This window comes from Dendropsophus ebraccatus, chromosome 1 (genome assembly GCF_027789765.1).
Source record: "Dendropsophus ebraccatus isolate aDenEbr1 chromosome 1, aDenEbr1.pat, whole genome shotgun sequence".
Lineage (NCBI taxonomy): Eukaryota > Metazoa > Chordata > Amphibia > Anura > Hylidae > Dendropsophus > Dendropsophus ebraccatus.
The window spans coordinates 191,530,327-191,674,505 of record NC_091454.1 but is presented as its reverse complement, the minus strand read 5'-3'; the positions used below and the strand labels follow the sequence as shown (position 1 = coordinate 191,674,505).

The 144,179-nt window shown below is 43.7% G+C and overlaps 1 protein-coding gene across 1 annotated transcript; it reads right to left on the bottom strand.

Annotated features, from left to right (window-relative positions):
* Positions 1 to 56,064: 56,064 nt before the first annotated feature.
* LOC138782936 (pyroglutamylated RF-amide peptide receptor-like) lies at positions 56,065 to 141,533 on the bottom strand. Its single transcript, XM_069956987.1, has 6 exons — positions 141,191 to 141,533; positions 69,991 to 70,149; positions 68,735 to 68,796; positions 67,969 to 68,204; positions 58,563 to 58,660; positions 56,065 to 56,450 (listed from the first exon to the last, which is right to left on the bottom strand). Exons 1-6 carry the CDS (start codon positions 141,531 to 141,533, stop codon positions 56,065 to 56,067), a joined length of 1,284 nt encoding a protein of 427 aa, XP_069813088.1.
* Between the last annotated feature and the right edge of the window lie 2,646 nt (positions 141,534 to 144,179).

The following is a 144,179-nucleotide window of genomic DNA, read 5'->3' as shown; positions in this document are numbered from 1 at the left end:
TTTCCCTTTACATCCTATTTCATCAGTACGTATTAAATGTGAACACACCCTGCCAGTCTGGCTGATAACATCGTATGGAGCAGTTTTTAATCTAAACTAAGCCGTGATATGGGTTGTAAGAACCTAAATCTAAAGGATCTTTATCATTTATGAGAATTAATATAAATGCCACAGGCATATACGTTTTCAAAGCGCTTTGCTCAGCAGAGTAGGAAAAAACTTTCAAGAGGACTTGTAAAAGTTGTACCATATTTAAAGGGAAACTATCAACAGGTTAGACAAATCTAACCTGCTGATATGTCCCAATAGTGCCTGGAGTGCTGAGGATGAAGGTAATTTTTTTACCTTTATCTGTGGCGTCAATTCCATGATATGAGGAGTTTAATTCCTGTCTAGCCGCCTACTAGAATAAGACACTGAGAATGGATCCTTATTGGCTCAGCTCCTCACAGTGAGGCAGGTAGCCACGGTAGCCCAAAGTAGTAAGCATATTACATAATGTTACTTTAAAGCGATGTTCCCACCCAGTATTTTTGCTCAGTATTTTGCAACCAAAACCAGGAGTGGATTGGAAACACAGAAAGGCTATGTTGAAATTAAGAGTAGATGGCCACCATTTAACCCCTTAAGGACAGAGCAATTTCGATTTTTTGTTCGATTTTGTTTTTGTTTTTTCCTCCTTGTGCATCAAAGGCCATAGCAGTTGCATTTTTCCACCTAGAAACCCACATGAGCCCTTATTTTTTGCGTCACTAATTGTACTTTGCAATGACAGGCTGAATTTTTGCATAAAGTACACTGCAAAACCAGAAAAAAATTCCAAGTGTGGTGAAATTGAAAAAAAACAAACGCATTTTGTTTATTTGGGGGAAATGTGTTTTTACGCCATTCGCCCTGGGGTAAAATTGACTTGTTATGCACGTTCCTCAAGTCGTTACGATTAAAACGATATGTAACATGTATAACTTATATTGTATCGGATGGCCTGTAAAAAATTCAAACCATTGTCAACAAATATACGTCACTTAAAACCGCTCCTTTCCCAGGCTTATAGCGCTTTTATCCTTTGGTCTATGGGGCTGTGTCAGGTGTCATTCTTTGCGCCATGATGTGTTCTTTCTATCGGTACCTTGATTGTGCATATACGACTTTTTGATAGCTTTTTATTACAATTTTTCTGGATTTGATGCAACCAAAAATGCGCAATTTTGCACTTTGGGATTTTTTTGCGCTTACGCCGTTCACCGTACGAGATCAGGAATGTGATTAATTAATAGTTCGGGTGATTACGCACGCGGCGAAACCAAACATGTTTGTTTATTTATTTATTTGTTTACTTTTATTTATAACCTGGGAAAAGGGGGGTGATTCAGACTTTTATTAGGGGAGGGGGCTTTTTATTGACAACAACACTATATATTTTTTTTTTACACATATACTAGAAGCCCCCCTAGGGGACTTCTAGTATATACACTTTGATCTCTCATTGAGATCTCTGCAGCATAGATATGCTGCAGAGATCCATGAGATAGGCACTCGTTTGCTTTCGGCTGCTGCAGCCGGAAACAAACGAGTGCCGAGCCGGGGACGGCGCCATCTTGGAACGGTCCCCGGCCGGCTTCAGAAACGGAGATCGCTTCTCCGGGATAACATCCCGGAGGAGCGATCTCCGCCACTAGACACCAGGGAGACGCTAGAGCTGGTAATCGGATGCAGCTGTCATGTTTGACAGCTGCATCTGATTACTGTATTAGCGGGCACGGTGATCGGACCGTGCCCGCTAATACCTACGCTCCCGGGCTACAAGCGGCACCCGGGACCGCCGCGGTTCAGAGCGGGGTCGCCGTGCGGCCCTGCTCTGAACGCCCTTACCGGCAATAGGGCGTACCTATACGCCCTTTGTCGTTAAGGGGTTAATGGCAAACAACGGCCGTTATTTGACATTAAATGGCTGCCATTCACTAAATTTGAACAGTGTGTGAACATAGCTTTTCTGTGTTTCCAATCCACTCCTGGTTTTGATTGCAAAATACTAAGAAAAAATACTGTGTGGGAATGTAGCCTCAAACATTATGAAAATACGGCTGTGTATTTAATGTCTATTGAAGTCAATGGGAAATTGGATGGCAATGAAGACATCAGATAGAAGAAAAGCCATCAAGTTAATGAACATGCTCATCATTTACCACCTGCTTTTGCAAAAAACAGTCTGTTTTTTTCCCCACCTTTCACCAGTATTTATTATTCAATCAAAATTACGACAGTATTTTGGTATTATTTTACCATGTATGAACACAGTGTAGAATCACCGGGTGAAATTTATCAAGCGCTTTGCACCTATTTTTAGGTGAATAATTGGATTTTTCACCCACATGGTCTAAGTCATATGAACCAGTATTTGACGGGTGAATATTTTTTTGATGCAACTTTTTTTCATCTGCAGGCCTACAAACTGGTGCAGGTCTACATCTGGCCAGTACCAGGTGAATATGCTTGAGCAATTTTTGCAACTTTTTACTTAGATACATTCACTACAACGCTACATTTTAATAAATCAGTCACAAGATATTGGAACAAAATATCCACCAATCCTCATTAGAAGAGTCACACACATTAGACTCCATAGTAAATGTCCCCCACTGTTTTGTTACAATTAGGCCATGTTCACAAATGGTAAAATAAAAAAATATGACAGTAAAATAGTTCTTAAATGCAGACGTATTGTTATGTAATAATGTGATACATTAAAGTCTATGGAAAAACATAAGTCTGTGCACACATTGTAAAAAAATATATTTACTTACTATGGCTATGCTCACACAACGTTTTTCCCTCTCCGTTTAAAATGATGTCGGTCATTTTGAGTTTAAAATTACGCCTGTCATTTAGGTGTTGGGCAGCCCGTCATTGTTCATTGTTCGTCAAAGTTCATTGAATTTAATAGTAAAAACGTTGTAAGGACGGTGATAAAAGAAAAAAATGTGTGTGAACAACTAAAAATAACGGTCGCTGTTTGCAAAAGACGTCTAAAAATAATTGTCATGATCATTATTTTGCCGTACTTGCAGACAACGTTCCTTATTTTACACACTGTCTGCATTGGATGTCCGTTATTCCATTAACTTTAATGCATTGGATTGAAGTCAATTACATTGCGGCAATAACGGACACCTTTTTTTTGTTGTTGTTCAAATTTTTTTATTTTTTTTTATCAAGAATAACGGACGCCTTTTTAACCCCTAGATGACCTAGGACGTACTGGTACGTCCTGGAAGTCTGTGCCCAGACGACCCTGGACGTACCGGTACGTCCTGAGCTATGAAGCTTTATAGCAGGTGGGGGCCGGCTGCTCATTGCACCTCACCGTTAATGTTGCACTGCAGCGTGACATTAACTCCCTAAATGCCGCGATCGCAGCACGGCCACAGCGTTTAAGTGTAAGTGACAGGGGGAGTCCCCTGTTACTTACCAATTGGGACCCCCGCAGTGTGACTGCGGGGGTCCCGATCGTTAAAACGGACCACCGGAGGTCTCTCACCTGCCTCCGCGCGGTCTGATTTGTGATCTGTTCACTGAGCATGCACATGCAGGCTCAATCAGCAGAGCGCCGATAACACTGATCAATGCTATGCCTATGGCATAACAATGATCAGTGTAAAAAAGGAAAGTAATGAATGTACAAGTCCCCCTTGGGACTTTAAGGGACTTAAAATGTATATAAAAAAAGTTAAAATCACTAACACACTACCCCAAATCCCCTCCCCCAATAAAAGTTTAAATCACCCCTCTTTCCCATTATATAAATAAAACATATAAAAATAAATAAACATATAATATACCGTAGCGTGCGTAATTGTCCGATCTATTAAAATATAACAAGCGTCATTGCAAACGGTGAACGGCATAGACATAAGGAGGGAAAAAATGCGCGGGTTACCGATTTTGTTACATTATATATAAAAAAAAATTATCAAAAGTGATCAATACGTCCGATCTTCACAAATATGGTATTAATAAAAACTAGAGATCATGGTGGAAAAAATGACACCCCATACAGCCCCGTAGGTGAAAAACTAAAACCGTTATAAGCGTCACAATAGGCCCATTTTATTAATAATTAATTGCCAAAAAAAAAGGATTTCATTAAAAAAATATTAGAGAATCTGTGTAACCTGCATATGGTTGTGTTCGGGCTGACCTATAGAATAATAGTGTCATGTCGCTGTTACCATATAGTGTATTACGTAGACACAAGAACCCCCCCAAACGTTACCATATTGCATTCTTTTTTACGATTTCACCTATTTATATCTCCATAAATAATATATTTGGAATTCCATCATACATGTTATGGTAAAATGAAAGGCGTCATTACACAGTACAACTATTCCTGTAAAAAACAAGCACTTACATGGCTTGTAGATAGAAAACTGAGAGTGCTAGAGCTCTTAGAAGGGGAGGAGGGAAAAACGAAAGCGCAAAGATCAAAATTTGCGCGGTCCACTGGGTCATTTTGGGCCTGGTCCTCAAAGGGTTAAACAGAAAAAGTGGACACCTTTTCTCTTTTTTTCATGTTGTGTGAACATAGCCGTATGGAGTATATGATTAGATTCAAAAAACAGCTGCATGTTATGTCTATTTTACAGTGGTATTTTGCTGTTATTTTCTCGTGTGTGAACATTCTCTCAATCCACAGTATTTGTATTTCCAGCTCCCAAGATTCATTTGCTTGGTTACAAACCTTTTGGCCGTATAATAACACAGAGAGGTTCTGTACAGAATTTACCATTCTGCTTTTCCTTCTTATTTATGGTGGCAAAATCCATACAAATAGTATATTAGTACTTTTATGTAATTGGATTTTTCTTATTACAGGATGTATTTTATGTTTTGGGGCTTTATATAATTGTACTGGCCCACTGGGGGGACGTTCACAACATATGGTCTTGGTTCTATTTCTTGGGGTTTAAAATCAATAGTTTTTTAACATAGGAGACATTGTCTCATTAATGTTGTAAAGGGGTTTCCAGAGCAATGGGTCCAGTCTTATACCTGAGATGAATAGGAATTTGGTAGAGGTTAAAAGCTCCTTCACAACTAAAATTGTAGCTTCGCGAACTAAAAGGGAAAAAAAAATTTTCAAATAAATTGGTGACTGATATTTATACAGATCTGTAAATTACTTCTATTAGAAAATCTCCAGACGTATCTTACTGACTACGCACGGCTCTTCTGGGAAACCTCAGGAAGTCTGCTATGTCCAGTAGTAAAGGCCTAGGGCTGGTACTACCCAACCTAACACTCGCAGAACTGTTGGGCAGAAGGCAGTCAGATAGAAACGTGAGTACGAATATTCTTCACACTCTTCTTCTTCACTACAAACATCCTGATACTTGGACAAGGCCCTCAAGATGATCCCTATGCCTACTCTAAGGCTAAGTTCACACTATGTATATTTTCAATTAATCATGGCCGTTGTTGCAAATTGCAACACCGTCCGTGATAAATTAAACCTATACATTGCGCTTAAGCCTATGGAGTCCCAGCTGGAGTGTATACACTCTGTATAAACTCCGGCTGGGATTCCTTGCGGCCGCACGAAAAACTGACATTTCAGTTTTGTGCGGCCCCTATTCATTGAATAGCGGCTGCACAAAACTGACTGTGCAGACAATGTAAAGTGCGGCTCCGGCTTTGTCTGCTATGGGTAATTGGAATGCAGTACTGGCCTGGATGAACTGCATTGACACCGGCGATTCTTTGACACGGCCGTGTCACAGAACAACCGGTGTCTAACGTTGAGTGAACCCGGCCATAAAGGAAAGAATGAGATTTCTCCTGTTCTCAAATCCACAATCTGGATTTGGCTTAAAAAATCTGTCAGATAAATCTCTCTGTGTAAACACACCATGAGCTACCTCTACTACTTCTCCTCCTATTTTCCACCTCTGTCACCTGCACCCACTCGTGTAGTTGTTTTTGTCTGGTATTGCACTGAAGTCTTCTCAAGTAAAGAGGTCACCTTGTTCAGATGCTGGACCTATTTTTATGTCACCGCACCTGCACCCACACTGCACCTACTGTACACCTTACACTTGGGCTATCCCCTTTTCAAGCACAGTGCCTGTGTGTCCGGGGAGGGTTCCTACACCACTCCTGCCACCGTGACAAGTGCCCAAGTGTACCCAAGCCCACCTTGCTGTACCACCACCTCACAGCACCCCGGTGCATGGCACTTAACCACTGAGGACAATCACTAATCATCCTCTCCACTCCTGTAAATGCGGCTAATTGCGGCGTCTAATGATTTGTAGATCACATCCGCCCTTCTCTTTGTTATAATTACTTTTGCATCTAGCAAGAAACTTTCTAATGAGAAATGAAATTGAAACCCAGAAAAAAAAAACACATTACAGGAAAAGTTATAAATATATTCATTTCATTCCACAATTTAAAATTACCTTTAACTGTGAGATTTGTCTTCCATCAGATTTGGAAAAGATGAGCGGAAAGTTCAATTGCCATTCTCTCCATACTTTTGTGTTGGATCATCAAATGGATTATTAAATCTTTTTCTTTCAAATCATCTGGCTTCAGAAAGTTATATAGATTTGTAATTTACTTCTATTTAAAAAAAAAAAAAACTCAAGTCTTCCCATACTTATCAGCTGCTGTATGTCCTGCAGGAAGCGGTGTATTCTTACCAGTCTGACACAGTGCTCTCTGCTGCCATCTCTTTGCATGTCAGGAACTGTCCAGAGCAGCAGCAAATCCTCTCCTGCTCTGGACAGTTCCTGTCATGGACAGAGATGGCAGCAGAGAGCACTGTGTCTGACTGGAGAGAATACATCACTTCCTGCAAGACATACAGAAGCTGATAAGTACTGGAAAAATTTAGATTTTTGAATAGAATTAAATTACAAATCTATACCACTTTCTGAAACCAGTTCATGTGAAAGAAAAACATTTTCACTGGAGTACCCCTTTAAACGTTCCCCTCTGTTATACTCTGGGATCACACAGAGAATTAGTAGGATGATTCCTGCTCACCAGGACTTGCATCTGTAATACCGACACAAAACACCAGTCTGTGGGAAGCCTAACTTGATTACATTGTTTCATTGCAGATTTCAGAATAATTTTCTTGGCTGGCTAAATAGCATAGCATCCCCCTTGTATCCCATGATGCTCAGTGAACATTTTTGGGTGCAAGTAGAAATACATAGCATTATTGCTTACTTTTTTGTGCCCAAGAAAAGTGAGCAGCAATGTATAGACCATAGTTACTTATGGAGATGAACAAAGAAATTCTGGCAAATCAAGATTCGCTGTGAATCGCGCTGTCAGTTCACTTCATTCAGTTCGATTTGTTCCAAATTCGCTAAACATGGCTGCCGCACATGTTAGCTTACAGTACAGTCACTGGGCGGGAGCAAGGCATTATCCATAATTCCTTGTGCCCATCCAATCAGCTGCAAACCCCTCTGTGATGTCAGCCCATCCCCCTATATAAGGTGATTGGCTTTCTGTAGGCGGCCAGTCGGCTGTGTATAGTAGAGAACAGGTTGCAGCAGGGAGAGAAATACAGAGAGATAGAGACAGAGAGGAGAGGAGGGGGGATTGTGGGTGTTTTTTGTGGGAGCAGTGAAGCCATTGTCCAGTATATTAAGTAACTGGGTGACCGTAGTTCATTATACCAAGTCACTGGGTGCTGGGTGTGCATTATAGGAAGTCACTGGGTGCTGGGTGTGCATTATACCAAGTCACTGGGTGCTGGGTGTGCATTATACCAAGTCACTGGGTGCTGGGTGTGCATTATAGGAAGTCACTGGGTGCTGGGTGTGCATTATACCAAGTCACTGGGTGCTGGGTGTGCATTATACCAAGTCACTGGGTGCTGGGTGTGCATTATACCAAGTCACTGGGTGCTGGGTGTGCATTTTACCAAATCACTGGGTGCTGGGTGTGCATTATAGGAAGTCACTGGGTGCTGGGTGTGCAATATACCAAGTCACTGGGTGCTGGGTGTGCATTATAGGAAGTCACTGGGTGCTGGGTGTGCATTATACCAAGTCACTGGGTGCTGGGTGTGCATTATACCAAGTCACTGGGTGCTGGGTGTGCATTATACCAAGTCACTGGGTGCTGGGTGTGCATTATAGGAAGTCACTGGGTGCTGGGTGTGCATTTTACCAAATCACTGGGTGCTGGGTGTGCATTATACCAAGTCACTGGGTGCTGGGTGTTCATTATACCAAGTTACTGGGTGCTGGGTGTGCATTATACCAAGTCACTGGGTGCTGGGTGTGCATTATAGGAAGTCACTGGGTGCTGGGTGTGCATTATACCAAGTCACTGGGTGCTGGGTGTGCATTATACCAAGTCACTGGGTGCTGGGTGTGCATTATAGGAAGTCACTGGGTGCTGGGTGTGCATTATAGGAAGTGACTGGGTGCTGGGTGTGTATTTTAGGAAGTCACTGGGTGCTGGGTTTTCATTATACCAAGTCACTGTGTGCTGGGTGTGCATTATACCAAGTCACTGGGTGCTGGGTGTGCATTATAGGAAGTCACTGGGTGCTGGATGTGCATTATAGGAAGTCACTGGGTGCTGGGTGTTCATTATACCAAGTCACTGGGTGCTGGGTGCTCATTATACCAAGTCACTGGGTGCTGGGTGTGCATTACACCAAGTAACTGGGGGCTGGGTGTGTATTAGACCGAGTCACTGGGGGCTGGGTGTGTATTAGACCGAGTCACCGGGAGCAGTGAAGAGAGTGTCCATCTTAATAGCTCTCTGGGTGCTGTAAAGAGATACCGCTAAATCACCAACGTCCATTGCTGTCCTAGGATAAAACTTGATTTGATGCCGCTGGTCCACCAATGTCCATTGGTGTTCATGGCGGATATTGAATGAATGACATTTTTTTTTTTTCATTTTCCAATTTTTGACACTGTACAACATCTGTTGAACTGGCTACCTGTAATAGTCCCAGTATTGTAGCTACTACAGTTCGCCTGTTTTAATGAGATTCGTTTATATACGATTGGCAAATTTTTATGAATCCGACCCAAAGTTTGCGAACCTCAGGAAACGAATTTTCAGCTGCTTCGCTCATCTCTAGTTGCTTACAATAGTAGTGACTCCTGTGTTTGTTTGGCACTCCATTGCCATGGTCACTAAGTACTGAGCGCTCATGACCAGAAGTTATAGGAACAGGGACTTTGACAGGCGTCCCTGCTCCTGTGTTTATTTGCTCAAAGTGAATTATGAAAAATTATAAGTAGTTTTTCTGAACAAATTTAGATTTTTTCCAATGCAGTTCCCTCATCTCTATTAAACACTGTTTTAAGCCTTTAGGTTACAAACCCACTTGGCGGGTCTGCAGCGAGTCTCCATGCTGCGTTTTTGCAGCGAGACTCGCTGCAGATCCCGGCCCTATGCTTTTAATGGCAGACAAACACGCAGCAGGGATGTACATCCCTGCTGCGAGTTTGTCTGCAGCCCACCCCATTAACCCCCCGGCCGCCGGAGCTGATACTTCACCTGATCCCGGCTCCGGCGGTTCCCGATGTCTTCAGCAAGCCGGAGCGGGGACCAGGTGAAGTATATGCTCCAGCCAGCCGTCCGCAGCCCCGGCCGCCCGATCGCCCCCCCGCAGCCCCGGCCGCCCCCCCCGCAGCCCCGGCCGCCCGATCGCCCCCCCGCAGCCCCGGCCGCCCCCCCGCAGCCCCGGCCGCCTGATCGCCCCCTCCGCAGCCCCGGCCGCCCCCCCCCCCCGCAGCACCGATCGCACGCCCCCCCCGCAGCACCGATCGCGTGTAAGCGATCGGTGCTGCGGGGGGGCGTGCGATCGGTGCTGCGGGGGGGGGGGGGGACGATCGGGCGGCCGGGGCTGCGGGGGGGGCGATCGGGCGGCCGGGGCTGCGGGCGGCTGGCTGGAGCATATACCTCACCTGGTCCCTGCTCCGGCTTGCTGAAGACATCGGGAACCGCCGGAGCCGGGATCAGGTGAAGTATCAGCTCCGGCAGCCGGGGGGTTAATGGGGTGGGCTGCAGACAAACTCGCAGCAGGGATGTACATCCCTGCTGCGTGTTTGTCTGCCATTAAAAGCATAGGGCCGGGATCTGCAGTGAGTCTCGCTGCAAAAACGCAGCATGGAGACTTGCTGCAGACCCGCCAAGTGGGTTTGTAACCTTAAAAGACTTTAAACTGGATTTACACACCATGTTACAGGTTTTGAACACCTTTACATGATTTTTGTTTTTATTACTTTGTTTCCTGTATGCAAAATTAGGTAAATGTCTAAATAATCTTCACAGTGATCTCTGCTGCCACTTCTGCCCATAACAAGAACTGTGAAGAAAAGTAGCACCTCTCCATAGAAAACCTCTCCTACTCTGAACAGTTCCTGTCACAGACAGAGGTGGCAGCAGAGAGCACTGTGTCAGACTGGAAGGAATACACCACTTCTTAAAGTGCATACAGCAGCTGATAAGTATTGGAAGATATATTAAATAAAAATAATTTACAAATCTGTATAACTTTCTGGTATCAATTGATCTGAAAACATTTTTTTCATGCCATTTCTAGCTGTGTTTTGTTTGGGGCAATTTTTTGTTGTTCAATCTTTGTTGATAGCCAGTAGGAGGATATGAAGTACTGTACAGCCCACTAACATGTTCATTGCCAGCTATTCTCTGGGCTACTTGTCTCATTTTATGTAAGAACAATAACCTTTGGTTACAGTATGGAGGTGACCTTATAAACAAAGTAATCTCAGTCATACAGGACCCCAGCTGCCCTTCAACAAAGGCAGTGCTATTGTTATAGCTGTCACTGCTATACCACAGTATAGCGACTCAATAATACATCTCAATCTTTGTGTCTTTTCTTTGGAGACAATGTTCTTCTCTTCTCTTTTCATCTGTCCTCACAAAGACCTTATTAGCTTCTTTAAAGAGACTCTGTCAGTAGGTTTATGGTATGCTATCTCAGGGTAGCATAAAATAGTCACAGAGAAGCTGAACAGAAAGATGTATTACTTACACTGTTCTGTGTAGCTGATCTGGAGATATTCTCCTGAATAACATGGACAATAAGTAGCCCTCTCTACTATGTGCATGAGCCCAGTAGTCCTGGATATTTATGAGAAGCAGAAAACTCCGCCCACCAGCTGCTGATTGGCAGTTATCTATCCATGCTGTGTGTAGTCAGCAACTGTCACTAAGCAGCTGGAGGGCGGGGGGAGGGGTGTGAAAAGAATCCTTTTTTCCCACATATTAAGAGAACGACCGAACAAAATGATGTAAGTAATACACCGATGTGTTTAACATTTGTGTCACTAGTTTATGCTGCCCTCATTTTTTTTTAAACATCTTTTTTTATTGACAAATGTCAAAAGAGATGCAAAACCATGTTACACCAATTTAGAAGGATAGCAGGGATGACAACATAATGTCTATAGAAAGTGCAAAAGCGGTCAGGTACATCCTATCAGGTACATCCATATCACTCAGCAAAACAACCAATTTCCATAAGCATAGATCAAGAAACTTACCCTTCCTCCCTTCTTTACTACCTCACTGGTGAAACCCACTGTTACCACCAACCCCAAACATTCCCGTGTCCCCTGTTTCTATCCTGGATCCGTAAGGCTTGAAGAGAGAAAAGGTGCCCACAATTTTCCCACAATAACATACCCCGCCGAATCCCCCCAACACCTCCCCCCCCCCTTCACCTTATGGAGCTCTCCTATCTGGGAGTTTTAGTTACCCAAGATTGTCCCTTAAAGCCTCCTTCTTATACCATTCAGTGCACCGAAATATTTTCATTAGCTCCTCTATTTCTGATGGGTTAAAATGATATTTAATAAACACTCTCCATTTGTTGCAAAAATTCTTTGCCTCTCATTCTTTATGTCTCTCGATTTCAATACGTTTTAAGTGGAGCATGTGGCTCATTGTATCTTTGATTTCTGACAATGAAGGAACTTGTTGCTTGTAACCAGGGCCGGCTCCAGGGTTTGTGGGCGACAGAGCATCAGCGGGCCCCTTTGTGGAGCAAATCACGTGGCAACAGCAAAAGAGTAGGTCTCCCTCTGTGTAGCCCATCTTAGGCATTTCAGCACCTTCCTCTATACAAGCTACCAACAGTAACGGGGTCCTCTTTGTCCCTCTAAAATGATGTCTTTTCTTTATGCCTTATTCTGTAGTTGGGATCCCATCTGTAGTTGTGCCCCCTCTTATTCTTATTCAATCTGTAGTAAGGCCTCTCTTTGTGCAAAAAGAACTTTGCACCTATAAACTGCGCCACTGCTCCCCCCTCCCCATAAACACTACCACTGCCCCCCATAAACAGTGCCACTGCCCCCCCCCATAAACAGTGCCACTGCCCCCCTAGATAATTCGTGCCATTGTCCTCATAAATCAGTGTTTCTCAACCAGTGGCCTGACAGCTGTTGCCAAACTACAACTCTCATCATGTCCTGCCAGCAGTGTATGATGGAAGTTGTAGTTTTGCAGCAATTGGAGAGTCACATGTTGGAGAACACTGCGCTAAATAAACCAGGGATAGGGAACCTTGGGCCCTCCAGCTGATGCAAAACTACAATTCCCATTGTGTCCTGCCAGCAATGCATGGTGGGAGTTGTATTTTTTCAGCAAGTGTAGAGTTACATGTTAGAGAACACTGCACTAATAAACTGTCCCCCAAATCAGTGTTTCCTAACAAGTAACCCTTCAGTTGTTATCAAACTATAACTCCTATTATGTCGTGCTAGCAGTGCATGATTGGAGTTGGAGTCTTGTAGCAATTGGAGAGTCACATGGTCTCTCAACTCTCCACAAACCACTGCCCCCCTACTCCTTAATACACTCACCAGTCTCCTGGCCTGGAGCTGCTCTGCTGCTCTGGTCTCCTCTAATCAGGTCTGGGCCAGAGCAGAAAGGTGAAGGAAGTACAGATCAGGCTGATCTACAGCACAGAGGAGATGCTGGCTGCCGGGCAGGGAGGTGAATGTTCCCTACCTACCTGCCAGTCTCAGTGAAGAAAGAAAACAGCCCTGGCAGGAATGGGCCCTAGGGATGCTGTGGGCCCAGGCACTTGCCCGGGTAAGCTGAGTGCTGACGCCGGCCCTGCTTGTAACCAGTGTCTAAGGGTGCTGAGGTAAGCTAAGACAGGCCACTCTGAAGCTGCATCATGGAAGACCAGGGAGGAAGCAGAGCGCAGGAGAACACCAGGAACGTGGACAGGTAATGTTAACTGTTTGTTGAATCATCAGCTTCCAGCCACGCATCGCTATTATAAACTGCGATGCACGGTCAGCACCCAAGATTTTTTTTTGAACTGGGCCTAAAGAAACAATCAACTGGTGATCGTTTCATTGGCTGATTGGTGTCTCTATTACACGGATCGATAATTGTTCGAATTGGACCGAATCATCAGTTTCTAGGAACGTGGGGAAGCCCCACATGATATGCGACCCTATAAAGCTAATGTACCATCAGGTACATTCGCTTTAAGTGTTGAACATGAATATAACAGCGCCATCGTGGGGAAGCCGGTGCCCCAGTCCTTTTTTTTTTAACCATGGCCCGTTTCCTGCGTAAAGGTGCTGGTCTTTTACCGAGCACCAGCCCGGGCTGAAACACTGGAGGCGGGCCGGTTTGCCCCCAGTGGGAGGAAACCCCCGCCCCTCTATGATGCGGCTCCATTGATTCTAATGGAGCCGCGTCACAGAGGGGTGAGGGTTTTATTTCCACTGGGGGCGGGCTGGCGCTTCCAATGGCGCCATGCGTGGGAATCGGGCAGCAGTTTAAAAAAAGGACAGCGGCATCAGCTTCCCCACGATGGCGCCGTTATATACATGTGCAACACCTAAAGCGTATGTACCTGATGCTACATTCACCTTAACGTAAGTATCCACCAGGGACAATATTAAAGGTGCATGGTCGGAGAGCACCATGTACGAAATATGTACCTCAAGGATTTCCTGTTAGAGGCATGACGATGCGAAGAATAGACTATTCTGGACCACATGTTATGTACTGGTGAATAGAAGGCATATTCTCTTTCATGCCTCCCTCATTTAAGGCGGCATAAACCTAGTGACAGATTCCCTTTAATAATATAATCCCAGGAGCTCTATGGGTATACAGTATATAAAGATCTATTGGTTTATTATTTGCTTTGGTTTAGTTTGTTTCCACATAACAGCGATGAATGAATCATCAGCAATCGGCGTCATTTTGTGATGATCTTAGCACCTAATGGGGCTTTTATTCCTCCGCATGTGATCGAAAGAAAAGACCTTTAAAGTGATACCATGCTTGGTCCCATTGCTTCAAGCACAGAAGATACTTTCAGCTTCAGAGTGTATTGTACACTAAATTGGGCTGGAATTCTAGTATTAATAGTAACATGGTCTCCAAACAATGATCTCTTTGGTAACTTAACATAATAATCTTTGAATTCTCTACAAACCAGAACCTGACATAGAATAGAAGGGACCTTGAGAGGAGACATGTGGATGTAAAGCTTTATTGCTCTATCTGTGTTATCCTGGAATCCTGCTGTTCAGTTGATGAAGATTAACATTTCAGACTTGGTTGTAAAACGTACAGTGGATGCGATCTCAAGGAGAGAAGAACAAGGCCGGGATGGCGTCTCCTAATGAGCCTTTTTTGTATTGTAAGATCCAGAGAAGAATTCCAATAAAAAGGACAACCTCAAAAGAATATTTTACTTCTGCGTAACGTAAAGTCAAATAATTATAGTCTATTTTTGTCATTGCTTAGCGGTTTTCATAAAGTGTAAATTTGAAGCATATCTGTACTTTCAAAAGATTTGTAAAACCCTGATTTGCTTACATTAATTCTTCCAAGTAGTGATAAGGTAATTTTAGTGCTCTCATGGCTGTTATTGAGCTCCTCTCATCCTCTACTGTTTGCCAGTAGTACCAAAACAGGGACTTCCTTCTTCTTATTAGTCTGGCCAATCACCCTCCTGTGCTTGGATCAAGTCTTTTGTCTTCAGCATCAGATTGTCACTTAACCCTTTACTTGCTGGGACGGGCGCAGCACGCTCAGCACAACTGATAGAGCACATTCTGGTCTCCAGGGTGTTAAGTGTTGATGCTATGCATCTCAACTTAACTCGTTGGGTGCCAGACTGGCAGAGCAGACATTGCAGGAGCTGATGCTGAACACAGAAGACATGAGCCGAGCCTAGGAGGGTAAAGTAAAATCCCTTACCCCAAACAGAGCACAGTCTGGACCCCCAGGGGGTTAGGTGGGGATGCTAAGCATCCCCACTTAACCCCCTAGGGGTCAAGCTGTACTTAATTTTGTAGGTTTGCTGCAACAAACCGGTAAATGTTTTGGGTTAATTACAATGCCCGCAGCCTTAAAGCTTGTTGATGATGATGAGCAATTGACTCTTGTCGGCTGGAGAAGCTGGATGCAGTCCTAGGGCTGCCTATGGCTGTATCCATGTTTTCCCTGACTCCCTAGGGCTGCATGCAACTTCTCCAGCCACCAGGTCAAATGCCAAACGTACAGGTTCAGCCGAGCATTCAGGTTCAGGTTTAGCCAAACGCTCGTTACTACTTGTTAATTGTCTGTTCAGCAGCATTTCAGCAAGCTTTATTTAGTAGCCAAAGGCCAAATCTGAACAAAGACATTTGCAATGAAGTCTGTGTTTGGGTCTGGGTACCCGAACACACAGATTTGGGCACGGACCAGGACTTTGCAGTGCAGGCTCACTCATCACTAGTCTTTACTCAGACCTGGACCAATTAAAACTTTTGACATGTCTCTGTTTCATGTCAAAAGTTTCATTATGGGAAGTTTAAGTTTATTTATGAAAAATGCACATATGCTGCTATTTCCCTAAATTTAGTAGATCAGGGAGGCTTTAGATTCAGTATACCAAACCGTGATGTCACAAATCAGGTGTAATTCCTATGGAGTGTCCAGCAGGGGGCGCACTATATATAGAAGTCTATGGCACTATATTGTGGGTATAGAAGTGAATGTAAAGTATTTAATGTATGTACACTGTGCTTTATTGATTGAATACATTCATGAAATACTTTGGGGAGCAAGTGTCCTTGCTCCACAAAGTATTCCATGAATGTATTTAATCAATACATTTGGAGGGCACCGAGCAGGGAGGGAGAGAGGTGCCTGTGCATCTAACTACCTCCCCCTTCCCTCCCTCTTCTCTGCTGTGGGACACATATACACTGTACTACTACTCCCATCATCTGCTCATAGTATGAGCAGATGATGGGGATGATGGGGCTGGGAGATGGCTCTGCTACTACTACCCCATCATCTGCTCATATCTCTGATCACCTCTCTCCCTCCCTGCTCGGTTCCCTCCAAATGTATTGATTAAATTCATTTATGGAATACTTTGGTGAGCAAGGACACTTGCTCCTCAAAGTATTCCATAAATGTATTTAATCAATAAAGATAGTGTATATACATTACATACTTTACATTCAATTTTATATGCACAACAAAGTACTATAGCCTTCTACATATACTGCGCCCCCTGCTGGACACTCCTTTGGAATTACAACTGATTTGTGATGTTACGTTTTTTTACAGAATCTGAAGCCTCCCTGATCTACTAAATTAAGGGAAATAACAGTATATGTGCATTTTCCATAATAAATGTACATTAGGAATTTGTCTAACTTTCCATAAGTAATAACATATTAAAAAAATACTTTTGGCCGAACTTCTCCTTTAAGCTGCCATGTCACCTGTAACCTGGAATTACTATGAAGTTCACATTTATATCCATATGCAAAACATATAACCATATATGCAAGGGTCCATATAACCCTATAACATTAACATTCTATTATTGTCATACAATGAACAACCACTAGGGGTAAGAATCAGAAGGAGGACAGAATCTTCCTTCTATCATGTGTAATGTCTTGCCTGAAGTAAAATGTCCATGCTGAGGATATCACTGTATCTCTGTCTGGATGTATTCTGCTTCATTGCAAAGATTGGTAGATTTGTATCCTTTGTTCTCAGTGCGGAGTATTCACATGAACCCGTGCACGTATCTCCGCTCCATTATCTCTATTGCGTCTCGTTCCATGGATTTAGCAGATGACCCTATTTCCGTCTTTAAAGTTACAGATAGAGATTTCCTTCTCACCACAGAAATTATCACCACAGGCATTAAAAAGCAGTGCAATTCTATGCAGATGGCACTCGGAGTATATAATAATAATCTAAAATATGTGATGACTAATCTTACTGGGTTCTCGAAGGAATATGAACAATACAGATTTCTGTGAATTTCTGCCAGATGTTGTTTAGACTGCTCAGATCTGACGCAATATTGGTTATTAATTCACAGAAATTATATACTAAATGTATTTTATTCTATAAGAAAACCCCTACTGTGTCTTCCAACCTGTTAGAGCTTCGCTCATGTTTGCTTTGGTATAACAATAGGGGGTCTGGGTATTACATCTAGAATACAGAAAGTTTAATGTGGGTACATTATGCCATAATGAATGAGTTCTAAGTTGTCATGCACTTTGCAAAACTGCATGTCTAAAACCTTATCATGGCACGTCCCAACGTTTCTGTACTAAGGATCCATGGGCACACCATATGCCACCCCATGGTGCCATCATAAAACACCATTCAATGTTGCATGTTCCATCAAATATTATAATATCCCCATGCACCATATGGTGTCTTATGAAGTGCATATGGGTCTCTGATACCATGTGCATAAGATCTGAGGATTTCATGAATATAGGGCACCCATACCTTTCTAAATGCCCATATTATACCTCTGCCAGGCTCTATGTGGTGGCAACTGCATGTGAGCTGTATTTTACAGATATCATATCCTTGAAGATTTGCTACTAGGTAAGAAGGCCTGTCACTCTTGATGGTAACATTGGGACCAACAAGCCACTCTTCCTTGACCAGTAAAGTAAAGAGGTACTTCAACCTATAACAGTTATTCATAGGAGGGAGGATGGTTCTGACTGCTGGGACCCAGGTTTCCCATCAGAATGGAGTGATGGGTTGTGCACGCACATAGTCACTCCATACTTTATCTATTTACAGTACACATGTAGTTTCCCAGTACAGCTGTGCCACTAAGTCCTGCATTCCACCTGTCAAAAGGTATCTCTGTCGGGTGTCACACTCTGGAATGATGGGTGTTGTTTGTACCATCACCACTTGGTGTCTCCCTATCCCCTGTCCTTATGCACAGCTGAAGGGTAAAGGGTTAACTTGGTGTGTTTCACTGTTGACATGTTGACCAATCATTAGCTTGGGTGCCTCTTCACCCATCACACGCTTACACCTCACTCTGTCTAGCTCTTTACCCACCAATAGGAGGTTAGTCCCAGTCACCCCTATTTAGTGGATAGGGGAAGGAGGGAGACAGACTAAAACAACTGTTCCTGCAGAAGTTTATGTCCCGGCCTGGCCTGAGGGCCAGAGCCTTAGACAGGAGCCCGAGACTTATGATTGTATGAGAGACTTTCAGTAACTCTCTATGCAGTGCTAAACCTAAAGGTGGGGTAATTGTCACCTAGCATCAACCTTGCCTATGCCTGGGATAGTCTATATTGTCAGGACAATATAGGGGCAGGCGCAGTGTGCTCACATCAGCAGATGTAGAACATTCTGGTCCCCAGGGTGCTATGCATCTCCACTTAACCCCCTAGGGGCCAGACTGCTTTCTATTGGGAGGAGAAGGGTTTATACTTTTTCCTTCTGAGCTCGGCTCCTGCCATCTGTCTTCAGTGTCTACTCCTGCAGTGTTTGCTCAGACAATCAGCAGCTGTGGTGAGGCACTGCTGCAGCCACTGATTGGCTCAGCGAACACTGCTGGAGCCGATGCTCAACACAGAAGACATAAGCCAGGCCTAAGAGGGTAAAGTAAAATCCCCTCCCCCCAACAGAGCACAGTCTGGACCCCAGGGGGTTAAGTGGGGATGCTAAGCATCCCCAGTTAACCCCCTAGGGGCCAGGCTGTACTTCATTTTGTCACAGAAGACATAAGCAGAGCCCAGGAGGGTAAAGTATTATCCATACCTCTAGGCTTTACTTCATTTTATCAGTTAGACGTGACGACCAGGCCAGGTCCGTTTTAATACAGTGGTGGGCCCGGTGCCTAGCCCTTAAGAGTGGGCCCCTTCCCTATTTGGCAACTAGCCCTTAAGAGTGGGCCCCTTCCCTATTTGGCAACCCCCCCTAACCCAGCGTTATCAGAATCAGTGCTGCACACACAGTATAATGCCCTGAAAGTGCCCCCACACTGTATAAAGAGCCCCAATACATACGGTAGTTACCTTATAATCCCCAAGTAATCCCCAATGATGCCATTACATAATACTGCCACACCATGACCACTATCACTACAGACCCTATAACAGAGTGCAGTTACATCCATTTACTCAGGGGGTGTCTTCTCTGATTAGAGTCTTTTACCTTTTCTTTCACTCCATCCAGCGTGGGCCACCTTGAAGTCTCCCCCGGCTGTGAATCCTCTCTCCAGAATCTGTCAGAGAAACATTTAAGGCTCCAACACATACAGTAATTACCCCCCTCTGTGCCCCTATATAGTAGTTACACCCCTCTGTGCTCCCACTTAATAATAAGGTATGCTTTGTGCGCCCCCTCCCCGTAGTATATAGACCCCTGTGTTCTGCCCCTCAGTAGTATAGACCACTAGGTGCTGCCCCCAGTAGTATATAGACCCCATTGTGCTGCCCCCAGTAGTTTATAGACCCTATTGTGCTGCCCCAGTAGTATATACCCCTTGTGTGCTGCCCCCAGTACTATAGACCACTATGTGCTGCCCCCAGTGGTATATAAACCCCTTGTGCGATGCCCCCAGTAGTATATAGACCCCATTGTGCTGCACCCAGTAGTGTATAGCCCCCTCTGTGCTCCCCCAGTTATATATACTCTGTGCACCCCCAGTAGTATATAGCCCCGTGAGCTCCCCCAGTTATATATACCCCCCTGTGCACTCTCCCCAGTTATATATACCCCCTTGTGCATCCCCCCAGTAGTATATAGGCCCCCTTGTGGCACCCTCAGTAGTATATAGACCCCCGCTGTGTGCTGCCTCCGGTTATACAGCCCCCCTCTGTGCTCCCCCTCCCATATAGCATATAACAAACAAAAAAACACTTATACTGACCTGGGTCCGCGCGTCTCCTTTTTTCTTCCCTTCACTTCACCCTTGTCGCCGCAGGCAGTGCTTTGCCTGCGGTCACAAGAGGCCGCTCTCCCCCCTTGTGGTGCCGGCGCTCAGTGACGTCACTTGAGCGTCAACACCACAACGGGAGAGCGGCCTCTTGTGACAAGAGTGACAAGAGTGGCTGACAGGGAGGGAGCCAATGGCTTTCGCCCTGTCAGTGCTGCTGCTGCCTGTAACTATGAGCGCTTGTTACGAGCGCTCATAGCTACAGTGCAGTGCGCAGCAGCAGGAGGGGGGGGCCTGCAGGGGGTACCATGGATGGGTAAGTAGATCGCACAGAGCAAAGGCCGCCCCTGCTCAGGTTGGGCCCTTTTTACCAGTGGGCCCAGTGCACGTGCACCATTTGCCCTTTGGTTAAAGCGGCCCTGGAACCGGCAAAAGTTTTTGTTCGATCCTGCAGCCTTAAAGCTTGTTGATAGTCATGAGCAATGGAATCTCGGTGGTTGGAGAAGTTGTATGCAGCCTATGGCTGTATCTTTTTTTTTATCCACGACTCAGTTGTGCTGCATCCAACTTCTCCAGCCACTGGGAGTCAAATTCCGAGTATTCAGTTTGAGGTAATAGATGAATATAGATTTACCATCCAGATGTGTACAACACTGATTCCCAGGCTGTAAGCAATAATGTTGGTTTCCAGCCGTTTAATCCTTTTGATTTTGTTCAATAGCAACCACATCATGTAAAGTTTTTAAAAATGGCAGAGGGCTTTCTTTGCCACACCATTGGCGGCCCATGACCTGATCGCTAGACAATTGTGAAGCTAGACGATGCTTCACTATAGTAAGCTGAGGAATACTAATTATGTCTAACACTGACAGGCGGTAATGCTTTGAAATACTATGTATTGTATATATTGATAAGAATTATAGAAGCAATCAAATAATCACTGCTTCAAGTTCAACAGCCAAACAATTTTTTTTTTTAATTTAAAGTGTCACTGTCATTCTAACTTTAAAAATCTAAATCAACAGCAGATGTGAAATAAAGCAAGTTTGCAATATACATTCATTATTTTTGTTGCTGTTATCATGCTGTAAAACAAAGCTGAACTTACCAGAAATCCAGGTCCAGTCTCCTGAAGGCAGATTTTTTGACTTGTGCTGGTTGAAAAAAAACGGACTAAACACAGGAATTCCGGCCAGTACAGAGAGTCACGGCTCAATGTGTAAATCAGTCACATGACTGCCTTCTCTCTGTGAGCGCTCAGATGGCCTGGGATACACAGAACTTCTTGTTTTGTGACTGCTTCCTGTTTTTTTTTTTTAGAAAAAAAAAACAGTCAGAAAACAGGAAGTGCCGTGTTTGCCATAACTAAAAAAATAAATAAATAATGAATGTATATTGCAAACTTGCCTTAAATCACATCTACTGTTGATTTAGATTTTAAAAGTTAGAACGACAGTGACACTTTAATTAAAGTTAAATAAAGTTTAATAAAGTTTAATAAATGCTTTCCCACCCCCCCCCAAAAAAAAATTATTATATTTATTTTTTATGTTTTTGTAAATAGTTCCTGATAAAATAAGATGCAATTTTATACAAACACTGAATATATTTACCATCTTATGTAAACTTAAAAAATAATAATAAAAAAAAGATTAAAAATAAATGGCATTCCTCTTCCCCGCAATAGTACAAAACAATCAATAGTTAAAAAAAAAAAAAAAAAAAAAAAAAAAAGGTGAAACTCAATAAATTATATGTACTCCAAAATGATGCCACAAATCCTCTCTGAAAAAAAAAAAAAAAGCTGTGATAGAGCTACATTGATGGAAACATAAAGTCATGTCTCTTAAAATTTTTAAAAGTGAAAGAGATTACTTGGTCATTAATATTCTTTGTGGGATAACGCTCCCCTTAGAGAGCAATTCTAGTGGCACTTAAGATTGATATCAATGATATCATAATTATTTCTAAGTTGCATGGTGGGAAAAAAAGAATAAAAGTCTTGCTAAGAACCATTTTTTTTAATGTCGTATGATGAAGCAGACATATGTTTTTTTTGGTCCTGGGGGGTGCACTTCATTGTCACCTCCTGCTGAGTAAAGCACTTTACATGATCTGCCAAGAAGCGTAGGAGACAAAGTGACAACCAGTCGGAGAAGGTTTCTGGCTCGGTAAAGTGATTGTCATTTTTTGAGTTCATTTAACCGTTGACTTGACAATCTAAGTACAGTATTTTTGCGAGGCTTTGTCTTACTTCACATTAGACAATAGTCAGGATTAAAGCCATCTAACATTTAAGCCACAGCCACTAAAGATATATAGATGGGCCGACACCCCATCAGCACCTTTAAAACTCCTTAAGAAAGACCCCCGGGTCTACAGTCTATGGTCAGTCAGATTTATTTGTCCCATCTAAGTTACATGGTCAAAAATCTAAATAAAAGTGAACCCTTTAAAAATATTTAAAAAGAAACAAAAACACAAAAAAAGTATTTCCCATTAAATTGGTTTATTATGTAAAAATTAAAAAAGATTAAAAAGTATACATAATTATTATCATTGCATTGGAAGTAACCCACACATTACATCAAAGTCAATATATTCCACATGGTGGATGGCTCAAAAAAAAATACATAAAATACAGATCATTGCTTTTTTAGGGCTCGTTCACGCTGAGCAAAAGCAGCTGAATTTCTGCGCTGAAGCAGCGCTGAAATTTCAGCCGTTAAAATAGGTGGAGAGCTAATTTCCGTTGTGTTGAATGGAAATTCTACTCTGCAGTTCATACGGTGGAATTTCCGCACTGAACGTTCCGCGGCTAATCCGCTGTCCACCAGAAGAATGAACATGTTCATTCTTCCGCTAGCGGAAGCCTATACCAGTGATTTTCAACCTTTTTTTCGCCGCGGCACGCTTTTTATACTTAGAAAATCCCGGGGCACACCACCAACCAAAATGGCACAAAATGACACTAAAACAGTACATATTATACATTTATACTCTTATATATTATATATTATAGTATTTATACTCAGTGTAAAACCTGGGCTTGTTTTCTTCTCCCCCCTGTGCTTCTCTCCTGTGCTTCTCTCCACCATACTTCTCCCCCCTGCTTCTCTCCTGTGCTTCTCTCCACCATACTTCTCCCCCCTGCTTCTCTCCTGTGCTTCTCTCCACCATACTTCTCCCCCCTGCTTCTCTCCTGTGCTTCTCTCCACCATACTTCTCTCCCCCATCCCCATGTTTCTCTCCGCTGTTTCTCTCCCCCATCCCCATGTTTCTCTCCCCCCGCTTCTCTCCGCTGTTTCTCTCCCCCATCCCCATGTTTCTCTCCCCCCTGCTTCTCTCCCCTGTTTCTCCCCCATCCCCAGGTTTCTCTCCCCATTGTTTTCTCCTGTTTCACAGGGGCACCATAGTTTGGGGAACTTTCCCCGCGGCACACCCGACCATGTGTCGCGGCACACTGGTTGAAAATCACTGGCCTATACAAACCAATGGGGCTCTGATTTTCTGTTTCAGTGCGGAATACAAGCGTAATACAAGCGGAAATTACGTGCTGAATCAGCGCGGAAATGGGGAAAAAAGGGGGGGAAGAGGATTCTAGTATATGTTCTGGTATAGTCTAGTTTACTCGCCAAATACTCGCTGAATTTCAGCGCTGAATGCATGCGGATTCAGCGCGGATTCCTCGAGTATTCCGCACTGACTTTGTCAAGAGCTGATTACAAGCTGAACACTTTCCTAGCGGAATACGCAGGGATTCTGCTTACATTCTGCTCATATTCTGCTCAGAATTCAGCGTCAGTTGATTTCAGGCGGAAATATTTCCTCGCGTAATCCTCGCGTAATCCTCGCCCCTTTTGCTCTGTGTGAACGTAGCCTTAACCCCTTAAGGACAGAGCCAATTTTGATTTTTGCGGTTTGTTTTTTCCTCCTTGTGCTTAAAAGGCTATAGCACTTGCATTTTTCCACTTAGAAACCCACATGAGCCCTTATTTTTTGCGTCACTAATTGTACTTTGCAATGATAGGCTGAATTTTTGCATAAAGTACACTGCGAATCCAGAAAAAAAATAAATGTGTGGTGAAATTGAAAAAAAACAAACGCATTATGTTTATTTGGGGAAATGTGTTTTTACGCCATTCGCCATTTACGCCATGACTTGTTATGCATGTTCCTCAAGTCGTTACGATTAAAACGATATATAACATGTATAACGTATATTGTATCTGATGGCCTGTAAAAAATTCAAACCATTGTCAACAAATATAAGTCACTTAAAACCGCTCCGTTCCCAGGCTTATAGCACTTTTATCCTTTGGTCTATGGGGCTGTGTGAGGTGTCATTTTTTGCGCCATGATGCGTTCTTTCTATCGTTACCTTGATTGCGCATATACGAATTTTTGATTGCTTTTTATTACAATTTTTCTGGATTTGATGCGACCAAAAATGCGCAATTTTGCACTTTGGGATTTTTTTGCGCTGACGCCGTTTACCCTGCGAGATCATGAATGTGATTAATTTATAGTTCGGGCGATTACGCACGTGGCGATAGCAAAAATGTTTATTTATTTATTTACTTTTATTTATAACCTGGGAAAAGGGGGGTGATTCAGACTTTTATTAGGGGAGGGGGATTTTTACTAATAACAATCCTTTTTTTTTTACTTTTACACTTATACTAGAAGCCCCCCTGGGGGACTTCTAGTATAAGTGCTTTGATCTCTCATTGAGATCTCTGCAGCATAGATATGCTGCAGAGATCCATGAGATAGGCACTCGTTTACTTCCGGCTGCTGCAGCCGGAAGTAAACGAGTGCCAAGCCGGGGACGGCGCCATCTTGGAGCGGTCCCCGGTTGGCTTCAGTTACGGAGATCGCTCCACTAGACACCAGGGATGACGCTGCGTCTGGTAATCGGATGCAGCTGTCATGTTTGACAGCTGCATCTGATTACTGTATTAGCGGGCACGGCGATCGGACCGTGCCTGCTAATACCTGCGGTCTCGGGCTACAAGTGGCACCCGGGCCGCGGCGGTTCAGAGCGGGGTCGCCGCGCGGCCCCGCTCTGAACATCCTTACCGACCGCAGGGCGTAAATATACGCCCGCGGTCGTTAAGGGGTTAAACAAGTAGAAGCAAAGTAGAAAAAAAAGAAAACAGACCTGGTATTATAGTCACCATGGAAATTATTTCCCCCCCATATACAGATGTCTGGGGGGGGGGGGGTGTTGGGCGAAGGGGCCAACAAGTTATGTTATGTTTTGTTTTTGAGTATTTGTTTTTGTTGCTAACATGGGGCCTTAATGTTAGTTACATGTAAAAACATTTTTTTTTTTTTTTTTTTTACAAGTAATAAAAAAAAATGTAATCATAAAAAAGGAAATTTTTTAAAGGTAAGTTTCAATGTGACAAAAAAGTGAGACATTAAAAAAACATATAAATATAGTATAGTATAATCTAAATATAGCATAGTATAATATAAATAATTCTTATATAAGTATTGACTAGGGATGAGCGAATTTATAGAAAATAACTAAGCAAATTGCTTCGTTATCTCTGCAATCTGCTCATGAGACTGACTGCTGCTCCGTGCCACTCCTCTCCGGGTGCTGGGAAATCCACTTTTTTATTGACTTCCATTATAAAAAAACTAATCAAAACTAATGTGTTTTTTTAATGGACACAAAAGTAGTGTTAACTACGTTTTTCTGTCAGTTAAATGTAACCAATTAAAAACGTATACGTTGAACGGATTTCAAAAACACAGTGTGAACCCAGCCTAATGTATTAAATATTGAATATTAAACTGCTGTTTAGGCTGGGTTCACGCTGCGTTTTTGCTGTCCGTATAAATGATCTGTTTATTGAAAAAAAAATGATGAAAAAACGGTTTTAGCATACACAAAAACTTGGTTGACTACATTTTTGTGTATGTTAAAAAATAGATGCATTTTAATCATAATTTATATATATATATATATATTAGAAGTCAATAGAGAAATGGATACGTATGTTAAGCGGATAGCAGAAATCAACCCAGCTTTACCTGACTTGTCATATCCCAGGGATGGTTTGTGAGGCCTTGACAGGTTCACTTTAAGACCTGGTTTACACAACGTAAGACACCGGCTGTTCTGTGACTTGGCCGTGTCACAAAATGGCTGGTGTCAGTGAAATTCATCCTTGCTGGTACTGCAGCAATTCCACATAGTTGGTGGAGATCTAAATACTGTTCTTAATACAACTGAAGATAGAAAAAGAACTAAGACCCCTACTGTATATACTTCTTCAGATAATATTTTAATAATAACTTCCTTAATTCTACCTCCCTATCTGATTCTTGGCGTCATCTACACCAAGATGGTAGACAATACTCTTTTTACTCTCACTCCCAAACGGCCTGGTCAAGAATAGACTACTGTTTAGTGTCACCGGACTCTCTTGGCAGAGTAGAAGACTCTGAAATTCATGATATAGTAATTTCGGATCACTCCCCTGTTAGTTTACAATTAAGAGATATTTTTCAGAAGGGATCCGATATTATAAGAGAGAGACTCTGTCATTAATAAATTTAAGGAAACTGATTGGTATTGCATGGCCGCCCAAAAGGGAACTCTGGGAGCACTCCAAATATCTTAAAGGACAAGTGCCATGAAAAACTTTTTCCCAGTAATTGAAGCACATTACAAAGTTATATAACTCTGTAATATGCTTCAATCACCCATCTGCCTCCCTTCCCTGTCTTTTCCCCCTCCACCCCCCACCAGGAAGTGTCCTGACTCACACAGACCTGATTACTGTCACCGTCACCAAGCTCTCCTCTCAGCTCCTTCTCCTGTTACACCAGCCTCCCCCTCCCCCGCCTTGTCAGGTGACTCTGCTTGCTCAGCTTATCTTCTCTAGTGACATGACTCCTTCACTGAGTCCACGGCAGCAGGAGAGAGGGGAGGGGGGAGGGGGGAGCTGCCTATGTGCCGGAGTCAGTCTGAGGGAAGATAAGCAAGTGAGATGTGACAAGTGATGGCTTGCAGTTGTTCAGCCAATCGGAGGTGAGCAAGCTGAGTCACCTGACAAGGCAGGGGAGGGGGAGGCTGGTGTAACAGGAGAAGGAGCTGAGAGAAGAGCTTGGTGACGGTGACGACAGTAATCAGGTCTGTGTGAGTCAGGACACTTCCTGGTGGGGGGTGGAGGGGGGAAAAGACAGGGAAGGGAGGCAGATAGGTGATTGAAGCATATTACAGAGTTATATAACTTTGTAATGTGCTTCAATTACTGGGAAAAAGTTTTTCATGGCACTTGTCCTTTAAGCTTTTCCCTTTCTCTGTTAAAGACAATTCTCTCCATTCTATTGATAGCATATTTGAATATCTGACATCTATACCATGTTTTAAGGTGATATTATAGGTTACAGTTTTTCTACCTATGTTTTTGGTAAGACTACATTGTATTGTATATGATAATATGTCTTTTAAGGTTAATACAAAGGCTCATTGTATCTGTATGATATTGTAAACATACAATCCTTTGTTGCCTGCGAGCGACTTTCTTTTTAAACATGTAATGAATTTTCAATATGTATGTTCAAATATTACATAAGCCACTAATAAAATATAGTAAGATGACAATGGCTGAATTAGAAGGGGATTTCCATCCTTTTAATAAGTGATGACACATGACATTAGGATCAGCAGGGGTCGGACCTCTGGGATACTGACCAATCTTGACACTAAAAAGGCTGCGGCAGGTTTTAGCACCGTGCTCCTTCTTAGTTCACCCTGCACAGCATGGGCCGCCTTCACTTCAAGGGGGCTGGGTTGCAGTTCCATGCACAGCGGGTAGCTGGGGCATGTACGGTACATGTTAAAACAGTGAAGAGGACACAGCATTGAACCAAAGCCATAGATCCTTCATTCTCAGGTTCAGTGGGGGTGCCAAAGCTCAGGTGCCCACTGCTCATATAGTGTTGATATGTCCTAGCAATCTGATATCATATTGTATGACAGCAATGGCAGCTTTAGAGGGTCATGAAGACACAAGAATTATGTTTCTAGCATTACACTATACAGTGGTGCCTTGGATTATGAGAATAATTCATTCCGGGACCGTGCTTGTAATCCCAATCCACTCTTAAACCAAAGCAAATTTTCCCATAAGAAATCACTGAAATGCAGACAATTGGTTCCACACTCCATATATAATGATTTTTTTTTTTATTCTGAATAACATGTAAAACAAATGAAACAAAGATTTAGAAACAGCAGAATATGTGATATTATAGGTTACTGTACAGTATAGCAATCAGCATGTGGTGTATAATGTATAGTAAGTGCATAAACCTGATAACACAGCAGCAGTTTGTAGATTCAGGATGGAGCTGCAGATCCCCATAATGGCGAGGATGGGAAACACAAGGGATGACAGAGACTGCAGGGAGCATGAAGTAATGAGCAGGGCAGATGTGGGCACATACATGCAGCACTCTCTGTCATGAGAGAGAGGGGTTACAGCTATGGAGAGATTACCTCCACAGTCCTGTCCCCTGATGTGAGCCCCAGCCTGAAGTGGATCTGCTATGATTTGGAAGGTAAGGGAGACTTCCTAGGTCAGAGTACAGAGCTGTAGACCCCGCTATGCAGGACATGCCCCTCCTCCACTCCCCCTCCCACCCAGTACAGGGAACTCTTAAACCAAAACAATGATTTTAAACAAAGTTATAATTTTAAAAAACTGTGAGCTCTTAAACCAAAACGCTCTTAATCCAAGTTACTCTTAAACCAAGGTACCACTGTATAATAATTACATGTCATGAATAAATAATAATATATATATTTTTTTAATATACTGTATAGTGCCAACAGATTTTGCATCTTATTATCAGGTAAGGCTGGGTTCCCACTGCGTTTTTGCAATCCGTTTTTTCAATTCATTTTATGCAAAAAAAAAAATTGAAATAGGGAAAATTTGTGTTCATCTGTTTTGATCCATTTTTCCATTGACGTTCATGTTAAAAGAAAGTATAAAAAAACTGAAGAAAATGCAGCAGGTTTTTTTGTAGCTGAATGCTAATGCATCCGAATGCATCATTTTTTTTAAAATCCTTTTTCTGCATAAAAGAAATAAAAATAACGGATTGCAAAAACGCAGTGTGAACCCAGCTTTAGTATGACAAATACTTTCCTTTTAGCTGCTGTTAACCTCTCACTGACCACCGATTCACCTTTTTTTATAGCGATCGAGGGGTTTTATCCTGGAGCACCTCTAGAATAACAGCCGGACAGACAGACAGATCTCCACAAACAGGCAAAAACAGTATATTACCATTCTGTCTTTTAGATCTTTATGTACAAAGCGTTCATATGAGTGGGGTTCATGCGATGGAAGGGGAAGCCATCACTGCATAAAGCTCCAGGCACTGTACATGAAAGGTCTGTCTCCTGGGGACTTAATATCATGGTGCACAATGTATATACCAGTCACGCAGGTGCATGGCTGAACCTTAGAAATGTTTTGAATCTTCTTCCATCCTCTGTATAAAACTGTCAAGAGCTTTGAGTATTGAAAACTGCTGACAGATTTCCTTTCAACAAAAAATATTAATTGTAAGGCAACAGTGTAGTATGATAGAGTATGCATAAAGACAAGGGTATAGTATAGTACTATAGGCAGCAAGATAACGATATATTATAGTAGTGTTGACAGGAAGACTAGCCCTTAGGGGACACAGCGATTTTTCATTTTTGTTTTTCCTATTCTAAAATTCACAACGCCTTCATTTTTCCATATATTTCACCATACAATGCATAATGAAATGGAAAAAATTCTGTGTGACATAAAAATTAAAAATCTATTTTAATCCGTTATCTGGAAAGTTTTTCACAGGACAAAACTAAAATCTGATCCTCCTGCCACTCTAGAAGTGGCTGGTTTATAAAATAAAAAAAAAACATTAAAAAAATGACGGTTTGCTTAATAAATCTGTCGGTTGTGGCAGGTTTTAAAGGATACACCCATGACACACCCACGACACGCCCATTTAGCAGGTTTTTGGACAAAAATTTGTATGACAAGTTGTATGCCACACACTTAATAAATGTGTCAGAACACTAAATCAACAAGAAAAATAGGTGAAAACCTGACAATTTTCTGCCAGGAAAACGGGGAAACTTTCCATTATAGGCCTTCCGCATTGGTAAGGTCTGCAAAGTTTACAGACATGTGAATGTGGCCTTAAAGTCCCCTATTTAGACCCTTTTCCCACTTTTTTTTTTCACCTATGGAGCTGTATGAGGGCAATTTTTTTGTGCCATGGACTATTGGGGCCAGGTCAGGGGTCTAACTGCTGGACCACCCAAGAACATTCACAGGGTTATCCCCAAGACCCTCCTGCATTGTCTTGGTTGTGTAGTTTTAGAGTCATTGTCATGTTGGAAGCTGAAGACTTAGCCCAATTGGAGGTCCAAAACACTCAAGCTATCGTGTCTTTTATTGAGGAGAGGCTCTCTAGTACATAGAGACAACTGTGTTTTTGGATACTTTCCATGCAGCAGAAAGTTTTTGTACCCTTTTCTAGATCAACTATGGCTTTTTTTTTTTTTTTGCTCTGATCTGCATTGTCAGCCAGGTGACTCCAATCAAGATGGAGAAATATCTTAAAGATGATGAAGAAGAATGGTTGGTCCCAGAGTTGAATTTCAAGTGTCATAGCAATGGGTGCACAATGTTAGGCTGCATTCACACGTCCGTAATTTTGCAGACCATATGAATGGTGAAGGCTTCTTATGGATGGAGCCGTGCGGCTCTGTCAGTACAGTGCCACAGACATTTAAACAGTCTCCCTGCATGATGTTGATACATCATGCCGGGCGACAAATCTCTCCATTACAGGCCTTCACAGTCCATAAGGTCTGCAAAATTACGGACGTGTGAATGTGGCCTTAGTCATTTTTTTTTTTTTTATAATTTTTTTAAATTCTTAACATTCTTATTATAAGGTACAGAGTGCAGAATGATGGGCAAGACCATGATTTATTTTGATTGCAGAAATCAATAGTACAAGCAATTTTAAGAAACTCTGTAATAATTTATTTTTATTTTTTTTCAAAAAAGGCTCAAAAAACTAAAAAAAAGCTGTTTTCCTACCTCCCCCCTCACTTTATCTGCTCATTTTCAGGCCAAGCCGTTACAGAGGAGCAAAGTGAGGATGGATTTGCTGAGTCCTCTATAACCTATGGGGGGGGGGGGGGGGTCGAGGGCGATGAGTGAGCAGGAAGAGAACAGAGCCAGCTCCTTCAGATTGCAGACTGTCTGGGCACATAAAGCGCTGGATTCAGAGGTCAGAAAGGTCAGTGCTGGGTTTTCTTGGTGAGAGAAGACTGCAGGATGATGTTTGTACAGGCCTGCTTTTCTCCTCTCCCTGCTTACTCACCCCCTCACCCCCTCCCCTCTCCATAGAGCATAATGTACCCGAGCAGTTGCTTGACACTTATTTATAAATCAGTTTTTTCTCCATCTCAGACCTGTCATGTCATGTGCACTTCAGATCATTTGCTCCAGTGCACTTTTGTAGGTCTATGTGCAAATGGAGTGAATTTAAAGAGTGATGTGAAGGGTCTGCTCTTTGCATAGAGCACATAAAATAAATGCTCCAGTGGTCCTAGCCATTGAACCACTATGTGGGTGTCTGTAATAGGGGAAGGAGCTCCAGGGTAAAGTTACAGTGACAGCAACATAAACGTCCCTTAACTCGTCCCACCATGACTTATCCTCTTTTCACCTCTTTAATATTTCAGACTGGTTTAGCACAAGAACGAGTAACAACAAGAGGAGCAACAGAATTGTCTCGACTGTGTACAGATAAGCTTATTGCCTTTCATGTAAATGTCATATTCAATGGCCTGAAGATTACACCTGCTGACAATTCTGGCCTAGTCATCTGGAAATGTCATACAAGGGAAGAAATGTTCACTTACATCAATTAAGCAAAAAAAAAAAAAGTTATAAATTGAGTTTATGTTCACATTGTACTGATTCCACCCCTGAAACCAAAATAATACCCTCCTGATGTACTGTACCCCTCATATAACTTTACTCTCTTACATACATTAGACATTTGCTCTGTATTTGTTGCTGACGGCCATGCATAAAGAAAGGCTCTGTATATAGGAATATGATTAAAGGGAATCTATCAGCAGATTAAAAGGATCTAACATGCTGAAATTTCCCCATAGTGGTTTTTTAACATTATCCTGTGTCCCGTGTTCATGATATTACTTTACCTCCTGTGTTATTGAGGTGACTACTGCCCCCCCAGTGTACCTATCCGCCCCAGCCTGTCAGACCCTCCTAATAAATATCAGCAGAGGGGGGGGAGACCAGGACTGATCGGTGCATTGGGGGTGGTAGTCACTTCATTAACATAGGAAATAAAATAGAAACTTCCGTCCTCCACACCCCGTGTGCTGCTTACCAGGCTTACCAGAAGTTTTTATCTTGAACATATTTTTTTAAGAATTCTTTTTGTTTTTAATTTTCCATTTTACTATCGACAGACATCAGGGGTGCCAACACACACAGTGGGCTAAATAAAAAATTGTTGACAAAGGTCTCAGGCAAACCTTAAAGATTTATTGAAGCATTAGCTCCAAGAGTGGTGTGTGTCTCCAGACGTTTTGCATTATAATAAATGAGGTCATAAATTGCTATAGCATGACAAGTATAGGATAGGAGGGTAGAGGCCCCACCCATGTCTGCAATTAAATATGTTATCTGGCACCTAAAAACTATTGTGCTGCAGTTATAAGGTAAATAATAGAGCCCTCTTCTTACCCTGGTGTCCTTCTGAGGCATCTCCAAGTCTCAGCTGGGGACCCAAAGATGGTGCAGGAGGACACTGGGGGAGCGTAGAGTGGTAAGTATGGCTTCTTTATTATTTTCCTAATAATTGCAGAACTATATCAAATGTTTTTAAGTGTGGGATAGCCTTTAACTCCCGCCCCCCAATGTCTACTATTACCCCCCTACATCTGCCATTAATCTCTTCGTGTCCCCATCAGCCATTAACCAGCTCTACTCTTCCATCTCTGCTATTAGCCTCCATGGCCCCCCGGACATCTGCTATTAATTGCCTCCTCCTGATATCTCATATTAATCCACTGTCTCCCCCTTCTATTAACCCTCTCTGCCTCCCATTTCTGATTTTAACTCCCTTCACTGCTTTACATTTTTTATTAGCCCACTCTGCCCCCATACCTTCTATGCACCCCTCTGCCCCTTCCACTTCTGCTATTTACCACTTCCTCTGTGACATCTCACCAAGTGCAGTCTGTTGGTGCTGCTGCAGGCTCTTCTGCATGTAACAGCTGTCCCGTGGGTACATACGGCAGTGATGTGGATGCTTCCCACCCTAAAAGGACCCATGGGAAAAGCTGGGATGCATCGCCAGGCCAGCTGTAGGAAATAACTTAAAAATAAATAATTTAATCCTGAAATCTTGCAGTTTTCTTTCTCACCACTGGGGCTAAAACTAAGCTGAGACTTCCAGGTCTGTGTGTAGGGATAAGAGGAGGCTGCGGTAAAGTGATCTGCAAAGCATTGCAGCGACATGTGACACCAGCAGATAAAGGAGACAAAAGCAGCTCCTTGTGGAATGACCTCTTCAAAGGTCACAGAGTACGCTCAGTAATGTTTTTACATTGACCTCAAGGGGGCAGAGTCTGTCTATTATCATCTATGTCAATGAGGCTTGCCATAATGCATGTCACTAAATGCTTCTACAAAATAGTTCAGGCAAGATGGCAGCCCCTGTAACAGTGTACAAAAATGAAATTGAAAAAATTGCATTGCTGAAGTAGAAACAGATTAGGAAAAAGAACATGATTCCCTTCAAGGCCACTTTCACATACAGAGCAGAGCCATGGTCAGGCCTGGACTTAAAGGGGTTTTCCTATTAAAATGTATCCCCTTTTCAAAGGATAGGGAACAAGTAAGAGATCCTTGTGGGTCCGACCTCCATGCCGCCTGGCGATCTCCAGATCAGCCCCCGATTTTTTTGTTTTGAATGGGGACGCGGATTGGTGCTTGACCCACAGCTCCATTAATTCTCTATAGAGCTGCCGAAGAGAGCCGAGTACAGCACTAGGCTCTTACCAGCGGCTCTATAAAGAATGAATGGAGCTGGGTCACGTGGGTCACGTGCCGACCTGCAGCTCTCTTTAAAATGAAGTAGTCGAGGGCCGACCAGGAGATTGTCTGGGGGCACCTCTTCCTTGCCCCCTATCCTGTGTGTAGGGAACAAGTAGGTTTGTATATGGGACCTTTCATGATAGAACAACCTTTGCTTTGCACATGGTTAAATCTTCAAATAAATGTCTTCAAAGTGCATTGGATTCTTAAAAAGAAAACTATTCTATTTCCTTATCAGTTCTGAAGAAGTTGGCTGAAGTGTAAGCGTCTTTTTTCAGAACCTTCACAATTTATAAGACTAGGTCATTGTCGCCTGCAGTAAGTTTATTCTGGAAAGTAAAATATTCTTCTGTTCAATGTTCTTTCCGACATCAAAAGCAATTATACAATCGCCTAGAACACAAAAAAAAGACATGATATTCTTTGTACTGGTGACAGCTCATTTATCAGATGAAGATGGCTTCCTTAAGTTTAGGATCATACATCAGAATGATTTTCTCCTTGGAAAAGTAGTATAATCAGGTGAGAGACAGATCCTACAGTTTCCATCAATGTGACATTAAAGGTAATGTGCTGTAGGGGATAACAGGTGTATATACAGCTGTGGTGCTGCTTTACTGCTGTCTGCATCATATATCAGCTACTCCTATAGAGGTAATTTTAGACTCTTATTAATATATATAAATATATATATATATATATATATATATATATTTATATATATATTTATTTTTTGATTTTTTTTTTTTGTGCTTCAGGCTTAGACATATCTATATTGCTAATTTGTAACAGATGATGACTTTGCCGCTAAAAGTGAGTATAAGGGAGCAGATCCTGACTCATGAAGGAATTATCAGCTTGGGATGAACTTTGTTCCTTCTGTAAATGCTGTAATAATGTAATATTCTTTGCAGAATGAATCACCGAGAAAGACATTTTTCATATTCTGTGTCCCTGCTTAGTTTGTGACGTGCTGTAACAGTGAATTTGCACTATGTTCCCACATCATTTTTACTTCTTCACAGTTTATCTGTTGGTAGAGATGAGTGAACATGGCAAAGTTTGGTTCGGCAGGTTTGCCGAACTTTGACGTAAAGATCGGGTTCATCCGAACCTGAAATGAACCATACTAAAATAGCGAAACTATTGCAGGCGTTTAGCTGTTTTAGTGTGGTTCAAAAAGTCTGCTCATCAATACTTACCTGTCTGTGTTCCTCCTGTGTACTCCTTCTCCGATGTTCTGTGTCGCTTAAATCCCACTCAGCCAATCACTGAGACGAGAGAGTGCTGCGGGCAGTGATTGGCTGAGTGGGTTGTCCCTCTAGCGACGAGTGACAGCCCGCTCAGTCAATCACTAGCTGCAAGACTGTCCAGTCTCAGTCAGTGATTGGATGAACAGGCTGAAGGAGGGCACCAGGGGAGCGTGGACAGGTGAGCATACCTTTTTTTAAATTAAATTAATTTGTGCGGCTGCCATCTTTACAAACTAGTTCTAAATTTTTAAAAAATGCCACTTTCTCCTCTGAATCTCGGTTTAGAAGATCAGAACTTTTGGTTTTGTGTTACCTGTTTTTAAATTATAATCCTATTTCCCATTCCCCCCAAAAAATGATAAATGAATAAATCATAACTTTTATATAAACTAAGCATATTGTTAAAAACCCTGTTCCGTACTTTCCTTCAGGAAGAAAATACAATGTACTTTCTTGATGAATTGGCTATGTATGTCTGCTGCACACACTAGTGATCTAGAATCAATAATAAATTATAATAATAATAATGATAATAATAATAATACTGCCTACTAGACTTTAGCACTATATTTCAAAACATAAGAGCAGGCCCCTCCAACATGTTTCAGTGCATCAAAGTTTTGTCATCAGGGGTTGATGGGGCAAAGTGAAGGCAGGTGCTAGGAATGAGATTATATACCTTTGCTAATGATGTAACACAAACAAAATAGGGACACAGGACCAATCATGAGGAGAATAACAGGCTGAATGATATAGGTTAGCCAATAAATAATTACTGCCACACATTTGTATATTAAGAATCCTTTAGGCAGGGACTAATAGGTTAAGAGGTCCATGCGGGTGCCCAAATGGTCCTAAAAATAGCACATATATTGGCTCATAAAACAAGCAATACCACTCAATAAATTTAACTTTTTCATTCTATTTGATGCTGTCGGACCTCTTCTTACATTAAATACGGGCAGACTACCCCATTCCTGCCCCCACTGTGGCTTGGTAGCAGGACATGGATGAGCACCCCCCCACTGTGATCCCTTTCACCATCACTTTATGAGATGGAAATGGGCCTTTAAGCAAAAAACTAAACTAGTAATATATAGCCTGTCATTGTACATGACATATCCCATACATCAGAGCTTACCCATGGGGTACTGGCATCCCTGTGTGTAAACTGATGCATATATGTGGTTATAAACAAACTCCCCTGTGAGCTCCCCTGGTGTAATACCGCAGTCATTAATGCAACAAAACGGTGACCATACTGTACATGCCCATAGATTGGATTTTCAGCAACTTTATACAATAGTAAGAAACTTTGTTATGTGTCAGATCAGCAAATAATGCTTCTTTCTCCTCTGCAAGAAGTAAGCTGGAGGAGCAGACAATGGACTCTGAACCTCTAAGACAGAAACTTTGGGCTTTATAGGATTGGAGAGGAGGGGTGGGGTATGGACATTACCTGTGAATTAACTAGGGCACCTTGTCACATTGCATTCTGCCCGCAATAGCCGCAGTTTACATTGTGTGGCACAGCACAATCCTTTCCATTTATAAATATACAGTATAACTCCTTGATCTGCACCTCCATCTACCCGGCACCTTCCCTGCCCTAAATGAAAAGCATCTCATTGGTTTAAAGTGTTTCAAAAAAACTTTCGCCATATCATAGATATCATTTGATTGGTCCACATCTGAGTGCTTAAACCTGTACCAATCGTGAGAAGTCTACATTCATCATGGTCGTCTCCCGGCTCATGAGTCGGTGTTGGAAAAATACTTTAAAAAATATATCATAAAGTGTTAAATTGATCTCCTATAATATGGGTTATTAATATAATCATTAAAATGTACTGTTTAAAATAAGTAATGTGCCAGGGAGGCTGAGAAAGGAGGGGTTTGTAAAATGTTAAGGACTTATTGTACTTTTATTCCCAACGTCTCTCCAGATGGAAGCATCACAAGAGCATTAGAGGGTCTCACCGCCATCTCTGAGGAACCAGCTGAAAATTGGGGAATTAATGATCCTTTCACATCATGGACTGAAGGATGGTTTGGTGGATGGTCTGAAGTGAGGAAATCCATCCTAATCTCCATTGCAATTATTACCAGCATATTGACTGTGTGTGGATGTTGTTGCATTTTGTGTATCCAGAGACTCAATAACCAAAACCCTGTATCAACAAGGGATTACAACTGAAGAACCTCATGATGATGAAGAGATGACCACTCTATGATAGAACTTGCGAAAGTCTTAACAAGCAAGATACCTGAATAATTGTGCACTCTGTAACGCCCGGAGTAGTGGATCCACTGGACCGACACCAGCGATGGCACAAACCTCACCAGGGAGCGGAGTCTAAGGGGCCGCTGGTTTTCACCAGAGCCCGCCGCAAGGCGGGATGGACTTGCTGCGGCAGGCGACCCCCAGGTCGCTACCCCTGGCTTGGTTGCTGGTGTCGGCAGGCGAGGCGTGGCAGGAGATGGCACAGGCAATAGTCTGCAGATGAGAGAGCACGTGACAGGCTGGACACGGGAACAGGTGGCGTGACAGGGAAACAGGAACCAGGAACGGGGACTTGGGACCAGGTAACGGACAGGACTCAGGAACAGGGACTAGGGACCAGGTAACGGACAGGACACAGGAACAACAGGGAGCTGGGCCAAACGCTATGGGAAGCATGTAGAGGCTCCAACCCAGGGGACAGGGCATGCTGGGATTTATAGGGGAGTGATTAGGTGCAACTACCAATTAGGAGCGCACTGCCCCTTTAAATCTGAGACAGCCGGCGCGCGCGCGCCCGAGGGGGCGGGGACGCGCGCGCCGGCCGGCACAGCGGGAGACAGGAGCGTGGAGAGGTGAGGCGCCCCCCGGGGCCGAGGTGATAGCAGCGCCGGGTCCCCGACTATGGACACCGGCTGCTGCATGGGGCAGGAAGCGGTCGCGGCGGCGGCCCGGAACGCGGGACGCCGCCGCGGCCGTGACAGTACCCCCCCCCTTTGGCCTCCCCCTCTTTCTTGCCTGCAGATGGCACAGGAAGCCACAAAGTCTTTGACATCTTGAAACAGACTAGGCCACCAGTAGTGGCGAGAGATCCGTTGGCCGGTCTTACGGACTCCAGGGTGCCCGGCCTCCAACGAGGAATGACCCCACTTCAAAATACCTCTTCGAAGCGCAGGGTGAACATGAGTCTTTCCGGGGGGTACTCTCTGAGGCGAGGAGGTGACGACTGGTGCTAGGCGATCAGGCGGTAAAACATGGCAAGGGACTGTGGGTCTGTGGACGAGGACCTTCTGTAAGTTCTCCCGGTGGTGAGAGGACACGACCTTAGTCTTGGGTACGGAGAGAGGGTACACCTCGGCAGAGAAGGCATCCGCCGAGTCTTGGTCTTCTGCCGGTAGGTCGGGTAGAGGCTTGGCTGGGACAGGAAACGACATAGTACACTTGGTCTGAGGTGACCTGAGACACTGGTTGGAACAGTCCTGACCCCAACTGAGAATCTCCCCGGTTCTCCAGTCCAGTTGAGGGGCATGTTCTTGCAGCCACGGGAGTCCCAGGAGGACCGCGGGGGAAGAATGGGGCAGGACGTAGAAGGATATCTCTTCTTGATGTAAAGGACCCACCTGGAGGACTAAAGGTGCGGTCTGGTAGTACACACGGTCGGTAAGAATTTCGCCTGTGACCGAGGAGATAGACAGAGGCCTGGCTAGTCGGGTCACGGGTAGCCGCCATCTTTGGACCAATGTTGCCGCAATAAAACTGCCTGCTGACCCAGAATCGAGGAAGGCAGTAGTCTGATGATTTCGTCCTGAGAGAGTCCGGATGGAAACTGGCATAGACAGACTTGGAATGGTGGCATTCACACCTAGGGACACCTGTCCCACCGGACCTAGGTGCGAGCATTTTCCGGATGTTTGGGGACGTAGGGGACATCCCAGCCGGAAGTGATCGGAACCACCGCAATAGAGACAGAGATTCTGCTCCAGGCGCCGGATTCTTTCATCAGGCGTCAGGTGAGCCCGTTCCACCTGCATAGGAATCTCAGGAGAGGGTTGGGACATCGAAAGGTCAGGGTTCTGGAAAACCGGCGCCAGCTGGGGATGGCGACGGGAACGGGTTAGTAAATGTTCATGCCGAACCTCCTCCTCCCTCTCCGAAAAACGAGTATCAACTCGGGTGGCCAGTAGAATGAGTTCGTTCAGGGAGGTAGGCAGGTCTCGGGCAGCGAGCACGTCTCTCACACGACTAGACAGGCCCTTCTTGAAGGTGGCCAATAGGGCGGCCTCGTTCCAGTCCAATTCGGCTGCCAGGGTGCGGAACTGGATGGCGTAGTCACCAACAGAGGAGCTGCCTTGAGCGAGGTTGAGGAGAGCAGTCTCGGCTGAAGAAGCACGGGCAGGTTCCTCAAAGACGGAGCGAAACTCGAATAGGAAGGCCCGGAGATTGGCAGCAACTGGATCATCACGGTCCCACAGTGGCGTGGCCCAGGCCAGGGCTCTACCTTCTAATAGGCTGATGATGAAAGCCACTTTAGAGCGCTCGGTGGAAAACTGACTACTCAAAAGTTCAATGTGCATGGTGCACTGAGTCAAGAATCCTCTGCACAACTTAGAGTCCCCAGAGTACTTGCTTGGGAGGGCCAGTCGGAGTGAAGAAGAAGCGTCAGGAGGTGGTGTGCGCTGGGCAGTAGTCTGCTGCTGTAAGGCGGCAGTGAGTTGCTGGATCTGCTGTGACTGCTTCTGGATTTGTTGCGCCTGCTGAGTGACCACTCTGGCGACATCACGGAGATCAGGCACCTCGCCGGGATCCATGGTTGGAGCCTACTGTAACGCCCGGAGTAGTGGATCCACTGGACCGACACCAGCGATGGCACAAACCTCACCAGGGAGCGGAGTCTAAGGGGCCGCTGGTTTTCACCAGAGCCCGCCGCAAGGCGGGATGGACTTGCTGCGGCAGGCGACCCCCAGGTCGCTACCCCTGGCTTGGTTGCTGGTGTCGGCAGGCGAGGCGTGGCAGGAGATGGCACAGGCAATAGTCTGCAGATGAGAGAGCACGTGACAGGCTGGACACGGGAACAGGTGGCGTGACAGGGAAACAGGAACCAGGAACGGGGACTTGGGACCAGGTAACGGACAGGACTCAGGAACAGGGACTAGGGACCAGGTAACGGACAGGACACAGGAACAACAGGGAGCTGGGCCAAACGCTATGGGAAGCATGTAGAGGCTCCAACCCAGGGGACAGGGCATGCTGGGATTTATAGGGGAGTGATTAGGTGCAACTACCAATTAGGAGCGCACTGCCCCTTTAAATCTGAGACAGCCGGCGCGCGCGCGCCCTAGGAGGCGGGGACGCGCGCGCCGGCCGGCACAGCGGGAGACAGGAGCGTGGAGAGGTGAGGCGCCCCCCGGGGCCGAGGTGATAGCAGCGCCGGGTCCCCGACTATGGACACCGGCTGCTGCATGGGGCAGGAAGCGGCCGCGGCGGCGTCCCGCGTTCCGGGCCGCCGCCGCGGCCGTGACACACTCTAATATTATGATAAAAATTTTAAACAGGGGGGATATGTTGGAAAAATGCTTTAAAAAGTATATCATAAAGGGTTAAATGGATTTCCTACAATATGGGTTATTAATATAATCATTGATATGTACTGTTTAAAATAGGTAAAGTGCCAGGGAGGAAGTCTTTTCCTAAAGGGAACCTGTCATCCCCCGTGCCGGGGTGAAGGCCGCCCGACCCCCCGCTAGAGCCCCGGATACTTACCCCATCTCGCCAAGTCCCGCTCCTGGAGCCGGTCCCAGGACGGATATATCCCTGTCGGAAACCTGACGTGCGCAATCCAGAGATGAGTCCGATCCACATAGAGAATGAATGGAGCCGTCGGACACCTCTCTGCAGCACGCGCGCTGGGCTTCCGACAAAGATATCTCTGTCCTGGGTATCGGCTCCAGATGCGGGACTTGGCGAGATGGGGTAAGTATCCGGGGCTCTAGCAGGGGGTCGGGTGCCCTTCACCCCGGCACGGGGGGGTGACAGGTTCCCTTTAAGGAATGTGTTAAAGAGGATGTACCACCGGGTACATCCTCTTTAAGCTGAACCCACGGATTGAACGGCGCGTGCCGCGGTCCGTTTTTTGGACCGCGGCCCGGTTTCCGTGCACGGCGCCGTTCTATGCACCGGAACCAGCCGGTGCTCAAGCACTGGAGGTAGGCCGGCCTGCCGCCAGTGGGAGGGAATTCCCTCCCCTGTATGACGTGGCTCCCTTAGAATGAATGGAGCCGCGTCATACAGGGGAGGGAAGAGGTCATGAGGGAAGAGGTCATGAGTTCAGGAAAGTGTCATGGAGCGGGTTATGAGTAGGTAATCATGTTCGAAAATGATTGTTATAACCATTCCGATCATCGAACAAATTGTTTGTACCAGCGAACACAAACAATTAGCGGCATGTTCTTACGCGCATACGAACATTTACGAACATGTTCGCTCGCCACTGTTTTTAATGAAATTCGTTTGCTTACAATTTGCGAATATTCACAAATTTGTGCGAATGTTTGCGAACTCTGCGAAACGATTTCCGAGTGATACGCTCATCTCTAGTTGTAAATATTAGCCTTGACTGTAAGAGCCCAATTCCACGGGTCGATTATCGTTCAGATTATCGTTAAATCGTTAGGATCTAAGCGATAAGCGTTCGGTTGAATAGCAATGAAGGAATAAGCCGCGAACGAGAAATCGTTGATCGTTTGAAGAGACCTGGACCTATTTTTATTGTTGCTCGTTCGTCCATCTTACTCAGATCGTTCTGTTGAATAAAAAATCGTTCAGTCGTTACTTGGTCGTTAGTGGGTTCGTTCAACAGCTTATAGTGCAAATCCTATTGGCTAAATACATTGATTGACAGGGACCATACTTTAATTTCACTTTGTTCTATTCATTACTTAATAGCTCAAATAGCTTAATGGACATTACTTAATAGCTCAAAAATACAAATTGTCTTGCAAACACCCTGTGCATCCGATGTGGTCGAATAGGGCTTTAAAAAAAATTTGCCAAACACCTCATATATTGAGCCTACATTCGGGGTAGCCCCCCCCCCCAATAACCTCGTATGCGGCGGCCTCCACTTCCTGTAAGTGATCACGCGGTCCAAAAGGCCCTGTCCTCCGTACGAAAGACTCTTTGTTGTCTTAACTCATATAAGGCCTAACTAAGCTTTTTTTGCTCAAACACAACTTGAGCCCTCTGTGTGCGTCTCCTTGCCTGCAAGTAAAACAAATCTTAACTCCGGTGTTTGTGGTCCTGATTGGTAACAAAGAATTTTCCTTACAGTCGGGCTCATAATGTAAGTCTATGGAGCTCTCTCAGTGACACAGACCAGGGAGCAGACCGCGCTGCAGAAACTTGAAATTAATTCCATATCATAAAGTTTTCTTATGATACTGATACTGTTGTATTTTTTGAAGGGTTCAAGCCATCGTATCACAGTTTGACTGTAACCGCTGTGGTTTTGTGCCTCATTTGAGCACGGTAACCACCAAGATTGTTGTATCATTGTATTTGAAGACTTGTTAAAGGTGTTTTACTAAATATATTTTGTCTGGCCTATTAAAAAAGTAAGTAAACGCCAGCCAACTGAGCAAAATTGTACCCTATGTACTGTAATGTGTTGTGGAAGATATTGGAGCTATATGCATGACATTAAATATTCTTTTCATTATTTTAAACAATTTGAAATGAATATACTATTACAAAGGAAATCCGGTACAAGAGCAAATAGCTAGAAATCCCTGTAACCGGAATAGGGCCTGTCTCACTGGGAGCTGTAATCCATTCTGCTTGCCTCAGGCACATCCTATATGTACACGTACGGGCACCGGCGTCAGCTTCTTAGGGGATTAATTAACCTGCCAGCATCTGAAGAAATGGTTATCCAATGCCATTCAATTTAAGCAGATGCCCTATGTGTCAGCTTAGAAGGAAGTATTTGAGTCAGATAGAAAGAGCTCAATTGCTATATTTTTGATGATTCAGTGACTTGGAAATGCAATATAATAACTTTTGAGATACCAAGCTGAAATTTTAGGTGTAAAGACTCTATTATATACATAGATCAGCCATAACACTAAAAGAGTGCTCTGAGAACAGGTCTTTTACACGGGGCGATTATCGGTCAAATAAACGTTCATTCGCAATGATTGATTCACTTATGGCCCTATAACACAAAGCGATTATCGGGCGTATACGGCCGATGCTGACTGTTATGGCCGAAAATCGCTTTGTGTAATAGAAGACAACGATCAGCTGACATGCATGATGTCTTTCAACAGACTGAAACGGCAACGATCAGCCTAACGATCTGCTGCCATCACTTTGTGTAATAGGAGCGGCAAGAGCACACCGCTACTGTCTCCTATGGGCTGCCCGGGTGATCAGACAACTACCCGGGCAGCCCACCCGCGGCCCGCCCCCCAGCTCTCATCTGCTCCTCCTCGCTCGCTGTCGGCAGTGTAATAGCGCTGGCAGCAGGCTGGGGAATGAGGAGCAAGAGAGCTCTTGCTCTCTACATCGCCCAATGTAATAGGGGATTTAGAGGGGGCATTATCCAGCTGAAGGAGTCCACTGATATTAGGGAATAAGACTGCCATGAAGCAGCATTATTATTGTTTTTAGTAGATGGTACATTTCAGTAAGGGCTAGAAGCCAAGATTGGCCATTTTGGCCAGGCTGTCACTTCACAGCTTTATATGAAGCAACTTTTTCCTAATTTTGTTGTGCATGTAACATAGTAATTCTCTACTAGTATTATTGATGTCTTGTGATCTAAGGGGAAAACACAACTGTAAGCAGATCTAAGGGCTCTTCACCTCTAGGAAGTGAATTTTGCTCAAGCTCAATGCATATTTAAGTAAGGGGAAAATGTGCAGGATCAGGATATATTGCTTTAAGTTGCAGCTATGAAGGGTGAGACGCCTCTAGGCATCTTTTCAAAGTCACGTCCACATTCTTGAAGGTTAAGTCACTCATTGGTTCCATGTGCAATTTTTTGTAATGGAAGTAAATTGCTGTAGGTTCCAAATTGATGACTATGACTTTGCCCCTATTAGGAATAGTGCTATGGTGCCCAAAGGGCTAAATGAATATCTTAGGAAAAGTAATGTAAAATTAAAAGGAAGGGATTGAGTCAGTCGTAAGTCAGACACAAGGACAATATCAGTCTTGTCTCTGTTGTTTTGGCTATAAGGGATAAAAGTTCTTGCTTTGTGGAAAAAAAAATTGTCACTGTATCTTCATTCTATTGGTGGTTCCTTGTCGTAATTCAGCTCTACACTATGACCTGTCCTTTTTTTTTTTTTTTTTTTGCGGCATAGATCGTGGCACGGATGGTATCAGTAGACTTATAGGATTTAATGTCCCCTTAAATTCTCCATGGTCGCGAATCTGCAAACACAGACAATTTCACGGGAATGTGAATAAGGCCTTTCTTCATATGCAAATGAGGCGCACATGCCTAGGGGGGCTTTTTCCTGGCCCCAGAAGCCCATCTTAGCACTGCCCCTCTGCTTTCCAAAAGTGTCTCCTCTGTATTTTATCCTCCCCTTTCTGTACCTACTCCACCTACAAGTCTAATTCTAGCACTACTGACCTGTGATGTGGTGCATGCAATGCTAGGCCATGTTCACACAACGTGAAACACTGGCCGTTCTATGCCCCGGCCGGGTCACAGAACGGCTGGTGTTAGTGAAAATGATCCCGGCTGGTACTGAAGTACCGTTCGGAAGATCTTCATTCAGGTTTTTCTTTTTTTTCTTTTGTGATAATTGCAGGGTGTTCTATCTTGTTCACTGTTTGAAGAGCTGCCCAAAGGCCCAGTCCCCAGTTCTGTGCTCTTCTCTCCTGAATGATCTCATTTATGACCAGATCATGGTTGACCTTTGAACTTTAATATGGAGTTATTGAAGGAAATAAATTCACATGTAGTGTTCTAGCCTTAGCAGAGGCAGAAAAAAATATTGTTGTCAATATCAAAATGGTGGGGTGCCAAAACCTGTTACCCTGCTGGTCAGCTGTTGCATTTTTCCTGAGTTCGGTCTCTTTTTTTCCACCAGTACAAGACTGAAAATCTTCCTTTAGAAGACTGGACCTGGATACAAATAAGTATAGCTTTGTTTTACACCATTATAACTGAAAAATAATAATGGATATAAATTGCAAACTTGCTTTATATCACGTATCAAATATAGATTTTGAAAATTATGATGACTGGTACACTCTAACTTTAAATTTATAAAGGGGATGGATATTATCAGGTAATGGGTGTGATTATAGTCACAGGGTGTGAATAATTTACATTGAGGGGTGTATATACCTAATACATACCCACTGACTGTATAATTACACTCATCACCTGATAGTCACCCCTACTATTAAAATTAAAGTGATATTGTGGCTGTGTGCAGTTGTCAGCACCATATAAAAGTTCACATGCTGCACAGTTCAAATTCACCTGAAAAAAAAACATGTCTTTGTTGTCTTTCTAGCCAGAAATGCTTCTTATCATTGGTGGACAGTGTCATCTGGGTGGGACTTCATTGCTGTTGTGGCCCCCATCTTCCTGTCTGTGTTGGCACCGTAGTCCCCTGTGATGTCACTGCTGCAGTAGGAGCAGCCCATTCCAATGATGTCACAGAGAGGGCTGGGACTACGACACCTACATAGGCACCTACTGCATCAAGGCTTTACTTCCTGGATAACATAGTGATGTCACTTCCTGGATAACATGGTGATGTCACTTCCTGGATAACATGGTGATGTCACTTCCTAGATAACATGGTGATGTCACAAGCCGACTACCAGAGCTGTGCGGGCTGTGGCTGCTGGAGAGGATGATGGCCGAGGGACACTGAGGGACACAGAGAACTGGAGGGACACTGAGCATCCCTCTGCCATCATCCTCTCCAGCAGCCACAGTCTGCACAGCTCTGGGTGTCGGGGCGTGACATCACCATGTTATCCAGGAAGTGACATCACCATGTTATCCAGGTAGTGACATCACCATGTTATGCAGGATGTGAAGCCTTGATGCAGTAGTAAGTTCAGGGAAAAAAACACTTTATGTGCATTTCCCGTAATAAGTGTATATTGGGGATTTGTATAACTTTTGGGAGGCAATACAATACTTTAGTAAACAAAGCAGCCTTGCTTTCCTTCGGTCTTTATCTATTTTAGATAACGTTTTTTATTTCAAGGGATAGAAATGTTTTGGGCAGCTGTAGAGTAAAACCTTTCAGGTTTAGTAATGACTTCATTATTATTCTGCTAATTCAAAGGCACAAGAAGAGCTGATAGACCGTGTTCTAATTCCCTTTGATTGAACCAGGATGGCTAGAAGATGGTCATTACCAGGAAAATTCTTATTAGTTTTCAGTCTGGGACTAACCGCCTCCGGTAGAAGGTTGTGAAATGTTTAACATCAAACAGGAGCAAATATAAAGTTTATTATATCAAAGTTGTATTTTACATTCACAGAAGATTTACAATAATGAAATCTCTTTTACTTAACCTTTTTAGCTTAGAGGGTTTCGAAGTCAAAATCAACTTGTTTATGACTCAACGTTTTCCAGTAGAAAAGTCTATGGTCAAACATTTCTTGACCAGAGATGTGCCAAGCTGTCATGCCCAAAGAAAAACTTCACCTTCCGAAATGCTGCATTCTATGGTGTTTTTTTGCATGCAGTGTATATTAGTTTCTTTTTGAAGAAAAAAAAGTTGTGACCAGAGATGTTAGCTGTAAGTTAATAGGGACATCAAACACAAATCCTCTGATGCTTTGCTCATCTAGGATGCATTCTTTTGGCATCAGTGACAGCTTGTGGTGTTTTTCTCCCAGATTTTTTTTCCCTGCATGTGTAAATGTTGATTTTTTTGTGGCACTTTTCCTTTGGTTGTCAAAGTTGCAGCAATATTTTTACCTTTTTCATTAGGCTAGGTTCACACTGCGTTGTTTCTGTCCGTTTTTTTAACCATGTTTTCTGTATGTTAAAAATAAACATTTAAAAACGGATCCGTTAAATGAACAGCAAAAACAGTGTGAACCTAGCCTAAGAAATCCCTGAATTACATAAAGAATCACGTCTGTAAAATAAAAAAACAGTAAAAACACAGTACAAAGAAATGCATGTACTAAAAACATTGAGAGTAATAAATAAAAACTGTCAAAGGGTATGTTTACATGGGTTATGTAATGCGCTTGTGCATAGCTCTCAGTGAGTTATGGTAGTGCGCTCATGGGTGGGTTGTTATGGGCCTGAAGCTTCCATTCAAAGTTTTGGCCACCTTAAGGGTTTACATTTACATGGTTATAAAAGTCATGTGTGACTGAAAGAGTGACCTTCAAAGCGGCTTGCAAAGTTTTTATATGTGCTTTTGAACTTTTCCCCCCTTTTTTTACCTAGGCATTCAGAAAGAAAGAAAGAAAGAAAGAAAGAAGAAAGGCAGCGGCACTCACCCTTTGGAGAATAAACCAATACTTTATTTCAGGGTATAGCACACAAACATGCAAGTGCACTTGTCTTCCTGCTTCTTCTGGATGTGTGAGCCAGAAGAAGCGTGCGAGCGCAAAATGGTTGTTGCTTTATCAGGGGAACACACTTGCTTATTTGTAGAGATGAGCGGACCGTCGGACTTTTGGTCCGATGGCATTGGCGCTCTCTCATCATGCCTTTGATCTCGGCCACATACTTTCGCTCCTGCGAATATGCGGCCGGGATATTCCAGGGAATTCAACAGGGATTTCCTGGTATATCCTGGCCGCATATTCCCGTGACCACAAGTATGCGGCCAGGATCAAAGGCATAATGGGAGAGCGAACTGCTTTCGGACCAAAAGTCAGAGCAGTTTGCTCATCTTTACTTGTTTTCCGCTTAACCCCAAAATAAAGCATTGTTTTATCATGTGAAGAGTGAGTGACGCTGTTTTTCTTTCTTTTCTTCTTTATGTTTGAAGCTATAATTTGTGGCAAAGAAGCATCCCCTGGATGTATGACTTCCCTCTCCTGTGGGCAACCTACGCGCAACTATTCAAGGTGCAGTAGTGTCTGCTTTTCTCTGTTTGTCTGATGCATTTTCAAGGTGGTGTTTGACATGATTCTGCACCCAAATTAACACCTAAAACAGGCCCATTTAAAAAATCTCAAATCTCAAATAAGTCCCCCCTGTCGTCTTTACATGAATGATTATCATCAAGTGCAAAAAAATTTCACCAAGGCAAATAGGTCTGGGATAGAACAGAATAAACTGGTGGCCGTGGGTAGTTATTTTAGGTTTCGGGTAAGTACATTCTATCTATCAGGAAGGTGTTAGTGCCGGAGTTCCTGCACATGTAAAAAGCCCACCCCCTTTTCCCAGCCATATTTAATAAGAGGTGTACACCTCATAGTAAAGCCGTCCAGCCCTGCGCTAGAAAGCAACAATCTGCGCCTTCTCTGTGCTATACGCCCTGGTCGCATTCTTAATAAATCCCCCACCCCTAAGTCTCTAAATAAGGTGTATATAAGTTTGCAGACGAGTACAATTTCTATGGGTAGGCGCTATCTTTATGTCGACACAAGTTTTTTTTCCCCTTTTTTTTCTTTTTTTCTTTTTTCTTTAATTTTTACATTTTACTGTGTTCATTTATTCATAAATTAATAGTTAAATGGTTGTTTTAGGCAAAAATGATGGATGTCCTATACCCACGCACTGTCGCCGATCAGCTATTCATCAATGTCTCCATGTTCAGATCTATATATGTCACGGCCGCGGCGGCGTCCTGTGCTCCGGGCCGCCGCCGCGACCTCCCTCCATCTCATGCAGCTGCCGGGGTCCCTGTGCAGGGACCCGGCGCTGCTACACGTTCGGCCCCGGGGGGCGCCTCACCTCTCCACGCTCCTGTCTCTCGCTGTGCCGGCCGGCGCGCGCGTCCCCGCCTCCTAGGGCGCGCGCGCGCCGGCTGTCTCAGATTTAAAGGGGCAGTGCGCTCCTAATTGGTAGTTGCACCCAATCACTCCCCTATAAATCCCAGCATGCCCTGTCCCCTGTGTTGGAGCCTCTACATGCTTCCCATAGCGTTTGGCCCAGCTCCCTGTTGTTCCTGTGTCCTGTCCGTTACCTGGTCCCAAGTCCCTGTTCCTGAGTCCTGTCCGTTACCTGGTCCCAAGTCCCCGTTCCTGGTTCCTGTTCCCCTGTCACTCCACCTGTTCCCGTGTCCAGCCTGTCACGTGCTCTCTCATCTGCAGACTATTGCCTGTGCCATCTCCTGCCACGCCTCGCCTGCCGACACCAGCGACCAAGCCAGGGGTAGCGACCTGGGGGTCGCCTGCCGCAGCAAGTCCATCCCGCCTTGCGGCGGGCTCTGGTGAAAACCAGCGGCCCCTTAGACTCCGCTCCCTGGTGAGGTTTGTGCCATCGCTGGTGCCGGTCCAGTGGATCCACTACTCCGGGCGTTACAGTAGGCTCCAACCATGGATCCCGGCGAGGTGCCTGATATCCGTGAGGTAGCCCGAGTGGTCGCCCTACAGGCTCAACAGATCCAGCAACAGTCACAGCTGATCCAACAACTGACTGCAGCCGTACAGCAGCATACCACAGCTCAGCAGTCATCACCCCCGGCAACCTCTTCAAAACTACGACTGGCTCTCCCAAGTAAATATGGAGGTGACCCCAAGTTGTGCAGAGGATTCCTGACCCAGTGCACTATGTATATCGAACTTTTAAGCAGTCAGTTTGCCACCGAGCGCTCTAAAGTGGCTTTCATTATCAGCCTATTGGAAGGTCGAGCTCTGGCCTGGGCCACACCACTATGGGACCGTAATGATCCGGTTGCTGCCAATTTCCGAATCTTCTTGGACGAGTTCCGCTCTGTCTTTGAGGAACCTGCCCGTGCGTCTTCAGCTGAGACTGCTCTTCTCAATCTATCCCAAGGTACTTCCTCCGTTGGTGACTACGCCATCCAGTTCCGCACCCTGGCTGCGGAGCTAGACTGGAATGAGGCCGCTCTGATTGCCACCTTTAAAAAGGGCCTGTCCAGTCAAGTGAAGGATGTGCTCGCTGCCCGGGACCTGCCTACCTCCCTGAACGAACTTATCCTACTGGCTACCAGAGTCTACACCAGGTTCGCCGAGAGAGAGGAGGAGGTCCGGCAAGGACGGCGTCTGAGTCTGCCCCGTCGCCATCCCCGGCTGGCACCGGTGTTCCAGAATCCCGTGGCTCCCATGTCCCAGTCGCCTCCAGAGGTTCCTATGCAGGTGGAACGTGCTCGCCTGACGACTGATGAGAGGAACCGTCGACTGGCCCAAAATCTCTGCCTCTATTGCGGTGGTGCGGATCACTATCGGCAGAGATGTCCCCAACGCCCTCAGCGTCCGGGAAACGCTCGCACCTAGGTCCGGTGGGAGAGGCCTCCCTAGGTGTGAATGCCACCTCTCCAAGGTTGACTATGCCCGTCTCCATCCAGACACCCTCAGGGCAAGTTTTTCAGTCTACTGCCCTCATCGACTCTGGCTCTGCTGGCAGTTTCATCTCTGCTTCGTTGGTCCAAAGATGGCGGCTACCCGTTATCCAGCTTGCCCAACCCCGGTCTATCTCTTCGGTTACGGGGGAGATTCTTTCCGAAGCTGTGTACAGCCAGACGGCACCCCTAGTCCTCCAGGTGGGCGCCTTACATCAGGAGAAGATCTCCTTCTATGTCTTGCGCCATTCCTCTTCCAACCTCCTGCTGGGTCTTCCTTGGCTGCAATTCCATACCCCTAAGCTGGACTGGAGAACTGGGGAGGTTCTCAGCTGGGGTCAGGACTGTCATAACCGGTGTCTGAGATCTCCTCAACCCAAGTGCTCTACAAGGTCACCTGCTTATGCCAAGCCTCTATCCGGGCTACCGGAGGACTACCAAGACTTTGTCGATGTTTTCTCGGCCAAGGAGGCGGACTCACTACCACCCCATCGGGCCTATGATTGCCCTATAGACCTCCTTCCAGGGGCTTCTCCTCCACGTGGTCGAGTATACCCTCTCTCTGTGCCCGAGACTGAAGCCATGTCCTCCTACATCCAGGAGAACTTACAAAAGGGCTTCATCCGTAAATCCACGTCTCCAGCTGGTGCCGGATTTTTCTTTGTTCAGAAGAAGGACGGTTCCCTCCGCCCATGCATAGACTATCGGGGCTTAAATAAGGTGACTGTTAAGAACCGCTATCCCCTTCCGCTTATTCCGGAACTATTCGACCGTCTTCGTGGAGCTAAGATCTTCTCCAAGCTGGATCTCAGGGGAGCGTATAACTTGGTCCGAATTCGTAAAGGAGACGAATGGAAGACCGCTTTCAACACCAGGGATGGGCACTACGAATATCTGGTCATGCCATTCGGCCTATGCAATGCCCCAGCGGTCTTCCAGGAATTCGTGAACGATATCTTCCGAGACCTCCTCTATGTCTGCGTCATTGTCTATTTGGATGACATTTTGGTCTTCTCCCCGGACCAGCAGACTCATGTGGCACAAGTGCGTCAGGTTCTACGAAGACTACGGGCCAATCATCTATACGCCAAGCTTGAGAAGTGTGTTTTCCATCAGCGCAGTCTTCCATTTCTTGGCTATATCGTCTCCGATCAGGGCCTACAAATGGATCCAGCCAAGCTCGCAGCTGTCCTTCAATGGCCACGCCCTGTGGGACTTAGAGCTATCCAACGTTTCCTGGGCTTCGCCAACTATTACCGGCAATTCATCCCTCACTTCTCTACCCTGGTCGCACCCATTGTGGCTCTCACTAAAAAGAAGGCGGACCCCAGACGTTGGCCTCCAGAGGCCGAACAAGCCTTCAATAGCCTCAAGTCTGCCTTTGCCTCTGCTCCTGCTCTAGTCCGCCCGGATGTCTCCAGGCCGTTTTCTCTCGAGGTCGATGCTTCTTCTGTGGGCGCAGGAGCCATTCTCTCGCAAAGGGACACATCAGGCAAGACCAGAACCTGCGGGTTCTTTTCCAAGACTTTCTCCCCTGCCGAGAGGAACTATACCATTGGGGACCGCGAACTCCTGGCCATTAAGTTGGCACTGGAGGAGTGGCGTCATCTACTAGAGGGGGCTAAACACCCGGTTAACATTTACACGGACCACAAGAACCTCCTCTACCTCCAATCGGCTCAACGCCTCAATCCCAGACAGGCTCGGTGGTCCCTCTTCTTTTCTCGGTTCAACTATACCATCCACTTCCGTCCAGCCGAGAAGAACCTAAACGCCGATGCATTATCCCGAGCATCCGATGTCATGGGGCAAGAGGAATCTCCTCGTCACATAATACCTCCCGACCGCCTAGTACCAGTTGCCACTTCTGCTCTGCAGAGACTGCCTCCCGGGAAGACTTATGTGCGCCCCGCACTCCGTAAACGCATCTTGAGGTGGGGGCATTCCTCCTTGGTAGCCGGGCATCCAGGAACCCTAAAGACCGGGCAATTGATCTCCCGTCACTACTGGTGGCCCAATCTCCTTCAGGATGTCAAGGATTTTGTGGCTTCCTGTGCAGTTTGTGCCAGGAATAAGTCTCCCCGTCAAAGACCTGCCGGCCTACTTTTGCCCTTGCCAGTCCCGGACCATCCCTGGCACCACATTGGGATGGATTTTATCACAGACCTACCTCCATCTGCGGGCAATACAGTCATTTGGGTGGTGACGGACCGCTTCTCCAAAATGGCTCACTTCGTGACCCTTCCTGGTCTGCCCTCTGCTCCTCGTCTGGCTCAGTTGTTCTTCCGACACATCTTCCGCCTGCATGGACTTCCTCTTCACATTGTGTCCGACCGAGGCTCTCAATTTGTCTCTAAGTTTTGGCGTGCCCTCTGCTCGCAACTCCAAGTGAAGCTGGACTTCTCTTCGGCCTATCATCCTCAGACTAACGGGCAAGTGGAGAGAGTCAATCAGATTCTGGGTAACTACCTACGCCATTTTGTTTCCAGCCGCCAAGACAACTGGGCCGATCTACTCCCATGGGCAGAATTCTCATATAACCATCTGGACTCGACTTCCACAGGCAAGTCTCCTTTCTATGTGGTCTACGGGCATCATCCTCGTCCTCCTCTGCCTCTCTCTCCATCCTCCGAGGTCCCAGCCGTGGAGGAGTTGTTATCTGACCTGCAATCGATCTGGGAACAAACTCGACAGTCATTACTCAAAGCCTCTAAACGCATGAAGGATCAGGCTGATAAGAGGAGGAGACCTGCCACAAATTTTCTCCCAGGTGACAAAGTCTGGCTCTCGGCCAAATATGTCCGACTCAAGATTCCCAGCTACAAGTTGGGTCCTCGATTCCTCGGTCCTTTCTCGGTGCTAAGACGCATCAACCCTGTCACCTACAAGCTCCGCCTACCCCCCACTATGCGGATTCCGAACTCCTACCATGTTTCCCTCTTAAAACCAGTGGTTCTGAACCGGTTCTCAGATAAGTCTTCGTTCTCTGCTCCTCAAGCCGTCTCTGACGACGTCTACGCTGTTAAAGACATTCTGGCCATGAAGACTGTCAGAGGGAGAAGGTTCTTCCTGGTGGATTGGAAAGGATTTGGTCCTGAGGAGAGGTCCTGGGAACCCGAGGCTAACATCCTGGACCAAGATCTCATCAAGAGGTTCCTGCAGGTTAGAAAGAGGGGGAGGCCAAAGGGGGGGGGTACTGTCACGGCCGCGGCGGCGTCCCGTGCTCCGGGCCGCCGCCGCGACCTCCCTCCATCTCATGCAGCTGCCGGGGTCCCTGTGCAGGGACCCGGCGCTGCTACACGTTCGGCCCCGGGGGGCGCCTCACCTCTCCACGCTCCTGTCTCTCGCTGTGCCGGCCGGCGCGCGCGTCCCCGCCTCCTAGGGTGCGCGCGCGCCGGCTGTCTCAGATTTAAAGGGGCAGTGCGCTCCTAATTGGTAGTTGCACCCAATCACTCCCCTATAAATCCCAGCATGCCCTGTCCCCTGTGTTGGAGCCTCTACATGCTTCCCATAGCGTTTGGCCCAGCTCCCTGTTGTTCCTGTGTCCTGTCCGTTACCTGGTCCCAAGTCCCTGTTCCTGAGTCCTGTCCGTTACCTGGTCCCAAGTCCCCGTTCCTGGTTCCTGTTCCCCTGTCACTCCACCTGTTCCCGTGTCCAGCCTGTCACGTGCTCTCTCATCTGCAGACTATTGCCTGTGCCATCTCCTGCCACGCCTCGCCTGCCGACACCAGCAACCAAGCCAGGGGTAGCGACCTGGGGGTCGCCTGCCGCAGCAAGTCCATCCCGCCTTGCGGCGGGCTCTGGTGAAAACCAGCGGCCCCTTAGACTCCGCTCCCTGGTGAGGTTTGTGCCATCGCTGGTGCCGGTCCAGTGGATCCACTACTCCGGGCGTTACAATATACTGAAGAGATCAGGAAGAGTCGGTTAAATTCATCGCATAGTGGCAGTGTCTGGCTAATGAAGTGGCAGCCCCAGTGAACAGTTGTTTGGCGGGAGTACCAGGTGTCGACACCCAATCGATAAGTGATTGATCACTATCTTTAGGATAGGCCATGAATAGAGATGAGCGAACCTTGAGCATGCTCAAGTCGATCCGAACCCGATCGTTCGGCATTTGATTAGCGGTGGCTGCTGAACTTGGATAAAGCCCTAAGGCTATGTGGAAAATATGGATATAGTCATTGGCTGTATCCATGTTTTCCAGACAATCTTAGAGCTTTATCCAAGTTCAGCAGCCCCAGCTAATCAAATACCAAAAGTTCCGGTTCGGATCGACTCGAACCCAAACCCGGTTCGCTTATCTCTAGCCATGAATCATTTTTGCCCAAAAAGTCCCTTTAACTATTTCCTGTATTTCTTGCCATCCCTATGTACAGGTCACTGATAACAGTAATCCAATGGTAATAGGCACAAGCTAATAGATCATTAACTTTCTCAAAAACTTGTTGAGATCAACTTCACCAGCCTAATGTTGACCACCAAACACAGCGCACACTATCAGATTGGGCTCTCTAGGACCCAACAGTAAAACTGAGATCCACCCAGAAGTGGATCTACTGAGATCCACCCTGCAGAGACATGTTAGGGACCCACCTGTTCCTGGTGGGCCAATCCAAGCCTGAGAGCAAAAGAAAATCCAACATTTTCAGTTTTTTTTAATCAGATGAGAAAAATAAATAAATAAATAAGGGCTGGAAATGGAATAAGCTTTTTTTATGATTTGTTATATATTATTAGTTATTGATATAATTACACTAAACCACTGGAGAAATCAAGATCCAGGTTTAATTCTCTATGTAGTGTAAAATGAAGAATGCCATTAGAAATAGGCATGCACTCATGTGATCACATAAATAATTTACAGATGTTGTTCTTCACAGTCTTCATCCATTAAAAAAAAAAAAAAAATCCCTGCTGATTCCATAGCCATTAAGCAGACTGTCCATTTGGAAGGCGGTCCTTGTGAGAACTCACCAAAGGGTAAGTGACAGATTCTAGTTTTGCTGCTGGGAACTGTTCACATAGCCGGAGCTCTAGGTTCTCTGCACTCAAGTGGCTGTGGGCACTGCGTCCATCCCGCCGATGGGGGAAAGCCGAGGTTCCAACTTTGGGTTTCTCAAGTTGACTATCCCTCTTCTCAGTTGGCTCTTGTGCTCGGAAGTGACAGAAAAGTACGGCCACTAAACTCTTCTTGAAGTTTTCATTCATGAATGTATAAACTACGGGGTTATTGAAGGAGTTAAAAAATCCCACAGCTTGGACAATGGCCACTATCATTTTCACTGTGACATCATCGTACTCTTCTTCCAGGTCATCTGTGGACAGTAAAAGATTAGTTTAGGCTTACAACCAATATTCTAGTTGACTAGTGATTACAATGGTACAGCCTACTACCAAATCACTGTGCATGTCCGCGCTCAACACATAGTAAGATCATCTGGAACGTTTGCTTTATACTTGTTGGACCTGTCCATTGAAAAAAACATCACAAAGGTGGAAATTTATCAAAGGGTGTAAATATAGACTGGTGAAAACTGCCCCAGCAACCAATCACAGCTCAGGTTTCAGCTCTGGGAGAAAGAAACTGTCTTTGTAGTTAGGATCTACTCTGGCCAAGAAAAGGAATCCAGTATGGAGGATCAACTAAGAGGTTATATAGTACTGCATCTTCTAAACTGTAGAACAGAAGGCAATCTGTCAGCCCTATATCATGTTCATAACTGCATACGAGGACAGATGAAATAAAATATGAGATGCTTGGCTCAAATGTCACTGAAGCTGTGCTGAGCTGCAGCATGCACATCTCCTGCCTCCTCTACTCCCCCTTGCCTGCATGATTGATGTACAAGGCTCAGTGCTGGAAGCCAAGCCTTGTACATGAACCATGCAGGGTAGAGACTTGTGGAGCAGGGACAAAGTGTGCATGCTGCAGCTCAACAAAGCCTCTATGAAACTTTGAAGGAAAGAAACAAGTTGGACTTGTTGAAAGCAATACGTGGAGATGTCAAAAAATAAAAAGTTACTGCTATTTATAAACTTTAATCTTGACAGATTCTACCTATACACAGTAAAGAATACTGAAAAGTGTACAATAGAGTAATATTTAGTTGAAGGGTTTCCAATAAAAAGTCTAGAGGGAGGGGAAGTCGTATATAAGCTAGAAATGTCTCATTCTTTTAGTTTCAGCTCAAGAAAAGTTATGTACAAAAGCTAATAATACAAATGCAAAATCTGAACGCAAACTTTTAGCTTTTGCCTTCAGTAACAGAACAGCAATGAAACAGATGCCCCTTCTGTACTGTGTAGAGTTTGGCAGCCGAGGATGACTGGACCTGGCACATCCTCCAGAGTTTGAGGGAAAGTTGGCTATGCATAGGATGGTGATCAGAATGTGCAGTTGCTGTGGACATAGAAGAACTCGCATTGACCTCTGCTGAACCTGCTACGATATACAGCAGTTTTGGAACACTATCATCAAGTCATCACATGAATACTTCTAGAGCTGAAAAACTAGGGGTGTAGTTGTACTTACACCTTGGTGTCACCACCAGATAAACCGGGCAGATATCAGGCTTACTGGGCATGAAAGGCTTTGGCGAACTGGGTAATCCTACTCTACACATGTAGGAGGTCCACATATAAATTAAAGTGTACCTGCTGTTTTGAAATTTTTTAAAAAAACTTTTGTTTTGATTAGATTAACCCTTTAGAAAGGTGACAAGGCAATTGTTCTAAAAGTCCTTTCAATGGTGCACTACTATTTCTCATTCACTATATTTTAGGGGGTTGGGCCAGAGTTGGGCTGTTTTCCAGTAGTGCACACAGTTGTTCCCTCCTTTAGTTCCTGTCCAATAATGGCACAGCACAGTACCTACTTTGCACTACTATGCCAATGACATAGTGCTGGTGAAAGTGCACTGAACAGACTGGCATTGTGTTGGAGGTTAATTTACACAATATACTACTATAGATGGGAAGGAGAAAGGGTTACTGATGCACTGGGTTTGCAAGGTGTTGTGTGGGCAGAGAAAAATAACACAGTAGCAGCACTGCAAGGAAAGGGTTACACTAAGCAATGATGATAATAATAATGAGGAAGGCCTCAGCTTGTATGCACACAGCTTGCACAGAAGGCAGAGACCTTGTGGGAAAAACTCTAGGATAGGGTAAAGAGTCATTTTTGGTATATTAAATTATATACAACTATATTAGGAATTGTATTGACGATCAAATAGAGAAAAAATACCCCTACACTAAGCTTAGAAGCTAGGGTCCCATTTTTGGTACATCATTATACATTGACCTGAAGGATACAAAATACATTTGAATTACTTGGTAAAAACCAGCATGCTACAGAGCCAAGGTAGATGTGAGACTTGGATTTTAGCTTTATCTAGGCTTCTGACTGTTGGAAGGAAAGGACTTACTGTATTCAAAAAGGATGTGGACCACATGGAATGGCGCCCAGCAGGCAGTGAAGAAAAGAACCACGATGACCATCATCATTACAGCTCGCTTCTTCTTCCTTGGAGACAACCAAAAAACTTTTCAGTACAACAACCCTTTGTGACATAAAACCGACACCAGTGCTGAAGAATAGTTCACCGTGATATAGTGTAAAAATAAAGATCTGAAGAAAGACTTATCTTTTTGTACTACTGGAAATGAAATGATTCTGCTGGTATCACCCGTGGAAGACGCTGACTCAGCAGCAAGTCCCTATGTCAATGTTTATCTAAGCTGCTAAAATGACTTCTGTACATTGCAAGATGTAGAAAATAAATGTTTTGAGGTTGTATTCACACAGAGAAGCTTTAGGTTTTGAAGATTTTTTTTTCTTTTTTTGTAGGGATAGGTCTGATGCTATTTCTTTTGCGGACTGCAGCTATGTTTTTCTAAACCTGCAAAATCCTTTACTGTTTGCTCTATTGTCTCCACTAGCCCATTTCCTGTCTAGTGTACATACTGTAGCAGACTTCCTGTTCCTGCTGTACTATCTAGCTGGAATTTCAGCCATATTTATCTCTCACCTACTATGGGGTGAGACTCCTGTGGGTTTTGTGGACAAGAATAACGAAGTAGAGGAAACAGATTATCACTCCAGATGGGATCCACCTGTGCTGTGATGGGATCCGCTCATGTGGTGAGAGTGGCCAGAAGTAAGAATAAAAAAGGTGTTCTCCAATCCAAATGTCTTTATTGCGTAAAACACAATCCATATTAAACAACCATCTAGCAGGTACTGGGAGGGAGATAGCATTAGCTGTATTCCTGGCTGGAGTGTACAGCAGAAACAGGAAGCCAGTTAGAGAACATACACTAGACACAGAGTGGAGCAATGGAAACAACAGAGCAGGCATTTTATATTAGTAGAAGGTAGTATAGTAGTATTAACCAACATATGTTCATTTATGATTAGGCTGTTTAAATAGGTTTTTATCATAAAAAAAAAATCATTTAAACATTTATTTTAAATTTTTAGCTAAAAAACATCAAACCGGCTGTCGCAAAAATAAAAATCAGTTGTTGTGACAGAAAATGTGAGGGATCATCCTAACAGGCATGATGGGAGTTGGAGTTTACAGATAGAGAACTGCATGCTGGGAAACATTGGTATAATCTGTGATCAGATTGCTGATCACAAATTATAAATAACTGCAAGAGGATGCAGCCCTAGGGCTGCCTGAAAAACATGGATACAGCCTTAGGGCATAGACTATATCCATGTATCCAGGCACCTCTAGTAAAGCATCCATCTCCTTCAGCGTCCTGGAGTCAAATGAGAAACGTTTGGTGCCTCCCGAACTCAAACTTACTGTAGATTCGCTCAACTCTCATAAAGAATAACATGGATTTAGTTTGCTATAAATAATCACAAGCTTTACTTATGTATATACTTTGAGGTACAGTCTATGGCAGCCTTATCTGCCATATCGGTAATAGGCACTTGTGCATGAAGGCTATGGAGGCCAAAAGTAACCTATTCCGGCTGCCTACGCTGAAGACAGTGGATAATGGAAAACCTGTGACCTTAAAACACAAATTTATGAGACTATAAAATAAAGAGAATTACCCTGCTTTGTCTTCCCTTTCCTATACTTCCAGCTCAGTGTAACACTGCCAGGATGTACAATAACTGAAGGATATAGAGTCGTAAAATACAGATGACTAAAACACTGTATATGGCAATTTGTAAATATGATGCGTCACGAGAAAGGGATAACATCATTTCATGACTCTTGAATAAGGTCCTTTTCCGTTTTTGTCACTTTTAATGCCATTTTAAAGGCAAAATTAGCTCTTGCATTCACCCATCCGGATCCTTCCAGGATCTATATTAGCTATAACATGACTTTCATTGCTCAGTATGTGTCATGTCTGGTATTTCATTACAGCCTTTCCAGCCATAAAAATATCAGCATGTCAAGTGTGTACAGCCAGACACTAGGCTTATAGGATTAATCACATTACATTAATTTACCATAATAACTACTCATCCCTGACTCTGATGTCTGATCCATGTGGGTCTGACCACTGTGACCCTAAATAGTCACAAGAATGGAGGTCCTGAGGGATGGGGTTTCAAGTGCCAGTCAACATGTGTATTGACCACGGATGAGAGAATTTACAGTATGGGTCTCAAACTCAATTTACCCGGGGGCCGCTGGAGGTAGAGTCTGGGTGAGGCTGGGCCGCATCAGGTTTTCCACAAGAAGGGGACTGGGGGGAGGAGAGGGTGACACAGGGGACTGGGGGGGAGCAGGGGGGTGACACAGGGGGCTGGGGGGAGCAGGGGGGTGACACAGGGGACTGGGGGTGACAGAGAGGACTGGGGGTGACAGAGAGGGGACTGAGGGTCTCTGAGAGGGGACTGGGGGTGACACAGGGGACTGGGGGAGCAGGGGGGTGACACAGGGGGCTGGGGGGAGCAGGGGAGTGACACAGGGGACTGGGGGTGACAGAGAGGACTGGGGGTGACAGAGAGGGGACTGAGGGTCTCTGAGAGGGGAGCTGGGGGTGACACAGGTGACTGGGGGGAACCGTGGGGTGACACAGGGGACTGGGGGAGCAGGGGGGTGACACAGGGGACTGGGGGGAGCAGGGGGGTGACACAGGGGACTGGGGGGAGCAGGGGGTGACAGAGGGGAGCTGGGGGGTGACACAGGGGACTGGGGGGAGCAGGGGGTTACAGAGGGAAGCTGGGGGTGACACAGGGGACTGGGGGGAGCAGGGGGGTGACACGGGACTGGGGGTTACAAAGGGGCTTGGGGGTCTCTGAGAGGGGACTGGGGGTGACAAAGGGGACTGGGGGTCTCGGAGAGGGGACTGGGGGATCAGGGGGTGACACAGGGGACTGGGGGAGCAGGGGGTGACACAGGGGACTGGGGGTCTCTGAGAGGGGACTGGGGTGACACAGGGGACTGGGAGTCTCTGAGAGGGGACTGGGGGGTGACACAGGGGACTGGGGGGAGCTGGGGGTCACTGAGAGGGGACTGGGGGGAGCTGGGCACACACCCCTCCTTCTCCTCTCACCCCCGGCACCCTCCTCTCAGCCGTACATGCAGCTCCCCCGTCTCTGGAGGAGGAGGCCGCGGGGACTGCAGAGTGAGGTGATCGCATTGCTGCAAGTCCTGGGGCTGTAAAGCAGGATCGGGGGTCTGCACTTGCAGCAATGTGATCACCTTGCAGTCCCCGCGGCCTCCTCCTCCAGAGACCGGGGAGCTGCATGTGCGGCAGGGACGCTAGGGGGCGGCGGGTCTGCTAGGTGGCTGTAGGCCCCTGCATCGCCGCTGCACACCTCCCCTCCCACCACCACCACCGCCGCCGCCCACCTCTCCGTCGTCTTCGGGAGGCCGGCCGAACAGCTGCAGCCGTCCCTGATGCCGGCCCCCCTCTGCCGCGTCATCAGCTGCTCAGCCGCGATTGGCTGAGCATAAAGTTAAGCTCAGCCAATCGCGGCTGAGCAGCAGATGAGGGCCACACTTACAGGAAAGCTACCATTGAGGTGGGGGCCGCAAACTAGTGTCCCGAGGGCCGCAGTTGGCCCGCGGGCCGCGAGTTTGAGACCCCTGATTTACAGTAATAGCGAAGCTATTAGCAGCCAGGCCCTCACCGTTAATGGCGGGCAGCCGCGATTACGCCGCCTTTACCCCTTAAACTCTGCGATCGTATTGCAGCGTTTAATGGAGTTATCCAGCGCTACAAAAACATGGCCACTATGCTATGGCATAGCAGTGATCAGTGTATTAAATCTAATGTATTAATGGAAAAGGCCCCTAAGGGGACTTAAAAAGTGTAAAAAAAAAAATCTATAGTTTTAAAAAATGTCCCAAAGCCCCTCCCCTCTTATACATAAAACACATAACAATAATAATGTTAATTAACTCATAATATACCGTAGCGTGCGTAATTGTCCGATCTATTAAAATAAAACAATATTGTAAATGGTGTGAACAAGAAGCGGTAAAAAACCCCCGCAGGAATTGCTTTTTTTTTATAACATTTTACGTATAAAAACATTAATAAAAAGAGATCAATATGCCTGATCTAGAAAAAATTTTTTATTATAAAAACTAGAGATCATGGCGCAAAAAAGGATGCCCCATACAACCCCATAGGTGAAAAAATAAAAGCGCTCTAGGAGTCACAATACGGCCATTTTAAATACACCTATTTGCAAAAAAATTTAATTACGTAAACATGGGACCCCCCCTAATATTTGCAAAAACACAGGTTGCAATGTTTTCACAACCATCCAGAAAAGGAGCAGAGACAAGATATTGTTATCAGTGTCTATTCGGTACAATCGTCCCTGCAGTCACCTACAGGTAATAATTAATAATAATAATAATAATAATAATAAGAATAATTTTATTTGTATAGCGCCAACAGATTCCGCAGCGCTTTTTTTTTCTATGCATACAGGACAGAGGTACATAGCCCTACTGTACTGTCCACCAAACCTTGCAAAGCCTTTTTTAATGCCTACACAGTAAATGCATGTTCTCAGTATCAGATTCATTGTCAGTAATGTAATATGAGGGGACAGTGAGGGTTCAGTGGTAACTAACCATTAATCATCCAAAAGATCAATACAGTATAGACTGATACTGTAAACCTGTTATGACTGTGATGGTATTTATAGAATGCATGGCACCGGAGTAGGCTGATATTGAGGAACAAGGACAAACATGTGCCGCAAGACTTCAACTTCCTAACCTGAACCATATGTAAATAAATGATATATAAACTATATATATATATATATATATATATATATATATACAGTGGTGCCTTGGATTACGTGCATAATTCGTTCCGGGACCGCGCTTGTAATCCAGATCACTCTTAAACCAAAGCAAATTTTCCCATAAGAAATCACTGATATGCAGACAATTGGTTCCACATCCCAAAAATTATGATTTTATATTCTGAATAACATGTAGAAAACATAAAAACAAACAATGAGAAACAGCTGAATATGTGATATTATAAGTTACTGTACAGTATAACAATCAGCATGTGGAGTATAATGTATAGTAACTGCATAAACCTGAAAAACAGCAGCAGTTTGTAGATACAGGATGGAACTGCAGATCCCCATAATGTAGTAGCGTAGTACAACAGGATAGAATAGAGAAGCAGGGCTGCTGTCAGAGGTCTGTGTGGTCACATGACTGCAATGGGAAAGGGGTGTGTGTGTTCAGCATGGACCAATCAGGAAGTGAGAATCACAGAGCTGTGCAGGAGGACAAAAAACTTTTCTATACAGCAGTGTGAATAGCTGAATGTAAGTGCAGGCACATTATAGCAGCAGCGTGCATAGCTAAGTGTGAGTGCAGGCTCATTATAGCAGCAGTGTGTATAGCTGAGTGTAAGTGCAGGCACATTATAGCAGCAGCGTGCATAGCTAAGTGTGAGTGCAGACACATTATAGCAGGAATGGAGAGGATGGGAAACACAGGGTTGACAGGGAAGGGTTGACAGATACTGCAGGGAGCATGAAGGAATGAGCAGGACATATGTGGGCACAGTATAGAAGCACTCTCTGTCCAGGGAGAGAGGTTACAGATTACCCCCACAGTCTGCTCCCCTGATGCAAGCCCCAGTCTGCAGTTGATTTGCTATGATTTGGAAGGTGAGGGAGACTTCCTGGGTCAGAGTACAGTGCTGTAGACCCCGCTGTGCAGACCATGCCCCTCCCCCACTCCCCCTCCCACCCTGTACAGGGAGCTCTGAAACCAAAGCAATGCTCTTAAACCAAGTTACAATTTTAAGAAACAGTGAGCTCTTCTTGCAAAACGCTCTTAATCCAAGTTACTCTTAAACCGAGGTACCAGCTGCCAATCCATTGCTCTACCTTACCACTACTTCCTTGCTTCCGTGACTCATTGCCCCTGCAAGAAGGTGGGACACCTCTATGTTCGGTGAATGGCTGAGCAGGAACAAGCAAGAAGCGGTGATGGGTGGGAGGGGCAAGGGGAAGGTCAGTTTTGTTTTGTTTTTTTACCGTGCCCAGCCATATGTACTTTAATTTAGAATCGCCTCAAGGTCAATTACGAAAACAGAATTCTAAACCAGACCTACTGTACATAAGCTATATAACAGATATGTATATGCATAACCTATAGAAGAAGTTAGACTTTACATACAAAAGAATTGATTTGTGAGTAGCAAAAAGCTAGCATGTAAATTAGGACAGTACCCTCCTACCCTGCAACACATGTACCTAGCATTAAGTACCCAACGGTAATGAATAGTGTCACCATTGTGCTGTTGGCGCTAGTTTGGATAATATGAGATGGCTTTCTTCTTTCAGTACTAATAACCTTGAGTTCAGGAATACATATCTAATCACGTCTTGGCTCAAAGAGCATTATCATCTTAATTCTTCTGATTCCCATGGAATTTGAAAATGTGCATACTTGAGTTTCTTAACGTAATAATATAGCTTAGAGAGACACATTAGACACTATATTACATAGCTATAATCATGTGCAGGCATGTCTTCATGAAATCAAGTGAAAGCCTAGAATCTGTTTAAGATTGTGTTCTAATACAATGTGTAGTAATAATAATACCATATACTACTGATACAGACACAAAGATGGAAATACTGTCCCCTGGGAGGCAAAAAAGCAGCAAACAGCAAGTAATACATCTATATGATAATCAGCAATTTGCTGTGGGATTTGTGATTTCTGATGTAGGTAAAATAGATCTAGAATCACAAATCCCTGGATGCCTGCCATGATATATATATATATATATATATATATATATATATATATATATATATATACACACACACACACACATACACTCAACATGTTCTAGCTAACAGGAAGCAGTGATCATCAGGGACCTGGTCCCATTGGAATGGCAGCAGCGGGGATCAAAGAGAGTTAAAAAAAAAAAAAGAAAAAAATAATATTCTGACTGCCTGTAGCCTTACAGTGACTCTGTATCCACAATCTGTCCCCCCCAAACCCCTTGTACCTTCAGATAGCTGCTTTTAATTCAAGATCTGTCCTGGGGTCCGTTTGGCAGGTGATACAGTTATTGTTTTAAAAAAGACTTTTAATCCTGCAGTGCTGTGTCTAACGGCCGGGGCTTACATTTGTATATGCATTAGGCTGGCACCACCTCTCTTTCCTTCCTCCCCACCCTCCTCATTATTAGGAATGCTCCAGGCAGATTGCCTTCTATTCCCCACCTGTGTGCATAATGAACATGGGCTGGATCGTTAAGACACCTGTGCAAAGCTCAAACAGCAGTAAATGTTCCTGGATCATTCCTAATGATGAGGAGGGTGGGGAGGAAGGACAGAGAGGTGTTGCAAGCCTAATGCATATACAAATGTAAGCCCCGGCCGTTAGACACAGCGCTGTAGGATTAAAAGTTGTTTTTAAGACAATAACTGCATCACCTGCCGAACGGACCCCAGGACAGATCTTGGATTAAAAGCAGCTATCTGAAGGTACAAGGGGTTTGGGGGGGTCAGATTGTGGGTACAGAGTCGCTTTAAAGTCATCCAGGTCATCCAGGATTAGAAAAACATGGCTGCTTCCAGAAACAGCGTGACTCTTGTCTCCAGGTTGTGCGTAGTAAAATAATTTTGAATGTCTATAAACCCTGGACTATATTACAACTGGGTTTTTATAATATGCCATATTATTGGATGTCTTGAGCCAGGATGGGCAAAGCTAATTTCTGGGATATGTAAGCCACCTGGGACAATAGTATGCTGATGGATACAAACACTGTTCCTTTCTGGATTATTTAATTGTGCCGAATGTAGTGTACTGCAAGTCAACCACACTTTTTTAGTCCTAGAATCACTACTAGGCTGCATTCACACATCCCGTGAAATTGTCCATGGTCGCAGATCTAATCAAACCAATTCATTCACACAATGCGTTCCACGACCCCCACCGTGATCAACACCGCGAAAAAATAGGACATGTCCTAGTGCGGAGGAAGAGTGTGGCATGGATCTCCCAATAGAAGTTCACCCCCCGCTTCCCATCGCACGGCAGCAGAGATAACAGGAGCACATAATCTGACAAGTACTCACCTACTCCCCCTGTACCGACTGGCTCACATGTTCACCAGGAGTGGCGTGGTCCCTCAATGCCTTCTTCTCCCAGCGCCAGCACAAACCAACATAGTCCACGCCAATTCTGGTGAACATGTGAAAGCTGGAATAGGCGAGTAGTTGTCAGATTATGTGCTCCTGTCATCTCTGCTGCCAGGTGAAGAGTTGGCGGTTGGACTTCTATTGGGGGATCTGTGCCGCGATCCTCCTTAGAGTATGACTATGTTTGGCCCACTGTAATAAATAGGGCATGCTGTGGTGTGGTGTGTGGTAGGGGTGTGCTGGGGTGTATGTTGGCATCCCGTTTTTCTGGACATGCTGACAGACATCACAAAATTTGCCTTATTTTAAGTCTGAACATGTCCTAATACTTCAACTTTATTCACATTATGAGTTACTATTTGACAAGTTCACCTTTATTGGCGTGAAGATGTCCCTGAAGGTGGCCATACAGGTGGACAGTTACTTCTCTGGATTTCCATATACACATAAGCGTTCGTGTGTACCCTATGGAGAAGGGATGGGTAAACTACAGCCAGACAGCTATGCCAAAACAATAGGGTATTGAAAATCCATCATGATACTAAAGTCGGGGGAGGGGGCACCATGACCCTCAGAAATTTGTCTGGCAGTGGTTAGTTTGGCTGACTTTAGTGTAAGGTTTATGGGCACCTTATTTCTCTTTCCTGCAATCTTAACACTTAGGACATCTTCAGAGTTAGCTCCGGCAGAGATGGCAGGGTTTTCCGATTCAAGTCAGGGTTACTCTACAATTTACTGTTACAGAGACCAGGCTGGATTGATTGCTGCAAAGAGATTAGGTGGCACTTTTCCTCTTCTAGTAATCAGACATTACAGTCAATGACACATATGCCAGAATAGTAGAATACCAATAAGACCAATAAGTTATATATGACCATAGTTCTTGTAGCCTCTTATGAAGCCATCTACCTATTACCAGCCATTAAATAAAACCACTTGTGTCCTGATATTATGCAGATACAACAAAGAAGAAGTAGAAGGGAAAACTCTCAAGGGTAAGATGGTGCAACAAAAGTCATTAAATATTAATCATTTCAATGATAAAAATATGCTTTAATCTTAAAGACTTTCTCAAGATCTTATAAGCACTGAAATAGTTCAAATACAATTGCAAGAGTCTCCTATTGTAGGAATAATCAAGCTTCTCTCTAGCAATCAAGCTCCATTATAACAGGACTGCGGCACAATTATACCTGGTGATTTTTGCCATCTCATTACGGCTCAAAGTATTCAGCACAGAACAGTCTCCAATGCGCTTCTTAATCCATAACACATACCCGATACGGGTATAGAGAAGAAGCATTGCTGCGAGCGGTACTAAGAACAGGGCCACCAGGATGAATATGGCGTAAGCTCTGCGGAGGGTGGCATCGCTCCACGACTCAAGGCAACATACATGGTACAAGTTGTAGAGCAAGTCGTATTTCACCTGCAAAGTGAAAATTTTAAAAGTCAGTAACAAAAAGGATGTGAAGCACGATAGCATCAACATATACTGAGCTACCCTACCAGTTAAATCTAATAAAGATGAGCGCAATTTGAGCATGTTTGAGTCTGATCGTTTGGTATTTGAATACTGGTGGCTGAAGAATTTGGATGCAGCCCTTGAGAGTCCTAGAAAGCATGGATACACCCATATGCTGAGTTTACAAAAGTGCTCCAGCCGCACTTTACATTGTCTGCTAAGGGTAATTGGACCGCGGGAACGCCTGAATGCGACCATTTTCCAATTAAAAAGAAATTAAGTTCCGGCAGTGTCACAGAAAGTCCGCTGTCATACAGTGAACCGAGCCATAGACTGTTGGCATGTTTTCTTGGACTCTCTAGGGTGACATCTAACTTCTTCAGCCACTGGTTATCAAATGCTGAACGACCGGACTCGCACATGCTCCAGTTGCGCTCATCTACACATCACCAAATTATTTATGATCAAAGTGTATCAATCAGTTAGCTGCTTACCTCTAATGTCTGTACATGTAACATTGGAGAACCTACAACAATAGCGATAGTCCATACGAACCCTAAATGAGAAATAAAAATGGGCTATAGAAGATAGAAGCCAAAAGTTTATCCAGTATCAAAAGAAAAGAGTTTTTGTGGGTGGAGGGCTAAAGGGTCAGGTAATCTTCCTGATACTGAAAGAAGGATTGCTGATAAACTGAGGGAGTCTCTCCGATTTTACTTTATCTACAGAAAAAAAAATTGATAAATCACAAGGCAGCAAGTTAACTCAGTTTCCTAAAAGGATTACCCAGAATAAATAAAAACATAGCTACTTTCCTTCAAAAAGAGCACCACCTCTGTTCTCAGGTTGTGTGTGGTATTACAGTTCAGCTCTATTCACGTCAATGGAACTGAGCTGCCATACCCACACCCAAACTGAGGATAAGAGTGTTGATTTTTCTGGAAAAAAGCAGCCATGTTTTTGCAAGCCTAGATAACCCCTTTAAAGAGCAGGTGATCAGAACAAGTGGAACACCCTTAAAAAAGAGTATGTTTTAAGGACCACTGTCTTTCCTCTTGCTTAGTCTTTTCACAAATTTTAGTAGTCACTGTCCTGTAAAACGTATTTTCCACACGGATATGAAATTTCACACCAAATGGTTCCTAGTAGATTCTACTGTGACTTGTGGTTCTTCTGGTGCTCTATGCCCAAGCTGCTGGGTGAAAACCACTCTAATGTAGTCCTCCCAGCTGCCTCAATGACTAGGACTAGTCTGAAGCCCAACAGGTCCTAGAATACATAAAGGCATGTGATCTCTTTGTTGGCTTGTAGGCAGTGTGGTTCTCTTAACCACTGGCTGTGGTCCCATGTGACCCAGGTTCTCTCTCTCTTTCTATTAGTACACTACCACTACTTTCTGATCTAGTTCACACTGAGAAAGCTTCTTCCAGCATATTTGACAGGTCTGCTACATCGTTCTGTATAATACTACAAAGAATATGTACGGCCACGTATATGTGGATATGTACGTAGCTTCCCACCACTATGTCAGCTGACTACCACCCTCTCTATAGGGAGGGGTTGTCCAGATGATTTGAGATATTAAGGGTTAAGTTACTGTCAGCACTGACTAGAAATGCACCAAGTAGGACACCTATATGTCGATCAAACCCTGCCCAGTGTCATATGACCAAAATGCCTAGAAATAAAAGAACATTAAACCAATGCAATAAAGGTAATAGAAAATAGAAGAAGACAGGCTTACTCTTACCAAGCATCTTGTAGGCCCTTCGGTTGGTGTACTGCCTCTTCATTTTCAGTGGATGGACAATGCCCTGGTACCTCTCTACGGCAATGCACGTCATGGTCAGCGTACTGGCCACCACCGCTGTGGTTTGAATAAATGGAACCATCTTACAGACAAATGGTCCTGTGAAAGAAAAGGTTATATATTTGGTTATATTATTCATATCATTGTAGACCTCACTGTAACCTTACAACTAGAGATGAGTGTACCTCAATCACAATTGGATGCGTCCCTATATATAATGTAATTTTACAGGTAATAAAGCCCCTATTTCTTGGATAGGTCCATTGGGTCTCTTTGTTCTTCTAGTATGCACTACATTTCACTACAAGAGACAGAACTGTAATAAAGTAAGATGGATAGCTTATCAGGATGTGATAAATTTAGATCATACATTTCTGGCAGTCCTGATAGCAGAAGCTCTAAATGCCTGGTGTCTGCAATATCAATACAATTCAATGATATGCATCACATAATGCCCAGAAAGGTCTCTTCCATTTACTCCTATAAATTGGAAGATTGAATTGAGATAGGAGTCTAAAGATCCCATTTATTTCAATCCGTTAATGGAATGGAGAGGGTTCATCATTCCGTCTTCTCGTTGCATATATGCAAATATTTATTTACCAAAAATGACTTGACCCCCGCAAAAGGGGAAACCGTCTCCCCTTAACGGGCACCCATCACCAAGAAAATGCTACCTCGGCTATTGGCATCATGTTATAAAGCGTAAGGAGCTGATCGGATTGATGATATATCATTATAGGAAAAGATTCAGTTTAGCTTGTAATTTATTGATTGATATCTTTGATATTGCTACGGTGAAACATGTACCTCCTTGTGGGGGTTAAAGGTGATTTCTTCAACACTGTAAACTAGCCTAATAAATGACTTCTTAGCGAATCCACATCTCTGGTATGCAAATAACACTGTAGGCGGAATTGCTGTTCGTAAGTGCCAGAAAGGATTGGGTTACAAGAGGGAGGGGCTTCTTATGTCTCAAGACAGGACCACAGTGGGAGCACCGCACTGTAAGTAGATCAATTACTATTATATTACACCTATGACTTTTGTTAAAAAATGGCCAATATCGCCGTTTCAGTGATGAGTTCTCCCCAGATCTTTGTGTCTTAATAAAAGGGTTGTTCACTTAAGACAATCTCTATTAACAAACCAACTATAATCTACTAGTACACTAATAGTAAGTGTTCAACTATTTTACCTGACTAATTATATGTAACCAGACCACTGCTTTTAGAGGAGAGTAGTGGTTTGTAACTAAAAAAAAAGCTATTAACAATGGGAGGGAAAGAGCTGGGAAAAATCTTTAACTTAAGGCCCTATTCCACGGAACGATTATCGTCCGTATTCGGCCAATATCGGCCACTACGGACGATAATCGTCCCGTGGAATAGAGTGCAACGATCAGCCGACATTGTTCATGTCGGCTGATCGTTGCAGTCGCTTGTTTTTCAACATGTTGAAAAACAAGCGACTGATATAGCAGCGATCTGCTGCCGTCGCTCCGTTGAATAGGAGCATCGGCAGCAGACGCTGCTATATCCTATGGGCTGCCCGGACGATCAGCGATCACCCGGACAGCCCCCCCCCGGAGCTCCCCGCTGCCCCTTCCGCACTCACCCGCTTGCTGCTGCTGCGTTGAATAGCGGCTGCAGCGAGCGGGAAACGAGGAGCAAACGAGCGCTGAGAGCGCTCGTTTGCTCCTCTAAACGACCCGTGTAATAGGCCCTTTAATCAATCCTAAATTTTTGACCATATTAGTAGAGATGGGAATACCACTTTAAGGGCTATCTTTAGGGTAAAGAAGAACAAGTCGTCCTGGGAGTGACAATATGTCCCCCAGAGAGTTCTGATCCCAACATCATCCAGTCTGTCCGGAATTGCATAAACAGAACAATTTGAGCAACATCTTCAAAAGATTTGTGGAACAAACTCCCTGCTGAGTTCCTTCATACACTGTGCACAAGTGTACCGAGAGGAATTAATGCTGTTCTGAAGGCAAGGAGGCAGTCACACTAAATATTAATCTGATTTAGATTCTCTTCTGTTCATTCACTTTGTATTTTGTAAAATAGATAAAAATACAGAAGGGGGGGATTCACTAAGCACATACAAATGGCAGTGCCATAGCTACAATGTAGGCAGACCAGGCAGCTGCTATGGGGCCGAGGCTCCCAGGGGGTCCGTAAACCCACTGGAATATCTCACTTCTGGTAACAGCCCATGCAGACGCTGAGAGCAGTATGAAACAGCATAGACGTTCACTAGCTGTGCTGATGACTAGACAGCAGAGGGTCTGAGTGTTCTGCTCCCGCTCTGTGTGTAGATGACCTGGTGACCTCTTCTCTCTCCCTATATTGTGACCTGCCCCATACTAACCTCACACACATAATGCTGTGGAACTTACTGGGCTTGAATTCTTTAAAAAGATAATAAGTAGTGAGTTTCTTGGCTTTTTAGAGGGCCTGCTGCTCCGAGTAGCTGCTGTCAGTATTACTGAGGTGACTCAGTGGAGGAGAGTCAGTCAGGACCTATGGCCACATGCTCTGCCCACCTCTGATTTTCAATACATTTCTGTGAAAAGAATGCTGCATCACATTTTTATAGAATCAAAAGACGTGGACACATTCAGTGTGGAGCCCTGCTGAAAAAGTAGATGGGAATTAGGATGTCTCAGCCCCTGGAGTCATACGCAAGCTCCACAAAGCACTTGCCAGAGACCACTATGGGAAGCAGCTAAGAAGTATACTGTATATAGGTAGTGTAATATACAATATAGTACAAATGACTACCTGCATGTGTAGATGTGCAAAAGCATGTTGGTACAGTATGTGTGTAAATGTGTGCCAATGGGTTTTTAAAAAATGTTGTATGTGTGTAAAAGTGCCTGTGTATAAATTATGTGCAGAAAGGCGGCTTGTGTGTATGTCAGAAAATTAAAAGTACAGTTTATATATCTATATATATTGATTGTATAATCATTGGCTTGATAAAGGACATCCTGGAGGAGTGTTGTTTTTGTTGTAGATTTCCCCAAAATGATTTCCCCAGCATTTCTGTTTTTAAATCCACACCAAATGATTATCTGTATCCAGTATTTTCATCTGCAAGGGGGCCCACACTTCCCATACAGGCCAGGGCCCATGGTACCCTAAACCCGCCCCTGACCCCCCCATCCCCCAGCCCACCACACACATACTCATCTGGCCTGGCACAGCGTTCCTTCGGGAGATGAAAGGAACACCAGGGGACTGGACCACGCTAGGTGAGTATATGGGGGGGAGGGATACACGTTGCAGTGTGACAGTACTGCAGTGTGTGAACACAGCCCAAACATTCTTTGGGTGACTGTTTGATACATTGGTTACACACAATTTCTATTAGTAACAGGCATAATAACATCTGCACAAAAAGGCAAATAATAACTTCCCTCCACACTTTTAACACTTCTTTATGTACGCCTCCTACACAGCTGTTTCTGTGTCAGTTAATGGCTTTGTTTCAACGTACATATCAAAAGATCATTATCCCCTATTTGGTATAATTGGTTAATCATACACCTGACTATAATCCAACAAAATCCCAGACTTTGTGCACGTATCCCTAGAAGAACTGATGCTGTCACACTGAATATTGATGGGATTTAGATTTCTCTTCTGTTCATTCACATTACCATTTTATAAGTTTCCTACACAGCTGTTTCTGTTTCTGTGAATGATTGTTTTTCAGACTACAAATGAAAATAGAGGACATTATAACCTGTTTCGTATAACTGGTTAAGGGTCATATACCTGACTATAATCCTCCAGTATAAGACCATGTTCACACACTGTCTTTTTATTAACGTAAAGGCCGTTATTTTCAGTCTTCGATGATTTCCATGGAAATTCATAGAAAAGACAGCAACGCTGAGCTCCTGCACATGAACTCCAGCGCCCATTGTACAGAGCGGTCGGGGAGAGCAAGTACGGCAGTGGCCTGGGGTAACGGGTCGATGCCACAGTGGCCGTTATATAGCAAACAATGGCTGTTTTTTCAAGTTGTACACACTGATTTTTTTTTTTTGACCGTCATTTCACCATCTTTTCAACAAAATGCAATGGGCCTTTTAAAATAGCCACACCCAAAAAGCGGCCATCATTCAAACTAAATTTAAATAGTGAACTAACGGCTGTCACTGCAATGTTGGCGGCTAAACAACGACCATTGAAAATCGTTGTATGAACATAGCATAAGAACTAATGCTACTTTGAAGGTAGAGGGCAATCATGCCACATGTTGAGTTCATATAGATTCCTCTTCTGGTCATTAATTCTGCCTTTGTTAAATTGATAAAAATAAACTATTAACACTTCTATTTTTGACATCTGTCACAGTCCTGCGTCTGTGTTTCGTTATTGTATGTGGTTACTGAGAGGCGGGAGAATATTTCTATAGAATTATATTACGGTAGGTTTTAAAAAGATATGAAGTGGAATCAAATCTAATATTTAATGGAGTCAGTTTGCATATCTATGTCTCAGTGGGATTGCCTTGATAAAAGGTGTCCTGCTGTGCCCTACAGGGATCACTGTTGCAAGTAGTGAGTAAATCACTTTTACCCAGCAGCGTCTAACACATGTACAGCTGAGCAGACGATAACACCCGCAGGCAATAAAACAAAAAATTATTACTGAATATTTCATGTGTTCTGAATATCTTCAATTCCTCGGTGTAACATTTTCCATTCCAATGCGAAAGAGGGGTGAAAATATTATCAATTTACAAAAACATTGAAATTACTTTTAGGGGAAGTGAACATAACTAGAGATGAGCAAACCTGGAGCATGCTCGAGTCGATCCGAATCCGAACGTTCGGCATTTGATTAGCGGTGGCTGCTGAAGTTGGATAAAGCCCTAAGGCTATGTGGAAATCATGAATATAGTCATTGGCTGTATCCATGTTTTCCAGACAACCTTAGAGCTTTATCCAAGTTCAGCAGCCCCAGCAATCAAATGCTGAAAGTTCGGGTTCGGATCGACTCGAACCCGAACCCAGTTCGCTCATCTCTAAACATAACCCATTATCTTTATCAATGGCGTCTGTCAGGTCAGGCCAAATTATGATGGCTAGATAACTAGGTCAGGGCATCTGCAAAACAACAGGTTATTGTAGGCTATTCCTAGTATGTAGTAGATAGTATGGATGGATAACCTGGCAACAAGGTCATAAGCTTCCAAGGCTCATTGATACGTGTGGCTAACCCGTCTGGTTAGATTTCACAAAAAGGCAGCTGCAGCCCAAATGACTAAAAATTTAACTGGTATTCTGTATGCTTGGCTATTTATTAGAGAGGAACAAACTTTTAAAAGTTCAATTTAAACTTTGACGTAAAGTTGGGGTTCGCGCAAACCGAACCTTAAAGTGTCACTGGGATTATAACTTTCAAAATCTAAATCAACAGTAGATGTGAAATAAAGAAAATTTGCAATTTACATTCATTATTTCTTTTTTAGTTATGGAAAACACGGTACTTCCTGTTTTCTGACTCTTTTTTTTCTCAAAAAACTGAAAAAAGTCAGAAAAAAGGGAGCCCTGGGTATCCCAGGCCATCTGAGCGCTCACAGAGAGAAGGCAGTCATGTGATTGATGGACACACTAAGCCGTGACTCTCTGTACTGGCTGGAATTGCAGGGTTTAGTCTTTTTTTCACCCAGCACACATCAGAAAATCTGCCTTCAGGAGACTGGACCTGGATTTCTGGTAAGTTCAGCTTTGTTTCACAGCAGGATAACAGCAACAACAACAAAAAAAAATTGATGTAAATTGCAAACTTGCTTTAAATCACATCTACTGTTGATTTAGATTTTGAAAGTTATAACGACAGGGACACTTTAACCCTTTCCCACACGAGGACGTAACTGTACGTCCTCGTGCGGGTGCGGGCGTTCAGAGCGGGGCCGCGCAGCGACCCCGCTCTGAACCGCCGCGATCCTGGGTGCCTCATGTAGCCCGGGATCGCGGCTTTTAGCGTGCACGGTCCAATCGCCGTGCCCGCTAATTAGATAATCGGAGGCAGCTGTCAAAGATGACAGCTGCCTCCGATTACCGGATTCAGCCGTTCCCTGGTGTCTAGTGGGGGAGATCGCTCCTCCGGGACGTTGTCCCGGAAGAGCGATCTCTGTTACTGAAGCCGGCCGGGGCCTGCTCCAAGATGGCGCCGTCCCCGGCTCGGCACTCGTTTGTTTTCGGCTGCAGCAGCCAAAAGCAAACGAGTGCCTATCTCATTGATCTTTGCTGTATAACTATAATTGCGCATTTTTTGTCGCATCAAATCCAGAAAAAATGTAATAAAAAGCGATCAAAAAGTTGCATATGCGCAATCAAGGTACCGATAGAAAGAACACATCATGGCGCAAAAAATGACACCTCACACAGCCCCATAGACCAAGGGCTAAAAGCGCTATAAGTATGGGAATGGAGCGGTTTTAAGGAACGTATATTTGTTAACAGTGGTTTGAATTTTTTACAGGCCATCAGATAAAAGAAAGGTCATACATGTTACATATTGTTTTAATCGTAACGACTTGAGGAACATATAAGACATGTCAGTTTTTCCATAGGACATACGGCGTAAAAACACAATCCCCCCAAAGAAAAAGAATTGTGGGTTTTTTTCAATTTCACTGCGCATATAATTTTTTTCTGGTTTCGCTGCATATTTTATGCAAAAGTTCAGCCTGTCATTGCAAAGTACAATTAGTGATGCAAAAAATAAGGGCTCATGTGGGTCTGTAGGTGTAAAAATGCAAGTGCTACAGCCTTTTAAGCACAAGGAGGGAAAAACGAAAACGCAAAAACGAAAATTAGCCTGGTCCCGAAGGGGTTAAACAGTCCACATTAAACAGCATGTTGTCCTTCCAATGTTAGTGTTGGAGATGAAAAAACAGCAACATTGGAATGAAAACATGCTGTGATAAGTAAATCTACACAAAAGAAGCTGGCAGGGGAGAAAGCAATCGGCATACATGGGGATCACATCTTTTCATACTTAGCACACAGAAAACTATCTCTATGCAACAGGTTAAAGGGGTATTCCACTCAAACATAACTTTTAGGTCCCATAGTTGTTTTAGAAGACAAAGTAACACCCCAGAAATATCTGGATTTAGTGACCAAATCCATCCCATAGTCCAGACTTGGTTTCCAGATAGTGATACAATCTTCCAGGATGACAATGCCCCTGTCCACACTGCCCTGTGTATTGAATCTTGGTTCAATGGGCATTATTATTAAAGGGGTTGGCCACTTTATAGTAAAATCATTCAGTGTACAGTAGTACTAGTAAGTGTACTTACTGTGTATACTGACAGCAGCTTCCTGTATACTTATACTTACTGCACCTACTGACAGCAGTTCCCTATGTGCCTCATAGACCTAAAATCAGATTCCCCTCCTCCAGGCTGTGCTGTCCTGCTCTGTGGTGTTTCTGTCCATAAGATGGCTGACATGGAGGAGCATGTGACCATGTGACCATTCTCCGCCCCCTAGTGTCCACCACTGAGCCTGTTTATGTCTATAGAGGACACTGGGAGGGGGGGGGGGGCGGAGCATGGTCACATGCTCCTCCATGTCCGCCATCTTCTGGACATAAACACCACAGAGCAGGGCAGCACAGCCTGGTGGAGGGGAGTCTGGTTTTAGCTCTATGAGGTACACAGGGAGCTGCTGTCAGCAAGTAATGTGAATATACTTACTTATACTACACACAAAATAATTTTATTATAAAGTGGACAACCTCTTTAATGAAGTGAAGCATTTACCCTGGCCTCTCAGTCACCAGCAGTGGCGTAGCCATAGGGGTCGCAGGGGTCGCCATGGCGACCGGGCCCCTACGCTAGGGGGGCCTGCACGGCCCCCCTTGCCACTCCCTCCTGTACTCCCCCAATCCGGGGGGGCCACAGCAGGGGCGGGCTGGGCCGGGGGGCATATGCCCCCCGGCCCGGTCCCCCCCGCGCAGTTAAATGGCCTCGGCCGCCGGTCCTCTTTAAGTTCAGTTAGCTTCCGGGATGCCAGCCCTGGCCGGAAGCTGACTGGTGCAGGACCGCGGCGCCCTGACTTCTCCTCGCTTCTCCTCGGCAGCTGACATGTGACGTCATCACGTCACATGTCAGCCACCGTGCAGTAGAGAGGAGAAATCCGGGTGCCGCGGTCCTGCATCAGTGAGCTTCCGGCCAGGGCCGGCATCCCGGAACCTCGCTGAACTGAAGAGAAGCTGCCAGGCCTGAGGGAGATCAAGGATCCAGGTGAGGTGAGTTTATTTTGTTTTGTTTTTTTCATTTTTTACATCAATGTTGCGATGTGGGGGGCTGCACAAGGGGTCTATACTGGGGGGGCTGCACAAGGGGTTTTTACTATGAGGGGGGGCTGCACAAGGGGTTTTTACTATGAGGGGGGCTGCACAATGGGTTTTTACTATGAGGGGGGCTGCACAGGGGGTCTATACAATGGGGGGGGGGTCTGCACAGGGGGTCTATACAGTGAGGGGGGTCTGCACAGGGGGTCTATACTGTGGGGGGGGGCTACACAGGGGGTCTATACTATGTGGGGGCTACACAGGGGTCTATATCTACATTATTACTGTGTTGTCTGTGGCGTTACGTAGGACTGCAGGTGACTACTACATTATCTGTACTCAGAGATATCACTGTGTTATCTGTGGTGTTACATAGGACTGCAGGTGACATCTACTGCATTATCTGTACTCAGAGATATCACTGTGTTATCTGTGGTGTTACATAGGACTGCAGGTGACTACTACATTATCTGTATTCAGAGATATCACTGTGTTATCTGTGGTGTTACATAGGACTGCAGGTGACTACTACATTATCTGTACTCAGAGATATCACTGTGTTATCTGTGGTGTTACATAGGACTGCAGGTGACATCTACTACATTATCTGTACTCAGAGATATCACTGTGTTATCTGTGGTGTTACATAGGACTGCAGGTGACATCTACTACATTATCTGTACTCAGAGGGATATCACTGTGTTATCTGTGGTGTTACATAGGACTGCAGGTGACATCTACTACATTATCTGTACTCAGATATCACTGTGTTATCTGTGGTGTTACATAGGACTGCAGGTAACATCTACTGCATTATTTGTACTCAGATATATCACTGTGTTATCTGTGGTGTTACATTTACATAGGACTGCAGGTGACTACTACATTATCTGTACTCAGAGGGATATCACTGTGTTATCTGTGGTGTTACATAGGACTGCAGGTGACATCAGGTGACTTCTCCAGGTTGCAGAAGTTCAAACTTGGAGAGTCAAAGATTGGAATACAATGATTAGACAATGACACAGTACAGTCCATTGATTATAGGGGGCAGTAGTGCAGTACATGAGGTGGAGGCAGTGTAATTGGACATTAGACATTAGAGTAATTGGATATAACGTTAGATAGGACTTTGCCTGATCGGGGGGAGATGGGGGGCCCCAAGCTAACATTTTGCACCAGGGCCCATCAGCCTTTAGCTACGCCCCTGGTCACCAGATTACAATATTATTGATCCTGTGTGGGGCACTCCTGAGAACAAGGTTAGGCTCACTGCCTGCTTCTGAGAAGGAATAAGCATCTTTATTAGTTGAAGAGGAAAACAAATAGATTTAAAGTGTACCTGTTATTCTAAGTTTCAAAATCTAAAATAACAGTAGGTGTGATATAAAGTAAGTTTGCAATTTACTTTCTTTTTTTTTCTTATCATGCTGTAAAACAAAGCTGAACTTACTTGCATCCAGTCTCCTGAAGCTTTTTAGACTTGTGCTGGTTGAAAAAAAGAGACTAAACACATGGGGGGAGATTTATGAAAGGGAGTAAATATACACCTGGTGTAAACAGCCCACAGCAACCAATCACAGCTCCTCTTATATTTTACCAGAGCTGAAAGCTGAGCTGTGATTGGTTGCTGTGGGCAGTTTACACCAGGTGTATATTTACTCCCTTTCATAAATCTCCCCCATGAAGTCCTGGCCAGTACAGTCACAGCTCAATGTGTCCATCAATCACATGACTGCCTTCTCTGCGCTTAGATGACCTGGGAAAAACGTGACTTCCTGTGCTTAGACTCCTTGAAAAAAAGAAAAAGAGTCAAAGGAAGTGCGGTGTTTTCCATGATAACTAAAACAATAAAATAATGAATGCAAATTGCAAACTTGCTTTTTATCACATCTACTGCTGATTTAGAGTTTGAAAGTTATAACGACAGTGACACTTTAAATGCTGTTTGTGATACATATTTGTCTATTTCTGTATTTCAGTTGTATTATGTCGAAAAGTGTTCCAACCCCATATTAATTAAAAAAAAAAAAAAAAGAATGTCTGATTTTTCCAGTGTTTGGAGGACTTTTTAGCTGTTTTGTCCAACCTCCGTATGCTCAGCCACTTTTCCAACTTCACTTCAATACAGTCATCCTGGTAGAGATGGACAAATGATAGAGGTTTTTCACTCTAAAGAACTTTGGACCTTAGACCCCCAGCAATGTAATAGTTGTACCTATCCTGTGACTATGTTATCAGATGAAGTAAAAAAGAAGCATCTCTGACTGTCCTTAGAAAAAGATTCTGCTTCTGTCCCAGACCCCTGTCTACTTGGTAATACATAGACATAAATCAGACATTACAGAGATATACATATAGTTATCCATACATGAGGAGTGAGGTCCCTGCTCGCATGCATCAGCTTACAGACTATTAGGAGGGGGTGCGAGACAAAATGGCAGAGGGGCAAAGTCCTTCCTTTTTAGCATGGTCCGGCCATCTTTATAAATAAGGCAGTGCAAGTAAAGGTGGGTAAACCGGCCACCAACCAATGCCTGCCTGCTACAGGTCTAAGGGCTTAGGTGCCTGGCGTATGTATTGGGGGGAGGGGGGTATCAAATTAGGGAACCTGGTAAGCCTGCTTGAATAGATGAGTTTTGAGGGCACGTTTGAAGCTTTGGGTATTTGTGGTAAGTATAACAGTCTTGGGTAATGTATTCCATAGAACTGGTGCAGCTCGGGTGAAGTCCTGGAGACGGAAGTGAGAGGTGCGGATTAAGGTGGATGTTAGTCGTAAGTCGTTAGAGGAGCGTAAGGCACGGGTAGGACTGTAGACAGAGATGAGGGAGGAGATATAGGGAGGTGCAGCACTAGGGAGAGCCTTGTGGGTGAGCAGGAGGACTTTATATTGTATCCTGTGTTTAATAGGGAGCCAGTTTAGTGACTGGCACAGGGGGGAGGCATTGGTATAGCGGCTGGACAGGGAGATGAGCCTGGCCGCTGTATTAAGAATGGACTGGAGAGAGGAGAGTTTAGAGGAAGGAAGGCCGATCAGTAGGGAACTGCAGTAGTCTAGATGGGAATGAATCAGAGCGACAATGAGAGTTTTAGCAGATTCGACTGCAAGAAAGGGATGGATTTTAGAGATGTTTTTTAGATGCAGATTACAGGAACGTGAAAGAGATTTAATATGAGGAGTGAAGGAGAGATCCGAGTCAAACATAACCCCAAGGCAGCGAGCTTGTTGTGTAGGGGTTATGGTCGCACCACAGACAGAGATGGAGATGTCAGGTTGGGGGCGGTTAGCAGAGGGAGGGAAGACAAGAAGCTCAGTCTTAGCAGGGTTGAGTTTTAGGAATAGGGAGGACATAGCGTTAGAGACGGCAGACAGACAGTTACCGGTGTTCTGTAGAAGTGCGGGGGTGATAACACGGGAGGAGGTATATAGCTGGGTATCATCAGCATAGAGATGGTACTGAAAACCAAACTTACTGATGATTTGTCCGATGGGTAAAGTGTAAAGTGAGAAAAGGAGAGGGCCCAGGACTGATCCCTGAGGAACCCCGACTGTAAGGGGAAGAGAAGATGACGTGGAGCCAGAAAGTGATACACTAAAGGAGCGGTCAGAGAGATAGGAGGAAAACCAGGAAAGAGAAAAATCCTTGAGGCCAATAGAGCGGAGCGTGGAGAAAAGGAGCTGGTGGTCTACAGTGCCTCAAAAGCTTCAGATAGATCCAGGAGAATGAGAAAAGAGAAGTCACCTTTAGATTTGGCAGGGATGAGATCATTAGCGACTTTATTAAGGGCAGTTTCTGTAGAGTGGTGAGGACGGAAACCGGACTAAAGGGGGTCAAGAAGAGAGTTGTCAGAGAGGTAGCGGGTTAGGCGGGAATAGGCCAGGCATTCTAAGAGTATAGAGATAAAAGGAAGATTAGAGACAGGTCGATAGTTGGCTGTACAGGATGGGTCTAGGGAGGATTTTTTCAGTAATGGAATGATGACATAGTATTTGAAAGTCGAGGGGAAGAAGCCAGAGGAGAGGAAGAGGTTGAAGATTTTAATTGGGTAGTAGTGAGAGAAGGAGAGAGAAAGTGGACAAGGTGTGAGGGAATAGGGTCACTAGGGAAGGTGGTGGGGCGAGAGGAGGAGAGGAGTCTAGAGACTTCCTCCTCTGTTACAGGTGCAAATGCTGAGAGAGAAGAGGAGGAAATACAAGAGGGAATAGGATCAACATTACTTGGGGCCTGGGAGGTGATCTCCTGATGGATGGTATCTATCTTTTCCTTGAAGTAGGATGCTAGGTCTTTATCGCAGAGGATAGTTATGGGTGTCTGAACTTTGGGTTTGAGGAGGGAGTTGAGGGTATCAAAGAGACGTTTTGGGTTATGAGATAGAGAAGAAATGAGTGAGGTAAAATAGGATAGGATAGGCAGAATGAAGACCAGAGTAGTAGCTTCTTAGCACAAATTTATAATGTAGGAGGTCTGCTACAGTTTTAGACTTCCTCCACAAACGTTCAGCACACCTAGAACACGGCTGAAGAAAACGAGCTCTAGGTGTGTGCCAGGGTTGTGGTTGTCTGCGTTTTGCTGATTGAGGTGTGAGGGGTGCCATTTTGTCAAGGGTTGTTTTGAGGGTGTCGTGATAGTATTTGGCAGCCAGATTGGGACAGGAGAGCGAAGAGATAGGAGGCAGTGATGACTGTACAGAGTCTGTAAGTTGTTAGGTGTTGATGGCACGTAAGTTTCTGTACATGACTGAGGTTGGGGTGTCAGGACCAGAAGGAGATTTAGTGATTAAAAAGGAGAGAAGTTTGTGGTCTGAGTACTTGGTTCCTTGTAATGGTATGGTAATACTGTATTGTGCACGCTCACCTCTGCTCCTCTTCTTCCCTTCTCACAGCATGCAGTCTCACACAAAGCAGTAACTGCAGCTGCACCTTCCTCCTCCCAGACTAATCTTTATTACTTTAAATCAACAATTTGGAAAGTTGAACTGGTTTCTAAGCACTTAGGGCCAGTTCACATGGAGTAAAACTGGTGGAATTTCACGGTGGAGAGAGAAGGCACGTGAGCCCTCTCATAAACTGCCTGTATGACACGGAGGCTGCCAGAGAGTTCAGCCGTGGAATTCCGCCAGTTTTACTCCGTGTGAAATGGCCCTTAGACAAAGCCATCAGGCAGGGAAAGAAGAGCTACAGGTTACTGGAAACCCCCCTCACCGTAACAATTTAGAAAGTTGAACTGGTTTCGAAACACGTAGGGCCAGTTTACATGAAGTACAACTGGTGGAATTTTGTGGCAGAACTCTCTGCTGCGGAATCCCGCCAGCCTCTTTGTCATACAGGCAGTCTATGGGAGGGCTCTTGCCTCCTCTCTCCGCACCTCTCCACTTGGAAGAATTGAAACTTCAATTCTTCGGCGCAAAGAGAGGAGGCGCGTGACCCCCTCCATAAACTGCCTGTATGACACAGAGTTTGGCCGCGGAATTACACCAGTTTTACTCCGTGTGAACTTGCCCTAACACAAAGCCATCAGGCAGGGAAAGTAGAGCTACAGGTTACTGGAAGCCCCCCTCACCCTAGAAATACACATTGCAGAGCTTTACATATTCACATGTATTACTGATTTATACAAATATAAAACTGTAATGATGGGTCTAAACTGAATATAATTCTGCATTTCACAGTAATACCAATAAACCTAAAATAAATAGAAGTAATTCGCTTCTTAAGCCATCAATTCCTCTGCATAACAACTAGAGCTGCGGGTAAAATGTCTATGACAGCAGAAGATATTCACGGTGTATTTCCCGCTGGAGCGCACACAGCCACACTGCTCTGCTCTGGATTCCATAAAAGTAATATATTTCTATATGAAATTATAAAATGACCAACATATACACAATAAAAAAGAAAATATAGACAGAAAAAATATTAACAGGTCTGGAGGCTCGGTGAAGAAACGGCAAAAATCTTTAGATTTCTAGTTTTTTGTTTTTTTTCCTTAAGATACATGGCTGCTGAAAGATTTATAACCATATAAAAAGCACTGGCTCGGATTTAAAGTTTATAGCCCAGTGTGGAAGATGCACAGCTTTAATAAAATTATCCTCAGCTTGTCTAACCGGTGAATTACACAGGGCCAAAACTTTTTTGAAGGCAAAGTTTATACAAATACAAAAAAAGTTATTTTCACGCCGCACCTCTCAGTGTCTATCTGGGGATTCCCTGACTTGCCAACATACTGTATGCCTATGACACAGTATTGCCATACATAAGCACCCATATTATACAGGGTGGTCTGAAAGTAGGTGGACAGTACGTGTAAGGCTGGGATCACAATACGTTTTTGCAATCCGTTTTTTTCCAAAAAAAAGATGGAAACAGATAAAAAGAAAACGAATACATTTGTGTACATCCATTTTGATCCGTTTTTCCATTGACCTCCATTAAAAAAAATCTATTGGTACCTTGATTGCGCATATGTAACTTTTTGATCGCTTTTTATTACAATTTTTCTGGATTTGATGCGACCAAAAATGGGCAATTTTGCACTTTGGGATTTTTTTTTGCGCTTACGCCATTTACCGTGCGAGATCAGGAATGTGATAAATTAATAGTATGGGCGATTACTCACGAGGTGTAAATTACGTTTATTTATTACATAGGAAAAGGGGGGTGATTCAGACTTTTATTAGGGGAGGGGGCTTTTGATTGAAAAAAATCACTTTTTTTTTTTTACTTTTACACTTATACTAGAAGCGTCCCTGGGGGACTTCTAGTATAAGTGCACTGATCTCTCTACTGTATGCTGCATAGATATGCAGCATAGATCAATGAGATCGGCACTCGTTTGCTTTCGGCTGCTGCAGCCGAAAACAAATGAGTGCTGAGCCGGGATCTGCGCCATTTTGGCGGAGACCCCGGTCGGCACCAGACAAGGAGATTGCTCCGGGGGGGCGATCTCCGCCACTAGACACCAGGAAACGGCTGCATACGGTAATCAGATACAGCTGTCAATTTTGACAGCTGCATCTGATTACCTGATTAGCGGGCACGGCGATCACACCGTGCCTGCTAATAGCCACGGTCCCGGGCTACATGCGGCACCTGGGATCATGGCGGTTCAGAGCGGGGTCGCCCTTTGTCGTTAAGGGTTAACAATGATTTTAAGGGTCACATCTAAATCAACGACACGTAAAATGATTTTTCGATTGTTGCCTTCAATTACTCGGAACAATTATTGTTTAAATTTGAACAATATAATGATTTTCTGCCCGATAATCGTTAGGGCCCTTATTACACTTATACTTTTGTGGTGGATTATGGAGCTCACCCAATCGACAAGTGACAGATGATGTCAGTGAAGATAAGGTTCGGGTGTGATGGAAAAGCACTGCCTGACTCCTTTGTTCTTGGAGGGAAAGGCAGCAGTCAGAGCCATGCCAACTGTTCCTGTGTTTGAGGAGGACGGAAGACGGTCTGGAGAAATAGTGATCACTGAACAGTCAGTTATTAAAAGTATATGGGGACATTTACACTTTTTGAATGTCAGTAACAGGCTGTCTATATAATATACAGATGTATCAGGTCCTCAAGGGGACGAAGCACTGTGTTTGTGCTCCTCACAATAATAAGAGTCCTGAATGGAAGAAATCCCTCTATTGGGTTACTTGGCCATGGGTTTTCTAAATCCGACAACTGTGTTAATAAATGGAGGTCCACAATTAAGACCCCCTTCTCGTAGACTGAGTATATAGCTTAATGTCTGTTAGGAAGGAACCATTCAGTTAAATGGGCACCATGTATTGCTTCATATACCTTACAATAACATTGATCATCCAGCCTTCACTTTCCCTGGCAAAGACAGTTGATCACCAAGAGTCTCAGTTGTGCACCCCCCATGACTACAGTAACTCATTCATTGCTGGTCCACCCATGAATTAGAAATTAGAGGTAAAGAGAAAAAAAAACCCTTTGAAATAACAGAGCATATCTACATAGTGCTGTCCTTCTGCAATAATCCTTGTGGGACAAACTGTCAATAAGGCAATAGGTCAGTAGGTGCTATCGATATATCCATGGCCTCCTGTCTATACATATGTGAATAAGCCGACAACTCTTGCAGCCAACAATGGCATGGACCCTGAATTTATTATCTGTTTTATAGTCATCACGCATCACTCAATTTCACAGTGCTTGCACAATATTCTACCAACTATCCTTTAATTATTGACTCTGAAAATAATAGACTCATTTATTATAGGTTTGTATATTTCTCTATGTAATTGTTTTGAATGTTGCACCCTTTAGCTACTCTTCAAGATCTCATATTTACATGGTGGTTGGACTCGAAGCTTGCTACAAACAATGCCACTGTTCTTCCAGATCCGGATTCCAGTTATCACCTTTTGATTCTAAAATTGTTAAATGGAACAGTCATTGTAGCAGAGATTTCACTGCTTATCCGATAGAAGGACCAATGGGAGGTGTAAATCTGGTTTTCCATCTATGATGTTACTAATAGATTAACATTAAAGGTCTGGAATAGAAGACGATGTATGAATATAACGTAAAATTGAAACGCACTCTCATTAAGCTTCTTGTTACTCCTTAAGGACCAAGGAATACACACCATAGAGATAGGTAATGGTTGCCTCTAGGTCTTAAAAGAGAGAAGCCAAGCCTTGGTTGCATGTCATTTACTACTAAGTAAGAAAAAATAGAAATGGAGTCCCCTCTACAGATGAAAACAAATAGCATGGAAATGACCAATGGGTCATAAAAAGGATATGGAGAGAAAAGAAAAGACACCAAAGCCCCATGCTCTATGTGATTTAGGATTATCTATAACCATTATAATGCTATGTCCTCAATGTTTTTTCTTGTTCATTTAGAATTTTTTAAATGACGTCCGTTATTTTGAGGATTGGCCGTCTGTCAGTGTAGTGACGGCTGTTGGTACATTATTGTAGTTCAGGTGGACTGATTGGCCATTGTATGTGTCTTTAATTGGAAAGTCTATTGAATTTAATAGTTATAAGGGAGAAAGGATGGTGAAAAGTGAAAAACTGCATGTGAATAACAAAAAATAACGTCCGTTGTTTGCAAAGGACATACGAAAATGACTGACATCATTTTTGATCATTATTTGGCATCTGCACAGATAACATCCGTTATTTAATACATTGTGTGCATTGGGTGTCCATCATTCCATTGACTTCAATGCATTGCATTGCAGTCAGTTAAATCGCAGCAATAACGGACGTCTTTTTTTCACATTGTGTGAATATAGCCTAGTGGACATTTTTATTGTTGCAATGGAGCTCTTCTTTCCATCACTTTAAATACTCATGGCTATTTTTTACAATAAGCATATATATATATATTGACCAATAAACCATCATATCCTGAGTAACCAACATTATAATATTATACCAGTATATCCTCAGTATTATCATAATTCACAATGATAATGTTTTTAACCTCTTAAGGACTCATGCCATACCCCTACGTCATGGAGTCCTCCGGTGCTTTGAAGTGAGCTCCAGAGCTGAGCTATGTAAAATGCATATCGCTGTATTCAGACCGACCTACTGTATAGAATAAAGATAAAATGTCAGTTTTACTGTAAAGTGCATTACGTAAACAGAAACCCCCCTCACAATTTGCAGAATTGTATTTTTCCCCTATTTTACCCTATAAATGATATTTTGAGGGTTCCATCATACATGGTATGGTAGACCAAAAGGTGCCTTTACAAAGTACATCTGTTCCTAAAAAAACAAGCCCTTATATGGCAAAAATTGTCCCAATCCTTAAAGGGGAACTCCAGGTAGAGGTTAAAAAAAAGAAACTTCTGCAGAAGCATAAAGCATTGCTTACAAATCTATCCCAGTTTTGAAACTACCAAAAAATCCATTTGTTTGGGGGGGGGGTTCTGTATTGTGTGTTCTGTCCTTCCTGGTTGAGCAGTTCCCAGAATGCAGTGCTTTCCCTCAGCTGATCACCACAGTCCCCCACCCATCACAATCAGTAAAATTAGTGCTGCCCCTGTTTCTGGCCATTTGGAGATGGTGTATCACTCAGGGGATTGGGGGATCCAGCCAAGCCTCCTGTAACATCACACCCTGTCTGCATCATCAGCCTGTGCTCAGCAAACACACACAATGTGAGACATGGAGGCATGGAATATTTGTCTCCTAAGGTGGGAGAGCAGAAGGAGCAGGAGACAATGTGGATTGGCACAGGGGCCATTTTTTTTCACTTCCTGGATTTTTATCTGCTACCAGTGTGGCAGAACCCTACAGATACGGTAATAAATTGTATACTCTCATATAATTAACTTTTAATGTACTTTTAATAGAAAACAAGTTTTCCTTATCCGGTGTTCCCCTTTAAGGCCATTTTGGGCTCTGTCCTTAAGGGGTTAATTGTTTCACTCCTGCTAGTTTTAGAATTGGGCTTATAATCCATTGTTTCCAGGACAAACTACTGTCTGAAATGAAACATTTGTCATCCACGTTATATTCAAGGTTTAACTTCTATTTCCGTGGGAATGATAAAACCAAATTAAAATGTTCCCTATAAATCGAGAGCGTGCTCTGAAGGGTGCTTTAAGGATTCTCTAGCTGCTAAAATTTACCATTCGGTGACTGAGCAGTTATTCTTATAGTCATAAAAAGGGAAAATCTTTAGTCAGCACTGAAGTTTCTTCCCTTATGGATGGGCTCATGCTCTGGCTTTTGGTATAGATCATCTTTATTTAGCAATGTTTCACACACACACACATACACACACACACACAATTGTGAGCAATGGCCCGTGAACGCATTGTAAGCTAGCAGTAGCATCTGATCATAAGTTTCTATAGTTATGAAGAATTTTCATTCTGAGCACTCACGGCACCGGTATTACATCCTAAGCATTCTATGATGGAGAAGCTAAAATAACTTACCATAGACCTGTAATTCCCAACCTTTTTACCATGGGTAAACCCTACAATTTCTCTCCCTTTGGAATCCCTATGACTACCTTAAAGTGATTGCCTTTGTTGTTGCTTTCTTCCAGTAGATCATACTGACACACACCAATTTTGTTACTGTCCTTTAAAAAAAACTTTTGATATGCCATAGAAATATTCCATCAAATAAAATGTCCAACTGCATTGGTCACAAATGTATGTAGAGAAGCCTTTGCAGTAGTAGAGGTGGGACGCATGCCTGTCTCCAATCCCAAATGGAGAACGTACGATATCAAAAAATGAAGTGATCTGGGAGCATCCTACAGAGAAGGTAAAGTGGCAATGTTTTGCCCCTATTGGGTCTTTCTCAAGCCTTTGAGAAAGACCCAATGGGGTTAAAATGTGTCCACTGTGTATAATGCTTGAATGAACCTCAACTTATCTTTACTGTTGGATGTTGTCAAATCACTTTATTTTGGGATATTTTTAGAGATATGTCAAAAGATTAGATTGGTTCAGACCCGTAGATTAGAGTGTTCAGACCCGCATTGATTGTAAGAACGAGCTCTAGCTTATGTTTTAAGCCCAACTCATCACACGACATGGAGCCAGGAGAGGACTAGACTTCTCCCGGCTCGTTCTCACGATTGGTACAGGTGTGAACACTCAGATACAGACCAATCAAAACTTTTGACATCTCTCCAGACATCCAGAGAGGAAGTAATTCGGCTTCTTCAAGCAGCTTACACAGTGGCAACATTTCGACCTCTGGGGGTCTTAAGCCTGTCATGTCTCTATGACATGTTAAAAGTTTCTTGAAATGACGGGAGGTGGACGGTAGGTGCCTGACTGTTGATGTCTGCCCTTTTTATGTGATACAGTTTCACGAAAATAGAGAAGTCCATAAAAAGTATACACGGGTGAGTGCCACTGTTTTTCTACTTGCTACATGATTGACTTATTTCCCCCTGTTTTGGTGATGAAGTGAAACTAAACACTTACTGTAGAGTTGCCCACTGATTACAGTTGATCACCCAGGGTTCTTGTGATCACTTCATTGTCAGGGGATCCATCTAACAAGTAGAGATTGTCCAAATAAGAAAATCTCTTCAGTATTTGGGAGTCCATTACATAAAATATTGGAATTGTTAGTCCCCTTGGTTCCTGTGAAATAAATTTTTTTATTTCGGCAATCTCAATGGTTGTTTATTGACAACCTTGTAAGTGAGCTTTAAAAAGTTACCATTATTTGAACTAACTTTTTCCATTTCATACAGACATGTCAAAAATTTTGATTGATTGGTATCTGGGTGTTCAGATCTGCCAGGCTCGCTGCTCTCCCCCTATCTTACTGCAGGAGGTGGGCTACATAGATTTTCTATAGAATCTGTCTCTTGCAATGAGGTGGGAGGAGTAGCAGGCTGGAGAAAGAAGCGCTCTGCTGAGTGCTTCTCTCAGCTAATTCTAGTGTGGACACTCAAATGGATCAAAACTTTGGATAAGTGAATGACATGTCAAATGTTTTTTTTTTTTTTCTTCAAATAATAGTACTGCATGACTAATGTTCAGATAAGAAGATATAGTAGAAGATGTTAGTTTTAGGATCAGTCCCTTAGGATAACATTTTATTATGGTGGACTAGTAAAGATTTTGATGTAGCCCTTTTAATTTAAAGATCTCCAGACTTTATTTCTTACTTTTTGCAATGTGGTGTTATTTAACATGGGATCAAGAATGCAAAATGCAAACACTAGAAAGGTGTCAGCTCCCTAGATAAAGCCAAATCTACATAGCCTGAAAATATTCCTTCCAGATGGTGGCTGAATTGTAAATGCTCTGTAAACACATCCCTCCCAAGCACAGGAGTCTATGGCATCACTGATATTGAATTTGCCTTTGAGCAGGTAAAGATTAAAAAAAAAAAAAAAAAAAAAAAAAAAGAAATTAAATGGAAATGCATTATCCTCCGCTTCACAATCCATTTATCTCCCGGACTCGGAACCGTGACTTCCTCTAACAAAATGGTGAAAATGGTTGCATCTTAAGTCCTAGTACATGTAACATCCAAAGGGTCTTTGGCTTGACGGGAGGGGCGGCAGGCATATATTTTCCATTTTCACTTTTATCCTTTCACTTCTTTTATTCTTTTATTCATGAGCAATATCTCATAGCAGGTTCCTGAAATACGGGGACGTATCATGAGCCAAGGGTAAAACACTGATGTGATATGGGCCATGATGAACACTGCAATGGATGACTTTGGATGACAAGACTCTGTACTGGGTAAAGAGCTAATCCTTTAAAAGACAGATAATATTGGGGTTAGACTGAGGTCAATGGGGTTAGATGAGAATAACATCAGCAGGTACTACTCACTCTCCATCGCTTCATGTACTGTAGTCTATCTTGTGCCCTCATGTTCCTCCACTCCATCTTCTGTGCTTCTGACACATTCCATGCCCTGTCTGGCCCCACCAGAACTATGGGAGTGTTGCTGGTCTATATACCCCTTGCAAAAGTCTGTACTCCAAGTAAAAGTGGTAATGAAGTTGTACCTAAGTTTTGCCACTAGATGCCGCTACTATATGTATCTGTACTTGTATATTGCACAGCTGTATTGAACAAGGGGTTATTGTTTGTTGGTAATCTGCGCACCAATAAGAGCTCTTTCTCTTCTCCACCTATCTCTATTCTCCTTTCTTTCTCTGCACTTTTTTCTCCACCACTCACAGGAGGTATTACACACCCTGTAGGAAGTTGTCACATGGGGAGAGGAAGTACATACTCACACATAGCCAGTCCAGTGTAGTCTAGTCATGAGTGTGGTAGTGGACAGACGTATGGGAAGCACTGAGACTGTTTTCTTCTCCAAAGCAACACTTACCCTTATTATGCAGTGCTAAACTGTTCAGGAGATCAAGTCAGCGATAACCCCAATCCACAACGTGAACATCTCTAAAAGTGCAGGACAGTATCCTGAAACAAGAGGAACTGATCCGAATAGAACAAAGTTGGTACAAGCCTATGTACTCTATCTCGCAGTGCAGGTGTAACCAGGTAATTTGGCCACCTTGCTCAACTCAGGTAATAAGGTCTGGGGCTTGTGTCACCCTAGGAGGATGGGTCACCCGACACTGTAGGGCAACAGGTGGTACAGCGACAACAAAGGTCAAAACACGGGCACAAGTAGTCTTCTATTCTCAAGTCTATTGTTCCGGCACCTACACCGTCACTATTCCATCCTTGGGTCATCTCCCAATTCTGCGGGTGGTGCTATCGATAGTCTGGTGGGTCACAGCTCCACTCCGGACCACCGTGATAATTACTCAAGGGACCCCCTCACGGCCCAGCAGGTCACCTACCACAGGGGAAAGGGTATAGCCAGTCATCCTAAAATCAAAGCAGGTGTGCCTTTATACCTGTGTGCTCTAACGACACTGGCGTCACAACAGTACAATAACAGGCTGAGCTATACTTCGACCAACCACCCCAGTAGTGTAGTCACACAGCACCATCTGGCAAGTGACCGGTCGAGCGCCCCAGGGGTGCACCACAGGGGACCTTTACTAAAAAGTATAGCGTGTGTGACTCCTAGCAATGCCAATGGGAATGTATCTTAGTAAAAAGTCACAAAATTGTCGCAAAAAGTAAAAAATTGGGTAAACACATTCACCAGGTACTGACCAGACATACAACTGCACCAGTTTGTGCAACTTTTTAAAGTTGCAAATGATAAATTGGGCGTTAATCCTGGATTATGCAAATTGTGGGGGGAAATACTCATAACAGACAGATTGCAAAAATTACAAAGTGATGCTAATGCCACCAGGAACACTTCAGGTGATGTTTTTTATCTACTAGCCAAGTGTACACATAGATAAAGTCTGTAACACTTTCCTTTTTTCGGCGATCCCATATATTTTTTTTTACTGTATTTGTAATTAATTAAAATAATGACCTTTACTTTACTTGAAGAAATGTTTCATGCAGTCGGAATGTTCAGCTACTAAAGAAAAAATTTGCCCATATAGCAGTCCTACCGGAACTTGCCACTAAGGACACTGTTCACACCATTGTTATAATCCAGATACTGTGAATCAATAGTAGTGGTGCTCGGAAATCCGCACTAACATAGTCCAATGTACTTTCACTAGGTATAAACAATTAAGGCACTTGATATCTTGATAGATGATAGCTGCAAATCCTGTGAATTGGTTTTAATAAATTACATCTATCAGGTTGTTTTCTTTCATATCGGTAATTTGTCTATTTGCTGTGTTGTGAAAACAATGGCTGAGCGTCCTAAAGTGGGAGGATTTCCAATCAATTCTACCAAGGTTGTACTGAATAATATAGATGACCTACAAGGTTGTATGCTGTAATATAGTACCAACAATTGCCATAGATTAGGCTGGGTTCACACTGCGTTTTTGCTGTCCACTTAACATATCTATTTAATGGAAAAAACTGATGTAGTTGTGTGCATTCATTTGGAACTGTTTTTCCATTGACTTCCATTATTTAAAAAAAAAAGATCAAAACGGATGCAAAAAAATGCATCCGTTTTTTTTTCCCATTAAACTGATATGTTAAATGGATAGCAAAAATGCAGTGTAAGGCTATGTTCACACTGCGTATGATTCCGTCCGTAGTGCAAACCGCGAATACACGCACATAGTTTTGAGGTTGATGCGTTCGATTGAAAATATACGATATACACCCGCACAATGCACACTATGTATGAGCTTACGGCCGGATCGTATACAGCGCTGTGAAAAATTAACAAGACCATTGTTTGAGGACGGAAATGTTGCAACTCACGGCCGTGGATTTCCTTGCGGAGTACTTATTTCCGTACGGTGTACGGAGTACTTATTTCAGCCAAATTGAACTTGATTTTTCGATCCAAAAGGTTCTGTGAGTTTTATTGGGCTGGGCAAAGTTTTCCAAGTAAATGACCTGCCTCAGATAGCTACGAAACAAGCTAGGGAAGCATAACTGTATGTTCGCGGTTCGTACACATCCGGCCGCTTGTCGATTTTTCCCACGCCCGTAGTTTCAGCCGCACATGTACGGCGGCGTACGAACTACGGACGGAATCATACGCAGTGTGAACATAGCCTAAACCTGGCCTTACGTACAGAATGGATGAATAAATTATATATGTTACATACAGAACCACCTAACATTATAAATCACATATACAAACTACAAGCAGGGTTCACTTATGTTTCTTTCATCCATTTTTTTCATAGGTTTTTACAAAAAACTGATGCATTTATGTGTATCCGTTTTTCCATTGAATTCCATTATACAAAAAAAGTATCAAAACGCATCAGTTTTTTTTAACGCACACAAAAATAAGGTCAGCTACGTTTTTGTGTACGCTAAAAAAACTGATGCGTTTTGATCCTTTCTTTAATAATGGAAGTCAATAGAAAAACGGATCAAAATAAATGCACACAAACACATCCGTTTTTCCATCTGTTTTTGCAAAAAAACGTTGTGTGAACCCGGCCTTATGTAGGAAGCCAGTTAATGTTACCGTTACATAAAGAATTGGTAATTTATATGTTGTACACAGAAACAATGAATCTTTATGGGTTTATAATTCCAATTTTATAGGTTATATAAAGGACCTCTGAATCATATGGTTTATATATGGAGCTAATGTCATAGATTATGAACAGGATAAACTAATGTTATAAGTTACAGGCCGAAGCATTGAATACATTGTAGGTTTGGTGCACACACGGCTGTACGTCTGACCAACGCATAGACTGAGCATTGAATGTTTGACGGTGTTAATATTAATATAGCAGATAGATATTCCTATGTATATGTCTGCACGGTAGAGATCATCCTGAACAGTCTGGCTGGATTTAAATTATTTAAAGTAAGAACATGAAAGATCAATTATACTTCTGTTATTGGATTAGGGAGGAAGCATGATTTATAATTACATCTTAGAAGAATTAAAGATGAGCCATTTGTATCCCAGGCGACTCCAGCGCCCACCAGCACCTGCCACTATCCACTTAATGCAATTCCTATTAATATAAGGCTCAGCTTTTCTGTGACAACCTTGGCCGAATTAAAGTGTAATGGGGAGCAGAATTGCGGTGTGGATAGAGAAATAAAGCCAATCTGGAAGTTACATTTATTTCAGGGAGACATAGCTTAAAATGAAATGCCCTGAGGGGAAAATAATATCATTCTAAAAAAAAAAAAAGACCGATAAATTGTATATTTGTGTATAATTTATCAATTCTCTAATATTCTCACTAAGGACATTACCTTGGAAAAGATATGGAATCTTACAAATATAGGCTATGTTCACACTACGTATATTTCAGGCCGTGGTGCGAACCGCAAATATACGCCCGTAGTTTTGAGGTTGATGCGTACCCTGGAAAGTATACGATATACGCCCGCACAGTGCACACTACGTATGAGCCTACGGCCGGATCGTTTACGTCACCGTGAAAAAAGAACAAGACCATTGTTTGAGGCCAGAACTGTTCCAACTCACGGCCGTGGATTTCAATGCGGCCCCGTACGGAATACTTTTTTCAGCCAAATCCAACTTGATTTTTATATTAAAAGGTTCTGTGTGGTTTACTGGGCTGGGCGAAGATTTTCAAGTAAATGACCTGCTTCAGAATGCTTCGAAACAAGCTAGGAAGCATAACTATAGTATGGGCGTATGTTCGCAATTCTTCCGCTGCAATTCCCGGTACTGTAATTTTGTATAAGTTTACATACTCGCAGCCGAATTTTCATTCCGCTTTGGGTATGTTAAGCACTATCCCCCTTAACCCACGGCGGCCTGGTGGTGAATACTTTACTGGCCCGCATTCTGGCTTGTTCTGTGGCTCCCACTATCCTGATGTCCCACTCAGCCAATCAGTACGCTGTCCCACTTCAGCCACTGGTTGGCTGAGTGGGACGTCAGGGAGCCAGGAGTCACAGAAGCAGCCCGGAGGGCGGGTGGGTAAAGTATTCACTGAAGTAATGAAAATTTTGCTGCGAGTATGTAAACATATTCAAACTGACAGTGCCGGGAATTGCAGCAGATTTCGTTTCGGAACATGTGAACCCAGCCTTAGGCTCTACCTATACAGGAATCCCGATACTATGGAAAGTCTCATAGGTAAACTTATATCAGAGCATCCTAATATCTAGGTCTGAACAGAAGAACTCCTTTTGTCTTCCAGGTGGAGAATAAACATTTTGTAGAAAAAAAAATAAAAAAAATATATATATATACATATATATATGAAGTCATAGTGGTTCTGTATTAAAGAGATATAGGCATTCCATGGTCCACCATAGAGTATCCCAGTATGGTGCCATATAGATGCTTTTGGCAAAATATGTAACAATACTTTCCATCCAACACTGGTGTAGCCGATGCTTCTTTGGGCCCCCTTAGGTCTCAGTACCTGTGTGGGATGGTCACCTTTATACCCCCCATATAGCTATAGTGAAGTGAATGTACCACTAGGTACATCACTTTGGGTTTTTTATATGAATAGACCAGTGCGGGCGCAGGGATGCTGCTGCTGCGGTCCTTTATTTATTTATTTTTTTTAAATGCTGCCCAGTTCCCATGCATGACACCAGTCTTTACCCTAGCACCGGCCGGGCATAAAGCACTGGGGACAGGCCTGACAGCCCCCTGTGTGACGAAACCCCCTCCCCTCTGTGACACGCTCCATTGATTCTAATGGAGCCATGTCCCAGAGGGGAAATTGTCCCACGAGAGGGGGGACCTGGTGGCAGCAGGCCCGCCCTCAGTGCTTCATGCCCGGCTAATACTCGGGAATAGACCGGAACTGGGAGGTAGTTATAAAAAAGGACCGCAGCACCGGCATCCTCACACCTGCACCTGTCTTTTCATGTAATAAAACCAAAAGAGATGTACCTAGTGTATTACAGATATATTCCCCCTGGAAGAAACAGCTGTATTACTGTTGCGAGCATTAGACCTTAGCTTGATATGCAAAGTGTAAAATATACACAACAGCATCAACAAGTGTAACACAGGCAAATTATCTGAGATGTTCCCCAAGAAAGCTGCCAATGCAGCAAAAGGAAACTTAATGTATTGGGAGGTGATATCATACTTTGTGATATGCTGCGCTAACAGGATCAATAACGGCCTATGGAGAAGATTAGGATAATCTCAAACACCCAATGTAAACTAAAGCACCAGTATCTGCTCCACTTTTAAGCTGAATTAACACTCAAGTCTGATTCCAACTGTGTCTTGGAGCGTGAACACAACACATTATTTTTCATTGTTACCCATTTAGTTAAAGGCATCAGTATGCAGTGTTTAGTATGTAAAATGTATGGCTGTGTGTAAACGCATGTACTAACTAGTGGTTACTTTCTACAAGTTGCCAAAACTCCACCAATCCAGACTATATCAGGTGATGCATACCCGGGGATTCCCTGCAGATAACTCCACACCTGCATAAGCTGGTTTAAAGTGAATGTACCATTAGTACATTTGCTTTAAGTTGCACACATGGATACAACGGCCTTGGCGTGGAGGTGCCAGTGCTGTGTTCCTTTTTTTGAACCGCGGCCAGTCTCCCGTGTATGGTGGTGCTATTCTATTCCCGGGCACTGGCCGGAGTGAAGCACTGGAGGCGGGCAGGCCCGGCCCCAGTGGGAGGAAACCCCCGCCCCTCTATGACACGGCTCCATTGATTCTAATTGATTTTTATCCATGTGAGAAACTTAAAGGGTCACTGTCGTGAATTTTCTTTTTGCAGAAATCAATAGTACAGGCGATTTTAAGAAACGTTGTAATTGGGTTTATTAGCCGAAAAATGAATTTTTATCATGAAAAAGCAGTTTGAAGGGAAATAAGAAAGCAAAACAGGACAACAAAGAGTTAATTAAAAGCTACATCACAGGCTCTCTCCTCTGACAGTCACCACTGACTTCTCTGACCTCTGAATAGCACTCTGAATAGCTCCCCCGCTGAGGAATCCACTGTTCTCTGTTTTCTGCTGCCGACATTTCTGCTCCGTCTCTTTTCCCCCCTCCCCTCTTTATAGAACAGACAGGACGAGTCTGATTGAGATTTCCTGATTCTGAGCAGTGCATGACAGAAAGGAGAGGAGGGAGGGGGGGGGGACCTGGGAAAAGGCTTTTTGAATGCAGATAATGGCATATTTGACTAATAAACCCAATTACAAAGTTTCTTAGAATCGCCTGGACTATTGATTTCTGCAAAAAAATTCACGACAGTGACTCTTTAAAGCAAATGTACTGATGATACACTCGCTCTAAAGGTGAAGCCTGCGTAATTCCTTAGACCTTGCTTGCGTTATTGTATTTTGGGTAACAGAGGGTCCACTGCTACTGAAGCTGGGTAATAGATGCTAAAAGCGAATGTACCAGTACATAACATAGTATAAGTTTTTGATACTCACCGATTGGCTCTGCCACGCTGATTCCAGCAGTGCCGTTCATCTGGAGATCCATTGCCCCATTCTGTAGGTATTACAGGTTTTTGTTATAAATAGATGAGCATTTTTGGTGCACTGAAAGCAGGCCTAGTGCACTGAATTCTCCTCCCATTGCCTCATTTCAGTTGCGTCATCATTGGGAGAAGAATTCAGTGCACTAGGGGCGTAATGCCGGCCTCCAATGCACCATTCATGCTCATCTACAAATAACAAAAATACAGGCATAACTACAGAATGGGGCAGCGGATCTCCAGCAGAGTAAGTATGAAAAACTTCTACCACCATACTGTATATGGTGGTACATTCAATTTATAGACTGGTGTTAACTTTAGTCAGTGCATAGCGGGGAAGGATGAGGGAGGGGGTGCAAGTGTGATCAATAGCCCATAGTCTTTAGTTTATTTAATCTCTGGCTTGACATTAAAGTGGAATGAATTTAACCTGCTGATAGCTCCCTATTGTGCATGAGGCACTGAGGATAAAAGTATGTCTCTTACCTTCATCCTCAGCACTGTTCCTGTGCAGTTTGTTGTGAAATCTGCTGCCTGGTAAGGCAGTTAGGAGCACTGGGGCGGGGCTACTGCCCCTGAGCACTTATCCATCCCCAGCCAGCCCACCCCTTCTCATGATTCAATGAAGCAGACGGGTAGGGGTGGGCCAGATCGGTTCTTGGGGGCGATAGTCCCACCCACAGTGATACCTTACCGGGCAGCGGATTTCACAACAAACAACACAGGAAAGGTACCAATGATGATGGTAAGAGGCATATCTTCATCCTCACTGCCTTGTGTGCATAAGGGAACTGTCAGCAGGTTAGATTCATCTAACCTGCTGATAGTTTCCCTTTGAACTATACTTTATCGCAGTCATCTGAATACAACTTCAGAATTGACCTTTACGAGACTCTTCATCTTTTTCTTTTTCTTCGCTTTATTATTTTCTCGTCACATGCAACTTTTCCATTTGTTGTAGTTGTCTTTGACTCCTGGCAAACCTATAATTCTTATTACTACTTCAAGGTGTTCTGCTTCCAGTTAAGGCCTTTAGACATCACAATGTCATATTCCTGATGGCTGTAATAGCTTCTTCCCATCATGTTGGTAACTTTAGATTTTCCTCTTTTTTCTTTTTCAAGTCTTCCCGGAATATTTATTTAGCATCAGCTGAATGTTACCATACCATATCATTTCAGACAGAAGAACATACTTGATTCCTTCAAGGATCCCCTTCTTTGACTTGACATCCACTCAAATCCTGAAAGTTTCTGTCAACACTTATGTTCAAAGGAATGTTTCTTTTTAGCGCTTCCTTATTGTTCGCCTTTACCAGAAAATAACATAGTACCTTGGATTATTCTGATCTTTAGCAATATACATTGTAACATGCAGAGATCTTTTCTTGGTCTTTCATCCTTGTTTACTATGTGTGAATTTGCTTTGATTTTCTTAGGCACTTTTTAATTATTAAACCATATGGGCAGAGGAGTCTACGATTTACATGTCCACGCCAGGAGCAATAAATATAGCAATACATCTGGTAATCTATAATCTCCATTACCTTTAACCCTCATCAGTATATCAGATTTCTCATGTCATCTGCAACCCTGATTCCTTGATCAGTATTCATATAATATGGAGCCTGGGCGTAAAACCAAATCATTATGTCTAAGGTCCCGTTCATTAGGAGATCCAGGAAAGTGTTCCAATGTGATCAGTGTTGTTTGTAGAGAAGGGAGACGCTCTGTCTTCACTTTATATACTAACATCAAAAACGATGCTGACAGCTAGCCTCCGGTTATGTTCACACATAGTATTCCTGTCAGTCTTTTGGTCAGTCTTTTTTGAACCAAGGAGTGGTTTGAAATCACAGAAGCTGTACAGCTCTTTCCATTATAATTTTGCCCCTCAGTTCCACTCCTGATTTTGGTTAAAGGGGTATTCCACTCAAATATGACTTTTGATATGCTGCTGTCCATGGTGAGGCTAACAATTTCTTCCATACTTATTATCTATTCAGTCTCCTTCCCCCAGTTTTGAGCTGCTTTCTGCTGAAAACACAAAGATGTGAGCTTGTCTCTCTGTCCCCCCCTCCTCCCCGCTCGCTTCCGAGATAGCTGAACAACAAGTCTCTGGCTCTGGAAAATGCCTTTTAAGTTCTACAGCATGGAGTATGAAGAGGTCACAAGGCTGCTGTTAAGAAAGGCAGCAGGACTTTTAAAGGGGTTATCCAGCGCTACAAAAACATGGCCACTTTTGCCTCTTGTCTCCAGTTTGGGTTGGGTTTGAAACTCAGTTCCATTGAAGTAAATGGAGCACCTGACCTGAAGACAAGAGTAGGGGCAAAAGTGGCCATATTTTTGTAGCGTTGGATAACCCCTTTAAAAGTCATGTTATCTTTCTTAACAGCAGCCACCTGACCTCTTCATACTCCATGATGTAGAACTTAAAAGGCATTCTCCTATATTAAGAAATGATGGATTACTGTCAGAATATGTCATCACTTATTACAGAAGACTGCTCAGCCACTGCTTGACCACTGACCAATCCTCAGGACTAAAGGCAAGATTCCCTGCAGCAGTTTCTTTGCAATGCTTATTGCTTAGGAACCATCCAGCCGTACTGCTGGGAATCAAGACATACTCCCATTTACAGATGAGCAAAGCAGGGGAAATTAGTTTCACGAGCTTCGCTAATTTCCGGTCAAACTCGTTTAGATTTGCGAAATAAAACAGCTAAAACTATAGTAGCTACAATTCTGAGACTATTACAGAAGGGCAAATTTGTTAAAGCATGTTGTTGTAAAAGTGTAAAATATTGGAAAATCACAATTAAAAATAAAAAAGAGTAAATCAGCCAATTTCCACCATTCCTCTCCCCTCTGTCCCTATATCACTCTCTTAGTCTCTCCCTGCTCTGCTCTAACTGCCTGCTGCCATCCTGCTCTCAGCCAAATGGCCACCTCCGTTACGGAACCTCCTTATATAGAGGGGGAGGTACTGACATCACCCACAATCAGCCTTCCTATTCTTTCCTCTCCTCTCTGTCCCTAAATCACTCTGTTAGGGTATGTGGCGGAATCCCGCCTGACTTAGTGTGACACTATTTTTCTATGGGAGGGCTCACGTTCCTCCGCTCAAAGGATTGACGTGAATTTTTTGAGCAGAGGCGCGCAAACCCTCCCATAGACACACTGTTTGACACTGAGGCAGGCGGTATTTCATGGCAGAGAGCTCCACCGTGGAATTCCACCACATTTGCTCAGTGTAAACATTAGAGATGAGGGAATAGTGAAATATTCGATTCAATCGGATTCGATCGAATAGCTCCCGATATTCGACTATTCGATTGAATATCGAATCCCATTATAGTCTATGGGAGAAAAATCCTTGGGACCTGAAAATCAATATTCGACGAATTGGAGGTCACCAAGTCCAAGACATCTTTAGAAAGTGATGCAAACACCTCTGGAATGCATCTGGGAAAGCAGGAAAGCAGTATTACAGGGCACGATATTACTGGGGTTAGTGATCTCCGGCAATAATGCCGATTACTGTAATAGTTAATATTTAATTAATAAAACAAAGTTTTGTTCTAAAAAAGTCACTTTCATTGTTCAATAGCTTAATTAAAACAAATCCATGCTTTTGCAATTAAATACACAGTTAATAAAAATTATTTATTTTTTTATTTATTTACAGTATATTTAATTGCAAAAGTATGTATTCGTTTTAATTAAGCTATTAAGATCTGTAAAGATGCTGCATACTGTAAGGTGCACAACACCGCTCACAATGATGGGTGTTGTGCTCCTGTTTGTGTGTTCTTTTGTGTGTTTCTCCCTTTTTGTTTTTCAGATCGTCGATGACCAGCGGTTGTTGGGATTTTTTTTTTATAAAATGGTCAACAAGGGGTGTGGGAGTGTTTTTATTTGAATAAAAAATATTTTTCACTTGTGTCTTGTCTTTATTTCTTTACTATATAGACTTAGTAGTGGAAGCCGTCTAATAGACAGAATCCATTACTAAGTCAGGGCCTAGTGTTAGCCGGTATAAAATGGCTAACACTAACCCCCCATTATTACCCCAGTACCCAATGCCACCAGGGGTAATGGGAAGAGCCGGGTCCCGGAGCGTCAAAATTGGCGCTCCTGGACTGGGCGGCAGCAGGCTGGTAAGATTAAGGCTGGGGAGGGCCTAAACCAATGGCCCTTCCTACCCTGGTGTAACCAGGCTGCTGTTGCTTGGTTTTTAACCCGGCTGGTTATAAAAATAGGGTGAACCCTACACGTTGTTTTTTTTTTTTTGTTTTTTTATTAAAAAAAAAAACAACAAAAAAAACATGCCCTTGGGGGCCAGACTGATGTCAGACTGCACCCATACCAGCAAGAAAGGGGTTAAGTGACCCCCCTTCCTTGCTGGGATGGGTGTAGTGCAGGGGGGGGGGGGGGGAGGAGAGCTTTCTTCTCACCCTTGGATGTGTTCTTTTTCTTCAGCTGTATTACCGGCAATAGGTTTTGCCGGCAATAGAGCTTCCTGTAGTAGTTAATATTTAATTAATAAAAAACATTTTCGTTCTAATAAAGTTATTTTCGTTGTTCAATAGCCTAATTAAAACGAATACATACTTTTGCAATTAAATATACTGTAAATATATATATATATATATATATATATATATATACACACATTTATTTATATATTTTTTTTTTTATTAACAAAATATTTAATTGCAAAAGAATGGATTCGTTTTAATTAAGCTATTGAACAACAAAAATTACTTTTTTAGAACAAAACTTTGTTTTATTAATTAAATATTAACTATTACTGGAATCTGCATTATTGCCGGGGATCACTTACCCCGGTAATACCGATCCCTGTAATATTGCTTCCCTGCTTTTCCAGGGAGCAGTAAACTTTATTAAAACAGCTAAATAATTGTTTAGCTGTTTTAGTAAAGTTAATTAAGATACGAATATTCAATCACATATTCCATCGAACTCAAATCTTTCGAATACTGCAGTATTCGATCGAATAGCTATTCGATTGAATACTATTCGCTCATCTCTAGTAAACATACCCTTTGTCTCTATTTGCTTTGCTCTAACTGCCTGCTGCCATCCTGCTCTCTCCTCCACACACAGCCGACTGGCCGTCTCCTTTACTGAACCGCCTTATATACATTAGAGGGGGAGGAGCTGACATCACAGAGGAGCCTGCACCTGATTGGACGGGTGCTAGGGAGTATGGTCATTCCCTTTCTTCCACCCAGTGATGCTCCAGACAGCATGTGCGGCCGCCATTTTGTTTATTTGCGATTTTCCTTACAAATCGGCGGAAATTCGCTTTGCAGAACAAAGCTAATCGACAGCACGATTTGCAGCGAATCATGATTCGCCAGTTTCGCTTCTGCGATGCCATGGCCCCTAGGGGCCACTCCGCAGTGTAGGTGTTGTGGAATGGCAGGAACCGGGATAGCTGTGGGGTGGAGTATTGTCACGGTATAGGCACAAGGGTGGCACAGCTGCGGACCGGTGTACTGACCATGCGGAGACACTGGGCATGCGATTCCGCGTTGCACTTAGTCGGGGCACCAGATAAGAGACCAATGCCAGGGTTCAGTAACAATGGTGGCTACAATTTTATTGTAACTGTGGTAACTATTAGCAACAGTCTCATCCGGATGCAACCGGGAATATAGCAGGCTTGTACAGGGCAGAGTAGAAGTAGTGCTGCAATAGGCTATTGACAGAACGTGCCGGATGATAGGAGTAGTGGTGATGAGAGAGTAGGGATGCTGGGTGGAATAGATTGAGAGTGAATACTTGCGGTAGAACAGCTTGAGTTGATGAGGAAGTTGATGAGAAACGACACTCAGATGAGAGAACACTCCTGGCACTTGAGACAGGCGGATAGCCGATGACTGGAACAGCAACATGCACAGACCTCTCTTCTGAAGGTGAAGAGGGACACAGACAGCCTCCTTCCCTGGTGGTGGAAAGGAGAACACACACAGACAACCTATCCCCTCTGTGGCAGGGAATAGACTGACTTGCAAGAGGAAGTCACATGGTAACCCCTGGCCAAAGCTCGACGGCCATTGGAGGTACCATGGTAAAGGGGCATGGTCACGTGATCAGCAGCCTTTTGCATACCACTGCACAGAAATATACATGAACATAAGAGTTATAGGGACTATACAACAAACAGTTGCAGTGCATATAGTTTCCAGGACAGGCATGGCTATAGCAACAGAGGTAGACTTAATATGAGAAACAGACAGCCTGTTTGGGACACTGCACTTCTCTCATCTCTGCTCCCATTCAAGTAAATAGGGCATGTTACACTTCCTGCAAGCAGGTAGTATTGTGGTGCAATTGAAGTCCTGGCTGTTGGATCTTCACTGATCAGGATATGATCAGAATACGACATCATTTCTTTTTATTGCTCCCACAAATCCCATAACCCCAGCTTTATCACGCCATTCGGCAGAATATAGTGCTACATATACCTCACTGTTAAAAAAGAAGAATGGTTGCTAAGCAAGGAGCGTTCATTATGCATCTGTGATGCTGCGTCTTCCTCTTTCCTGTTGTTTCTCTGTTTCAATGCAGGAACAGCAGGCGATGTGTTTATAGATGGTATAATGCACCCCCCGATGGACTTCAAAGGAAGAAAGAAAGGACACCTATGGAAAGTGTCTATAGCATAAGGCCTTATAACACATACCTCATATACTATTCATGAAGAAGAAAGGAGATATAAATTAAATTGAAGTTCTACCATAGCAAAGATGTTCTGCAGCAGCTGCAAACACACTTTAATCTCTGTTTCTGCTCCCCTGTCCTCAAATATGTTCTCTTTAACTATCCCATTATAACATGATGTTCTTTATATGGGATAAGATATATTACAATAATTTGCTACATTGTATCAGCTGCTTTTTATGTTGTAGGATGAATCCGCAGCAGAGCTCATTAGCTACTTGGACATAATTCCTTTGAGTATTTGTTAAGGAGATTGTCAGCTATCGGAGATCTTAGCATGCGAAGTACTGTTAGATCAGTGAGACATGATTATATCATGCTGTGCGGGAGCCATGCAACATATCCATCACATAGAATGTATAATGCTTCCTGGGAATTTACAGTAGGGGGTCAGCTGTTTAGAATGGTCAGATATATGGTCTCGTCCTCATTTGCAGAAGCAATAGATGCTATAATTGAGCACTTGTTCCCAGAAGCTGAGACGGCAGTATACGGAAGGGCTGGTTCTTTTGATGAATAATGGCTGATGTTTTGCCAACCAAACATTATTATAAATTTAAGCTAATAAGTACTGTTTTGTGTGCTCCCATCTATAGATTTGTATTAAGGATCATTTACCAAAGGTTTCTGCAAGAGTGACATCTGCAGGGAGAAAGAAGCAACAGAATTATAGAAGCACAGTGTATTTAAAGGGGTATTCCACTCAAACATGACTTTTCATATGTTGCTGCCCATGGTGAGACTAGCAATTCATTCCATACTTGTTATTACCTATTCAGTCTCCTTACCCCCAGTTCTGAGCTGCTGCTTTCGGGTAAAGACACAAAAACTGTGTGTGAGTTTTTCTCTATCTCACCCTCTTCCCTTCCAAAATGGCTGATGTAAACAAGTTCCTGGCAGGCTGTATCTGCAACTGTAGGTGCTTTTTTGTGAACAAGTTCCTGGCAGGCTGTATGTGCTATTTTGTAACGCTTAATCTGAGGTCAAGTTGCTGATGAACTGACCTTGATTGGCACTGTTGCTTCAACAGACTTTACATAGATCAAGAAAACAAGCAAATATGAGGAACTTTGTAATATATCTTAGCAGACAAAAATGCTTCCTTCTCCTGTTATCAAGTATCTTCCACAACTTGCTGTCACCCACTCTGGTACATCAGCTTAGAAACAACTTTTGTTTACTGGTTATGACTCAGGGACTAGACTACAAGCAATACAATATATGTGTAGAGTCCAGCAGCACTAGACAGTCCTTAGATATACACGAAGGGGGATGCACGCTGGAATCCACCCATGCTGGAACCCCCTGGCTAGTGTATACAACGGAAAAAGTTTAATCCAACAGCATCCAAAGTTGAAAAATCTTCAATTCTTTATTGGCTCACAAGTAAAAATACAACGTTTAGACTCATACTTGACAAAGACTCATGGTGAGTCGAAACGTCATATTTTTACTTGTGAGCCAATAAAGATTTGAAGATTTTTCAACTTTGAAAGCCGTTGGATTCAACTTTTTACAAGCAATACAAGTCTATGGTAGAGGGAGATGGGATGGGGAGTGCCTGGGAACACACTGCAAAGAGAGAAAAAAACTTCTAAAAGACAACTAAGGAAATCTGATTAATAATGTCATATAGAAGATAAATAATGGTCGGATATAGTGCTGCTCCTCATGTACACACACTGCACTTGAAACGACAGGTATGCTTTGTCACTGTCGTATTTTTTTTTGGGGGGGGGCAGAGATCAATATTACAAGCGATTTTAAGAAACTTTGTAATTGGGTTTATTAGGCAAATATGCCATTATCTGCATTAAAAAAGACTTGTAAGACCTGTGTAACCTATGGAGGGGGGAGGAGGGAGATTAGTCGCCAGCAGAGAGCAGAGAGCAAAGAATTACACAGTGAGAGCTGTGTGAAAGCCGGTATTCAGAGGTCAGAGAGGTTAGTGCTGACTTCAGAGGAGATAACCCGGTGATGTGGCTGTAAATTAACTCATTGTTGTCCTGTTTTGGTGCCTCATCTCCCTCCACCCCTCCCCTCTCCATAAGAGAACCACGAGGACAGGGGGGAGAGCTCCAAACTGCTTTTTCATGATAGAAATGCTTTTTTTGGCTTATAAACCCCAATAACAAAGTTTCTTAAAATCGCCTGTACTATTGATTTCTGCAAAAAAAAAAATTAAACGACAGTGACACTTTAAGGTTGCTTTATATAAACGTGATGCCGTTATATTCCTGTGTTTGTATTATAGCTGCATGTCCCAGCCCAATGACGGCATTGTAGCCATGTTAGTCATTCTAGTTATGGTTCTGACATTGGCGCATATGATGGGAGATTTTCCATGTATACGCAGTGTAAATTTAATGATCACCTGCAGCATGTACTATAACATTTTGCAGGGGGGATATATAAGAGTCACCCCGAGAAGTCTTCATCAGTTTTACGATATCTAAACAACAAATGGATAGTGTAATTGGTGCAGCTGGCATGCTCATTCCTCCTGTAATAACACTCTTTGTTGCTAGGTACATTGAACACGTAGTCTGAGAACGCCGAGCTACACAGAAGAATTTTGCTGAGATTCTATTCTTCCTAATTACTTTTATAATTAGCACAAGGAAAAGTAGCGACAAAGTGTCCAAAGGATTATAGTGGCCACAAGATCACCTCCAGAATGACAGGAAGGCTCTGGGTTACCGATCTCACAGCAAGAAGCATTAATAACCGTTCAGGATTTATTTCCATATGTCCAGTTGGTGGGTTTGTTTCTAACCAAGCTCTATCCATTACTAAATGCCGCACATTTGGCCATAGAGCAAACCTATATATGTGATAAAATCTTATTACAAGCACAGTAGAAACATACTTTTAAGCATTTTTAAAGGGGTACTCCAGGCGGGAGGGCTTTTTTTTTTTTTTTAGCTATGGCCGAGGAGGGGGTGTATGAAGGCAACAATGTCCACTTACCTCCCTGGTACCGGTGCTGGGTCCTGCATCGCACTGCTCCGGTCTGCAGTGCCTGGCCGTTTCCTGGTCTGTGACATGGTTCAAGAAGTGACGTTTCCAGCCTGCTCAGTGGAAGAGGCAGGGTCCTGCTACTGCTGCTGAATGGCTGAGCATGCTGGATTCGACACATCTTAGGTGGACGTCGTTGCCTTAACCCCCCCTTTCCCGGCCATAGCTAAAAAAAAATCCCACCGAAGTATCCGAAGTATCTTCCGAAGGCCCCGGGCCTACCATGGATAAGCCTCCAGAGGCTTGGCAGTATAGGCTGCCTGTCAGCATGCATACACACTGAAATGGTAGTGCAGTGTATTGTATGGCTTTGTTCACACAACATTTTTTTCAGCTCAGTTTAAAATGACGTCTGTTATTTTGAGTCTAAAATAATGGACGTTATTTAGCAGCCTGGCCTGGTGTTTGCACATTATTTTAGTTTGGGTTACTAATTGGCCTTTGGGTGTGTCTTAATTGAAAAGTCCATTGAATGTAATAGTAAAGACGGAGAAAGAACGGTGGAAAAAGAAAAACTGTGTATGAACTACTAATAAAAAAGTCTGCTGTTTGCAAAAGACGTCCCAAAATAATGATCATGTTCATTATTTTGACGCCCGTGGCAAAAAAGTCCATTATTTAATACATTGTGTGCATTGGACGTCCGCCTTCCCATTGACTTCAATGCATTGCCATTGCAGTCAGTTAAAGCGTGGCAAAAACGGACGTTATTTTAAATATTAAAATCTGCTGCTTTTTCTCTATTTTTGACGTTGTGTAAACATACTGTAGCCTATCAGTGATCAGAAGATCAGTAGTCAATATACACAAGTGTACACTAAAGCCCCTATTACATGGGGCGACTGGAGGAGCAAACGAGCGCTGTCATGTCAGCTGAACGTTGCCTTCTATTACACAAGACGAATACGGCCGATAATTGTTTTGAATAATAAGGCCTTAAAAGTGTAAAAGTGAAGTAAATGTGCAATACATTTTAAAAATACCCCCCCTCCTACCCAAATAATAAAATGTCCTTTATTCCCATACACAATAAATTGTTACATAAAATAACCTTCACATTACATCGATCTATAAATTACATGAATCACCCACGGCAATACAAAGTAAAAGTTGTCCTGCAAAAAACTAGACATCATATGACTACATGGACAAAGATAAAACAACGGTATAGATCTTGGAGGACGGCAATGAAAAAAGTAAAAAAATAGCTTGGTCATTAATTCAGTCTTTGTAGATTTGCCTGCCACATCTGCTGGACATTTGTTCCAAGCATCTACTACTTATTCAGTAATGTAATATTTTCTTGTATTGCTTCTGACCTTTACCCCAACTAACCTCTCACTGTGTCCCCTTGTTCAACGCTCCCCTCCTGAGCCTTATTTAGTGCTTGAACATACTTAAAGGTTTCAATCATGTCCCCCCTTTCCCTTCTTTCCTCCAGACTATACAGATCCAAATCCCTAAGTCTTTCCTGATATGGTTTATGCCTCACACCCTCCACCATTTTTGTAGCTCATCTTTGGACCCGTTCTATTTTATCAATATTCTTTTTGTAGATGAGGTCTCCAGAACTGGACACAGTATTCCAGATGTGGCCTAATCAGAGCTCTATACAGCGGGATCACAATCCCCCTCTTCCTACTGGTTATACCTCTAGCTATACAGCCCAGCATACGATTTGCTTTGCCCACCACCTGGCTGCACTGGTGACTCATTTTAAGAAATCACTACCCCTAAATCCTTCTCTTCTGAAGTCTTTGCTAACACAGAACTGCCAATATGATACTGGGACAGAGGACTCCTTTTCACCAATGCATTATTTTACATTTAAAAACATTTAACTGCACTTTCCATTGTTCTGACTACTTATCTAGAAAAATTCACATTGTGCTAACCCAGTACGTCTTATGCATGTGTTGGCATCTTGTCAAAAAGGAGTGCTGACAGAAAAGCTTGTATAAGATGAACTCCAGCTGAAGCTACAGTGTTGTTTGGTTAAGCAAAAATTCAATGATCCAATGCACACCCAAGCTTATTTCAGCTTGCAGTACCTAATACAACCACTACACTTTGTATGGCACTGTGCCTGGTAAACAGTGTGCCTAGCAATAAGTCAGCTGATTACAGAAGTCAGTCTCCAAAGATAGGTTATCAATATCAAAAACCCTTTATGCTATCTCATGGCATTGCATCCTGAACGTCAAGAATTTTCCTGTATAGAGATGTGCTAGAATGATGATATCTAGATATGATTTAGTAACAAATGTTCTGTGGATAGTGTCTTCATAACATATGCTTAATGGTTGCAACTTCTCCTGGTTATTGAATGGATGCTATAAATATGCGGGCATTGAACGTGCCTCCAGCTGTTTTCATTACCTTGGTTAATTTTTGAGCAGTAAACTCCAATATACAGTCACACAGAGCGTGCTATGGCCTAGGCACTTTTACTCTAGTTGTTGGCTATGGCACAGAGGGGGACAGCTCTTACAAATTGGAACACTGTTTGAAGCCTTCTCTTTCCCAGTCATTCTGCGCGCCTTATTTCTCAATAATTTGAAGGACCTTGAACTAAAGCTGTAAAAGCTTTATCAGAGCTTTCCATATATTACCAGCCACTTATAATACTGCAGTCTTCCCTTGAAGTAAAGGTGGTAAAATATGTAACAAACTATAAATATGCTTTTATTAGGTGAATGATCTACATGAATGTACAGTTCTTCTCTCCCATGAATCTGATCACTTCCAGTCTTGTTCCTTGTTGTTTACCACACTCCCCCATGCTTGTATACTGTATACAGTAGAGATGTGCTGTCAATGATTCTGGAGCAGACAAGGAGAGTGCAGTTGAACTGAACATGTATGGCCATCTCAGTGGTCATAACCAAGGGAAACAGGGCAAAACAAAGAAGGCACATGGAGGACTATTTAGTAGATATGTATCTCTCAAACAGAACCTTTAAAATATGCTTAATTTCACATAATGCATCAGTATAGACCTATGGGAAATCTTCTTTTCGCACCAACCCTGGGTGCAACTGCTGCCTTTTTACCCCCATAGGTAAGCTCCTGATTAGGATGCTACCATTGTAATTGATGGCCGTGTCTTCAGTCTACAAATGCTTTTGCCTATAAGTGCTATGGAGGCGGGTCTGGCAATGATGATCCCTCCAGCCACTCTGATTTACAAGCCGAGCTTTATTAGTCTTGCAGCTCTATTAGTCCCCAGTCAGGGCCTAGCTTGTCAATCAGAGTGGCTGTAGGTGCAGGTGGTATTTAAAGGAGCAGCGCAGCAATGTTAGGATCATCAGTGCCACAGACATGCCCCCCTGGCACTCAGGAAGGAAGAGCTAAAGAATTTTCATCTGAAAAAAGAAACAGATATCCATTACAATGGTACCATGAGCAATGGTACCATTCCCGTGGGCCAGAGGTTTTACATGAGATTCAGGCAGTTTCCCTTTAAATTACATTTAAAGTGGTAGTGCGGTGGTAAAGAATTATTCACAGACTAACACACATTACAAAGTTATACAACTTTGTAATGTATGTTATGTCTGTGAATGGCCCCCTTCCCCGTGTCCCACCACCCCCACCTGTGTACCCGGAAGTGTGGTGCGCTATACTCACCTGTCACGTGCCGACACCCGTCTCCGATCTTCAGCGAGTGACATCTTCTTCGGGCGGACAGCGAACAGCTCCGACTGTCCCGAATGCCGGCCGCCCTCTGCAGCGTCATCCGATGCTCAGCCGCAATTGGCTGAGCATAACTGTGCTCAGCCAATCGCGGCTGAGCACAGTTGTGACGCGGCGGAGGGGGGACGGTCGGCAGTGACTTGGCCGCCCGTCCGAAGATGATGTTTGGCACAAGATGGCGGACGGCCCTCGACATGGATCAGGTAATGTATAATGCACCACACTTCCGGGTACACGGGTAGGGGTGGTGGGACACGGCGAATCGGGCGATTAACAGACATAACATACATTACAAAGTTGTATAACTTTGTAATGTGTGTTATTCTGTGAATAATTTCTGAGCGCCGCACTACCCCTTTAAGAATTCACTTGTTTCACATGCCTGCATGGACGTCATTCCTATCTTGGTTGGCTAGGATAAAAAAAAAAAAAAAAAAAAAAAACAGGCATGTAATGTACTGTATCATTCCCTAGATACAAAGTACCATTCTATCTACAAGTCACATGTCAGCACATGTTTGGACTCTCTTTTTCCGAAAACAATAAGAAATAAAAAGGACAAGATAAGGCAGATAGGAAAGTTTCCAATTCAACACGGCAGAGTACACAAAGTAATCACATTTTACAGAATCAAAGACCCTGACTACTATGTCGGAGAATGAATTGAACTGTGTTTAGGACCATTGGGATTGACTATTATCTTTCAGACTGGGTCACAGCATCAAAGAATGGTTTCCCCACAGAGGTGACTGAGGCTAATGGAGATAGAAATTTCAACGTCATTTGTACAAGGGAAAAAAAATATACAAAAAAGAATCCACAACTGCGTCCTCTATTCAGTTTTTGTTTACTGGTCATAGGAGCATAAAAACTAAAATGATGGAGTACTGGATCTGATGCATGACAGAAAACAATGGTGCCCGGTGAACCCCACTGACCTAATATGGGGTCCAACAAGTTCCATCACGGTGTCCATTATATTAATGGGACAAAAAAACACTGCATGCTGAGTTATTCTCCTTGTCATATATGATCTGCAATGTAACCTCTATATGAAATGTTAACCCAGCCCCAGTCTTAAGTGGTGGTCGTGGCTTCCCCTTTAAGTCCACTTTTGCTATGTTGCTGCCCATGGTGAGACTAACAATTCCTTCCATACTTGTTATTATCTATTCAGTCTCCTTTCCCTAGTTCTCAGCTGCTGCTTTCTGCTGAAGACATAAAAATATATGTGTGAGCTTTTCTCTCTGTCTCCACCTCCTCCCCCCTCCCTTCTGAGATGTCTGAGGTAAACAAGTTCTTGAATAGCTTTATCTGAAACTTTGTAGCTGCTTTGTAATGCTGGGATGGTTAATGACAGTGAGTTCATCAGCAACTCAACCTCAGATTAACCATCCCAGCATTACAAATAAGCTACAAAGTTGCAGATAAAGCCAGTCAGGGACTTGTTTACATCAGCAATCTCAGAAGGGAGGGGAAGGTGGAGACGGAGAGAAAAGCTCACACACAGAGGTTTGTGTTTTCAGCAGAAAGCATCAGCTCAGAGCTAGGGGAAGGAGACTGAATAGATAATAAGGAAGGAATTGTTAGTTTTACCATGGGCAGCAACGGGACAACGCATTTGCACTGGCAGCTGATGCTGCTGGGTGCTGACAAGGGCCCTTTCACTGTGAGCGCACTGACTGGCCGGGTTTGTTTGCAGCCCCTTCCCCTGCCCCGGACACTGAAGGGCCACAGAGGAAATGCACAGACTTGTGGTGCAGGCATCCTGTTCAAGTTTACTGTTCCAGCCACGCAGCACTGGCACACTCCTCTCCTGCTTGGCCCAGATGGGATGTCATGTCCAAAGCCAAGAAGGAGAGAAGAGTGCAGGCGCAGCAGTGTAGAACAGGAAGCACCTGAAGCCTGTACTTGGAAACAGCAGGTCCAGGAGGAGACTGGGGGGGGAGCGAGGTGAGAGGTGAGTATCCTTCTGGGTTTTTTATTTTACACACAGAAGGTACTACACGGGGGGGGGGGGGGGGGGCTACACAATGTCGGGGCTACACAGGGGGGGACAACATTATGTGGGGGCTAAAAAGTGAGGCTATAATAGGTGTGGGCTATACTATCTGGGGGCTATACTATATGGGGGCTACAAAGGCAGACTATACTAAGTAGGGACTGCACATTTGTTTCTTATATAATGGCAATAGGTGATGCAGCTATGTTATGGTGATGCAACTCAAAAGTTGAGAGGTATAACATAGATAGAAGATATATAGATAGATAGATAGATGATAGTTAGAGAGAAGGATAGATAGATAGATAGATAGATAGATAGATAGATAGATAACAGTTAGATAGATAGATAGATAGATAGATATGAGAGAGATAAAGATATGATAAGATAGATAGATAGATAGATAGACAGACATTGGAGGGCATATGATAACAGTAAAAATGGAGAGAATAGTGAGAATTTTTGTCAATTAGGTCAATGTACCCTATGACAGTATGGAAGACAGATGGAAACAGTCCAAGAAACCAAGTTCATCCCCTTAGCCACCTGTTACTCACCATTAACCTCCTCAGTTGCCAAGTAATTCCGGCAGTGCACGATGGCATGATAGTGTATCACCCTAGAACAGGTCCTTCTTGGCTGTAATGATGAGCGTTCCTTGAACGCAATTAAATAGGATAATTTATCAGCTTAAAATACCAGATGTATTAGTCTTCGCAGGGATTGTCTACCATAAATTTTCGTAAGGAAACATACTGCGAGAGTTTAATTACTGTGAGCTCAGAGTCAAATACAATTGTCTAGAAGATTTGTTAGAAGCAGAAGAAACCGCCTGCAATACATTATAATGAATATCTATGGGCAGCAAGAAAATGCATACACATGCTATAGAAAATAATCTGAGGTTGGCATAAACACAGATACAATAAATGATCCATTATGTGTAGAGTATATACGCTTAAGCAATCTACAGCTGTGATATAGGGGGAGGGGAAGCCATTTGGTAGCTTTACATTAAAGCAAATATTCATTCAAGGAGATGGCCCTGGATATTGTAGGTAGATGACATTCCATTTTTAGGCTATGTTCACACTAGGTTAGTTTTGTAATAATCACGGCCATTGTAACAATGGTCGTGATTACAACGGAACTTAAAGAGTGCTGCCTTCTAAGAAATCCCGGCTGGAGTGTATACACATAGTATACACCCTGGTCGGGATCCCTAGCGGTGCCGCAAGAAACTGACATGTTAGTGCATACAATGGAGCGTGCGGCTCTTTGTGAGCAGTGGGGAATTCGGATGCGGGCGCACGCTAATGTGCCCACCTCTAAATTCAACGGCAGTGAAGATCGTCAGCCGGGATGATCTTCTCTGACACAGGTTGTTCCATGACCTGGCCAGGTCACAGAACGTCCGGTGTCTTACTACATGGGAACATGGCCTAATCATGTATTGTTCTGGATAGATACAACTGCATGTTACAGTAACTGCCGCCCACTACAATAAATCGCTATTGAAAGTTTATTCGGTTCATTAAATAAATAGCTTATTTAAATGTTGTTTGGCAGAAAACACTTTTTGTGGCCGGAGCGGCTGCTTCATCGCTTTATATAATACAATAGAACAAATAAAGCCATATAATGTTGAGATGCGAGAAAGAAACATCAACCTTTTAAAAAAGATAATTGGGTTCAAAGTTCAGGGACAAGGTATAATGGCACAGCACAACCTGATGAAGTGGACGATTCAGCCACAAATATGTTTTCTGTTAAATATACATTGGTGGAGTTATTTACTGGAAGGAAAAGTCGGGCGAATAAAAAACAAAAAAAACAATGATAATTAAAGAGTAAGGGGGAACATAATAGACAACCATTGCTTCCCTCTCCCTGTGCCTTTGCAGTGCTGGATTGCCACTCTGGGCCCCCTGCCGGGCTCTAGGACTCCTTAACAATGTCAGAACCTGGTTGAAGGACTGCCTACTCAGCCAGTCAGTGACTGGGGCGGGACACCACTGTAGTCACTGATTGGCTGAGCAGGCAATTCATCAGCCGGGTCGGACATTTCCCCCCCATGTCATGACATCATTAGAACTCGAGGGGGAAAATGCCTTCCAGCAGGGTCCCCAAGCCTATCATGTGGGGCTTCACAGGCACTGGGAGAGGTAAGTAATGATTATTTATTATGTTCCCCCTGCCCCTTTTAGATGACAATTTTTTTTTAATTGCCAGACTGCTCTTTTAAAGCATACCTGTCATCAGACATGTCAAAAGTTATTGATCGCAGCGGGTCTCTGCTGAAACCTGCTCTGATCAGGAGATCCTCCTGATCAGAGTGGGTCTTGGCAGTGAGACCGCTGTGATCAATAACCTTTGACATGTCTGATGACACGTCAAAAGTTATTTGTAGTGACAGTGCCCATTTAAAATGTACCATCAGGTACATCGCTTTAAAATTTTTACATGAATAGACCGGTGCCATGCAGGGATGCCGGTGCCACAGTCCTTTTTTTGAACCGTTTTTTGAACCGTGGCCTGGTTCCTACACACAGCTCCAGTCTATTCCTGGGCACCGGCCGGCTCGAAGCACTTGAGGGGGGCCTGCCCGCCCCCAGTGTGATGAAACCTCCTCCCCTCTGTGATGCAGCTCCATTACTCCATTAGAATCATAGCTGGCACCAGTCTATTGATGTAAAAATCTTAAAGTGATGTACCTAATGGTACATTTGCTTTAAAGGGTTTTTTTTTGGTTTTTTTGGAGACTTAAATTGGCGGCCTATCCTCCAGATAGGTCATTAATATGTGATCGGCAGGGTGCAAACACCCGTCATCCCCATCAATCAGCTGTTCGCAGAGCTGCAGTTCCAGCATACTGTATACTCAATGACGGGGGCCGGTAGCAGATCTCTGCATCTATTGTGTATTGGTGGCACCAGATTACTGCTGTGCGGTTCCAATTCACAACTGGAGAGTTGACTACTGGTAGAAGCATTGTGGCATAAGTGCAACGGGGCAAAAGTGAGTAGTTAAAAAACTGCAGTAGTTTGAAAACTGCAGGAGATTCTTATTGTGTATTGTTCAGTACTTGCTTTCACTTGTTCTTAAATGATGTCTGGTTTGGTGCAGTGTAATTCTTGTTTGGCTGCAGTTTTCCGTAGAACCCTTTGGGACTTGGGGTGCTGTCCAGTTTGCATGCAGATGTCTGGTTTACGTTGTGAAATTTCTAGGCTGCAGTCCTTAGTCTGTACACTTCAATCTGATGTGATGAGACAATCCCAGCCAGGAGTTTCTGTGCAGCCCTGTTACCAGCCACCACTCCCTCAAAGACCTCAGAGGTAAAGGGCGGTTTGGAAAACAGTTGGATCAGGTAGATTGCAAGCTGTGGAGCAGAAGCATAGCACGTTTGGCCTCTCTGTGCAGAATAGTTTTAGTGTTCTTGCTGATATAGATAGAGATGCTGTTGCTGTTGGAGACATGGCTGCTCAGGTGATTCCCAATGGGGATGTTGTTTTGGATGGGCCACTGAGGGCAGAAGGAAAGGTTAGTAAGGAGAGAAGGCATCCTCTTGTTGGTGACTCAATTGTTAGAGGTGATGTTGTTGGACAGGAGGAGGATGTGTTTAGAGAGGTGAGATGTCTCCCAGGTGCTACTGTCAGGAGGGATAGGAGACGGATTGTGAACATTGTGAAGGCTGCTAGTATAGATAGCAAGGTTGATCTGGTGGTTCATCTTGGAACCAATGACTTGTCCCAAGGAGATGTGGATTTGGTTAAAAAGGAATTCCAAACTTTTAGCCTGGAGTTGAGCAAGATAACGGATTCTGTGACATTTTCAGAGGTTTTGCCGGTCTGTAACCAGAACAACAAGGCATGTCGTATCTCAGAGTTTAATGCACGGTTAAGGCAGTGGTATAAGGCTGAAGGTTTTGGGTTTGTTAGTCATAGCTTTTGTAAGTGGTGCAAAAAGGAGATGTTCAAGAGGGATGGTTTGCACCCATCACACATAGGTACACAGGTACTTGGTGAGGAATTCAGATTGTTTTTGGACAGACATTTAAACTAAATGAAGGGGGCAGAAGTATAATAGAGGAGGAGGATTTCTGTCCCCGTCCAGTAAAGACAAATAAGTGTATTCGGATTGGTGAAAGCGCAGTGGTTGGTGCTGTAGACACAGTGGTTGGTGCAGTTGTTGGTACTGTAGATGCAATGGTTGGTGCAGTTATTGTTGGTAAGGAAGATGCTGTTGGTACGGTAGATGAAGTTGGGAATAAAGGTATTATGACGTTTAGTAATCTTCGGGCAATGTGTACGAATGCTCGCAGCTTAGGAAACAAGATCTGTGAGCTGACGGCCATTATGTCTAGAGATGATTTGGACCTTGTTGCTGTAACAGAGACCTGGTTCAGAGTCTAATGATTGGGACATAGTTATACCGGGATATATTTTGTGCAGGAAAGAGAAGGGGAGGTGGGGTAGCCATTTATGTTAGGCATAGTCTTAAATCGACAGTCATCCAAAATACATATAAAGAGCTGGAGACTCTCTGGGTTTGCATGCAGTCCAAAGAGGGATCTGTTATTAGGATAGGTGTTATCTATAGGCCTCCGGGGAAAAGTGAGGACTATGATAACATGCTGATCAATGAAATTACTAAAATGTCATTAAAGGGGGACATTGTAGTTATGGGTGACTTCAACATGCCAGATTTCTGACAGTCTTAAAATGAGTTACCAGTTGCAGCCAGGCGGTAGGGAAAGCAAATCGTATGCTGGGCTGTATAGCTAGAGGTATAACCAGTAGGAAGAAGGAGATTGTGATCCCACTGTATAGAGCTTTGGTGAGACCACATCTGGAATACTGTGTCCAGTTCTGGAGACCTCACCTAAAAAGGACATTGATAAAAATAGAACGGGTCCAAAGACGGGCTACAAAAATGGTGGAGGGTGTGAGGCACAAACCATATCAGGAAAGACTTAGGATTTGAATCTGTATAGTCTGGAGGAAAGAAGGGAAAGGGGGGACATGATTGAAACCTTTAAGTATATTAAAGGACTAAATAAGGTTCAGGAGGGAAGTGTTTTTAGCAAAAAACTGAGTTCAAGAACAAGAGGACACAGTGAGAGGTTAGTTGGGGGAAAAATCAGAAGCAACGTGAGAAAATATTATTTTACTGAAAGAGTAGTAGATACCTGGAACAAACTTCCAGCAGAGGTGGTTGGTAAATCTACAATAACAGAATTTAAACACGCCTGGGATAAACATAAATCTATCCTAAGATAATAAGAAAGAAAATACTTAAATGGCAGACTAGATGGACCCAGTGGTCTTATTCTGACGACAATCTTCTATGTTTCTATCCACACAACAATAATTTGGACACTTATAACTTTTTAAATGCGTTTCTGTATTTTGCAAATAGTAACAAATGTAAAAAAAAAGTAATTCCTATACAAATGCATATCACCCAAGTGCACGTGTCAGACTCCCTTGGTTTCCTATTTATTTCAGTTCCAGGTACATCCAGATGCAGTGGCTCTGCCAAACTACCAATCAGTTGGGGTGCCCTTTGTTGGCACCACTCCAATCAATCAGCCTACTTTTAGGATCATCAATGTGAAAGTTCTGGAAGACCCCTTTAACAAATGGAATAAGATGACCACACTGTATCTTCAATAGTGATTTAGGTTTTTTTTTTCTATTATTCCACAACCCTAGCATTATTTTACATTTTTAATCTTTTTATTTAAAAATTGTTACATTCAGATTAATTGTGTGGTAGTAATTAAAGGGATATTCCACTCAAACATAACTTTTCATATGTTGCTGCCCATGGTGAGGCTAACAATTCTTTCCATATTTGTTATTATCTATTTAGTCTGCTTCCCCCAGTTCTGCGCTGCTGTTTTCTGCTGAAGACACAAAAAAACTTTGTGTGAGCCTTTCTCTTTTTCTTCCCTTCCTCCCCATCCCTTCCTGACAGGCTGTATCTGCAACTTTCTAGCTTCTTTGTAATGCTTGGAGGGTTAATCTGAGGTCAAGTTGCTGATGAAATAACTGTGATTATCCCTCCCGGCATTACAAAGTTGCTACAAAGTTGTAGACAGGGACTTGTTTACATGAGGAAGAGAGGTGGTTGAGAGCAGAGACAGACTGAACAGCTTACACACAGTTTTTGTGTCTTCAGCAGAAAGCAGCAGCTCAATAGGGAGAAGGAGACTGAATAGATAATAGTAAGTATGGAAGGAATTTTAAGTCTCACCATGGGCAGCAACATAAGAAAAGTTATGTTTCAGTGGAATACCCAGTGGCGTCGCTAGGCAGTTTTATCCGGGGCTCCTGCCCCGGATAAAATGCCTGCTGCCCCGAATGTTTTCTTCCCCTGCATCTCCTATAGACTGTCAGTGAGTGAGTGCACTCCTGTCCCCTGCAGTCAGAGTCAGTGTGTGCCGGTGCAAGCTGTTATCTGACTGGGCCCTGGTTCAGGCACTTACCCAGTCAGATGCCAGTCAGTGCGGGCACACTGCACACTGAATGTGACTGTCCTGGCCCTGCAGCAGGATGTGCAGCAGTCAGTGAGTGCAAGCTGTCATCTGATGGGGCTCTTACCTTACCCAGTCAGATGACAGCCATTGCGGGGCCCCTGCTCCTGGAGAGGCCCAGTAGGCTGCCTCATGCTGCAGTCTGGGATCCTGCTCCCTCCACATAATATGTTTCCTGCTCTCCTCTGCTGTCGGGAGGAGGGGGAGGGGCGGGAGGACACAGGAGAGCCAGGGCCATGAGGAAGAGGGAGGCTGGACAGGAGCTGAGGACAACCTGATAAAAAGTAAGTGTCTATGTGAGTGTGTGTGCCTGCCTGCCTGTCCGTGTATGAGAACTGTGGATGTCTCTATGCAGTGTGCAAGTGTATGTGTGTAAAGTGTGCTTATGTATGTAAGGTGCACAGTGTGTGTAGTAAACGTGTAAAGGATGTATGAATGCATGTACAGTATATGATATATGAGCAGTAAGTGTATGCATGTACAGTATACGATATATGAGCAGTAACAGTAAGTGTATGCATGTACAGTATATGATATATGAGCAGTAAGTGTATGCATGTACAGTATACGATATATGAGCAGTAAGTGTATGCATGTACAGTATACGATATATGAGCAGTAACAGTAAGTGTATGCATGTACAGTATATGATATATGAGCAGTAAGTGTATGCATGTACAGTATATGATATATGAGCAGTAAGTGTATGCATGTACAGTATATGATATATGAGAAGTAAGTGTATGCATGTACAGTATGTGCATATGGTGTATGCATATGTGTACAGTATGTGTATGTGATATATGTGCAGTATGTGTATATGATGTATGTATATGGTGTATGTGTGTATATGATGTATAGAGTGTATGCATGTACAGTGTTGGTGTATATGATATATGTATATGGTGTATGCATGTATAGTATGTGTGTAAGTATGTGATGTATGTGCAGTGTGTTTAGGGTGTGTGTGTATGCATATGGGGTGTATATGATGTATACACAGGGGGACTACCAGCAGGAGATATTAAACCACCTTTGATGGCGGCCGGATGGGGGTGGCCGCTAGGTGAGGTAATGTGTATGTGTGGAGGATGGCCGCCAAATGAGGTAGTGTGTGTGTGTGTGTGTGGGGGGGGGGGGGGTGTCAGCCAGGTGTGGTAGTGTGTGTGTGTATGTGTCAGGTGGGGTAGTGTGTGTGTGGGTCAGGTGGGGTAGTGTGTGTGTGGGTCAGGTGGGGTAGTGTGTGTGTGTGTGTGTGTGTGTGTATGAGTCAGGTGGGGTAGTGTGTGTGTGTATGAGTCAGATGGGGTAGTGTGTGTGTGTGTATGGGTCAGGTGGGGTAGTGTGTGTGTGGGTCAGGTGGGGTAGTGTGTGTGTGTGTGTATGGGTCAGGTGGGGTAGTGTGTGTGTATGAGTCAGGGGGGTAGTGTGTGTGTGTGTGTGTTTGTATGGGTCAGGTGGGGTAGTGTTTGTATGGGTCAGGTGGGGTAGTGTGTGTATGGGTCAGGTGGGGTAGTGTGTGTGTGTGTGTATGGGTCAGGTGGGGTAGTGTGTGTGTGTGTGTATGGGTCAGGTGGGGTAGTGTGTGTGTGTATGGGTCAGGTGGGGTAGTGTGTGTATGGGTCAGGTGGGGTAGTGTTTGTGTGTGTATGAGTCAGGTGGGGTAGTGTGTGTGTGTATGAGTCAGATGGGGTAGTGTGTGTGTGTGTGTGTATGGGTCAGGTGGGGTAGTGTGTGTGTGGGTCAGGTGGGGTAGTGTGTGTGTGTATGGGTCAGGTGGGGTAGTGTGTGTGTATGAGTCAGGGGGGTAGTGTGTGTGTGTGTTTGTATGGGTCAGGTGGGGTAGTGTTTGTATGGGTCAGGTGGGGTAGTGTGTGTATGGGTCAGGTGGGGTAGTGTGTGTATGGGTCAGGTGGGGTAGTGTGTGTATGGGTCAGGTGGGGTAGTGTGTGTATGGGTCAGGTGAGGTAGTGTGTGTGTATGAGTCAGGTGGGGTAGTGTGTGTGTGTGTGTGTGTGTGTGTGTGTGTGTTTGTATGGGTCAGGTGGGGTAGTGTGTGTATGGGTCAGGTGGGGTAGTGTGTGTGTGTATGGGTCAGGTGGGGTAGTGTGTGTATGGGTCAGGTGGGGTAGTGTGTATGTATGGGTCAGGTGGGGTAGTGTGTGTGTGTATGAGTCAGGTGGGGTAGTGTGTGTGTGTGTTTGTATGGGTCAGGTGGGGTAGTGTGTGTATGGGTCAGGTGGGGTAGTGTGTGTGTGTATGGGTCAGGTGGGGTAGTGTGTGTGTGTGTGTATGGGTCAGGTGGGGTAGTGTGTGTGTATGGGTCAGGTGGGGTAGTGTGTGTGTGTATGAGTCAGGTGGGGTAGTGTGTGTGTGTATGAGTCAGGTGGGGTAGTGTGTGTGTATGGGTCAGGTGGGGTAGTGTGTGTGTATGGGTCAGGTGGGGTAGTGTGTGTGTATGGGTTAGGTGGGGTAGTGTGTGTGTATGGGTCAGGTGGGGTAGTGTGTGTGTATGGGTCAGGTGGGGTAGTGTGTGTGTATGGGTCAGGTGGGGTAGTGTGTGTGTATGGGTCAGGTGGGGTAGTGTGTGTGTATGGGTCAGGTGGGGTAGTGTGTGTGTATGGGTCAGGTGGGGTAGTGTGTGTGTATGGGTCAGGTGGGGTAGTGTGTGTGTATGGGTCAGGTGGGGTAGTGTGTGTGTATGGGTCAGGTGGGGTAGTGTGTGTGTATGAGTCAGGTGGGGTAGTGTGTGTGTATGAGTCAGGTGGGGTAGTGTGTGTGTATGGGTCAGGTGGGGTAGTGTGTGTGTATGGGTCAGGTGGGGTAGTGTGTGTGTATGGGTTAGGTGGGGTAGTGTGTGTGTATGGGTCAGGTGGGGTAGTGTGTGTGTATGGGTCAGGTGGGGTAGTGTGTGTGTATGGGTTAGGTGGGGGTAGTGTGTGTGTGTGTGTGTGGGGGGGGTTACTGCAGGCAGAGAGGGGGAAATATATTACTATAGTGGATACAGCAGATGCATTATTACTATATAGGGAAAAAAGCAGGGGACATTATTACTATGGAGGGACACAGCAAGAAAATCTTCTTAGAAATGCTTTTACTTGGCAATTTTTCACCACTGGGGTGTACTGCGACTGGTGACAGTGACCCTGACAGGAGCTCAGGCCAGGTGGCTGCCTCTTTCTGTTTAGCCACAGTTGTTATGAGTGGCAGCAATAGAGCTTGGCTAATAGAGCGGTCATTGAGGTTACTAACTTCTGCACTGGGCTCCTTCGCTATCCATTTATGACGACACTCAGAGGGCCCGGGCCCCGGATGTTTTAGGACCCTAGCAACGCCCCTGGGAATACCCCTTTAAGTTATAAAGCATTCAGGCATATACAAATGGATAATAAAATGGAACTTTTCTACAATGATGACACTGCTATGTCATATTGTATATGCCTCTGTCATATTTTAGCTTATATAATAGATAGGCAGAATAATGAGGTCCCATTTATATGGTGATATAACCGTATATACAGCCTGTTTTGTGTCTACTTCTTCCATTTACTGACTGTAACAGGTAAAAATCCATATGTATGTAGAACTTTACAGGTATCAAAATAACCTGAGAATCCAGCTGGACGTTATCTGGATGTAATAAGTAGTCTCCTCTACTGTACCACATCATTCATTGCTGGATATAAGTTTGCTCATAAATGATGATCAATCATCTTTTTAGCCTGAACTGATTGGCAGATGGTACATAACAGAGTCAGGGCTTTGACTGGTTATTTTATTGCTGGAGGATTTATACATGAATGTCTATGGAATTTTAATTCAATTTCCTGACAACCGCCGAGTATTTTTATGTTGCTGCAGTCGACTTCCAGTAAAATATGGATTCGCTTATTAAATTACAATTTGTAGCGATAAATCTATCAATCTCCAGCTGACTCTATACTAGTGGTAACTAGTGGCGAACCAATATTCTATTAGTGGAGATTACTCAAGGGACAAAGCTTCATCCATGGCTCATGTATGTATAGGCTTCGGGCTGCTACTCATATGTTTGTATAGACTACTAATGTCTAGATGAGACACGTTGGTTTTAAAAGACAATTCTAACTAGATAAATTAAAAGTTATGTTTAATACAGACATCTCTACATGTTTTGGAGTGCTGAATTAGACACTTCCCCTTTCTGCCTCTACTGTGAATCCACGCCCGCCCGTGCCTGGGATCCGTGCACCTACCCATCTTTCAATGCAATCAGGAACAAGCTGTCCACAAACACGAGGTGAGCTGATCCACCCTACGTTTCTTTAGTATTGAACAGGACAAACCCTATACTATACCTCCACTCAGTAAGACCCATATGTTACCAATTAATGGGAAGCTATATACATGGAAAGTGCCTCTAGCTGGGAGCACATGGAGTGAGCTTCTAGATCTGTTCACACTGGTGTTGGTTGGAGGCCATCGCCTCTGCTTGTTGTGACTGTGGGGTGATGCGGCCCTGGCCTAGGGGCCTTGGTCTTGCGGCATCAGGGTTGCTGAACTGTTGGGTCCCCCCCCCCAACGGGAGCTGGCTTAGCGGTGGTGGTGGTCACCGACCGGCACTGCGGTATTGTTAGAATAGGAACTCATGTCTATCAGAAGACCTGCACATGGTACATGAGGCAATATGGTTTGATTAAATTATAAACTAACTTCTGATGTTGTTTTTTAATGTAGCTGAAAAGCTTTAGTATCAACTATGTGTGAAAGGTGCAGCCATTGTCTTGTTCTCCAGGCTTGTGCAGACCCTATATTATGCCTACACTACCATATACCATATATTATACCTACACTTTAGATATGCCTCTCCTGTTAAGATCACCTTACCATGGTGGAATAGTACATGCAGTTTGATCAAATGCCAGTTGCTATTTGACTTTTACAGTTACCTATACTTTTGATATTTTATGGTATTTGGAGTGAACTTTCTGTAGAGATATCATTTCACTTTGTGGCTAAGTTCACATGCGTTCACACCAAGGGATTTTGTGGCCGTCATTGGAATCAATAGAGCATCTGTCAGCTGTATCCATATTAAACCACTCGTACTTATGCTACTAACATTTTGTTGTCTATAGATGTGATGCTCATTCTATATTGTGGATAATGTTTGCAGATTTTGAATATAACAATGAAAGGCAATGAACAGCTGGACAACTTGGCTTCTCCTGATAGATGTTCTCACTTATTACAAGGTTTAACGCATTGTGCATGTGTGAGGAGTATGTATCCCACAAACACAGGCTGTATTACATAACAGCCAAAGTACCTCCCCATAAAACAGCAGTATGTCCTATGGAAATGGTGTGATAGTGTTCTTCATGAGCAGCACCTTCAGAATGTCCTCCATAACAATGCCAGAAGAGTGTCCGTCATTAAAAGTGTTAACAGTGCCCCCATAAACAGCAGTGTGTACCCCCATTCCTGTAGAAACAGTACCAGAGTGTCTACTATAAAAGTGACAGCAGTCACCACCATAACCAGTGCCAACAGAGTGTCCCCTATAAACAGTGCCAGTAAAGTTTTTCCCATAAACGATGGTTTCCCCAACAAAGCGAACAGTGTCTATACAAACAGTGCCATCAGACTGCCTCCTCATAAACAGTGCCAGCAGAGTGTGCCCCATAAACAGTGCCAGCAGAGTGTGCCCCATAAACAGTGCCAGCAGACTGCCTCCTCATAAACAGTGCCAGCAGAGTGTGCCCCATAAACAGTGCCAGCAGAGTGTGCCCCATAAACAGTGCCAGCAGAGTGTGCCCCATAAACAGTGCCAGCAGACTGCCTCCTCATAAACAGTGTAGCAAAGTGTGCCCCATAAACAGTGCCAGCAGACTGCCTCCTCATAAACAGTGCTAGCAAAGTGTGCCCCATAAACAGTGCCAGAAGAGTGTTCCCCATAAACAGTGCCAGCAGAGGGTCCATCATAAACAGTGCCAGTAGACTGTTTCCCATTGAACAGTCCAAATTACTTCACACCTCTTGTATAAGCAGCATAAGGGTTAATATTTGCATGTGCCTTGTAGACTAACTAAGCACTCTAGGGAGTTCCTGCTGTTCTCTGGATGACTCACTCCTCTGAAGTGCTGAAAACTCCTCTTGTGGCCGTTCACTCAGTCTCCCTACTTCTCCTCCCCCCCCACCCATCGGAGACAGCTCCAATGTGATCTCCATCGCTGCAGTGTGAGATGGGATCCGGTGTGGATTTTCCCAAAAATCTGAGTCCGATCGGATTCGGAGTATTTTGGAAATCCGCTCCGAATTTTTTTCCCCTTGCTTTCTAAAATGGCAGACGCCATTCTAGAAAGCAGGAAGTGTTCCGGGCGGGAAAAGCGCTTTCCCATGATGCCTGTAACACATCCAATCAGTAGGGATCTTGTACTGGCCCACCCCCTGTGTGACGTCGGTATTGCTTTAAAAGGAGTGGTCACATGACCGCACCACGCAGTGTGTAGAGGGAGAGGGAGAGAGGAAGCAAGCTGCTGTTGTGTACTACAGACTACTGAGAAGATATGGTGGGAAAGGAAAGGAAAGATTAGGAAAGCGGAGAGGAGAAACATCTAGTGATTGAGAGAGAAATATAGAGAGGGCGAAAGTTAGATAGATTAGGCATTGGAAAAGGGTGCACGGAACCAAAACGTGCAGTACAGATATACAAGTCCTATACTTCTGATAGTGTGTATATCACATCTGTCTTATACTGAGAGACTAAAATACCTGTTGCAGATGTATAGCATTGCATCTTGTAAAAAGTGCTATATACCCAATTTCTATACTGGGACCCTTCTGATTGAAAGTGTGTATATCACATCTATCTTATCCTGAGAGACTAAAATCCCTGGTTCAGGTGTATAGCATTGTATCTTTAAAAAAGTGCTATATATATATATATATATATTTGCTGGCTTATATATATATATATATATATATATATATATATACCTAAATTCCATACTTGGACCCTTCTGATTGAAAGTCTGTATATCTGTCAGGCTGGGGAGACACAGACAAGCCAGTGCACCCTGAAACTTGCCCCAACCAATGTTCCCTGCCTACTTGCCACGGACGACCCTAAACGGTCGCGGACAACCACGGAGTCGGTCCCTACACTGAGTAGGTGAAGACACAAGACATAGACAGACAAACAAAACACAATGGAGGATAGTCAGCTAACAGAGTCAAAACCAAACGGACAACGCAGTACAAAATCAGAAGGAGAGCGGATAGTCAAATGTCAAGCAAGAGGTCAGAACACGGGCAGAGCAATAGCAAGGGGATTAGGACAGGGAACGCTTGGAAAGGAGCAGGGGAGCTGGGACTAGTGTGAACTAATAGCCAGCAAGGAAATGAGGAGCTGGCTGCTTTTTATCCAGGATCAGAGCCTAGGTCCAACAGCTGATTGGAGCAGCCCTGATCCCAGCACCAAGCTCAGCTGAACAGACCTAGCAGTGCAGTAACCCTTGCACTGCCAGAAGTCTGACAGGCAAGGCCGGTATGGCTGAAAAGTAAAACACAGTTCAGACACAATTCATTCAGTGTAAACACAGACAGAAATTCAGAGCTTCCTTGGCCGCCCGGCACGGACCGAGGAGCGCAAAGTCACATTCCTAACAATATCACATCCGTCTTATCCTGAGAGACTAAAATACCTGGTTCAGGTGTATAGCGCTGTATCTTAAAAAAAGTGCTATATATATATATATATATATATATATATATATATATATATATATATATACCCAATTTCCATACTTGGACCCTTCTGATTGAAATTGTGTATATCACATCCATCTTGTCCTGAGAGACTAAAATACCTGGTTCAGGTGTATAGCATTATATCTAAAAAAAAAGTGATATATACCCAATTGTTGACTACTGTTGCTCCTGCCTGGCCTCCATGTTGGCTACTGCTGCTCCTGCCTGGCTTCCATGTTGGCTACTGCTGATCCTGCCTGTCCTCCATGTTGGCTACTTCTGCTCCTGTACTGGTCTCAAATGACTATTGCTGGACCTCCACTGGCCTCCAATGACTACTGCTGCTCCTTCACTGCATTTATGACCTTTTTCCTGCATAGACCCTATAATGGTGAGTTTCCTGCATAGACCCTGTAATGGTGAGTTTCCTGCATAGACCCTGTAATGGTGAATATTGAAGTCTAAAAAACAAATTTTTACTTTGAGATATCGAAAAGATAATGATGTTACTGACATGTAGAGCCCTAAATTCAACCAAATACACTACCCCCGTATCATATAGATGCTTTAAAGGACAACTCCTGCGCTAAGGAAAAAAAACAAAAACCAATCAGAAACATAGTGTATACACTTATCATCCCTCCTGAGCTGTCACTGTTTGAATTTCCCTCCGTCTGTGTACCTTCTGATTTCTAGTCTTGTTCTTCATTTCTTCCTTGCTTCCTGGTTTCAGCTTCCCATGATGCACTTTGGCTGCAGTGACAAGCCAGCCCCCTGCTGTGACACTGCAAGTGCCTGCCCCTCCATTCACTACAACTCACATCATACACTAAACATGACCCCTCTCTGGCTCTCTTCAGTCAGGCTGCTATATACACACACTGAAGCTGCACACACATACTTTCACCTCACTGTAGTGTACATTCTGCAGGATGGCCGTCCCTAATTAGGTCAGGGCAGCAGGGGAGAGATAAGACGTCTGTGTAGTGACATGACATCACTCACTCACTGAGTCCACTCTGCAGCAAGAGGGAGTATGGGGGAGGGGGTCCTGTAGCTGGTTATGTGCCGGGAGTCACGAGTCATTATTGAGTTGCAGAATGTCAGATGGCTTACAGTTGCTCAGCCAATGGGAGCTGAGCAAGCTGAGTCACCTGACCAGGCAGGGGAGGGGGAGGCTGGTGTAACAGGACCTAGCCCCGCCCTCCTGCTGATGACACATCGTCACTAGAAGGAGCTGATAGAGGAGCCTGGTGACGACACCAGTAATTAGGTATGAAGGAGTTTCTTACACTTCCTGGTGGGGGGTTGAGGGGGGAAAAGATAGGGAAGGAGGACAGAAAGGTGATTAAAGTATATTACAGTGTTATATTACTTTGTAATGTGCTTCAATTACTGGCAAAAAGTATTTCATGGGAGTTGTCCTTTAAACTATGAAATCCGAAGAAATCCGAAATTCGGTCGGACCGAATTTTCCGTAAAAATCTAAAAGTCCGGTCGGACCGAACTTTTGAAAAGTTCGCTTATCTCTAGTGATGAGGTGCATGTAAGATGCCCTCTGTACCATGCTTATCAGGAACTAAAACACAGGGGCAGGTTTGCATAGGGACAACCAAAGAGGCACATGGCATGCTGGAAGATGTAGTTTCCTAGCTGACCTCCTCCTTTTCCATAAAGATGGAAACGAGGAATGGCGGCACCTACAAGCGCAGGATAGATTTCAAAATACTCACAGGGGAGCAGTGGGAGCTTTTTTGAGGGGAGGTCATGAGCAAAATACCCCTTTTAGGTCCCCATTCACCTTAGACTTTAAACAGCTCACGGCAGATTTGCCCATAAATCTAAGGTGTAAGGGGCTGCCTGACAACCACCAACAGATAATGTCGGTGGTGATAGGGGTCGGCCGTAAAGGAAAATCATACCCTTTTGTGTACAGAGAGATAAGTTGCAGCGAGAGTAGGCAGAGGGCAGGAGACATAACTCATAGCTGGATGATCGTTCCGCCATTAGGCTATGTTCACACGTCGTGAGAGACCAAGCACGGATCATCCCGGCCGGTACTTAAGCTCGCTTCACTGTGTGAACTGACAGGGTTTCCTACGGCCGCAATTCATTGAATTGCGGCCGTAGAAAACTGACATGTCAGTTATTTGCGGTCCCGTGCAGGATCCCGGCCAGAGCGTATACGATGTGTTTACGCTCCGGCCGGGATCCCATAGAACATTAGGCATTAGGCATTGTTCACCCGTACACTACGTACTTTTGCGTAGTGTGAACATAGCGTTAGATATTTAAGTGTAGTCTGAGAGAAGAACACTGAGCAAGGGACTGTCTGCACACACAAATCTCTTCTGAGGCCTACAGCTGGGGATCTGTCAAGTTGTTGAAGGTTTCCTTCTTATGTATCTCTGGGTATCATGTGACCGACCAGAGTTTGTGAATAGTAGTACAAGCATTGCACCACAGTAAAGCAAATCTGTGTGGATCCTCCTAAGCAGGATTCATGGTAACTGGACTGTGTCACCTGTGTGTATCCTGCATATTATCCACATTCACATTAGTGAATTATTACACATTCACTTGCTAATAGCCCTCTGGAGACTTACGCTTCAATAAATCTGCTGCAGAAGCCACTTTGAAAGGGACAGTGACCAAATATTCACTTCTCTGTACTAAAGACTGTGACGCCCCGCTCTGTGCTAATAGAACTGTATCGTACCATTGTAGACAGGCTTGAAAGCCCTTATCAGCTCCATGAAGTGATAATGAGTTTGTCGCATTAAGCACATAGTTCATACTGGACCGTCCTCCACTGTCAGCTGAAGAATTGTGTAAGTAATTCAAGATACTAATAAAAAAAAAGTCAAGGTTATCTGGAGCGTCATATAGCTATGAGTATTTGTACTGTAGGTTTCATAACAATTTTAGATGCAGACGTTTTATTTAGGTAAATGTAATTACGCTTTGTTTTATAAACCTTAGAGACAAGATATCTTTTATGAAGCATTGTAGCAAGAGTCCTGCCAGGGCCCTGCTCTAACAGCACTGGTTGGTAAAGAAATAGGTGGTAGGGCTGGCTTAAAGGGGTTGGCCACTTTATAGTAAAATTGCTCAGTGTACAGTATTAGTAAGTGTACTCACTGTATATACTGACAGCAGCTCCCTGTGTACCTCATAGAGCTAATATCAGACTCTCCTCCTCCAGGCTGGGCTGCCCTGCTCTGTGGTGTTTTGGTCCATAAGATTCCTTACATGGAGGAGCATGTGACCAGGCCCCGCCCCCTAGTGTCCACCACTGAGCCTGTATATGTCTATGGAGAACACAGTGGACAGGGCATGGTCACATGCTCCTCCATGTCAGCCATTTTGTGGACTGAAACAAAACAGGGCAGGGCAGCCCAGCCTGGAGAAGGGGAGTCTGATTTTAGCTCCATGAGGTACACAGGGAACTGCTGTCAGTATATACAGTGAGCACACTTACTAATACTTTGTACTGACCTATTTTACTATAAAGTGGCCAACCCCTTTAAAGGGAACCCATCACCATGAAAATGCTACCTAAGCTATTGGCATCATGTTATAGAGCAGTAGGAGCTGAGCGGATTGATATATATCTGTATGGGAAAATATTCATTATAACTTGTAATTTATTGATTGAAATCTCTGATGTTTCTATGCTAAAGAGTCCAGTCCATTGAGTGACACCACCCACTGGACTCCTTTACAAGGAATGATCAGGGATTTCTAACAACGTTTTACAAGTTATACAGAATCTTTTCCCTCAAAGTTATATATCAATCTGCTCCGTTCTTTCTCCTCTATAACATGATGGCCATAGATTAGATAGCATTGTCTTGGTGACAGGTCCCCTTTAAAGTGTCACTGTCATGATGGAGAAAAAAAATTAAAAGCCTAGCAGATATATAGTTAATATATATAATGCTTGCCGTATGTATGCCTATTTAGTTCCCCATCATGCTGCTTATGCTTCTGCATTTCACTCTGAGCTAGTGGGCGGCATTTGATGTTTGCCTTAGAACAGTTTGTTTACTCAGCTGCAGCAGTGTGCAAGGGTGTGTACAAGGGTGTGTACAGGGCGCATACGGCTGCTAGCCAATCAGCATTTATCTTCACTGGTCCAGTCTGTACACAGCCAGGGGACACCTGACATCACTTCCTGCATTTGGCCTTTTTTCTGCTTTTACTAAAGACTAATTGGTCTTAGTGACGGAGCCTCAATTACAATTTTCCATTAAAGGAGACACCTAGTGGCTGATCTTATAGCTTTGTATTTCATATTGAAAACAGGCCGTAAAATAAATAAAGTAAATTGCAAAGATGTTATATTTAAATGTAAGATATAAAGTGCTGAACTTATTGCACGTCTCTGAATATTTGCAGGTGCAGCAGACCTACAGTGGCCAGGGCATAGAGAATCTATCCAGATAATAGTTGAATAGTGTTTTATGGCAATTTGGAGTGCCTGATCCAACTATTATTTAAAGGGGCTATCCAGCATTAGAAAAATATGGCCACTTTCTACCAGAAACAGCACTACTCTTGTCTCCAGTTTGGGTGCAGGTTTTGCAACTCAGTTCCATTGACGTGTATGGAGCTTAATTGCAAACTGCACCTGAACTAGAGACAAACGTCATGTTTTCTCTGGAAGAAAAAGTGGCCATGTTTTCTAACAATGGATAACTCCTTTTAAGGTGATTTCATGTATGGGAAATAGCACCACCCCATGTCCCTAAGTTTGTGTGGTATTGCAATTAAAGAAGTCCAGCAAAAATTTTTATTAAAGTATTTTATTGCCCCCCAAATGTTATACAAATCCCCAATATACACTTATTATGGGAAATGCTTATAAAGGGCTTTTCCCTGCACTTACTACTGCATAACATGGTGATGTCACTTCCTGGATAACATGGTGATGTCACTTCCTGGATAACATGGTGATGTCACTTCCTGGATAACATGGTGATGTCACGACCCGACTCCCAGAGCTGTGCGGGCTGTGGCTGCTGGAGAGAATGATGGCAGGGGGACACTGAGGGACACAGGGCACTGGAGGGACACTGAGCATCCCCTGCCATCATCCAATCCAGCAGCCACAGCCCGCACAGCTCTGGGAGTCGGGTCGTGACATCACCATGTTATCCAGGAAGTGACATTACCATGTTATCCAGGAAGTGACATCACCATGTTATCCAGGAAGTGAAGCCTTGATGCAGTAGTAAGTGCAGGGAAAAAAAGCACTTTATAAGCATTTCCCATAATAAGTGTATATTGGGGATTTGTATAACTTTTGGGGGGGCAATACAATAGTGTAATAAAAATTTTCGACTGACTTCTCCTTTTAAGGTCAATTAACGTCAATGAACCATATCCAAACAGGGGACAAGTGTGGTGATGTTTCTGGAACAAGGCGGCCATGTATTTCTAAGCCAGAATAAACTTCTTAATGTAATATTGTCTTTTTATGTATTCACTCATGGTGGTCATGTGTCAAGAAGAGGGGCAACAGGTGTTAAATCACTGTGCCAAGTTTGGCTTTGGCCCACTATTGAAAGTGTTGCCTAAGTAGCCCACCTTATCTTTTTTACCCTTTAACCTCCATGGCTGCATACAGCTGCATTTGGCTACTAGGTGACTACCTCTGAGAGCAGTCACAGTGTTAGTGGTGATACCTCAGCAGACCAGGAGAAACCAGTGCAAAGCACCAAGGGGTCAGACAGGGACAAGATTGGGTAAATGGCCCAGTTCATACACAATAGGGGCAACACTGTATAGTGAAACGAGACAAAACACGGATGGGAAACAAGTTGCGGTTATACACTAAAACAAATCCCCATTCAATGGTACTATTACATGAAGCGATATTTCGACAATCAATGATTAACGATAAACGAACTGAAGCGACCACTATAGCGAATGACCTGAAATCGTTCACCCAATTACACGGAAAGATGATCGTTAATTATGACCTTTATTGCTTTTGTCCTGTCGACGCCACTGCGTTCGCCACTACTGCAAATGACCGAACAACGTCTTATTAAATGCGAACGATTTGTAAACAATCAAAGATAAAAGTAGGTCCAAATTCTATTAAACGACCAATGATTTCGCGTTGGTCGTTTAATCGTTGTCTGCTGTTACACTAAACGATTATCATTCTAAACCAAACAATTTAACAATTTTTCGAACGTTTATCGTTTTGTGTATTACCACCCTAAGAAACCCCTCTGGCTTAAGGGTCTGGTTGCATCTGTGACCAATGTGACCCATGTATCTAAGCCACTGAGCTCAAATATGTTCTCCTGGTGCTGTATCTATAATTTTGCATCATGGAAACCTTAAGCTTTGTAAGCTGTATACAATAGAAATATGAATAACGTAAGAGATCAAGTGGCAAATAAGACCTTCCTGCCCCAGAGCACTTGAATGTTTGGTAAACGCTTCAGTCTTAGTGAAAGATGATTCTTCTTTGAATTTTCCTCCACTTGTACTGGAGGCAATGTGCAATGTGTTACTGCTGCTTCAGACAGGCTAGAATCTAACTAACAAGGAAAATGTACAATAATACAGAACCAATGGTACTATAGCCGGTAATGGGCCTTTGGCCAAAGCTTTGGATACAGGTCTAGGGCAGAACTTTCCATATGGGAGGAAAGCTTAGCAAGTAGTCTGAGAGGGATAAGTGCTGAAAGGACAGCTCCCGAAGCCTGAGACACTATAGTACTAATAGAAATAATAGTCACACATAGAACTAATTCTCACACATCGCATTATTGCTGTCAGAGGTGCTATCAGATCGTACGTCATGGTTTTACAGTATATGTCCAGTTACTTAACAAAATAGCCAGCGCTGTCAGTATGGCGTACACTTACATTTCATTAATCTCCTGTGGTTTCCTGACGGAATGCAGAGCCCGTGCTATGTGTCTAATGTATTCCGTACATCCAGTGTAATAAGAGCCGTACAATATGGCAGAGGCCATGATCTCTCTTTATTTCTGCAAACCGCAGGAAATCTATGCTGCCATAGCTTTGAAGGAAAGAATGTCATATTAATTATATATATATATATATATATATATATATATATATATATATATATATATATATGATAATTGCAGGGAAGGAATAAAGTGAAGGTCCTTTTGATGGCTGTTTTACAGAATTCATTAGGAGATGATTAAAAAGAAGCACCCAAATATACAGCAATGTAAGGAAATTGGTCCCTTGAGACATTAAAGCCTCTGATACTAACATATAGAGTTACTTCCCTGAATATACAGCACATAAGTGACTGTTAGAGGGCTCATAGTTAGGGGGCTTTATACTCAATGTAGGAGATTTTTATTTAGTTTTTATATATTAAAGGGGTACTTCAGGGAAATAAAATGTCTTTAAATCAACTGGTGTCAAAAAGTTATATAGATTTGATATAACAGTACCTATCAGCTGCTGTAAGTTTTGCAGGAAGTGGTGTATTCTTTTTAGTCTGATGCAGCTCTCTGTGCTGCCACCTCTGTCCAAAGCAATAGCAAATAAGAAAAAACCTTTTCTTCTCTGGACAGTTCCTGTCATGGACAGGGGTGGCAGCAGAGAGCATAAGAATACACCACTTCCAGCAGAGCATACAGCGGCTCATAAGTACTGGAAGACTTGATTTAAAAAAAAAATAGTTAATAGTTATTTACAAATCTGTATAACTTTCTAGTATCAGGAAGTATTGTTTTTTCCTTCTGGAATACCCCTTTAAGCATCCTAAAGAAGGCGAGAGCCATTAAGGTGACATATCTGTGCAGATGCAGTATTCAGGGTACAAAGATCCAAAAAGATTTCAGTAAATTGCAAGGATCAAAATCCACGTCAAGTCGGTAGATAGGAAACTGACACTCTACGAGAAGAATGTCTCTAGTGTAATGTGCGATAAATCTAGGTTGGAGATGAAAATAGGTTACAGAAATCTAGAAAGTTTGTTGTTAGGCAACAAACTACTGTTATATCTGCAAATGACAGCTAAGCGACAAGGCAAGAACTTAAGAACACTGTATCTAGGGAACTATGGTTATACCATAAGAATGACAGAAGAATGAGCAGCACACAGGGTCCTTATGTTATCTGTACCATAAGGGTGAAGGCCCCCCATGTGCTTGCTGTATGGTCATTATAAAGGATAACATATAGGGGGAGAATTAAGAAGGTTCCCTTCTCCCTGGCGTACACCTGCCATATCCAAAGCTCGCCAGAAGCAGATCAGAGGAGCGTGACAAGGCGGGGAGGAGGCATGGCCTCCTCCCGCGCCTCATTTATTTACGTCTGCTGGCAGGCGTTGGTCATGATCCAAGTCTACACCTGCTGCAAGCCTGGTTATCTCTACCTTGGGGGTGAAAGCACCCACGTGCTTGCTGTATGGTCAATATATACTGTAGGATAACATATATATTTTTGAAGGTTCCGCCCGAGGCGTACGCCAGGGAGAGGGCGCAGGTGTAAATTTGGTATGCCGGGCGCAGGTTTGAGGGGCCGGCCCGATTCACTAAGAGGCAAGCACCTCTTAGTGAATGTCGCAGGGAGAAAGGGGGCAGGGCTTAATACGTTTTCATACCATTGGTGGGGTATTATGGACCCCAACTGCTGAACCCCTGAATGGAGGGGATTTAGCTATTTGCCATCAGCATGCATGTAGCCTGAGAGTATGGAGTTCATTTGGTCTCCAAGGATCAAAACCAACAGCATAGGCTAGTAATAGTAGTACTAACCAGTATGCAGATAACCAATGGGTTGACATTTTATATGAGATTACCATTATAAACTTCCCGCAGTGCTATAGAAAAAGAGAAGTAGACCCCCCCCCCAAAGTAAACTGGTCTAACCCATAGCAATAAGATGTGCATCCATTCCAGTATCCATGCAGATGTTATATAGCATTGGGGAATTTCTCCTATAAGAGCCTAATCCCTCTGTACATACTGTAGGTGGTGGTTCCAATATCAGAACTGTCTTCAGGATGAAATCTCTATGTCTATGGCAACAGCTAAATATACATTCTACACTCATTTACATATTTTCTGAGAAGGAAAACCTGAACATTCTTATAACAGGGTTAGGGATTTTCTGACCCTTAAAAATGATGTGTAAATGGCGTACATGGTGTAAGATAAGTCATTTATTAATGTACTGTCTTTAGCTACAGTAAAACGCTTTGTAAGTCAGTCATATAACTAAGCACCTAGTGTTTTCCTTCTGATGGTGGAGTTCCTATAAAATGAAAGTATAATTATTCCCCTTACATCTTCCCCTTTCACTTGTCTAAGGGATGTTTCACCAATCACATGACTCTTATCTAAAATTGATTTGAACCTCGGTAAATCCTAGGTTCGATCGAACTCGAACATTCCCGAACCTTCCGCATTAGATTCCTGATGCCTTCCTGGTCCGTGCAGAAGGAGGAGACTGCCCGGGTACCGTCTGGAATTCTGGGATTCAGCCTAGGTAATAGGCTGAATGCAGGAATTCCAGGCAGTACCCAGGCTGTCTCCTCCTTCCCCACGGACCGGGAAGGCATCAGGAATCTAATGCGGAAGGTTCGGGAATGTTCGAGTTCTATAGAACCTAGGATTTACCGAGTTTCGATCAACTCTACTCTTATCCACATTGCTCTTTTCCCTTTCTTCCTCTTTTTGGAGGGATTGTGTTTCACATGCTGGGCAGCAGAAAAGTTTGTCTAGAGGAGGTATAAATTTTTAAATAAATCACTAATTGTTGTGACAGCTTTATTACCTTCTGTGTATAGATTTACAGTTGTGCTCAAATCAACATTTAGAGGAGACGTCCTGTTAAATTTTAAAAAGGCAAAAAGCCAAGTGGAGGGAGAGGAGTCAGCGGCACGGGTGTGAGAGGGGTCAGTGGCACAGGAGGGAGAGGGGTGAGCGGCATGGGAGGAAGACTGGTGATCACCACTGGACAATCACGGGGAGGAAGGGGGTGAGCAGCGGCAGGTGGTGGACGGCCTTTCTTTCAGGGGGTGCCTTACTTTTGGGGTGGGGGTGCCTTATTTTCGGGGGTTGCCTTACTTTGGGATTCTTGGTAGATTAGTTGGGGTATCTTATTTAAGGAGGATGCCTTATTTTCGAGGAAACACGGTATCTTAGCACTGTTAGCAGACCCCTCTGGCAGCACACTCAATAAGGACCGCACTTTTTAGCACCTTCTATTATAGACTTTGGGCCATGCTGATGCTAGATGCCTGCTCCTGACTAGACACCAGGAAGTGCTGATATCTGCTGACCAATGCTATGAGGAGGGTTTGTGAACATTGCCTCAATGGCCTGCCATACAAGAGACCAGCAAACCATCACAATTAGTATGGGTTGGTAAGGCTTCTGCCCTTAAGCAGTCCATACATTTTTAATAAATGTTGGCTGAGCAATTCATCACCATACACATGTATATTTGGCACGGCTGAATGTTCAGGTTTTCCCTGTAAGGGAAATGAGGGGCATGCTGCAGATGGCTATTATCCCTCTAAGAACAATACGGTCAGGCATCAATCCATCATGCCCGTCCTTTCTTGCCACTATAATATGTTGGTGGAGAGTTGGGAAGCCACCACACACCTCATACTCATTCAAACCCGCTGGTGACGGCTGGTGCTGCCAACTTTAGTATATGGCACCTGGGCACCTTTACAGCTCTTTAGAAATGCTATACTGTGGGTAAATGTGTACGGTATTACCTTATATCTTGTAATAGAGGAACCATTCAGGCAGCTGTAAATAGAGTGTGAAAGGAATCATGGGAACTGTAGGGCTTCATATTGGTATTCCCACATACAGCAAGCACTGGCAGCATCAAAACAAAGGTGCTATACAGAGCCGGCAACATTAATAATAGTTAAACTAGTTACCTCTAATCTATACTGCCACCTAGTGAGCATTCATTCCTACTTTTATATGATTTTTATTTCCATGGAAAACCCTTTCCATAAATATACAAGAGAGAGAAAGGGGCAGGTCTGGAGACAGCAGATCTGTCATCGTGTTTGCTTTGCATGAGTTGCTGGCAGAACATGAGAGCAGCACAGAGCTCTGTATACTGTTATCTTACCAGGATAAAGCCTGTGCACTTCATTAATTCTGCAAGATCCTTTGGATTATTTCAAACAGCAATGTCAAGAAGACGACAGAACGGAAGCTGCTTCAAGAATAGGCTGGTGTGACATGAAGTACGTATGTCTTACTGGTGACTGACAATTGACTGATTGGAGTTGCAAAACAATATACAAGAAGATTATCGTTTCCTATTTCCCTGCAGACTTAAGGAGATGGCAGATTCTGGAGAAACATAATTCATGTAGTCAACAGGAGCAGAGGCGTAGACTAATATTATATATTAGCAGCGTTTAACCTCTGAATGTACATCCCACAGTCATCTTGGATGATTGCAGGTTGGGTAAGGTAGTACGACCTGCAGACGAGTATGACATACTCTAAACAGATGTAGCAGAGCTGAATTATATGTTAGAACAGGGGTAGGGAACCTTGGCTCTCCAGCTGTTGCAAAAGTACAACTCCCGTCATGCCTGGAGCTTTGGCTGTCCAGGCATGATGGGAGTTGTAGTTTTGCAACAGCTGGAGAGCCAAGGTTCCCTACCCCTGTGTTAGAATAATAAAGTTTGCCATCAACATGGCAAAATATATGCGTTTTTGTCTATCTACCTATCTTAGATAATAATAATAAGAAGAAGAAGTAGAAGAATAATAAATAAATAAATATAAAAAAATGTTGTAAATAAATAAATAAATAAATAAATAAATAATATTATATAAATATAATAAAAATAAATAAAAAAAATATAAATAATATCCGGAAACACAATAGACAGTAAAGTATACATTAATAAGAAGAAGATAAATTGATTGATTGATGAATAGACAAAAAGATTGATAGTAAACAGATACAATATGCATTGACCAATAGCTTTATATACATCTGCATAACCCAACAAAAAAGTTTAGCCGTCCTATCTTACTTTTTGGGTCATTGACTGCAGTAAAACAAGAATGACAACATAGAAGTCCTAACATTCTTTTAATCCAGGGACATCAGAATCAGGACCTCTGGGGACCATAGTCCCCATGCACCAAGCTGGAACTGTCCAAAGAGAGATGACACAGGAGATGTCCAGACATATTGTTGTCTACACGTCAGGGATGGTAGAGGAGTACACAGTGTGTTGCTTATAGACAAAGAATAATCAATAGATATCATAATCTGCTTTCGTAAAGAGTTTCTGCAGCAGCTGTTATCTGAGAGTGGACAGGCAATGGGATCTACAGATGACTTTTCCATAAAAGTATGTTTTTTGTGAATGTTACAAGATCCTTTAAATTTCCTAGTGAATAATCTTCACATTCCATGTAAACAAGACCTTACATGCTGCAAACCCTCTGTGCATGGCGAGTCCAGCAGAGCTTTACATTGTGTCTGTATCTATACGGTGTCTGCTGGATAAGAGAGGAGGATATGTATGGAAATTGCTGTGCATGCAAACTCATTCATAAACACATTTGGGGTAACACCATGACTTTAAGGCTATCAGCATAACATCTTACCTCCCAGCCATTCAGATGAGATGTTCTGCAGCAAAGTGAAAGGGATGCAAAAGAAAGTTACCAACAAGTCACTGCAAGCCATAGAACAGATAAAGATATTTGTAGCCGTCCTCATTGCCTTCTTCCTGATGATGATATATACCACTAGACTGTTGCCGAACAAAGCCAGGACGAAGATGATAATGTACAAGATCAGAAATACCACCTTGGCATTGAGGGGCAGCTCCGGGATGTAAACTAAAGGCTTAAGACCATAAGCTGCAATGAACTCCAGTCTGCTCATGTTGTGTTCCTTTAACAACTGATTGAAAGCTTCAGGAGTAATATTGAGTCTTCTGTCCATGGTGCTGAAGTTCCCTGAAGAAGCCAACTCTGAACAAAGAGAAGAGCACAACTGCTCCACAAAGCTGTCTCACATGGTGGTTCCTGAGCCCATGTGACCATAGGATAGAGGCATGGCGGCAAATGCTCAAAAAGTTTCAGTGGCATAATAGCACTGGATTTCCAGCCATCAATCAGTACTCCAATTAATCTAGGAAGCAAGCACGTTCTTCATAGACCCCTTCCCCTGGTCTGGCTTAGCTGACACTTTTCCATAGTGATGAACTGAATGTATTCTCTTTCTACAGGTCAGCCTTGCACATGTGTCTCCTCCTCCTCTTCCTCAGGACTGGGAATTTGTGCTTTCCCCTCCTTCGACTCCCCTACGAGATGCTGCCTGCTCTGGTCTTGTACTGCACTCCTTGTTGGCAGAAGAGGGACTGTCTGCTTACTGCACAGCTGCCTGCAGCCCAAGACACAATAGGATTCTATCCGCTGGCAGAGTAATTGTAAGTCAGTGAAGAAGATCCTTGCTTTTTCACACTAGAGGTCTGGCGTAAATATTGCTGGATGTATGTGTGACTGAACAAGCAGGAGACAGCTTAGCGTCAAAGAAGAATGAGACCACATGAAAGAGAGCTAAAGTGTGCCTGGACTTCATATGTGTTGGCATGAAATAGGTATAATCCCTGGAAAGGAGTAGAATTTCTCCAGAAATAGCACATACGTTACCCAGGGTTAGAGAAAGGAAGGTTTAACCCTTCTGCAGTTACTGAAAAGTGTTAAAAGTACTCAAAGGCAAAGTATATAACAGTACATCATCAATGCACAATGGGCTAGAAGACCGTATGCGGCAGTAGCAACCTTTAGTGAATGTCCAGTTTTCATAGAATTGTAACTACAATTCCCAGAATAGTTTATAATTAGAGATGAGCAAACCGGGTTCGGGTTCGAGTCCATCCGAACCCGAATGATCGGCATTTGATTAGCGGGGGTTGCTGAAGTTGGATAAAGCTCTAAGGTTGTCTGGAAAACATGGATACAGCCAATGACTATATCCTTGTTTTCCACATAGCCTTAGGGCTTTATCCAACTTCAGCAGCCACCGCTAATCAAATGCCGAAAGTTCGGGTTCGGATCGTCTCGAGGATGCTCGAGGTTCGCTCATCTCTACTATTTATAATCTTACCACACATGGCGCTATTATTCACTTCAATGTACAGTATAAGCAGTGTATAGTAAGTTAATTAAAAAATCAATCTATCGTAGTGTTTCCCAATCAGTGACTATGGCGGGACACTGGCCCAGTCATTAACTGGCTGAGCGGGCAATTGCTCAGCCGGCCAGTGACATGGCATCTAGAAGAGCCAGGTACGTGACCTACCCAGTTTCCAGTCGAAAATTATTTTCAACAGCTGTCAGTGGGATCGGGGACCTGCACAGAGTTGGTACGAGGAGAGGTGAGTTTACGTTGCATTTTCTCGCACCCCCTGCCTTCCTCTCTTTTTTAAATATGGTGGGACTTTTTCTGTAATATTTGGCTCAAAACTTTTTTTTAAAGAAATTCTCCCAAAGGAATTAAAATAGTAAGTAATAGTAAGAAATGAATCTGGTAGAAATTATCCTAAAAATAACAGAGGGTTAAAAGGTCGATATGCTTAGTAAAGGGGTTTCATTAGATAAGATATTCCGGGGAGTAACTTTTTAGGGCACACTCAAAGCTACCGTATTGCAGCAGATTTCACGCTGTGAGTTTTGCACTGAAATCTGCTGCAAATCTACCGTTCAGAAAGAGATATCACACTTACGGATCGGCGGCACTGTGCTGATTCCGGCGATGTCATCCATTCTGAGATACGTACCCCCATTCTCCTTCAGGGCTGGTCATTTACATATACCAGATATCAGAAAAATGGGGCAGATCCCAGAGTGAATGGCACAACTGGAATCAGTGTGGTGCCGCCGATCTGTAAGTACAAAAAACTTGTGCTGATACATTCGTATTCTGGGCGGTAGATTTCAGTGTAAAATCTGCAGCATGGATGCTGCTGCAATATGCTAGATAGGAATGTACCCTTATGAAGAAATGTACTCCGGCAGGTGTGAAAAAGCAAAAAGCTAAACTTATCCTCTTTGCTCCCAATCGGCAGCTGGTATCACAGAGCTCTGATCCCGCTGTGCACCCTCTCTGGTGTCGAGATCAGTACATACAGTGGAATAACCCATATAGGCAAACAGTAGCTGAGGCTACAACCATTGGCTGTCAGAAGGGGCAATTCCTGACGTGCATTGTGATTGGGGGCAGCTCAGGGGAGAAGAACATATGTTTTTTGTTTTTTGTTTTTTTCCCCCACCGACCTAAGCATAATTCTTCATATATCCTATATTTCATTTACAGGGTAGTGGGCTATGTCTGGTTGCCAGCACTGATGTCCTTTTGTAGTTCATCACTCACAATGAGCATTTGCAGTCTTGCTCAGTGGTTTTACTATATCAGCTCTTATTCATACTACATGTATTTGTAGTGATACAGTGCATGCTCATTTCTCACGGCAAAATGGCAGGCACATGGGATGCTCAGCAAGGCTGTCCAGTTTATCCTCTGAAAAAGATAAAAAAACAACATACTAAGTCTGGGGGAGCATGGTACAATGTTTTCAATGCTAAG

Coding starts and splice junctions, on each gene's coding strand:
- LOC138782936 (XM_069956987.1), bottom strand. CDS start 141,533: ATGGACAGAAGACTCAATATTACTCCTGAAGCTTTCAATCAGTTGTTA. Junction 68,797..69,990: donor AAGGGCCTACAAGATGCTTG/GTAAGAGTAAGC, acceptor TTTCTCATTTAG/GGTTCGTATGGACTATCGCT. Junction 68,205..68,734: donor TACATGTACAGACATTAGAG/GTAAGCAGCTAA, acceptor TTCACTTTGCAG/GTGAAATACGACTTGCTCTA.